This window comes from Charadrius vociferus, unplaced genomic scaffold, assembly GCF_000708025.1.
Source record: "Charadrius vociferus isolate BGI_N301 unplaced genomic scaffold, ASM70802v2 scaffold142, whole genome shotgun sequence".
Classification (NCBI taxonomy): domain Eukaryota; kingdom Metazoa; phylum Chordata; class Aves; order Charadriiformes; family Charadriidae; genus Charadrius; species Charadrius vociferus.
Window position 1 is genome coordinate 277,820 of NW_009647025.1, and position 141,852 is coordinate 419,671.

At 42.9% G+C, this 141,852-nt stretch overlaps 3 protein-coding genes across 3 annotated transcripts; 2 read left to right on the forward strand and 1 right to left on the reverse strand.

Annotated features, from left to right (window-relative positions):
• Positions 1 to 20,118: 20,118 nt before the first annotated feature.
• Positions 20,119 to 49,455, forward strand: LOC104295733 (plasminogen-like). Its single transcript, XM_009895512.1, has 19 exons — positions 20,119 to 20,167; positions 23,020 to 23,155; positions 23,803 to 23,909; positions 29,244 to 29,358; positions 30,422 to 30,585; positions 31,112 to 31,241; positions 31,365 to 31,483; positions 33,098 to 33,260; positions 34,156 to 34,286; positions 35,137 to 35,296; positions 36,791 to 36,981; positions 37,971 to 38,119; positions 38,844 to 38,937; positions 40,867 to 40,984; positions 42,031 to 42,105; positions 42,667 to 42,807; positions 46,210 to 46,316; positions 48,103 to 48,248; positions 49,297 to 49,455. Exons 1-19 carry the CDS (start codon positions 20,119 to 20,121, stop codon positions 49,453 to 49,455), a joined length of 2,454 nt encoding a protein of 817 aa, XP_009893814.1.
• Positions 49,456 to 57,862: 8,407 nt separating this feature from the next.
• Positions 57,863 to 86,029, forward strand: LOC104295734 (plasminogen-like). The gene is made up of 19 exons (XM_009895513.1): positions 57,863 to 57,961; positions 61,253 to 61,388; positions 63,612 to 63,718; positions 68,129 to 68,243; positions 70,477 to 70,616; positions 71,212 to 71,332; positions 71,455 to 71,573; positions 72,472 to 72,634; positions 73,236 to 73,366; positions 74,115 to 74,280; positions 75,031 to 75,197; positions 76,100 to 76,248; positions 77,688 to 77,781; positions 79,298 to 79,418; positions 80,140 to 80,214; positions 80,583 to 80,723; positions 82,435 to 82,541; positions 83,420 to 83,565; positions 85,450 to 86,029. The coding sequence occupies exons 1-19, from the start codon at positions 57,913 to 57,915 to the stop codon at positions 85,609 to 85,611; spliced, it is 2,409 nt and encodes an 802-aa protein (XP_009893815.1). The 5' UTR covers positions 57,863 to 57,912; the 3' UTR covers positions 85,612 to 86,029.
• A 4,534-nt stretch (positions 86,030 to 90,563) lies between these two features.
• On the reverse strand, positions 90,564 to 121,542 carry SLC22A3 (solute carrier family 22 (organic cation transporter), member 3). The gene is made up of 11 exons (XM_009895514.1): positions 121,129 to 121,542; positions 107,281 to 107,384; positions 106,103 to 106,257; positions 103,332 to 103,497; positions 102,224 to 102,341; positions 96,764 to 96,861; positions 96,411 to 96,625; positions 93,231 to 93,339; positions 92,875 to 92,987; positions 91,394 to 91,493; positions 90,564 to 90,621 (listed from the first exon to the last, which is right to left on the reverse strand). The coding sequence occupies exons 1-11, from the start codon at positions 121,540 to 121,542 to the stop codon at positions 90,564 to 90,566; spliced, it is 1,650 nt and encodes a 549-aa protein (XP_009893816.1).
• Between the last annotated feature and the right edge of the window lie 20,310 nt (positions 121,543 to 141,852).

Consider the following 141,852-nt stretch of genomic DNA (forward strand, 5'->3'; position numbering starts at 1 on the left):
CTTTCCAAAACTGCCTCCTTATAAATATTTGAGAGAGCTGCAATAGCCTTTAAAGTGCTTTGGAGAATAATAGATGGAAGAACTGAACAGCTTGACATTTATCTGTGGCCTGGACTGTGTTTTATGTGGCAAAGCAATCACAATGGCCAGCAAGCCTACCTATAGTTGTAAACTGGAATGGAAACGATAAGACTGATATAATTAATTTAACTGACTCCTGTCCTTTTCAGCTTTCTCATCTGTCATTTTCCCCCAAATCCTTCCAGTGCATCATTACTTCTTCCCACATAAATCTCTGTTCAAACCTGCTAACAGCTCATCTCTTGTTTTCTGTTACATCCCAAATCACACTTTTTTCATCAACAATTTTTTTTTCTGTGTGAAAGGTTCCTGTTTGTGAAACCATTGGAGATTTTGTCACTGTTCTGATTCAAGATGGAGAAATTAATTGAGCTCTTTAAAATTCTTGGGGAGAAGACAACCGTTCCCCTCACTGTCCCATCCAGCCTTCACTGTGCCAACAATTATGTGGGGAATTGCTCACTGAATTCAGCGGAACTATTACTAGATAGGAATCCCTACTCAAATTCAAATGCGTATGTGTTCATGGGTTCTTGGATCTAAAAATTATCAGGGACTCATCTGTTGTTTTCTCAGTTTCTGACAATGAAAAAGAGAATATTTTTAATTTTATGGTAAGCCCCTACTTATGAAAGATATGGTTCAGTTCAAATTTGAATTAAAAAAAAAAAAAAGAAGATATTTTCTGCAGTTGCATATATGTTATAATGAATGTCAGTAAAGAGGAATGCTACGTCACCAGGCATTACTCAGCCAGTCAGAACATTTGTACAGTCTGTGGTTAAGACTCTACAAATATTGTTAGGTTTTATCAAGAGTGAAATGGACAGTTACAGTCCTTGCTGGGAAAGTCCCTAGACTCTGTCGGCCACCAAACTATGTCTTGGCACTATGTGAGCCCACGCTAGCCAGCATGGGCCAGAGCCATGCCAGGGAATGTGCTAACAACTGAGCAGCTTGTACCATCACGGGATAGTGTGCCAGCCCAGGTCCTGGCCATGTTTAGTTTACTAGTATAGACATAGTCTTCATTTTCTCTTCAACAGGCAAAGCACATCCTGATACTGAAATCATTACCAGTCAGGTTGGAAGGACTAGGATCACTGCAAGAACATTCCAGCATTGGGATGAGTGGGGGAAGAGGAAAAGACTATATGTATTTACCCAGGGAGTTACTAGGTGCATCCAGCTCTGGGCATGGACAGAGATCACCCACTGACATCGGTTGTAGATGTAGTTGCTGAGGTAAAGACAGCCTTTTGTGTGTAATTCCAAGGTAACAAGAGAAAGTATGATCCTGGCACTGTGGCAGGTCGCACTAAAGGTCTGACAAGAGTGGCAGATGGCTTAGGATTGGGGAGTGCACCAGGGCAAGGGAGATGTCAGAAGTCACAACCACAGCTTAATAAAATGAAAACAAATTCAGAGACAAACAGAAACCCTTGCCTTTCCTCAAGTTCACAGGAGCAAAACTCTCAATGAAGGGGAGAGGAAGGTAAAATTCTCTGAAAAGGGACAATGTGGCTAACAAAACATTCCCTTTGAGTACTGCAATAGAAAAAAGTTCTCAAACTTAGTCTTTGTTATTCACATGTATTTATGTGCATAATTATTTCTGATTGTCCACCTAGACAGTGCATTGCACTACTGAAATGTGGGAGACCTTGGCTGGTCCAAGGGATCAAAATACAAGTTTAACACTGACCCTGAACGTACCCTTGAAGAGACAGGAGAATCCTGAGAAGATCTGAGCAAACAAGATAAGGGGTGGCAAACATCCTGGCTTTTCCCAGAGCATGAACAGCACATGATCAACAATTGTATTGGCTGGATGGTGTGTGATGTGAGAGCGAATTGGGCAAAAGTAGAATGTTAGAATATATGCACAGATAAGCAACCAGGTAAAAGGATATAAAAGAGCACTGCTTGTAAAATAAAATATACGATTGCTGCAACTTGATATTCAATGTCATGTCTGTCTCTACAACGACACCGAAAAGAAGGAGGGAACACAGACTGTGCTATGGTCATTGCTGCCCTTTGGAGGATGCATCCCCCTCCCTATCAAATGCAGTTATCTTCAGCACTTGTCTCAGACTCTGAAGGAACTTGTAGAAAGTGGATTTGACTGTAACGCGGGTAGATGGGAAATAGCACTAAAAATAATTTAGGAAAGATCTGGGTCTAATTTCCAGTTAATATAGTGAACTGAGATTAAATTCAGTTTCATACATATTCCTAACCTAATACTATCTTCCTAATATAAACAGCCAGTATGCTTCCCTCCAATGAACTCCTCTGACCTTCAACTCTGTAGTATGAGGTTCTTCATCCTAACCCACTGACTATGCTTATCTTTTTCTATCCTTATTGCAATCCTGTAGAAAGTACATTGCTCTTAGCGGTTTATTTTTCTAGATCTTTGGTCCTGTCAATATATTCACTGATCTTCTGTGTTATTGTTTATGACTGTATTTCAAGTTTCTGCTTGATTCTCTAAGCAAATCAAATTCTCCGTTAGTCTTTGTAGTTCAGTTCTTAGATTATTACTCAGGTGATATATGCTTCATCTAAAATGTAAGAGCCGAAAGGCATGCACCATGCCTTGCCCTTCTTTTTCAAGTGCTTGAACTACATGACTGCACACCACAGTATGCCGTTCTTTTTTTCTAACTGATCAGAACTACAGGCCTGTCAGTCTGACGTTGGTACCAGCAAAGGCTACGGAGCAGATCATCCTGAGTGCCATTACGTGGCACATGCAGGACAACCAGGTGATCAGGCCCAGTCAGCATGGGTTCATGAAAGGCAAGTCCTGCTTGACAAACCTGATCTCCTTCTATGACAAGGTGACCCGCTTAGTGGATGAGGGAAAGGCTGTGGATGTCATTTACCAGGACTTTAGAAAAGCCTTTGACACCATTTCGTATAGCATTTTCCTGGAGAAACTGGCTTCTCATAGCTTGGATGGATGTACTCTTTGCTGGGTAAAAAACTGTCTGAAAGGCCAGACAAAGAGTGGTGGTGAATGGATTTAAAGCGGGTTGGTGGCTGGTCACAAGTAGTGTTCCCCAGGGCTTGGTACTGGGGCTGGCTCTCTTTAATATCTTTACAAATGATCTGGATGAGGGGATTGAGTGCACCCTCGGTAAGTTTTCAGATGAGACCAAGTTGGGTGGGAGTGTCGACCTGCTTGAAGGGTCTACAGGGGGATTTGGACAGGCTGGATCAATGGGCCAAAGCCAACGGTATGAGGTTCAACAAGGCCAAGTGCCAGGTCCTGCACTTGTGTCACAGCAACCCCATGCAGCGCTACAGGCTTGGGGAAGAATTTCTGGAAAGCTGCCTGGCAGAAAAGGACCTGGGGGTGCTGGTCAACAGCCGGCTGAATATGAGCCAGCAGTGTGCCCAGGTGGCCAAGAAGGCCAATGGCATCTGGCTTGTATCAGGAATAGTGTGGCCATCAGGACTAGCAAAGTGATTGTCCCCCTGTACTCAGCACTGGTGAGGCCCCACCTCGAGTACTGTGTTCAGCTTTGGGCCCCTCACTGCAAGAAAGACATGGAGGTGCTGGAGCGTGTCCAGAGAAGGACAACAAAGCTGGTGAGGGGTCTAGAGAACAGGTCTTACTAGGAGAGGCTGAGGGAACTGGGGTTGTTTAGTCTGGACATAAAGGAGGAGGCTGAGGGGAGATCTTAACGCTTTCTACAACTACCTGAAAGAAGGCTGTAGAGACGTAAGGGTGGATCTCCAAAGTAACAAGTGAAAGGACAAGAGGAAATGGCCTCAGGTTATGCCAAGGGAGTTTTATATTGGATATTAGGAAAAAGTTCTTCACAGAAAGGGTTGTCAAGCATTGGAACAGGCTGCCCAGGGAAGAGGTGGTATCGCCATCCCTGGAGGTATTTAAAAGTTGGGTAGGTTGCTTAGGGACAAAGTTGCTTAGGGACATGGTTTAGTGGTGGTTTTGGCAGTGTTAGGTTGATGGTTGGACTCGATGATCTTCAAGGTCCCTTCCAACCTAGACAATTCTATGATTCTATGATTCTTTCAGGAAGACAGGCTGTAGAAAAGGACCACCTCATTACAGCTCTTGACTCCTAAATGATGTAAAAGACCTGTCCAAAAACTGATTAGCCATTGCTAATCAAAAATATCCCCCGAGACATGATGAAGACTCAGGAGCCAGCATCCCTTGTGCCTCACCGATGATCCTGGGCAGATAGCTTGGACGCGTAGAGGTCCAGTGCCAAGAGGTGCTTGAGTGCCTGTGGGTGTAGAAGTGTGAGCAAATAACATTTATGACAGAATGAGTTTGAATGAGTAAAATCAACTCCTTTCGACATTTTGTAAAGGAAATCACCTTCTCCTTCCATGACTTTTGTTACACTGATCTCCTGCAGTGCAGATTACAATGCAGTGCAACAATAGCTGCAGATAAGCTCATGTCAGTACCTGAGCTGCTGCAGAGGACTCACTAAGTCCTGTTGAGCACCGCAGTAGTGCTGCTACACCATGTCAGGAGAGGAGCCAGTGTCTTCCTTGGATTTCAGTAACCATAAAATATAATACATGAACATACTATCTTAGACAAGCTTGGGAGCATCTGTGCCAGATGCTGTTAAGGCTAATTACTTTAGCTGCTGTATCTTGTTGGTGTGGCTACTCTGCTTTTTACTCTGGAGCATAGTTCAAAGCTCTCTGGGGTGAATCACATACTTGGCAGAGACAGGTAGAGGGAGGACAGGGACGATTGTAAGCAAAGAAAAGTAGTCTGACTCATTACATGAAGTTTGCAGAAATAACCCCTCACATTGTTCAATAAAAATATGAAATAAAAATATGAAAAGTAATGAAATTAAATGAAATGAAGAATGAAGAGACATGAAATAAAAGGTCAGTCTTAGTTTCTGGATGCCTCTAGAGCTTTTATGCCTTTATAGCATACAGATTTATGATAATTGTGTAATAGATAGGGAGAAGTCTTCCCTAGCCAAAGTTCAGGTTATGCTATTTATTTGCCCGTGTACAGCTGTAGTGATATATTCACTCCACTTCTGTGCCGCCTTTTTGCACATTATTGATTAGTGATGTACAATCACTAGCATATTTACATTCTTTCTTCTTCAGGGAGACAGTGGAGAACACTTAGTTTGTCTTGTCCAAGTTTTGTCTAATATGAACTTGCCTCTTGGGGTGTTGGTAGTGCCCTGCCAAAGAAACTTCCTGCTTTGTCAGAGTTTCTGGTTACACTTCTTGGATTAAGAACGCCATGGGAGACGACTGATCCTGGGACTGTACTGCCCTCTCCTGGAAAGCAGTATGCATATTCGAAATATGAGATTCCAGGTGCTACATTGAAGTTGTATTAAATTTTAAGAATAAAAAAGAAATATCATCCATTATAAACTACTGTAAACGAACACTCTGAGAAGTAGCCAAACTGATGGCTTGTTCCCCTCTTTCAGTATGCTCTGTATTTCAATGCATTCTACAATAAAAACAGATGACGCACCCATTCAAAACATTCTGTTCTCTGTGTAGCTGAATCTTACACCTATTTCTAGCTCTCATAGAGGTTTTATTGTTCTAGGTCTTTTGTGCTCTCAACATTTGCACCGACCTCCTGCATTACTAATGGCCATACTTCCATTTTTCTCTCAGGGCCTCTCATAGGTCAGGAAGACATAAAGCTGAATTGTGGGAGAGAGAGATTCTCAATAGGCGGGCTTTGGACTGTGAATGCCTTTCAGACAGCAGTATGTGGCTCTGGTAGTGTCCATGCTTTGGAACTTACCTAACAACCATCATAGCGATTGCCAAGCATGAGGATTATTTTCTCCTCCAGATGCTATGCAGGCAGAAGAAAAGAGTCAGCAAAGAACCCTTCTGTTTTAAAGGTTTCTTATACTTGACAATCGGCCTTTGGCAGGATTATCAGAGTCTGGTTTGGTGGAAATGGAAGAGATTTTTCTTCATTTTTGTGTATGGCAAATTCAGAACAGTTACTGAGTCTCAGCACTGGAATACACACGGTACAGTAACATATCAAACAGCCAGCTCAAAAACTTCTCAGTTGGACAGGTTGACACAAGTCTTCAGAGCTCTTCAGCCCTGCTCTTGACAACCATACAGAGTACATTTTTACAAAGTAAAAATGACATCAGATCCTCAGTACCCACCTTGCCTCAGCGTGTAAACATCAGAGGTAGGATTTCACTGCCCCAAACCAGATGGCTAGAGTCATTTAGAAATCTTCAGGTTCTTGAGACATGTGGATGGGGCTGGCAGAAATGTTACAGGATATGAAGGACATCCAGTCCTTTCTGAAGTGGCAGCTGTAGTCCCCACAGGATTCCCTAGGGAGTCTAGGATGGTATTAGATGCTTTGCTTAAACAAGTCTCAGCCTATCTGTAATTCTTCTGCCCTATTTGGAAAGAATTTATATCACAGTGAGGCTACTGAAGGGTTTTCCCATTAGCTATTAAGATACATAAATAAGTTTTACTGCTCCCCAATAATTTAAGGAATGCAATGGAGGAAAAGAAAACAAAGAAGCTATAATACATTTCAGTCCTTGTCATGCCTTATAATACTAAACTAAAGAACCATCAGATCTCAGTATAGCTATTTTAATATTTCATTTTGCACTGGCACATTCATTCTTCAGTAGCCCATTCCATCAAGATCATTCCTGCATCCAAACAATACCATTTCTCCCAGAATGTGTCATAAATAGCATTGCTTTTCCTTCTGACAATATAATGAAGTGCCATCTTAAAAAAAAAAGACTGACAAAGTATCTAAAAATGTCATTACACCCCAAAAATCATCTGCATCCATATCCCCAGGAATAATTTTCACCCTTTGTTTAAATAACAAGCACCCTGGACTAGATTCAAATATTCATTGCACAAGACTTTCATCATCCTGCTTTTCTCCTTGGAGAGCAGAGAATAGATAGAAATAATTTTTAAGGACTTCAAACTATTTGAACTGTGAATTTTGCTGCCTGTGGTTAGGTCACATTAATTTACTTTTTTAAAAAATGCATGTTTTGTTCATTTCCCTGCAGAGTCAACACACGTATCAAAGGGCAGCCTGACTCTTATTTTTCCTCTTCAGCATCTGTTTTGTAAATTCCAATGGCAAAATCTTTATTGCTTACAATAACCTGTGTGGCAGGAAGAGCACTGGTTCATCCCAATCCTAAAGCCAGTTTGGTGGTATAATGTTATCAGTTAAAATGTTGCTGTCTTTTATCTCATGTCCTCACTTGCTACTTTTACTAGTTCAGTAGAGCTGAGAAAGCTTTTGAGCAATACGCCAGTTATTTCCCAGATTGAATATTCTGTAGAGACAAAAAAGAGCAATTCAATAGCTATTTCCTAAAAATATGTGTAGAAGTTATTAGATTTATTATAATAAATGCAGACTTGTACAGTTGAAAGAGAATAATGGCATAGAACAAGTATTGAAATCGAGTAAGTTTTCTAACAGAATAAAACCCTAACAGTTTTTACCATGCCTGTTATCTTGGCAAGAGCTAAGCGGATGATCTACATCAGAGAGAACCTTATTGCAACAGTTCATTTTCTAACTGAACAACCAAACTTGAAGTTTTTATCGTTAAGGTATCCACTTTATACATATATTTATATGCAATATGCAATAGTAGATATACCCAGTAGACTCTGGTTATCTTACTTAATTGGATAATACTGTACTTTCATCACTCATATTATTAGAAGAGTAACGGTAGTCCAACATGAATTTTGTAAATGTCTTGACTTCCTTGTCTCATAAAGACACAAGGCTAAAGCATCTCTCTTATTTGACTTACAAAGCTTTCAAACCCAATGCATTAAGACATTACAAAATTGATTGTCCATACTGCTCCCCTAAAAAAACTCCTCTTTCATCTTAATCACTATGCGCTTATTGTCTATGTCTTCACTTGTGCTGTGCTTAATAATCTTACATGTATGTAATAGAAACTTACAAAATTTTTATCTAGGTCTTTCAAAAACCTGATTTGTTTCTGTGTTGATTCTGTCTGCCATTTTTGCCAGAAGACTTAATCTAAATAACAAAGACTAGTGTGTAGATATTGTTGCTTTTTTCTTGTCATATGAAAGTCCTATAAAATAGAGAGAGACAGAGTTAGAGAAAGGGGGAAAAAGCCCAACTCAAATGAACAGAAATTACTTTGAAAAACAGAATAATTTGACAAAGGATGATTTACTCACCCAGGCAGTTTTTAGCATCATCTTATACAATTCAGTAGAGAACTAGACTGATTTAAGACTACTAATCTAATTGGAGTTTATGTAAATTTTTTCATTCTATTTTGCCTTTAGGGACAGTGCACTACATTCTAATAGCCTACATATTTCTCTGTTATCATAGAATGGTTTAGGTTGGAATGGACCTTAAAGATCCCCTAGTTCCAACCACCCTGCCATGGGCAGGGACACCTCCCACTAGACCTGGTTGCTCAAAGGTCCACTCAGCCTGGCCTTGAACACTTCCAGGGATGGGGCCTCCACAACTGCCCTGGGCAATTTGTTCCAGTGTCTCACCACCCTCAGAGTGAATTTTTTTTTCCTGATATCTATTCTAAATCTATCCTCTTCCTCTTAAAGTTATTACCCCTCCTCCTATCCCTACATGCCCTTGTAAAAAGTCCCTCTCCAGCCTTCTTGTAGGCACCCTTCAGATACTGAAAGGCTGCTATAAGACCTTGCTGGAGCCTTCTCTTCTCCAGGCTGAACAACCCCAACTCTCTCATCCTGTCTTCAGAGGAGAGGTGCTCCAGCCCTCTGATCATCTTTGTGGCCCTCCTCTGGACCCGCTCCAATAGGTCCATGTCCTTTTTATGTTGAGGGCTCCAGAGCTGGATGCCATATTCCAGGTGTGGTCTCACAAGAGCAGAGTGGAGGGGCAGAATCACCTCCCTCAACCTGCTGGCCATGCTTCTTTTGATGCAGCCCAGGATACGGTTGGCCTTCTGGGCTGGTTTAGAAGGCATACGCTGCCTAGCATAACTACAGTTTTTCTTTTCCTGTAGGAGGCAGAAGTATTTGACACATGAGGTGTTATATTAACACTTTTATACCTGCCTCATAACCCCTTTCTCCATGGTAGAGGTAAGGATACTATAGCATCAGTAACTAGTTTTACTAATTATTCCATTGAGTTGCTGTATTGTCAATCTCAGCCTTGCCTCTGAACTAAGTTTTCTGTTTTATCATGATTCTAAATGTGAAATATGCAAATATTTTGATAAAGATTTTTAAAAACCCATTACTGTACTGATTCTTTATAGCAGCTATTGTACATAAGTCAAAAAATTGTTCAAAATACTGTTGCTCTTAAACAGAAATTTTCTAGCATTAGCCTCTTTCAACCAGATGTTCCTATTTATAAAAGTTTGGATTAAATCCAGTCAGTAGTTTGGTGTTCTGTGTGTGAGATCACTTCCATTAGGGAGAAAGTAATAATCTGTTTCAAATTCTGTTTTTTAGAAAATAAATGAAAAAAAAAAAATTCAAACCAACACTGAAATGCTTCTAGATGATGTGTAATTCCAGGATCATATCAACAGTGTTGGTCTCTCTATATTACTTAGAAAATGTAATTGGTTAGCTAGATCAAATTTTAGTATTCTGAGTAAGCCTAAACAAAAAGACATGCTTCAAAGCAAATAATATACTTTTACAGTGTGTGAACTGACCTGCTCTACCTCATGCCTGTGTATCTCTTGATTCTCCTGCTATCACCTTTATTGGCCCAGCCTACCACTTTTATCACCCCAGCTGTCATGGCTGGAAAAATTAGGGGAGCTTTTAGGCACAAAGAAGCGCTTGTGTGCACGGAAACTTGTCTAATTTTTCCAACTATATTAGTTGATCTAACAGAAAATATTATCTCCACCTATAAATCTTGTCTTGCCCATGTCTTTAGACCACCATCACAGCAAGAACAAGCAAACAAAAAGCCTTTTCCACCTTTATTTGCATGGAGTAGAACTCTGTTCTGAAGGATTTGCAGTCCACAAAATTATTTCCACCTCTTTAGAAGATAACTGAACTGATAGACTTTTCCATCGTGATTTTTCCAATGTAGTTAAATACTCCAACGTAGATGTAGTTATGGAAGAGTTCATACTAACACAGATTATGGCTGTGCCCTGCCCAGCATAAGCTTCACTTCTATGTACATATTTTACTTCTATATCCATACCTTTATGAGGGTTTTTACTGGTGTGGCTTTGCTAGCTAAGCTTTCTAAAGAAGATGTAGCAATAGCTTACCTGTGACTTTTTGCTTAAGACATACATAGAAAAATCACTATTCTGACCACTAAAAGTGTGTTCCCTAAAAGAGAATGAAAAAGCCCAGTCTTTGCTTAGTGGGAGGAACAATTTGTTGAACAAGCCACACGGCTGAGTTGTTGAACTTTAAATAGTTATCCAATCCAGCTGCATGCTCTATTTGCCAAGCACATTACCATAGCAGCACCAAATATCCTTGACTATGAACAAAAGCCTGGATGCTGCTTTAGTAGTAACGCTCTTTCCTCCCTTCTTTTTAGCAGAAGGTAAGGTTGTTGAAAGAAAAGACATTTTTCTAATAGAAACAATAGTTTATCTCCCTGTGTGAAGGGTGATTAAAGCTAATATGCTTTCTGGAAGGATTTTCAAGATGGACAGCTAAATCTAGTTCTAGCTCACTATATCAAGTGCTCTTGTTTTTGCTTTGTTAATGTGAAGTTCAGGTGCAGAATAGGAATTGCATTTGAAAAATGTCTCTGAACATCAAGATCTCTTTCCCAGGTTACCTAAGTATGCATTTAGTTTGCAAATGTAGGGGTAAACCTCAAAAAGGCATTTGCAAGCCCTCAAATCTGCAAGTTTTGCAGATGATTAAGGGGCCGCACTGTAGAGCTCCTGCTTTCTTCCTTGTTGCCCGAGTGCTTTGTCCCTTGCTTCGTTCCCATACATGGAGGCATGATTTTGGTGGAAGAGGGACATTTTCTGTAACTATCCAAAGGGTCATTTTCTGCAACTGTCCTACCTTTAGGTGGACAGGTCTCTCCTCCCTCTCACCCCAGGCAGCCAATGTGGATCCTTTTTTATACAAATACCTCCTCCTAGTGTCTCTAGCCAAGAAGCAGCAGAGCTGAAGATCATATTGTTTCAGTCTCCTCCAGGAAAAAAGCATAATATCTCAAGAAGGAAATCTGCAAAACCTGACAATCTGAAATTCCAGAAGCAGGGGAGAGACCAGAGGAGAACCTGGACGACAGCTACGCAGGGGACAGAGGATCATGGTGCTGAGAAGCTGTTTGCTAACTCATCAGGGAAGAACGTGGCATGACCTCACATCAGAAAAGGGAGGAGAATAAAAATAGTTCATTACAGCATGGGTTGGCCAGCATGTCCTAATGGCCAGTAGCTTCTGCCCGTAGGAATTTAATGTCAAGTTGTTTCCAAGGAAAATAAAAGTTATTAAAAGGGACTTTATCCAAAGACACGTATTCTAAAGTAGTTTTAGAGGTGGAACAGATTCAGCTTGTGTAATTTCCTAAAAACGTGTCCTTTATAGGAAAGAAAAGTAAAGAAAAGTAATAGGTGCTTTTTTTTTTTTCTAAAAAGTTCAGTTGCCAACAACATGAGCTAAGTTTCAGATTTGCTGCGGAGCAGGAGCTGAGGATGAGATCATTTTATGCTTAATGATGTAAGTAGACAAATGATACATTGTCTTCATTTTACTGGACAAAGTTAGCTCCTACCTATGTTCAGAGCTGACTGCTGACAGTTCATTTAAATTAAATGTATGCAGTCATCACAATTGTTTGGCATTTATTTTATGCTAGTGAATTACAATCACTGAAAAGTGACCTGTGACAGGACATGCAGCTGATCACTGTCATATCCATCAGGGGAAAGGAGAGGTTTGGGTGGGAAATACTCCCCTCAGATGAGAAGGAACAAGATTGCTTCCTTAAAGGGAGGCCCAGCTTAGGACAGAAAAATAAATTTCAACATAATACAGGCAGGAAGTTATGGGGGAAACAAAGCAAATGTGGGCTAAATAGTTTGTAAATTGTACATGGAAGATACTGTCTAGCATTGTAGCTTGCTGTGTTCCTGTGTACAGTATTGACATGTACTTTAAACCAAATAAAACATGTACTAATAGATGTCATAGCAGATTATTATCTCTTTCTCAGTGAAATATCTCCATGAAATGAGTAAGTTCTTCCCCAGGGCTGTAAGAAGCAATTGCGCCAGTGGTCCCTGTGCCACTCCAGCTGCCAGCTGGGTACCATGCAGGAAAAGTCATGGTGGATGGAACCATGGAAAAAAAATCAGAAAAAAAGGTCCTTATTGGTGCTACAGTTATGCATCTGTGCATGCGAAGATAACAGGCGGTCAAGCATCCTGAATTTTCAGTTTCTGCACTGATAGAAACTGCTTTTGCAGAGTTTTCACTACAGAAATGCCTCTGACCGTGGATTCTTCCCTGCGAGGCTGGATGCCAGCTTGGTCTGGGGACAGCAGGAAGGGATTTCAAAGACATGAAATTAAATGGACTTCTTCAGTCTGCCCTGGGGCTCAGCGGCTGCCTGCTCCTGGCTGGGTGTGGGACAGGGGTAGTGATTCCCCCAGTGGGGAGAGTGGCAAGTCAGAGCCCATACAGGAGCTGATGCTCAAGAAGTGCCTGTCTCGTTCAGGTGGGGCAGGCGGGGTGACCGGCTCAGCTCTCCAGCACAGCATCCTACCAGCTGGCTGAGCAAAGCTACTCGGCAGGCTTCAGGAGCCGTCACATCCACATTCAACCCAGTGGTATTTATGCTGTCTCCAGACCTGTCTGAGCATTTCTCACAGCAGGGGTAGCTTAGACCCTCTCACGTGAAGTAGTCCTGAGACAGGCTTTTTCCCAAGCTAAAGAGAAGCCCTTAGCCCCAGGTTTACCATCTGCCAAGAGGGTATTTATCACCTGAGATGTCAGAATATCAGCAGGTCTAGCTTTGTCTGCAGCTGCAACAAAGGTGATGTAGGACCACTTGTAGGAGAAGGATAAACATGAACAACATGGGAAACAGCAGGGATGTAGCTCTTCTTGCGTTGCCTGTGTGCAAGCTTTGCCAGGATAAGGAGCAGCCTGGCTGGTGCAACTGGAGGAAAACCAGAGGTGTAGACTTTGGGGCCACATGGCACAGGGGTGGCCATAAGACTGTGGTTCAGTAGAGGGCTATGAGACATAACAGTCATCTCAGTAATGTCAGTTCAGATATTTGTTCTCAAACAGCTTTTTGAGCCACTACTGTCATACACCTACTTGCTTTAGCAATGCTGAAATTTATCGTTAATATATAATGAATATGGTTTAGTTATATGAATATGGATCAGTATGTATTACTTATATGTGCTTTACTTGAGGTGTTCTGCATGCAGTTCAAACTTAATATTGCATCCAGTTGTATCAGTGCATTTCAAAAAAGCCTCCCATTATATTTGTTATGTAAATGTAATCCATCCACACAGAGGAACTACTAGGTACTATTAGGCTTGTACTATCCTGGGTTTTTTTTTACAACGCTGCTGTTCTATTTGATGCCTTGCTAATTTCTCACATACTGTAAGATGTGAAAGAACTGTACCACAGGAAAAAGCTTTAAGTTAGACATCAGCCTTAACTAAGGATAATTGTTGGCTGCTTTCCTGACAAAGGTGTGTAGTTGCCATCCTGGAAAGTTTTTAATCTGTGGTTGTTCAAGCAGCAGTCAGGAGCAACGTGGTAGAGTTAATTCTGTTTGAGGGAAGGAATATGGACTAGGTGGCTTTTGGAGACCCATTTCGAGCCCTTCAGTTGCTACAGTAAAGGGCACAAATTCACTCTTTGGGTGTATTCAGTACATTTCAAATTAAAGATTCAGGTTTTTTTATCCACATGCAGGAGAAGAAAATACGGCACCAAACAATTGCAGGAGGAAATGAGCTCTAGGCCTGTGCCTCAAACCTTCCTCAAAGGCAGCAAGCTATAGACACCTTCAATTTTGGAAGCAGGTAGGCCTAGACAACCAGCTGTTTATGACTACTAACAAGGACATCATTCCTCTGAGTGCAGTCCATCAGAGTGCTCTGTCTGTTAGGTGGGTCTCAATCCTATACCAATATGTGTGGGTCATACAGACTAAAATGAGCAACAGTCTCTTATTTCGCAAGGTCATTTAGGTCAGAGAAGTTTTTCTGGAACATTTTATTATCTGATAATTCATTATCTGGCTATTCCAAGTAAAAAGCTTTCGGCAGGGCTGGGATTGTACTGGTAACACTGGTGCTGACACTGAGAGGCTGGGTGGACAAGAGCCTGAGGCAGGAGAGCACTGCTGGGTGGGAGCCAGAGCCCCAGTTTGGTGGGTGCCAGGAGGACACAAACTCTCCCTCACCAGCTGCGGGAGACCTGGCAGAGGCCAGGAGATCAGGCCTAAACAAGTCTGACTTGCATGTATTTCTCGTCATAGCTGGGGGGCACTCCAGCTAAAAACAAGTGAACTGTCAAGGTGAGGCAACTCCAGAAGTTGCAATTACGTTTTGAAACGCAGGGGCAAATGAACGGGGCTCAGTGTGCCGCTGGGCAGGGGGAGCTGTCACTTGAATGAAATGATGTTGCTTGTAGGCTCATACTGGAGATGTTTTGAGAAAGGAAATTTCTGAGCGTTCCCAGAGTGGTTTGGAAAAGAAAAGATTTTTCTTCTTTCTCTGAAGAAAGTTATTCTGCTCAGTCAGTCTTCCTGGGGCAAGGATTCAGTGTGCTGTACTCTTCCCAAAGGAAACCAAAGTGCTCTAAGAGATGATCTACAGCACTGAACTGCAGCCTACCAACTGAGCAGGGCATGTAGATATAACCAAGGTGGTTAATGAGGACAGTGGCTGCGGGAACTTGAGTGTGTAAAGCTGTGGAGTCCTGGAAATGTAACATTTCCTCTTCTCATGTTTACGAGATGTGAGAGGAAATCAGTGGAGAAGGAAGGCAGAATGTGCAAAAGCCATCCTGCAGAGAAAAGAGGAGGATTACTGCCAGTGGTTTGTGCAGAGTTGCAGTACGGCTGTTTTGAGTTATTGTTTAGGTGTCACAAATCTAATTCACAGAATTAAAAGAAAAAGACTACAAAAAGGAATATCTAGTTCAACCATCATGGCATAGGAACACATATAGACCCCAAATGTCTGACAGATATTTATCAAACCTGTTCCTGAAACTTCCAATCATGAAGATCCCACAACCTCCCCAGGCAAAATTCCAGTGTTTCACTGTCCTTCGTGTGAAAGAGATTTTTTTTTTCTAATCTTGGTTTTAAATCTCTTTTGTATATTTAAATCTATACTGATTGCCTTATCCTCCACATTTATAGTGAATGGACTATCTACTCCTCTTTGCAGTAATCGTTATATATATGCACACACATACATACATGTGTTATAATTGACATATATTTTTATGTCTGTATTTTAAGGTTTTTCTTGTGTGTTCCTCTAGTCATGTAATCTCTAGCCAAAACAACCCACTCTTTTTTATTTTGTCTTCTTTCCTCTTACCTACCCCACACAGCTTCCCAGGAAAGTCTGTCTGATTTGCAGTTCTTTAACTTGGGAGTAAATGTTGCTCTGTCAATCAGCCTCATTTGATTTTTCAGGTGTACAGATAAGGCCTCAAGTCAGTATTATTTATAAGATTCCAATACTTACCTATAGATTTTGAACCATACCTGCCTCACAGTCTGGTGAAAGTATTATGCTTAGCACTTATGCCATCTTTTGCTTTTGATTCCAAAATAAGCCTGAATTTAGTAACCTCAGCAGACCGGCCGTGAAGTATTTTCCGCCCCCGTTTTATAAATAGGAAACCGCTGCAGTGTTTTGTCCAGGCGATGCTGTCAATGGAACAGGCGTTAACATGCACGTGCCTCAGAAACAGTCCTGAGATCCGGGAGCATGTTAAGCAGACCCATTGCACCAGGTGGGGAAGTGGGAGCATGTCTGGGAGCAGACCCATTGCACCAGGTGGGGAAGGCACTAGCTTCTTGCCTTCTTCTCATTGTCTTTCTCACAGATGCTCCCTCTGCTAGTTAGAAACTCAAGCAATAGGCTGTTGCATGGAAAGCCAAGAGCTCACATCCAGAAATATCTGGAGCGGGCAGGGGCAATGTGGGTTTCTGACCATGCCATTGCCATGGCCATGCCATTTCATCACCTCTTGCCTGACTGCAGAGTAAACTCTTCAGAGTTGAAAAAGTCTCATATCTATCTCGAGCACCTGGTCCTTGGGCTCTGATTTCAGGTGAAGGCTCTGATATTAATACTAGCCATCATCATTAGTGACATCCTCTGGAAAAAATGTAAGTATTCATGAGAACAAACAAATGATCAGTAATGGACACCCCTGAAAAAGAAGTACCTAAATTTATAAAAATGGCTTTCATATGTTGCTGATGAATGGAGCTAGGTCCTGCTCTGTGCCTAGTGTATCTCAACAGTGCCCTAATAGTCTAACTGATTCAGGGTTTTGCCAATGGACAAAATCTACCATGAAGCAGGAAACCATTAGAGAGTTGGAGGACATTGCGGTCATTCTCCTTGAAAACCACCACGCAGTATCCACTCTATTACTTCTGGTGGCTGATCTCTCACTTGCTACTCCTATCAATCTGTCTTTACCAGGAAAGGAAAATTAGGAATTAGAGAAAGTACAAAGTACTTTAGAAACTGGTTCTTCAGAACATATCTGCATCTGATGAGGAAATAATAACTATCAGTGGAGAAGAAGCTTTTTCCATATTTCATGGAGCTTAATGTGGACTCACATTATTTGGTTCAGGTAAGTATAGAGAGATGAGTTCCAGAGGAATTTTTCTGTTATTATGTACTCGCAGAAGGAACTGTCCTTGGTGAGGGATATTTGATTTCTCACTCCCTTGATTGGAGATGCATTAGTTTTCTTTTCTATTCCTAGATTTGTTTTCATCCTGAGAGTCTTTAACTTGATTTTAAGAATTAAAAATTATACAAGGTGTGTCTAAAAGCCCTCTGAAGTCAGCAGAAATATTTATATTCTCCTGACAGAATTTACTGAATCTGTGGCTGGAAATATCTCCTTGATTAACTGACAAGTCTCCTGCTCATCACTTAAAGAAAGTACACACTCCAAGCCAGTGCAGCAGAACTGCATGATGTTCCCCAGTGAAGGTCTAGAATAAGCATGTACGAATCTCTCTCTTTCTCCAGGCTGGAAGCCTAATGAAAGTATTTTATAATTTGACACTTGACATTCAAATTCTTTTTTGTTTTCATTACTGTGCAGCTCTATAGTTATATTTTTCCAAATTATTTTCTGAACATTAGTTTGAGCTCACAACTAACCTATTTATTTTATCTATATTTATTTTCCTTTTCAAGGGAGTTGTTTCTTCTCATTGTTCTAATTTAGATGAAATCTGCGCTATGCTCTCACAAAATTTGTTTTTTTTTTTTTCTGTTCCAGATGGGTGCCTCTATTTTTCACTATGTCATAACCTTTATTTTTTTTTTTCAGTGTCTTACAGTGATAATGTTATATTTGGCTTTTTTTCCCCTTGCTCTTTCTCATTCTATTTTTTCTCTGTATTTCATGCTTGCATGCTGTCTTTCCTACATGGACTATCACTTTGAGAAAATAAAGCTTTTGAACCTATTAATGTTACATATGTTCAAACCAACCAACTTTAAGCCTCTGGTATTGCAGTGGGAAAGAAAAGAGGTAACTGAGAAAGAAAAGAAAAGTATATTTGCATAAGACAAATTTCCTTATAAGGTAGTGCTGTGATATGAGCAGTGAAATAATAAATCCCTCAGGATTTTTTCAAGCTTATAGCCAAATATCGCCTGCCAATGTACCATGAGTCCTTACTGACACCTTTGCTTATGCTGGGGATTTAATGTCATCCACTTTGTCAAAAAAGTATCATCTGCTGCACCCTTCTGGACATTACCAGGACAGCACGTTCTCCAGAAAATCCCAAACAAAATCGGGTAGGATTACAGCATAGTTTTCATGAGCAAAGATGTGGCTTCCATTGTTTCTAATAGAAAAAGGGCATAATTTCTCTCTGCCTTTGATTGGTTAAACATTTAAATTAGATCCAAGTGAAGAGACTTTTCCATGTTATTTACTAGCAGATCTAAAGTGGCTTCAGACTTTTGCATCTATAGTCTATGGCATTTGCTGTCTGAGAGCAGAGCAAATGATGCTGTCAGTGGCAGAAGCAGCAAGGCTTGGGTCCACATGGTTTGTGTCCCTGCTTGTCATGCTCCCCCCTGGCCCACATCTCTTGTTGACCCCACCTCTCTCCTAAATCAAAATGGTAACTCTTCAGGCTCTCCATGCCCTCCTCACTCCCAAATGGTCCTCTAATGCTGCTTCTTCCCATTCATGTCTCCATCATTTCTCTGGGAGGTAGTCCTGGCTTCCATTAGGACAGACTGCCTCCTTCCATGTCCATATATATGAGGTGGATGTTCCTGGGATTCATCTATGTATGTGCTGACATGCTGGTTGGAAGGTACAGACCTGCTGACTGACCAAGCAGAAATGAATGGTGTTTGCTTTCACCATGAGTGTCCTTACAGAAAACAAATTTTGGTTTCTCTTCTTTATCCAAGCACTGATTTTCTGAAGCCTTATAGGAACATTGGAGTTCCATCCCTCTGCCAGCTGTGGTGGAGGTTGAATGATATGCTCAAAAAGTGACTGTGGAGGTAGGGATGTGGATGAGCTGTGGATGTGATGGTACATGGATACAACTGACCACAAAACACTTACCAAGACCAACCAACTGTTTTCCTACTGGTGTCAATTCTGCCTGTCCTGATTACAGGCTACACACTGGCTCCCTACTGAGAACTCTCTGCAGAGCTGAGGCAGAAAGGCCACTTCCCCACTGCCTCCCCACCAGCCCAGGGTGCATTTCCCACCTGTGCCCTGGAAGTATGTAACTTCTGACCACAGCTTTTACCCCAGGTGACTCATCTGGTCATCAGTGCTCACAGGTATGTGGCTGCTGCACGTGGCCCTTCCAGAACCATCATCCTCCCAGCACAGAAGGGAATATGTGGGATTCCTAGCTTGCTCCTAACTGTCATTCTCCTCTGGCCCACCAACACCAGCTGAAGGCTATACCCACTTGCCAGGGAAACCTGTTGAAGCTGCGGAGGGCACTCTGGCTGGGAATACGTGGCTTGCCTCAGCTGAGCCCCATGGGGGTGATGGAGGTGGTGTTGCTGAAATGCGTGGGGCACACTGTGTGCATCCTGAGGTCTGGGCAGACCTGAGATATCAGGAGCTTTGCCTGGAGGGCAAAGACACATTATACACTGAACTAAAATGAACACTGCCTCCCAAGTCATGAACTACAAAAAACAACCCAGAAATGGGAAACAGCTGAGGGGGGGAAATTTCTTTCCCCCAGGAAGGACACTGGTGATTGTTTAAAGCAATTCTGATACAGAGTTAACATTATCAGGGTCCGGTTTTGGGGACTGGCTTACACAAAAGCATAAATCAAAAGCAGTTCCAACCTAAGCAGTGCAAGTCTGTGACTGAAAATACTGTTGGGACCTAAAGCTGAATACACAGGATGGTGTAGAATTAGATTGTGCCTGGGTTCCCATATTTTCCACCACCATGATCCCTATCTTTATCTTAGCAAAGTGAGGCCAAGAAATCTGAGAACAAAAACATGCCCCACAAAACAAGAGAGTGCCTTCACATTTCCCAGCATCCAGAACAAATGGTTGAGTCTGATTTGGTAATCCATCCAATTCAAGGTTGTTTGAATGGCCACACCACGGCAAAGGGGGTCACAGCATGGGGGAATGATTAACTTAACCCACCTGCCTTGTTTGTTTGATGCCGCCTCATTCCGGTGCGAGTCAATAAAACTTTGTGCACTGACACACACAACTTCCAGAACCTGCCAGCTGGGCCAAAATGAGGATTAGCAAAGCTGCCTTTCTCTTTCTTTTCTTGCTCAGCTCAGGTAAGAGTCCTTTGCCTTCTGCTTGTTTAGGTGAGACGGGGGCCAAATGCCTGCAAGCTCCATTTGGTGAAGGTAGGTCCCCAAATCTCTGTCACCCCTTAACCTGGACGATGATGGATTTGGGGCTTGCTGGCCAGTGAGAGTTGCTGTCCGTCAAAGCGAGAGCTGTGGTTGCTCCAGTGTTGTGTTTGTTAGAGACACTGGAAGAGCAACAGCCTTGCTGTCTGCATGGGGAACAAATGTCTCCCTGCAAACATGCCCCATGGCCAGAAATGGGGGGACCCTTGGAAAGCAGCCTCAAAGCCGCCTACAAAACCTGTAGCAATCAGTGAGATGGCTATCTCTGGCTTCAGCAGGCTTTGGATCAAAGCTGTTTTTACTGCCAAGCATTGCTAAGCAGAGTGATCCTGATTTTCATCCTTTATGACAGGAGTTTTAAAGTTTTTAAATGAAATATTTAAAACAAAACAAAAAAAAATAAAGAGCTTCTTTATATTCCAGCAATTTCACATTTTCTGTTGTCAAACAAAAGAAAATGTTCTCTCTTGTTTTTTCTGGGGGCAGTAGGTAGAAATTTAATCTTTAGTAACCTAGATCAACTTTTCAAGGAATATATCTGGAATTCTTTTTTACAACTCTAAAAGGAGATACGTGTTCCCATGAAGGTATTATATGAATTTCAATCTTATCTACAAATTCTGTAGATAAATAGTCCAAATGTAGTATATATTTCAATCAGATTTTAATCAGATACCATATTCTCTAGTACTTTAACATTGCATATCATTTTATGTCCCTTAAATGACTTTTTAAAAGTGCTGTTAAAAACATATCAGTACAGCTTGTATGATTTTGTAATAGCTCAGACATTTAATATGACAGAATAAGAGGGACCTATCGTTGTATGATTGTGCTGCGTTATAAAAGACAGATGATAAAATTGTTTCTATTTGCTTATTGTTATCAGCTCTAACTCACTTTCTTCAAAGTGATGGTCCACAAAGCTGCCTTAAAACTATTTTTTATGTCTTCTGGATTAGTACTGGTGAAGTCTGGAAAGATACATATGTAAAAGAAGAAATTGGTTTGCTCACATTTATTTGAATATTCTGTTCAATTATCATGTGTCATGTCTGGGTTTATAAAGACTTGGACTTTAGCCAAAGTAATACATTCCCTGCTGCATTTTAAAATTTATTGTATTCCTTTCTAAGTTTACACTTTGCAGTGTTTTTCAGGCAACTAACATTTTCTTTTCTGTTAACTAAGCTTCTGCCAATCCAGGCTGCCCTATAGCTTCTGCATGTCATCCAAAATCTTGTGTGTTCATTCTTAAACCAGCTGAAATAAGTCTCTTTTTATGGTGACTGAAAAGGAATAGTATCCAAAGTAGAGCTCTTTGGACAAAGATACAGTTTTAAGGTGAGCCAATAAAGTTTGGAAAGTAATATTTTCCTATTCTGGTCCCCTGCAATTCTGGAACAGTGGCTTCAGTTAGCTTGGGAAAAAGGTAAGGAGAGGAAACACTTATTTGCTGAGTCCATCAGGAGGAATTGGTAGGTTGTTGGTGCTCCACATAGTCCTACTATGTGGAGTCCTGCTATGTGGAGTCCTACAGTAGGATTAGATAGGGGAGGCCTCCGTGTCAGGGATATCTTAAGACAGTTTGATTTTATAGCATTAGGCCATTTCTGCAGTCACAGAAGATTGCCCTCAGGCAATTAATCATCTTACTTTCATCAGTGGCCCACATACCTATTATTTTATATGAATATGTGTCATGTGGAGGTAGATGATGGATGACATGTATGTCAGGGGAACTAATTACACTGGAGTGATGTTGCAGTGAATTGAGCCTAAATATCGGTGTTTGCATAAAAGAAAGATTCACAGCATTACCTGTGAGAATGTTGTACAAGATTATGAATTCCCTGTGTCTGTCAATAATAATCTAGCTTGAAAAGTGAAATAATTCAACCATATCACTTCTGTAACATTGCAACCTGATGCTGGATACAGAAATAAACTTTTGTAGAAATTAGGAACAGAAACATAGATTCTTTATAGACATAAAAGGAAAAAATCAGTTAGATTGCAAACTCCATTGTGAGCAACAACATTGTGGAGCTAAGCTTTAAATGCATTAGCAGGTACATCGTATATATCTTATGCACATGTAGACATCACATATAATCATACTAATTGATTTACTAATAGTTTTACTAATATAATTGGGTTAATTTGTTGCAGCAGAGATGCAGCTCGACAGATTCATTAGTAAGTCTGTTTAACCCATTAGAACAAAAATAATTGTGGCCATTGTAAAAGACATCTTATGTAAAAGTCGTTTATGATTGAGGTTTCTTGCTCCAGGGCATGATATCTTAGGACAAAAAACTATTCAGTGACCAGTAAAACTGTAGTGACTACACCATCCACATGGGAGGTCATAATCTCACATCCTCCCAATTCATGCTTCTCCAAAACTTTAATATTGGTATCACTTTGCTTTATCTTTCTCTGACTGATGGGTTTTTTTGACATCATTTGGTCTGTCTCTCGGGTCCCTCTCACTCTGGTTTCACAGCTTCAAACCCATACATAAATCTGTTCAGAGCTGCTTCGCTACATCTCTCTTCTGTTTTTTCCTATGATGTGTTCCAGTCATACAGCTGTGATTATGTCAGGAGACAGACATTTCCTCAGAGTTTATCATGTTTTACCCAGAATTACTCAAAACAAATGGTGCCTTCACCTGTCAATGCTACAAGAAAAATGGGACTGAAAGTTACAGATTTTCTTAACTGCAGCATCCTCATTTTTAATGTCCGATTCCTTTCCTTCCCTTGCAGTGAAAGGAGATATACTGGACGACTATTTAAGAACAGATGGTGTTTGGATACTTACTCGAAATAAACAGTTTTACACAACAAATAATGAAAAAGAATGTGCAGAGAAATGTGAAGCAGAAAGAAATTTTAATTGCAGGTAATTTCTGTTGACTCTTAAAACTACGTCATTGTGGGTGTCTGCATATCAATGATATTTTCCTACTGTTGCTCAGAACCAACACCCTCATGCTGCTGCAGCTCTGCCTACAGCAGCGTTGCCCATGCCTGTGCTTTTAGCTTGTGGCTTATCTCCACCCTAAATTACCACAAGGTCAAGTAAAAGGTGGATTTACAATGTATTACTCACTCTATAGTAAATGCTCAAGTTCCTGCTCTTACCCCAAAATTACGTGGAGAGCTGCTTACACCCCTTTAGCTGGATGCTGCCTCGTTTCACAAAAGAAGGATGAGATGTTTGTAATTCATTTTAGGGAAAGGTACTAACCTGAGCAGCTAGGATGCTGTTGATAACGTTTTGCCAATGCAGTAACTAGCTTCCCGCACAGTAACTTATTCACTTAGTCATATGTCCTGACAAAGTCAGCCACTTCAGAGCAGTAGAAAACATCAGTTTCTTACTCAGCGTCTCAAATACTGACTGTAGTATCTGAAAGATATAAACAGATATAAGACAGTGCTAGTAACTTAATAGCTTATAGAAAAATAATGATGATGTGAATAATTTGAATTGAATTAAAAATATTGCTTTCTGTGTCAATATTACTTCCTTCTCAATTTCAACAGGGCCTTCTTATTCACCAGGAAAAAGCTACAGTGTTTAACATTGGCTGAAAATGCCCAAATGACAGTGACATTCAATGGCACGGATGCAGTTCTTTATGAGAAGAAAAGTATGTATGTAGTAAGACGGTACACTTTTACATGTTAAGCCTGTTTTAACTGTATCCTTGCATTCTCTGCCACAGTGCTGGAGCAAACCATTGCAGGTGGTGACAGTCTCAGTGAGGTGGGCCGGCACCCATTATGAACTAGGCTGAAACTGCCAGAGAATTTCACATATAGCATCAAGGCTCCTTATTTTTGAACTTATACTTCACTGCTTTACTCACGTATTATTGGGACCAGGCAGAATAAACATACTCCAAAGCAAAAGTCATGCATTTCTCTGCCCTTTAAGTATTTGCAGTCCTCTGCTTCATGGAGATAATGGAGTACTTCAACATATAAATATTCAAGACTACAGGATTACCTACTTCTGTGCACACACTTATCTAATTTTCTGTGTAATAATTCAGTCAAGAATTATTTGACTGAAATACTGTATTGACTTATAGTTGTGTTGTGTGGGTTTTTTTAATATAATCAAATGTTCACATTTTGTAAACTGTCTTGTTTATGCTTAATTCTTGTTGTATGCCAGGCTCAGATAAATGGTTTGGATTTAAGATTATTCTTGGAATTAATTAATCAATGCTTTTCTAAGTTTTGAATAGATACTATATAGCTGGAAAAATAAATATTTATTTAACTATACTATCTTTCTAACTTTTATGGGAACCTAGATAAAGGAGTCACAAACACTAACTTCAATGAGTCTTCTGGGAAAAAGAAAGCTCTTATTACTAACTTATATATAAGATGAATAGTGAACATTTCTTGTAAGAACACTTTGGTCTGTTTGAAAAGATAATTATTTTCAGTGTCTATAAAATTCTGAAACATTTGAAAGGTATACAGAAAATTGAAACTGCATGAATAATCATGGTGCAGGTCCCCTTTGCCTTATCAAGTTTTTAAGAGAAAGCAGTTATGTCCAAATTCCCAGCGAGTACAAACTGATACAATTCTGATGAATTCATTAACATCTGCTGGAGATATGGCCAAAACATAACAAAAAGCTGGAACGTTAATGTTTAAACAACGGCATCTTAATTCTTCTGTTATTAGACTGGATAATGGGTTGCCAGGTTCATGGCAGTGGGTGCAACTCGGTTTGTAACAGCTATCTTCAGTAAGTACTAGTTTAACCTCTAGCTGATTATCAGCCAGTAACATTTTGTTCTTGTGGTGCAATATGTGTTCCTTGGTGTCTTCTTTCTATGCTAATGATGAGTGGATTTTCTCACCAGTTTTCCTGAACTTTCCAACTCTAACCATTCTATGATTCCATAACTTGCAGTTTATGTTTAGCTCAGATGGATTACTAAAGCTTTAGAAGCTAGAATTTGAAGTGTACTGCTTGATTCTTGAGTGTTATTATGGTCAGATTCCTTCCTGTTTGAAAAGGCAAAACCGCTGTTATAGCTGTTTTGTTCAAAAGACTTCAGCTCTACTTCAGTCATGTTGTCCCCCCCCGCCAGAGCCTTGACGTCTCAGGAAAAGGAGGGAGCCCTGCTTGGCTTCTCTTTCTTGTCCGCCTCCTTCAAAGCTATTTCCTGGAAGAGAGATCTGGTGCCTCCAGCCTCAATGTTCATCCCAGTGGCCTTCCTGAACACATGTAATCTAGAAATTTAGTCAGAGCCTTCGGCTCTGCTGCTCCCCACTGGAGCCACCGGTTCCTGCAGAAAAAAGGCCTAGCTTGGCACCCCTTCATGCGTCAGGATGTATTTGTCTTGTTTACTGTGTAGACTTAACTGAAACTGTAGGGTGAGATATGGGTCTGCTCCCCTCTCTCCTCATCCTTTTGGATTCAGAGCTTTTCTTTCCTAGTCATGACTAGGACTGAAGGAAATGTCACCGCATGAGTCTACTGCAGGAGGAAACACTCTGCCTGATTCCTCACACTGAGGAACCAGCCCATCAACCTGTAGATGCCTGTCATGGCAGGGGGTGGGGTCCCCCCAAAATGGAGGCCCTTGCCCGGGTGTCAAGCGCAGGATAGAGACATGGTTACCTGCTGTCCTTCTACAGGGTCAAACCATGTGTCCCACCTAGGCACAGCAGGCAGCCACGTCTCTTGCCTTTCCTGCCATCACTGTGTGGGCTGTCAGAGCAGATGCATTCATCTGCAGCCCTTGTGCAGTTACCAGTCCTTTGATGTGACTGGGAGACACCTTTTCTGACCATTTTAAAGTAGAGGTTGGCTTTTTTCGGCTCCCACTGCAGACTGAGCAGAAATCAAGTCTCGTTCGTATTTAGCATCTACCAATGTCACTGAAAGCTGCAGTCAGACACTGCCACAGCTTGGAAAGTAGGTCACAGATACCAAATCTCTTCATCTGTTTTCTCTTTCACTATTTGATCCTTGCGCTGGTGGTGGTGGTTCTTTGAAACAACCCAACCCATATACCCGAGCCTTAAGGCAGCTAGATACTAGCAGGGGAAAAAACATCTGCCTCACAGACACTTCATTTTCATCCACTGAGTTGTCAGGCATCATTTGTTCATCATCCAGCATTCTTATGATCTGCAGCAATTTGGGGACTGCCTGCATCATTTTTGTCTCCTGCTGTGTTCTGCACTCTAGGACACCCACCATTGACACCTGGGGGACAGGCTGCCTCCCTTGGCTATAGCATTCATCTCCTATCCTGGTGCCATGCAACATACTACCTGTGCCTTCTTAGGGATATGTCTTCATGAGGGTCTGCTTCAGCAACAGGTGCTTTTAGCTCCAGCAGCCGTGGCAGGGGGTCCCCCCAAAATGGAGGCCTTCCATAGCATTCAGCTCCTATCCTGGTGCCATGCAACGTACTACCTCTGCCTTCTTAGGGACATGTCTTCATGAGGGTCTGCTTCAGCAACAGATGCTTTTAGCTCCAGCAGCCAGAGAACTAGTTCCTTTGTTTTTTTCAGGGGACAGTTTTACAGTGCCTTTTTTTCCAAACAGAGGATGTAGAGTCATCTTCCTTCTATTTTTCACTAGCAGGAATACAAGACTGCCTAAAAAAATGCTGAAACTCACAGCTACCACTGCCAACATCTTTGTGAAGTCTCCAGATTATCCTAATGGCAGCATTTTGTACCTGTAATGGCCCCAATTCACCTCAAACCAGAGATATTTCTCAAAAGGCTTTTAAAGTGCATTGTAAAAGTGAGACTCATCTTCCTAGAAGCAACCTAATTACCACAGCCAGCATAACCCAGCCTGAACTTGAACTTGCAAATAAAGACATTTAGTTTCCTTAAGCCTCAGAAAAGTTCTCTGTCCCCACCGTGACTCCTCAGCGCCAGGAAACAACTGCTGTCAATCTCCTTTCTGCTGAGATATGATGGAATATGTTCTGCTTGGAGAAAGCAATCTCCAGAACATTTTGTGACACTGCCACTCCCTTGGGTTTGTGTTCACCTATGCCTGACTCAGACCTTGGAGTTCACAACAGCTACTCTGGCATCAGTCTTTGACAGAGCTTATTTTCCTTGGGACTGGATTCAAAATATCTGTATAAAACATCCACTTTAAAACAAAAAGGTTCATCCCGCTGTGACTACAGGAGTTTGTCCGACTGTGCTGTGCCATCCAATGTTATGCACTCACATTCTACCCCACCACAGACACTTTGGGATCTGTATGCAGATCATACTCTGGATTGTCCATAGCTACAAAGGCAACTCCATGAACATATGTCTGGCAGTTACAGTTTTACTTTCCTTATATTAATGGCAAAATCCTGTATGAGGAATCTTCTTTTGATTACAACCTCCTTGTCAATAGTAAGAATAATCCACAAGGCCCAGATACATAGCTTTTGTGGGCTATGCTCACTACATTAGGTTGAGTGAGATTTCTTCTCACCCACACCTCCGAAAGTACCTTTTCCTTTGGTTCTAATTGGCCTCTCAGCAGCATGGCTCCGTGGCCATCTGGGATTCTTATCCTCTTGTAGGGGAAATAATCAAAGTTTTGGCACTTAGTCACTGAAACATTTCTTAAGAACTTGATTAGGGATGTGTCCTTTACAAAGCAGTTTCCCCAGTCAAATCTTAGTTTTGTCTTGACATAGTTTGGCTTCTGATCCCATCCCTCTTTTGATGAACACAGACTACCAGGGGTTAGAGGCCAGCACAGCAAACTCCTGTACAGATCAGAAAAGTAAAAGACACTTTGGGGGTCAAACACAAAGAAACCGTGTTACTAAAAGTGCTGCTTAAGAGGGATCAAATACCTAGGCCTAAATCCATGGTGCTCTTCATGTGCCATTGGAACTGGGAAGTTACTTCTTGTCTTCATTCCTGACCCAGCTGTACAGAGCCTCCCAACCCCTCACCCCAGGTGTCAGATGTGTCCAGCTTTTTTATTTAGGCAGAGTAAAATAATTTATGAGGAACCTGGCAACATCAGAAAGTCCACTGGCAAGGTTATTGACCAGAGATGGTCATGTTGGGACCTGCTACTGAAGTATCAATGTTGAAGCGGCAGCAACAAGATTTTGGGCACTCCAGTAGTAGTACCCTGACAACCAGGAGGCAGCTTTTGGTAAGACATGCAGCACACACATTTGTAGTTCAGGCCACACACTGTGACAGCAGTAACTATTGCAAGGTGTCCAAACAAGGCTCAGTTTTTCCTATCAAATTGGTCTCCTGTTCTTGCTCTAACATTTCCATTTTTTATTTTGGTGTTTAAGGGGATCCTTCTTGTGCAAGCAAATTGCTGGAAGGGGAAATCAAGGTCAATTGCCCCAATAACTGGGGATTTTTCAATGCCTGTTGCCAAAAAATCACCATCAATAGGCTTTGCATTCTCACTGCCGTGGAATCCCCGTAGAAAGTGCCTGGGAGTCTGAGGGCAAGAGGAATCAAAGTTTTGGGGGCCCCTTTTGTGGCAAACATATTTTGATAACTAAAAAATTTTCTGGCTTGAAGGCATAGTTGCATGACACCCACAGTGCGGATGTAATTATGAACAATGCATTTCAAAGAATCTCCAGCTGCTGGTGAAGGATCTTTCTTTTTATCCCAGTAGTATGATAGTATGAGCACGCATTTTATACATGCCAAAAACAATTGTAACTTGTTATACCTGTTTTCTTAACTAGATTTTATTAGCTTTATAAAAATGCTTCAGGGATATTCCTCTGCAGTATTCTTGTATTTGGTAACTAATTTGTTTTAAAATACCTTGTGAAATCACATCTGTGTTTGCATGCACAAGAGGTTCAAAACATGGGCAAAATGTGGTTCATCATGAACTAATGAACTTCAGAGTTATATCTGCAGATTCTCAGTTTCAAGAAATGCAATGTTGTAACACCATTGAATTAACAAAGCCATTTCCATTTCAGTTTACCTTCTACAATGTAAAAGAGGGATTGGGAAGGACTACAGAGGAACGGAAGCCAAGACTCAGAGGGGTATTCCATGCCAGAAGTGGGCAGACAAAACACCTCACAACCCAAAGTACGGCCTTTTTTATATTTATCTTCATGTTGTTCTGAATCTATTCCAAGCTTCCCCAACTTCATGTGTATAAACAACTTTATAGTGCATGTTATCAAAGCCAGGTGATTTTTAAAGACAATTTTATCTTCATCTGTCTTGTTACTTTTGACTCTACTGGCAGAGAACTGCAATGGTCAGGGTAAGGAAAGGGTGCATTGTCAGCTAGAGAAGTTGTGTCTAAATGCTGGGCCTCTTAAGAAGACGAAATGCTCTTTCTATCAACACATGGTGAAAATTCTGCTATTGGTGATAGTGGGACCATAATTTCTCTCTTCTGAATGAGGTGTGAAAAAAACCAACAATGATATCTGTCCAGCTCTATGACCCCCTGCCTGCCATCCAGAGAGTCAAGAAGAAACATCTGGCAGAGTATCTGTTGCCCAAGGAACCTGCCCAGGCAGACGTTTCTCAGGGCTGCCGCTGGGCTCACTGAAGCAAGCGTGGAAGCAGAGGGCCTATTTTCTCTCTGATCTATGTTGGAGATTGTTTTAAAAATTATCTTTTGTTGTTATTCTAAGGAAACTTGGATGTGCTTGTTTAGATTTTGTTTAAAAGCTATTTAGTCTTCTCTGGGAGGATTGCTACAGGAAGAAGCCTATGGTCACTTGCTTCAAAATCTCTGCAAATTAAGATCCAGTTGTGTTTGGTGAATAATCTGTAGAAATACTCCAGTTTTAAAGTAGCTGCATTAAGAAAAACACGACAGACCTACAGGTCATACTGAGTTGACTAGATCATCTGGATGCAAGTATTAAAAACAATAATTGTACTTTGAGACTGTCCTAGTCCTTACAGGTTGTAAGCTCACTCACCGTTGGCAACTGGGATCTAGGGAGAAAGCTACTAGTAATGGTAGTTACGGAATGATTTTCAGATTTCAGTTACAAATTACCATGAGGAATCTGTTTCTCTCATTTTTACTGTGAATGAATAGAGCCCACAGATAGCTGAGCAAGTTGGACATTTCCCTTCTGGTCCATTAAATTACCAGAATTAAAATAGAATTTTAATACTATTACAGTTATACACCTGAAAGACACCCCAATGCTGGGTTGGATGAAAACTACTGCAGAAATCCTGATGAGGATGAAAGTGGACCCTGGTGTTACACAACAGATCCTGCTACCAGATTTGATTATTGTAACATCCCAGAGTGTGAGGTCCAGGTCACGCACACTGGAGAAGGTACATTTATTTTTCAGAGAAGTAGTGTTCGAGTAGGTAATATTGTTCCTGCTATTTGTTCTTGCTTTGTTTTTGCAGATTGGTTTCAAATGTGAATTTAGATCGAGCTGAAACTTAAGAAGTTCTCAACACAAAGGTTGTTTTCCTAGTTGGCACCAGTTGTCAAAGTAATTTTGTAAATGTGGAGGAACTGACATTTTTTAATCATTTGCCTATATTGTCTAGCTCCTACCCCTAGCAATTTATTTAATTTTAACAAGAGTAAAGATTTACCCAAATGCTGTGTTGCATACAGAACTCCCATTACTATCAGTACATACAGATAAGTGACAAAGTCCTCCTTCCAAATGACAGGTATCCCTAAAGCTGTATTCATTTGGCTAGGCCGTAATGCATGGTCTTCTGGATCCTTTCATCATTAGCTGGAGCGAAACCCTCTTTTCCTTTCTGTGTAGTCTTCCATGAATAGATCATGATCAGAATTCGCAGGCTGGTGCGAACCTTGCTTTGTTTTCATTCTGCCTAGGCCCTACAGCGGAGTGCATGCGGTGTAATGGCGAAGACTACCATGGAGAAGTTTCCAGAACAGAGTCTGGGCTTGAGTGCCAGCACTGGGATGCCCAAGAGCCTCATATGCATGGATTTACCCTGAAACAGTGAGTCACACTCAGCACTGAATTCATTCCTGCAGTGTCTGGGAGACCCTGCCTGCAGACAGGCTGGTTGCTACAGCCCGCCATAGCTGACTCACAAGCTTCTCTTTCATTTTCAACGTGCAGCTTTCCAGAGAAGGATCTGAAGATGAATTATTGCCGTAACCCTGACGGTGAACTTCGGCCCTGGTGTTTCACTACCAGCCCTACTAAACGCTGGGAATATTGCAACATTCCTCGTTGCAGTGAGTCTGATTTCCTGAGATCACTCCATAGAGTAGTTCTTCTCATTAAAATGATGCAGGGAGGGGAAAGACAAGAAATCATGGTTCTGAGTATCCTGAGGCAATCCTTGTGAACCAGGGAAAGTGCAGATTAACGAGAAGAATCACTCACGAAATTTCTGTTGCATAAAATTATGTAAGGTCACTGAGGATGCAGGTGTCACAAAATGCAATAATGCCAGAGATGTTACGGAAACCCTAATTTGTCTCAGGGTATTCATCAGGTGGCAATTTTCAGCTGACCTGCTAACTCAGGGAAAACACCTAAAGCACCTGTGTCCATACTGTGATATTTTACCTGGGTCTGCCCAGCACAGCCAGCACTGCCTTTTTCTTAGCAAGGCATGAATCCTGACAAACAAGTTCAGGTCTCAGGAGAAAAACCTGACTTATCAGTGAGCGAGCTTAACCCATGAAGCTGAGAGCACTAAATCTGGACATTTCCGAAGCACTGAATAACAAGGTTAGCATTGCTGCTTGTAGAACTGGACTGCACTTTGAGAAAAAAAAAAAAATGTGTTGTTATCTCTAGAGCTTGCTTTCTTATGCGTCTGCACTTGTCAGTGCTCTAAGCAGCAGCATGTGTTTGCTAGACCGTAGTTCACCTCAACATGCTCAATTAGAGATGGAAGAATGACTATTTATAGACTTTTGTATGATAAAGCAAATTGTGAAAGTTACATTAGTATCTCCATTTTGTGCTTAAAACTTAAAGGAAGTTTAAGGAACAGACCAACCTCTTAGAGTTATACTTGTCTCCTCAGGAAACTCCATATACAAAGTATCTATAATAAGTATGCACTGTAGATTCGGATTTTCTCTCTGCCCTCTGCAGTTTCTGTGCCGCTGATCATTACTCACGTTCTTTGCTGTTCCCCACATGCCAGACCAATTCACTTTCTTTCACTTCTCCTTCTGCCCCACTTTCCCAATTCTCTGACCCCAGAGGCTCAGCTCTGAAGGCTGTTTTGCTTTCTCTCAGTTTCTTCTTAGCCCTCATCCTTATCTTTTCTGCCCTCCCACCCTACCCATGTGTATTCTGTTAATGTGCTCCCTTTGTCCCACTTGTTTTTACAAGACTGTACGGGACTACTTACTGCCTTTCCAGCTCTGCTCTCAGGGGACAGCAGGCACAAAGTCTGGCTCGACCCAGCAAAGTTATTTACTGACTGCTGTAAAGGGGCAGATGCAGGACATCTGTCCGGCAGCCCCACTGCTTGTGAAAATGCACACTTTGGTTTTGCTGTGGCTTTCAACCAATGTCACCTCTGCTGAAACAAAAAAAATGTATGTTTGACATTACAGAAAACAGAGGGGGGTTTAATATATTTGAAAGCACTGTCTAGCTGTGTTGTTGGTTTTTTTTATTTTATTTTCCTTTTTTTTTTTTTTTTTTTAACTGCAAAGAAAGAATGCAGCATAAACAGAAAAAATAGCATGATGGGCCTGTTCATTGAAACTGAGCAACTCTTTGGTGTTTAGACTGATACTCTGAAGAAGAATATTAAAAAGTAGCCTTTAATTGAGTTGTTTCAAGTGTTGTTTATTATTTCCTTAGTGCAAACTGCCTGTCAGCTACACACCCGCCAGTCTCTGGCCTGGGCTCCCAGTGTCTTTCAGGGAAAGGAGAAGACTATCGAGGCAGGATAGCCATCACCGAGTCAGGAAATGCCTGCCAACACTGGAGCACACAGTTTCCTCACAGACATGGCTGGATTCCTGACAGATACCCCTGCAAGTATGCTGAGTCTCATCACTGTAACAAAAGCCAAACATGGTTATTCCTTATACATCCAGATGCAGAGGCAAGAATAGCACAGGTTTTCTGCAGCGATGTTGATCAGCTGTTTTTTTGCCTTTTGTCAACTCTTATTACTTCTCTTCAGATCTTGCTCTTCATTTTTTTCAGCATTGCATATTTTCCCAGCTACTTCATTCTCAGGTACTTGTTGCATCTGTCTCCTCCACATCCCACTGCAGAGTTATAATTATTTACTACTTTTTTGTTAAAAATCCCCTGGGTGTGTCTTGGCACACTTTCAATGCGTTACTTTTCCGAAGAGCAATGCTCCAAGGTCCAAGTGCTCCAATACATCCTCATGCTCCAAGGTGGGAGGAGCTGGGCTTGAGGAGCGTTGTCGATGGGCAAGGGTAGCTGGGACTGCCCAGGCATTTAGCTCTGGTATTTTGATCTTCTGGGTTGTGAAATGGATCCTGCAAGTTTTCCTGGGTGTCTGAAACCCTGTGCATCATCACAGGGCAGAGAGCAGCGTGCACTGGTGCTCATGTGCACACGCTTCCAGGATCAGTCTGTGACGCTCAGCCTTGCCTGGTTCTTACCCCAATGGTCAGGTACGCCAACGGCTTGTGTTTTGAAGTCAGCTTTTACTGGCATCAAAAACAAGAGCAGAAAGTGTAAGCACTGGAAAAGTTCTTCATATATCATCAGCATTTAGACTGTAAATTCGAAGGCTGTTGATTAGTCCCAAAATAGCAGTGCCTGAGGTAATTTGCCTCCAAGAAGAATAAATGTAACCACTGAATTGAGTTCTTCATGCAGTAGTTGCAAATAGTCTCGCACACAACTCTTCTTGATTTCTGTGAGTAGTTTAAAGCCAGTGTTTCTGTTTCAGGGGCTTAGAGGAAAACTATTGCAGAAACCCTGATGGAGAGAAGAGGCCTTGGTGCTACACCACCAACAGCAGCGTTCGGTGGGAATATTGTACAATTCCCCGCTGTGATGGGACAGAACAAGAGATTGCTGGTAAGAGTAGTGGAGAGTACTTGAAATAAGGACTTTAAAACAGTGAGAGACCTATTGTTTCTCATTGTAAATGTGTTAAATCTTTTTTCAATCACTTTGTCACTGTTATTAATGCAGTTTTTCTGCTTGGCGTGTTACAAAACCTGGCAAATATTGGACTTTCAATGGTTAAGGCAGAGCAGTGATGAATGTACATCATCAGCTGACCCAACAGAAGAATCACAGGGTGAAAAAGGCTTATTTTTTTATATTCCTTTTTTTTCCCCCGAAGGTGGGAAAGGTCATTTTTAGCAACTTAACTGAAAAATGAAAAACAGGTTTAAAGAGATGAAAAAGTGCTTATAAACGGAAGTCCCATTTTTGGAAAGTAGCCACAAAAGAGAGGACAGGATCTTCCAAAGTAATAAAAATCTCACCTGAAACATCCATTCATTTAAGTACAAAAATTAACAAGAAAGTCTTAGTGCAATCAAAAGGATAATAGAGAGATTAAAGTTTAACATAATGTCCATTTTAGAAATATATCAGGGGCAAAATCACTATCATCTAATCTTTGGGAATTTCTCATGTGAACTTTCTGATCTTTATTTCACACATGTTCACATATACCAAAACAAAACAGGGGTGAACCTTCCACTAAACTGCATCTGATATGCGAGGGTAATCTGTGAAAGTTTTCTAAATATCTTTGCAAATGCCCTTTCCGCTGGCTGTGATGCTCTCACTGGACACTCTCTGCGTAAATGAGTCATTAATTTTTGTAATCCTGTGTGTTTAACGCTTTTTTGTGCCTACTCAGTAAGAACATAAAATTGTGATGCAAAAGACTGGTTTCTGTTGTTTGCTGCAGATGTGCCTGTGCAGGTTCCCCCATTAGAGGAGTGCTATCGAGGCAAAGGCGAGAGTTATCGTGGCACAACTTCCATCACTGCATCAGGAAAGAAATGCCAGGCCTGGAACTCCATGTTCCCACACAGGCATGAAAAAACCCCGGACAGGTTCCCAAACGCGTATGTTTATCTCACCTTTTCTTGCTTTATCTGACATTGACCATTATTGATTGTATTATCTTTGCATATCTTTTTGTATTATGCTTTAAAACACTGGCAGGGAATGTATCTATCAAAGAGAATTTTTCCAAGACGTGGAAACATTTTCTGTTAGTCTCATTTTTAAAAACTGTGTTTTCTTATTATTTAAATTCTGAGTAAAATACAGCTGTGTCCCTTTACTCTTAAATCTGAGCTTCTGTAACCAACACTGGGTGACTTGTATCCAGAGTCTGGGCATTTGCTGAAATATGCATTTTGTTTATAAATGTACAACTTTTGTGGTGCTGTTTCTGCTTATTTCATCTGGGGACAACACAGCATTTATGCTGCGAAACACACAAACATATATATTATGATTACAACTACCATTTACGTGTTCTTTGTAGCTGGAATTGAACACCCAGAATTGCATATGCTGAATTTTCCCCCTTGATTTGTCTTCTTCACACTAACAAAACTGGACAAGTGATGACTTAGAGAGCTAATCATAATTACTAATGTGCCAGTTCTTAATAAGCGTAGGAAAGTAACAAGATAACAATTGCTAGGAAATCCATCATTGCTTAGTGGATGACAAGTGTAAGCAGGAAGGTTGATACTATTCTATTTTTTTGCCTTTTTTATCATGTCACCCTAAGTATTTTTTTTTTAATTTTCAGTCATATTTTGGCATCAAAAATACCGATGTGTTGAATTGGAACATCCTCAGAGGGTAGGGTGTTTTTCACAAACATTTAAAAAAATTGAAATCAAGCTATGAAAATATGGAATTAATGTGTTCTGGCATCTTTATAAAAAAGCGTTTCAGTTTGTTTTTTTTTATTCTGTGACTGTACTGTGATTCAGGATGGGGAAATATTACAACTCTGCAAATTATTGAAGAGAAAAGTTCTACTTCCCCCTGCTCCAGCAAGCATAGGCATAGGAATGCTCCCACTGAATTCAGTGGAAATGGGGTTTTATTTTTTTTTGGGGGGGAAGGGGATCATTTGCTTGAGTATTTATTTGCCATTCTTCTGAATATTAGGAAGAACTGTTTGACATTTAAAAATAAGAATTTTGGTAAGGCATAATTTGCCCGCCTGCATGTTTATTACCAATTCACACGTTCACACAGTTGTGTATGCTTATACATATGTATTTAGAAATTAAATTATTGGTATATCAGGCATTTATTTAGCTACTCGGCACATTGACAGAATTTAAGCCAGTGGTTGAATTACATTTCCTTATGCATAAATATATTTATGACTCTGATGTACACATGAAATATAACTCTCCATTCATATCACAGCCATAAATGTGTTCCCTGGTGATAGGATATCTGGCAATAAGTAAGAAATTAATAAATGTATTTATCTCTACATAGTACACATCCACATCTTTTTGGCAAGATATTCCTATGATTACTTTCAGTCTTATGCAGTGTGACTATTGTACTTATTTTTGCAGGGATTTGAGGGACAACTATTGCAGAAACCCAGATGGTGATAACAGCCCGTGGTGTTTCACCACTGACCCCAGCATGACATGGGAGTACTGCAGTCTCAAGAGGTGTGATGATCATACACAAGAGACCGTACCAAATGACCCCCCTGCAACAACGGCACAAAACGTTGGTCTTACTACACCCACCACATCTGGTAACAGCTGACTCTAAGTGTCACCTCCTGTAGATTCTGTGGGTAAAGTAATCTATCAAAATTGTTCTTGAGTTGGGCTGCAACATAACGGTCACATCGCTCCTCCACCTATCAGATCGGTACTGTTGAATTTTGCAGCAGGTACTCTTCAGTCAGTGCATATGCTGTAGCCTATATCATTTTACTGTACATTCTGTAGGATATCTTTTTCAATTAGAGGAAGAAGAGGAAAATAGACAAAATTCCTAGTGTTTGTGGAGCTGTGTGCTATTGAACTGTCATCCCAGTGAATGTCGTTGTTATGGGAATTTTGCTTGTGCTGTGCTTCATGTCTTCAGGAGGTTGACCTTAGCTGCTTGTATTGTTCATAGGCAACCAAGTTTGGCAAAATGTATGCTCCAAGAGAAACAAGTTTTTGCTCTATCCTGCTTTGTCTCTTCCTTAATTAGTATTCCAAGTTGGTCAAAATGGTATGACTTTTCTGAATGTATAGTAGAGCTTTCCACAGATTATGTACTTTGCAAAGGAAGGTGGCAGGGTTGGATAAAAGATAGGTTCCTAAATGGAGCTCTATACTCTTATGTGCAGCAGAAGAAAGTACCTGAAGCAATGTCCTTGGAAGCAAAAATTCTCTTTCAGTCTAATGGACTGCTAACTCTGAAATATGCTTCTCATGGAAGGTGCTTACTGATAGCAACTTAGCAAGAACCTTGGAATCTTTTCAGATATTTGCAATATGTTGCAGAAAATGTTCAGCCTCAAGTTCCTTGAATTTTTTTTCCTATTCAGTTACTCTGTACATCCAGGAAGACATCCTTCTTGACAAACTAAGAGACCACATCACAGGGTACACTTTTGTCTTTCTTTCTGCTGCAGACACTAGTTAGTGTGCAAGTCCTAAAGGTATTTAATCTGCCTGGTTTCTGCTTACCACCACCACATAAAGATTCAGCAGCTAACAATAATTTCCTTTTTCTCTTTTTTCACAGACTGCATTAATGGTAATGGTAAAGACTATCGTGGCACAGTAGCAAAAACTGCAAGGGGCAGGACTTGTCAAGAGTGGAGTTCTCAGAAACCTCATAGCCACAAATATTTCACTCCTGTGACTCATCCAAGAGCAGGCCTGGATAAAAATGTAAATAGCTGCTAATGCCATTGGTGTCATTGAACATTGCCTCCATTCTCCACAACCCCTCAGTAAACACTTCATGTTCAGTCTTTATAGACCAGGTTAAGTGTATCTGGAAGTGGTCACGTTGATAGCCCAGCCCTATAAAAGTGTTAAAGAGGGAAGGATGCATTTTACATTACCTGGGCTGTTGGCACTTCAAGTGAAGACATACACCATGGGGTTGATGCTGACAGGCAAGCAGCACAAAAGAAATCATACAGGGCTTCCCTGGTTTATGCAACCCCCAAAGTGATGCCCTTTGCTGTTTGTCGTAGACTAAGCATGGTTCTGGCAAGTTCTTGGAGCTGACTTAACTTGCTCTCCCTGACTTTAGGGGAAGAAGGATTAGGCCAACAATAAATGTTTTAGTGCAAAGCACTTAGTCATCCTATGCCAAACTTTACATCTCATGAGGCCTTAGAAAGCACTAGATCTAGGGTGACTCTTGGTGGATGAAGAAAATAATAACAATTTTGTCATATTTTTCTAATTTCACCTAATGTTTTTGAGATACAGGAAAGAAAGAATTTTGTGATCAGAGGAAATGGAAAGCATTTAACATCCAGTGGAAAAGTACTTGGGGGAAATAATTCAAAGTTTTAGTTTAGAACTTTTAAAAAAACATGCACTTCTTCATTCTGTGGCTAACATTTGGACTCTTCATTCTCTGTTTTTGTAATTATTACAGTATTGCAGGAATCCTGATGGAGATGTAAATGGTGTTTGGTGCTTCACAACAGACCCAGAAAAAAAATGGGAGTACTGTGAAATCCCACGCTGCTGTAATTACCCTTAAAGACTTTTCTGTCCTCCCTTTCTACAACTTGTTATGATAGCTACAAAATGTTTTCAATCCAACCATAAAAAACTTCACTAGGCAATAGCTTTAGAGCTGAATTTAGGTCTGTGTGGAAGTTCACACAATCGGGCACCTGTAACAGTCAGCCAAAGTTTAGATAACCTGGTGCTAAGAGTCATCAGTAAGATTTCATAGATAACAATCTGTGTGCTCTTTACCTCGGCAGTGAAGCTAAGCACTCAGTTGCTAGGTGAGTTTGAAATATCCAGTGAAACCATGAAGAGGGGTATTCCTTCCCTGGGCTCCTCAAAACAGGAGAGGATTTCCTTGATGTACATGCTACTCTTTCCATGTGCTCTGTGGCAGAACTAATGCCTTGAACCTGCTCGTACAGTTTTCCTGTTAGTTGGCAGCACCAGAAATGACATCCTTTGAAACCTTTTTTATCCTCTGCTGACTTAATTTTTATTCTGATCTGGATGCTGAAATAATCCATCTCTAGATATTTTGCCTTTCTTTTAGGGCAGGAAGTGAATTTGGTCCTGGATATTTTATGCAGATTTCCTTGATTCTTTTTGTCAGTTTTGTGATAGTAATCAGTACACTGAGCAGGTGTAGTGTTTGCTGAAAAATTCAGCAGTGAAAGAGATTTTCTGTTCTGTGGTGCCCTGGCAGTGGGTGTCAATAACAGCTGTAATGTACTGGGAGTGCTGCTTGGCATACCTGCCAGTCATCTCATTTGCTTTGCTCTACCCCTCCTTGCTTTTGACAGATTTTTTTTTTTTTTAAATATATCTGACAGGGATATGGAAAGTCTATTTCTTCTTCATCTCATGTATTATTTTTACTACAGTAGCATCTAGAGGCCAGGTCCCTGCTCTGTTGGACAATGTAGCAATACAAAACAGTGAAATGTGGTCACTCCCTCAGTGGTATGTGATATTCTTCATGCTGGCCATCTAATCTGTTCCTCTGTGCAGCAATGCATTATGATTTTACACACTAATTTTGCCAACCAGACCTAAGAGCTTCACAGGCAAAAAGAATAAGGAATGGTATACAAACAACACATATCACAGCTGTAAAAACATGCTCCCTGGAATTGATGTGGTGGAGCTTCACTTTGAGATTTGATCTCTTTTCAAAACAGCCTTTGAATACTAGATTTTTAAATTCAAGTATAAGGGAATCTTACAGTCTTGCCTTTGATTTCTTTATCACTTGTCTCATACTGGAACGAATAAATTTAGCATCCATAGTACCATACGCAGCTCTGGAAAGGGTTACTTGGGTCCTTACACAAAAATCAATCCATTTAAAAAAGTTAAAAAAGAGAGATTTGGATTAACAAGAAAGTAGAGTGAGCAGTGTGAGGACAAAATTGAAATATTTTATTACAAGGAGATGGTGACTCAGTTTTATTTATAATCTAGGAATTGGTTTGAACTCAACCAAGGTGTAAACTGTAATGTTTTGAAGAATTTAGAAATTGTTATTATTTTGAATTGGTCTGGGCAATAAACTTTTCTGCTCTCTTTAGCTCTCTTTTCCCTTCAACTTCCCTAGAGATTTTCTTTGGGGGAGGGAGTTGTTCATTGTAGTTTTACTTATGTTATCTGACCACATCCAAATACGTGACAAGGCTGACAATTTTTTTCCAGGTAAATTAATATTTTGCTATGTCAAATATGATATATTAGCCCCAGGTTTAAATGCTCAAGGTCATGTAATGGAGTCTAAAGGTTCTGATTGTTTCTTTCCCTTTAGTTTCTACTAACCAATATAAAGAGTGAAAACCTAAGGAAGATAAAAAAAAAAAGTCTTATTCCTTTCTCTTTTCATCCGATTCCACTGTGGATGGCATTACAGAACTGCTTTAAAATTCTTCATTGTAGCTTTTTTTATTCTGTAGCTTCTTCTGAGCACGACTGTGGAAAAGTCCCAATGAGGAGTGAGAGAGCCTGTGAACAATATAGCATGTGTGACGCATCTCCAGGGTCTTGGCCTTGGCACGTCAGTCTCAGGAGGAGGTACTGGTATTCCAGACTGTATCACCATCTGTGAGCACCAATGCTTCACAGGGAATAGGCATTAGAAAGAGACTGACAGGAAAGAATGCATATGCTTCTGGAGACTGGTCTTGGCTTCTATATAAAATGCCTTAGCATGTAAAAGAAACTTTTTTTTTTTTTTTTCAGTCTTAAAGTCCACAGATGGCTACTTATTGCATCATTAACCCCAAACTCCCCACTTTCTCCTGAATCTCTAGAGGGCAAACTTGAACTGCAGACATTAAGTACACCTTTATTTACTGAAATGAGGAAGAAAGCATTCCCACTGAGGATATTGACAGTTAATTGCATTCTACAGTGAGGGATTTAAGCCCAGGAATACAGACACCAACCTGCAATGTGTATGAATGGATATTGATCATCCCTTCTCACCCAGTATCCAATCTAGTTCAAATGTAAATTGATGCTGTGATCAGTCCAGTTGTGTTAGAAGCCACAGGAAGCCCATCATATTTCAGTATAAAAAACCAATTATGAATAGCATTTTCACAGTCACAGTGAGAGTAGCTGAGCAGGAGATGAAGAAGTGCTTACAAAAAGGCTAACAAAAATTTCTACAGCGTTGTTGACAATCACCATAATAAATATTATCCCAAGAAAAGTTAAAAGTTCATAGTAAGGTTTATTTAAAGAACTCATCCAAAGCAACCCCACAAATCAGAAGGATCTATCCTTTTATTAGTTGCTGATCAGTACAAACCCATTACATCACAAGTGAAATTGTTAGGAAATATAATTATTTTTACTAAATTCCTGAAAGCAAGAGTGGCCTTTTGCAAAATTTTTGCCTGTGTGTCAAATTTCTTTTCATGTCTCTCATGTTCTGGGGCAAATAAAGCTTCTCCTTTGAAAATCTGCATTTGATTTCTCTTGCCGCTGACAAACCGTGACTGGTAAAAGGTTTGAATAGAGAGCATATTGCTAGTTTGCTGATATGCACAGCATAGATGGTGGAGAATTGACCATGCAGTCTTAAATTAATGTGATTGTCTTCTCTGTTCTAGTACCAATGTGCACCATTGCGCTGGCACTCTGATACATCCACAGTGGGTCCTTACCGCAGCTCAGTGCTTGCAAGAGTGAGTGTCTGCTGGAATGCGTGACAGGCATTTCCTAAAGTTGTATGAGAAAATCAACAGAGGAGCAAGATGTACCCCACAAGGCCCTTTTGTTACTCCTTGTTTTCTGTCTGTCTTGCCAGCAAGCTGATTTGTATCTTCTGCTCCTGTTTCAGTCAAACAGCAGCAAAGCACAACAGAGGTTACTCCTGTCTTCTGCCCTCTCCCCAACCCCAAAGCATGCCAAAAAGAGTGCTAATGATGTGCTAGTGATAATTGCACTTGGAAAAAAACTGTGGCTAGCAGCTGATGCTTAGGGTTTTAGGAGTTGTGAATACTGCAAGAAGGTGCCACATTATTTACAGCCCATGGGATTTTTCACCATCACAAAAAAACCCAAACCCTGTTAAAAAAGCCACACTTCCTTTATCCTTAAGAATAAATGCAGGCATCTGTGGTCAGAAGCAGCAGCCTGACCATCTTGTTAATTGCAGTTCTCCAAGGAAATCACTGAATTTTGTAAGAGTGACGTTCCTGATTACAAATGTGGATGTATAACCTTGCTGCTGTCATTTCTTCCAGGTCAACAGAGCCTTCTTCCTACAGGGTGTTTCTTGGGATACAGAATCTCAATGCAGCAGAGCCAACCCTGCAAATCCAAAGTGTTCAGAAAGTATTAAAGGAACCCAGTGGAGCAGACATTGCTTTGCTGAAGTTGAACAGGTACCATTTGAGTCCAAGCTTTCCACCCCTACCACCTTTACCCTGAAGTTACTGCGAGTTAGCTTAGCCTGGAGTTAGCTTTCAGGGGTGGTTGTGGGATGGTATGAGAGAGTGTGAGAGCCCCTTTGAGTGTTAGAATAGGCATCTGTTGAAGGGTAAACACTGAGCATCTCTCCTGCTCAATGTCCCCACTGGCAGAAGCCATGTGAGCTTCTTACACAGTTTAGGAAGGGCAAGGACCTGTTAGGATGGGAGGGATTGCCACCCACTAAGTGGCAGCTCCCCTGAAGCAGGGAGGATGGAGGCAAACCAGAGCAGAGTTGTGGCAGGAGGATCTGCTTGGAGGTTTTTCCTGCTCAGCCCTGGGGGTTGTGAGCTCCGACTGCAGTTTTGGCCAGAAGGCACCACAGCTTCTGCATGGAGCAAGTAGAGGGTTCCAGTTTCCCTCGCAGTGCTCCGGGCCAGGCCACATCCATGTTTCATAAGCTGCAGACTTGGCCAACAACTCATTAAAACCAGATTCTGCTTGTGATATAGTGAAAAATCCTGTGCATAACTGTAATTGCCTGAAGTCCTCTTTTGTGTCTTGCTTAGATGTCTGAGCAGTCTGCTCTGAAACGTGTGCAGTTATTTCAGTGTTATTTGTTCCCTTTTGGAATGCTCCCAAAACTTTTCTACTTATTGGATTCCCTCTTGTTCTTACACTCACCACACAGGAATTAAAGATCATGAAAAGCTCACGTTTGACCTGAGAGGACATTTATTTTTAAAAATTCACCATACAGCTTTAATGAACTTCGAACAACTTCACTTAAATTTCAGCTCTGGCGCTCTGGTGCTTGATTAATCAAAATTCCACTGACTTCATGAGTAGAAGGAACTCATGCTCCACCAGTTTTACTCTTGCTAGTGCTTGCAACTATGTCGTTCAATTCCTCTTTCATTGAGTGCTCTACTCACATTGGCACTGTAGACACATGCATGCTATAGCACTGTAGTCAGTTTTGCATCAGTAGCACTCACCATTTGAACACATTCTGCGCATGAGGTGCCATAAATAGCAGATATGAACATCATATCCCTCAGTTTCTGGCTTAGATCAACTTTGCTTATTTTCAACTTCATAAAGTTCCTTCTTTACATTTGTCTTCAGTTTTCTTAGTGGTCCTTATTATTTCCAAATCTTCAGTCTCTGTTCATAAAACAGATGACCCAAGAAAATTTGATGCGAGAAGATTGGTTGCTACTCCCATACCTGCATTTTGTGGTAATAGACAAGACTTGTCAGAGAACTGATGCAGGTGAAGATCTTGGCCAAAATCATCCCAAAGCAGGGCTGATCTATTGAGGACAACCACTGGTTTCAGTAGAAATCTAGTCCCAGGTGAATTATGTGCCATGCTCCTGAGCAGATGTGTGCTGTCTGGGACTTTATACTTCCATTTCAATGTCATGTCATCCATATTCTGGTATATCTTGTGAGGTCTTGTTCCCTGCTCTCCTGTTCATTGACCTACCCAGACATCAGAGGCCTCTGAGAAGATGCCAGTGTCAACCCAGTATTCGTTGTGATCCCGTTTGAAGGCCAGTTCCTTGTGGGCCAACAGGTTTTTTAGGTGCTGTCTCATCTCAAGATAGATGTAGAATTTCCTTGATGTACAATAGGAACATAGGCAGAAAAAAAGTTAACTTCTTGTTGGGGAAGCAGAAGCTGCAATGCTCTGTTGCTGTAGTTCAAAAATGTTTGCCTGGCTACTGTCACACCAGCAGGCCGGAGTTGCTGTGAGGGCCATACTACCAGTGAAACTAGACCTGAGGTGCTACATAAAACCTTGAAGACAAAGGTCCTAGAAGAACAGCACTAGAAACCTAGAGAAACTTGGAAACCAAGAAACCTCCCCACCAATCTGAGGTGTCTCACTTTAATCTCCTCTTTTCCATCAGTTTTCAGGAATTCTTTCAATAAAAATGGACTTTATTGAGAAGTGAATGAACTAGTTTTGGAAGCTGCAGAACTGATTTCCATTCTTATAGGGAAAAGAACTCATGCAGGGTTAATTTCATGGAACCGTGTGAGAGTGGAGGTTTGAGATCACCATCTTGGACTTCAGAGGGCTGGACGATAGAGTTCGAAATGATGGTGATGGCATTAGTACAACTGTAGTTTCAGCACAGGAAATGGTTAGCATCTCCTACTCTCCTGGACTGCTGTGTTCATGTTTTATTTAGATTTTTGTGTTGGAGAGGTCTTTATTTTAACATGAGTCAGAGTCGGTTCCCTTTGGTCTCTCATTCTCTTAACTTTTATTGGGGCTCATGGCCCTTCTGTGGCCTGATTAGGAACAAGGGCATTTGTTAGTTCCCTTTAATTGGCCATTGAAGATCTCACTAGCGATCACATCACATACTTTGAAAATCATTCTGGGCTTGAAAAGACATTATAAGGTTCATTTTACCCTGATGGAACATCTGGAGTTCATTTAGGTCCTTTTACTTTCTTTCATAATCAGAACTGACCTTCACAGGTTAGATTCCTGACAGTGGTAGATCTCATTTAACAGCTTGTTCAGACATACTTTCACCGTACCAAAACTGTTTGTGCTTGTCTGACTGCTAGGGTGATATACCTACCAGAAGCCAACTCATCTTTTCACACCTACATCTGAAAGTCAATGAGGCATCAAACAGTCCAAAGCCAAGACCTCCCTATGCCACATTTTCATCTTCTGCAGAACTGCTTCCCAGGGCCCTGTCCACTCCATATCAAACTTCATTCCAGTGCTGAATCCTCCAGGCACAATGTTGTGATGAGGACGAATTTTATTTTGGTATTTACTTTACTGAGGTGCTAGACTTAGTGATGTGTGAGATACTGCATGATGTCACCCACAGTTACATCACCCATGTAACCAGAGGAGAAAAGAATTTTCTGCAACTTCAGCTATGTCTTGTTATTTACTAGTTCATCCATCCTTCCCTCCTCCTGTGAAGTCCCTGAAAATGTCCACAACCTCTAAGGCAGGAAGGACCTGAGAGAAACCAAGCTCACACCACCTGCAAGGGTTGCTAGGGGCTGGCCTTCAGCTTGCGCATGTTCCTATACACACCGCAGGGGTAATCAGAGATCAGTTCTCTAGCACTATGCTGCAAACACACCCACACTGTGACTGCGCCCACAATCACATCCCAGAGACTTTCAGTTGTGGTGAGTAACCTCTTTTTTCACTAAGTGATTAGGCACCATCTCACAACCAGCTATACAGTTTTAAGGCACCATCAGCTTCTCCACCCTTCCCCACGCTGTTTCCATGCAGAGCCTTCTGAGTATGAAGACTGAACAAGCTGATGGTAATTTTTCTAAAGATCTTTTAATTATTCTTTGTTTTCCTGTTTGTTTTCCAGTCCTGTAACAATTACTGACCGTGTAAAACCAGTTTGTTTGCCTGAAACCAGTCTGATGGTAGCAAGAAAAGCAGCATGTTTTCTAACTGCCTGGGGAAAAACAAGAGGTAATGCATATTTGTTGAGGCTGAAAGCTTAGGCAGGTTTTCAAATCCTTTCTCAAGATATGGGCACTCATGGGACCTGAAAAACACATTTTACTTAAGATTTACCTAACTCAGAGGTCACCAGGCGACATTATTCTTTTTATTTCTTTCTCTCAGAGCTTGACTTTTCCCCTCGCTGATCGCATAAATTCGTTGAACAAGAGAGAGAGAGAGGAGAGTTAGACTTAAGCCTTTACCACCTTTTATCTCTGTGTATTTTGGTCTTTCTTCAGCTTAGGTATACACTGTATTGGCACAAATAAGGACAATACTCAAACAATGCCCTTGCCTTTAATTTTGATCTTCAGATATATTTTTTTTAACGTCTAAATGAAGCTTGCACTTGCCTCCCTGTAGTCTAAACATTACTGTCTGCATAGACTTCTGCAGGGACCTACATTCACTCCAGACCAACAGGATGTATAGGCAAGACCTATATATATAAGGTCCTATATATATAAGACCTTGTATCTGAGATAAGACAGCATCCCAGGAACCATGAAGCCTTTGAGTCAGAGATTGTACAGATCCAGCCACCTTTGGGGCATGGGCAAAATGAGTTCAAGCTGAAGGTTTTTAATGTCAGTAAAACCCTTACCTGAATTTTGTTGGGTCTAGCATTAAAAAACCGACCTATATGGTCTCCTGCTGCCAAACTCTCATTCTACCTATGCTGAGGGTTGAGAATACCCACCCCTCTTTGACCCGCTTTTGCTGCTGCAGGAGGCAATTCCTCATCCCCACGGCTTCCAGCAGGGATGATGGCATCTGCCCTCATTCAGTCCTGGCTCCCACGTACACACTTTTGGCCTTGCTGACCTACATGCGAGGGATGCCCTTCCCACACCATTTGCCAGACAGCACCTTATTAATACTCCACCAGTAAAATGAAGCCAATGGATTTTAATTTGTGTGCACATTCACAGATTTTAAAAAAACAGTTCTTAAGCATTATTTTCACAGCATCGATTTTGAAGCTAATTGACACAAGAAGGGGAAATTCAGCATTATCAAGAAACACTTTTCTCCAGCATAGACAGTATTTACTGGCTTTCCTCTCACCTCTTTTCCCTTTCTTACCTTGCCTTTTTTCTTTGTTGTTCAGCTTGCCACACGGTGGCAGCTGCTTCCTGTGTTCTGGTGATCACAGCCACAAAACATTGGTACAGGTGAGATTCTGCCAGAAGTGCATTAGGATGGAAAAAACAACAGACTGTAGCTGCATTTAGGCAGTGGGAAAGAGGGTCCTGCCATGTCATGCAACTCGTTCACGAAATCTGCAGGAGAGGGGGAGCAGAGCCAGAGCCTTACGTCTGAATAAACTGTGTTTTGGGGAAATTCAACATTGGCTTCAGGAAAATTCTCCTTATCTAGAAAATGCTATCTTTAGGCTCGGAAGAGTTCAAATAATGTAAAGTAATTCTAGGCTGACATTTTTCTCCCCTAAACAAGCCATTGCTACTGCACCATAATGAAAGCCTATAAACTGACACAATGGCTCGAAATACGAAGCATATGGTTTTATTTGTTTTGTAATACTTTGCAAAGAAGAATAACCTCTACTTGTTGAGGGTAGGTATGATCCAAGTACAAAAAAGCTGAAAGATTTAATAAGGTCCTTCAAGGACCTCAGAGACTGTAGTAGAGCTGGGGATGGATCCCAGACCTTTAATTACTGAGGCTTCACTGGAGCACAATGGCCAGGCTACCATTTATAATTGTTATATTTTCTTGGTTGTTCATAAAGGTACCAACAGAGACAACAACTTAAAAGACGTTGAATTCCCCGTGCTTGAAAATAGAATATGTAATCGCCCTGAATTTCTGAATGGAAGAGTCAAAAATCATGAATTTTGTGGTGGATTTACTTTTGGAAGCATAGGTAACTGCGAGGTAAGAATAATCTAGCTTTGAGTGTAAGCAGGTCAAATGACAATTTGTACTTTCAAGGCTCAGAAATAGCTTCAGCAATTCAAAGCTTCTGCAGGAAGCAGAAGAACTGAATTACACACAGCATTTTTTCTTCACTCACCGTCAACCAGAATAGCAGGGAAATTGCATAGGGTAATTTCACCTTCCTTTCAGACCTGAATGCTGACATATCCTACTCACAGTAGCCCAGTGTTGTGAATACCCCACCCCACCTGAAACAAAGCCTGTGATATACTGCCTGGACTTTCCTTTGCTCCTAGAGACAGAGGGGAAACCAGTGACTGTTTCTGATGCAGCCTGGAATCATACCACATCTTTATTTAAGCCCTTGATTAAATAAACCTTGAAGTGCTTCCAGTTTTCTAATTTTCACAAGTGTATGAAAAGACTTTTAAAATGTGGTTTTCTTAATGGGGGGTGTCATGTTTGGAGCTTTTCAGTAAAAAGCTGGTAGCAATTTGGTGACAGAGTCAGAAAGTAAACGCTGGTCTGTCTGAGCAGGTGTTCAAGACTGCCAGTGAAAATGATGTCTTTGAGAGCATGGACAGTGCATTCATTGATAGGCACACAGATCACTGGACATAGGTATTCATCTCCTGCCATACCTGGATTTCAAGAAACAGAATTATAACAATTATACTAATTTTGTCCAAGATCAAGTAGGTCAGAAGATGTGGAAAACTGAGAAACTTCTTTTTTTGTGTGTAACTGGATTCACAGTAATCTGTGGATGTTCACACATCCATGTTTGGTGGCTGGGTCTCTCTTCTTCAGACCAGAGGAATGGCCTGGATGCTTGGAAACAGCTTGCACCCCCCACTCCTCGCCTTATTTTTTTTACTACAGCAGGTCTAATAAAATACTCTGCCTCTCTCTACAGCCCTTGCCTCAGTCATATTTTGAGGCCTTCAGAGTTACCACAATATTATTCCTGCCAGTATTTTTCTATTTGCATGTCTAGTGTCTCCATCACTAAAGGAGTCACCTTATTCTCTCTTTTCCTCCCTAGGCTGAAGTTGGAGGACCTCTGGTCTGCGAAGATGAGGACAGATTTGTCCAATATGGAGTCACCTCTTGGGGACTGGACTGTACCCAGCCATCAAAGCCTGTTTTTGTCCGAATTCCTACTTTTGTTTCTTGGATCAAGAATGCAATGGTTGCCCACTGAATCTGGATGCAGGCTAGCTTTTCTGGAAAGCAGTCCCTTGTGTCAGAAACAGCATTCCGCATACAGGTTTAAAATTGTAGTAATTCATAAGAATCTTGAATAAATATCATTACTGGCTGAGCATAAGTAGTTATTGCAAAGCAATAGCCAAGTTGACTGATTATGACTGTCTGTCAGTGTGTCTGTGCCATGCCTGGGTAACCAGTCAACCATGTTGCGTGTGGCAGCAGCTGTAAGGTTCCTACTTCACCCATCTCTTTTGAGACGTGCTCCAACTCATGGAATTGGCTTCCTCTTTGTTTAAACACCTGTTTTTCTCCTCTGTACGTGTAAGCAGCTGGCCTGTCTCTGCGTACAAGTTCTTGCCTGTGCAAGAAACTTAATCCTAAATCAGGCCTGTCTCTGTCACTGTCACTGTCATCTGCTCTTCTTTCTGTGCTGCTCCAGGTATAAGAAAGTATCAGCCAAATCCAACCTCTGCCTTGGGTAAGAAAAGGCCAAGCTGGACTGTGCCTGTGCTACCAGGAACTGGATGAAGGGCTAGTGGGGTTGCTTCTTCTTGGGCATAATTCCCCCCACTCTCACCACCCAAGCAGGCCTTTGTGCTGTGCTGTGCAATCATCTCGCCTTCCTAGATTAGATGTTTGCATGGAAAAAACAACTGTCCACCCCGGCAGGCAAAGCAGTGAGTTGCTTGGCATATCATGTGGTTAACATGTTTGTGATGGTCTTGCAAAGAAACTGCTCTCATTTGTGACACCAGCAGTACAGCTCAGACATAGAGTTCAGGAACTAAAATAAACTGTTCTTTCAGCTTATTTCTGGAAGAGGCAAGGATGTCTCAGAGGGCTGGACAAGTGAAGCTGGGCGCCAGGGTGCCAGTGCTTGCCTTACCAGGCTTGGCAGCTCATGCTCCTGTGTACTCTGCAGCAGGGAGCTGGAGAATGAAAGGGCACCCCAGGTTAGTCAAACCTCCGAGAGCCACGGAACCTGGCCTGGTTGCCACCCAGAGCAATGGAAAAGGACTGCTATTGAAGCTGTCAGGAAAGGCTGGGTTAGAGAACAGCTCTTCAAGCAGTGACCAAAGGGAATTGCTGTGTGGGACGTGTTCCAGCAGCATCAGAAATCAATGGAAACCCACCTGTCCCACTGAGTCCAAGTCAGTTACCAAAGCTACTTCCAGCTTTTTCAGGTGTTGTTTCAATAGAAAATTGAAAGTGTATCACTTAAAAATATGCCACTTCCAAACTATACATTTTGACTTAACAGCAAAAGAAATGTATAAATTCTATGGACCTGTAATTTGAACAGGGATTTATGTATTTTTTAGTCTTCCAGTTGTATGCTAGATTTAAAATACATTGTAAACCTATATCTACTATTTAGGTACTTCATTATTGCTACAAAGAACTCTACAGAGATCAGGCTCTATAAACTCATGTTGGGATTTTTAAAAAAGCTAGAGTTAAAAAAAATAAAATATATGAAGACTCTCTACTCAATCCTTGATCTTCTCTATCAATCCTTTATAATTTTCATTATGACCTACTCATCAATTTCCTTTAGTCATCATGATACTCTTTGAACCGCTGTTCTTTAACCCAGTCTTTCTTGACAACATCTTTTTCTTGTATTCCTTCTAGATCCTGAATATTGTCCCCCTCTCCAAGCTCCTGCCACCTTTTTAAAGGATGTCGCCCTTTGTGTGAGGTTTCTCACACTATCACAGACCTCTGTGCTCTGACTGGAGCTGGAGATGGTGGTGAGTCTTTTCCACTTTTTCCTGTGTGATCAGCTGAACATGTAACAGGCTGTTACAGGGGATCACGTTTCAGGCTACAACCAGTTCTGCAGCCTGTTGTTACCATTCACCTCACTTAATCAACTTGTGAGACAGGCTTGGAGAAAAACCTGAAGTGTGAAACCAGAAACAGCTCCTTTTGCTCTGTCACCAATATAATGCACTCTCTAGTTGCATAAGTTTTCTGGTCAAGTGTGGTACTCCATGCGTCTCTCTGTAGTTCTCCAATGGTAATACAGCCCCAAAGGCTTTTCTTGAGTTGTACACTCAGTAAACTTGAATACTTTCAGAACCTGTTGAGCGCAATATTTCCTGGAGCACGTGAAAGGCTTGCTGCCATCTGGCACTTGCTTTCTATTCCCCATGTACTGTTGTTTTTGTAAGTTCTGCCAGTAGTGCTGTTCCTTCAAAAAACATTGGCACAAATTCTCTGTAATAACTTGGCCAGACCCAGAAACGATTCCTGTTTCTCTTGGTGCCTGTAAGCCATTCCTCAGTGCCTGTAGGCATTGCCTAATGGAAATTTCAGGTATTTGATATTGTCTTTTGCTAGTAGATGCTGAACTGTGCCTGCTGGGGGTCTGCCTACCTAGGCAATACCATTGCCTGCAGAGGTTTTGTACAGCCTGCCTGTAATTCACAGATTGCAGTAGCACAGATGTGTGCAGCTGCATACCCCTCATGGAACCAAACAGCCCTACACATCTGTCACTGAAAGGCTGCTGCTGTTTCATGTAAACCAAAAGCTATTGTTCTTGATTTCAAGCTTTATTTTAAAGGCCATTCTCCCCGGATGCTCTTGTCAGAGTACCTCTCAATACTATTTGGTTAGATTTGGGGTGACTGTCAGTGTGGCTCTCCCTGGACACTCTAATAAATATAACGATTTTCATGTCACTATGCATCATACTTGGAAATCGTGTTTCTTTCCCAGAAATCCATGTGATTCATTACCAGTCCATCCTCTTGCTACGGGATGTTTTCAGGAGTGAGGACTCTCTTTGGCCTTCACTGTACAATATTCTCTGAATCTTCTTTGACTTGGTTCCGACAGTTATTTGAGTCTTTTCTGGGTGTCATTTTGTAACCTGGGTTTTGTTTGGTTTTGGTTTTTTTTTAGCTTTTATGAGAATACAGTCTGGAAATTCTGCATTATTTTCTCCAGGTGAGAAAATGACTGTGGGTTTAGCGGTTCTCTTGCAGCATGGGAATTCTTGATTTACTATCAGTCATCTCTCCTGGTTTTGTCACATAGTGATACACTACTTCTGGCAAAGCTTCTTGCGTTTTCCAGTCTTTTGGGGTGTCTAAATAATAAATCTATTTTTGTATTTACAGTGCAGCTCATTACTACTAGGACTGTGTCAATACATTGTCACAGAAGTTAGGAACTTGGACCCTGATTCTGATAATAACACCAGCACTTTGCCATCGGATGGTACCCTGCATCCTTGGCACACAAGTACCATCCTCTGATTCACCAGTGCTTCTCGGGTCTACTTTGGTGTGCTGTATGTTCTTACTGTCGCACTTGTAACTGTGCCACTGGATTCTTTTGTTGTCCTGTACCCTAAGCTTGTAGACAACTGCAGCACCTCCAACCTTTCTGAGTGCTAGAAGTGCATTTTCTTCAAGAAGCTATCTTATACAAGATTTTATAAGACTAATGGGCAGTTTGTAACTGGGGAAGGTATTGCAGACTTTGAAAACAAGTTTGGAAAAAAAGTTATGAAGATAACTCCAGTTGCTCACAGCATCATCCGTTTAAGTTTTCACTCCACTTTCATACACCTTCCATCTCGTTTTCTGTGATGAATCGTATTTCTGTGCTTTCTTTGGCAAAAATAGAACATGATATGCTACAGACTTTTGGACACATGGCATATGTAAATGACATATTTTTCAGAAATTTACTTTGAGTTAAAATATAATAGGAGCAAGTGATAAAGATGATCTGCAAATTTTCTATGATTTCTAACACAAATTTTCCCGATCTTAGCTCAGGTATTTACATTAGAGTCAGGGCAAAAAAAAAAGAAACAAACAACATTTCCAGTGCTGCCTCCAGCAAATGCAAGCTGTGGAATCTAATGGCAAGGTCTTTTTACATAGGGACCTAAAAATGATTAAAGAATAAAGGATTTTTATACAGCATCTATTGAACTGGAACCATCATAATCACATTTATAAACTGCCCGTAAACAAAAAAGATGCTATTGTACGTTATACTCACACACATGCAAACACACACACACAGTCAGCCAAAATATTAAACTAAATCCGAAGGTGATATTCTCACCTTGCTGACATATCGTTGAACAAATTGCCCAGGCAAGTTGTGGAGGCCCCATTCCTGGAAGTGTTCAAGGCCAGGTTGGATGGGGCTTTGAGCAACCAGGTCTAGTGGGAGGTGTCCCTGCCCATGGCAGGGGGGTTGGAACTAGGTGATCTTTAAGGTCCCGTCCTACCCAAACCATTCTATGATTTTATTCTGGGACACTTGAGCAGGACTCAAAGCTACTCACCAGACCGCTCTGCTGTATACCATCCTTTAGCTTAGCTATGGTGTCTCCAAAGCTCTTTGTCTGGGAAATGGAGAATGCTTTTACCCTCCTACCTAGCAGTGACATGATGAAGTTGTCCCTCAGGTACAGAGTTGTAGAACACCACATGCTAAATGCCACAGCGGCTGAATTGGGCACTATTTCTAAGTATTTACAGCTGAGTTCACTCTTCAGCTGCTTACTTTTAAAGTGGGGAAAGGACTGCATTTTCTATTAATTGTCTCCAGTAAAGGCTGCTGTCAGATTCTCTATAGCACTGGTGTTCTTCACAGCTCTGGTAAAGGTAGTTGCAGGGTCCCTGTTTTTCCAGATATTTTTTCAGCAACACAGAAACCCCAGTAGTTAATTTTTTAGATCTTTCTACTATAAAGATGATGCTCAGTTTGCACACTTCCTAACTTCTCTGCTTCTCATATGTCTGTCTAACTTCATTCTGCTGTTTTTTCATATTTGGTGGCAGCCAGAACAAATGAACATCTCAAAGACTAAAATTTTCACAACTAGAAAAACATCCTCTCTGTGTCTCTTTACTGTCACTTTCCTTTCCTTGGATACATTAGCATCTATAACCAGAAATTGCAGAGATAGACTTATCTACCAGGTCCTCTGCCCTCTGTATTCCTCCATGTGTAGAGCAAGGACAGAATTTATTTTTAACTTGCCTACCTTTTTCCTTCCTGAACCCCTTCCCAACTTACCTGCAGCAGTTCCTGCCATTAGAAGCGGTTCACATTATCCCTCTGGGGTTGCTGCCCAAAGTTCCATCTGGCTCTGTGAATCTAGGCTACGTAAGCCTCACTTTTGTCACTTGTTCTGGTTGTCTTTGAAAAGAAAGTAAAAATACCTTCCTTATTTCCCATCTACCTGTGGATCTATACCATAGCATTACCCTCTGGAGCTCTTACATGAGCTCCTTTAGTTCACGCTCACCCAAGTCTTGCAGCTGTGCTCTTCCTTAGGTCTGCCTTTTGAGATTCTCCCCTCTGAGCAACTGAATCTTGCCTTGGTCCTTTCTCCTCTTAGCAAATAACTGATATCTAAGTGGCTGTTTTCTGTCTTTTTCTGATTCTGAAATTTAGAGAAATTATGTTTATGTGATTTTTTTCAATAAGGTGTGACCTGTGTTCTGACATTGTTTGCAATTTCTTTTGCAGGGGATTTTTCTGAGTTTACAGTAAACCCAATTTCAAGGGTCAACTTCTATTTAAAAAGCCTCCTACTGTTGTTTATATTTTAACCACTGTGCTAACTAATGTAACCTGACTCTGAAATAAGATCTGATGAACTTCCACCCATGGTAGGCCTCACAGTGGTCAAATAAATGAGAACAAACACCACAAGACCAGAACTGGAGGAAGATTTAGACACTGGGTGGATCTACGAGGGAAAAGAGGAAAGGTACAAGAGGAGACAGATAAACAGTTTACAAGAGATCCTTTCAAACATGATGCCTTGAGAGGTCGCATCCTTGTCACAAGACAGCAGTGAGGAGTACCAGTCTGGCAGATGAAAGACACTTCTGTTTTGATGTTTTCTTGTGGAAAACTTACAGGATGAGTATTTTTGTATCAGGATCAATTGATGACAATATCCCCAAGTCCAGTTTTCCAGGATTAGCTCTATTAGACAGACATGAATAATATTTCTCTAAATCTGCATTGTAATCTTTGAAAGAAAAGACAATACAAGTTTTTCCTTTCCTCAGAAATAAATGAGGAGCATCTGCACTGGAGTAGGCGCATTTTAACCAGGTTCAGGGCAGTGAGATTGAGAGAAGAACAAGACCCAGGCCAAAAAGTGGCAACTGCTATAGACCTAAAGGAGTATATGTGGACCTTTAAGATGAAGAAAGCTTGCAAAAGAGTGCATGCTTACATGATGGATGCAGATGTTCCCAAACTATCCCTGGACACGTGTTAGCACACCTTTGGCTACCACAAGTGGTTCCTTTGGTTTTGAAAACCTGTAGGAAAAGCTAACCTTATTAAAATCTCTAAAATATAGTGTTTATTAAAGAGTTTTACAAACTCAATTAAAATTCAAGGTTTTTCAAATCTCTCCCATGCAGGAGAAACAGCTGCATGTAACCCACATATGCAGCTTTTTTCTTACACTTTAACCACCATGTGTACGATAACGCAGTAACCCAGCAAATATCTTAGTAGAAACAGGGAGGAAATGGGGGATACAGAAGGATGAGGAAGGTGCCAGAGGTGCTGGGGAGGATAGGGCTGTGCAGAAAAAAATTTTGCATTGGAGTAAGGAAAAAACCACTATCCAATAATATCTGATGGGAAGGAGGCACAGGGATTGGTGAGCAAATGCTGGCTGCGGCTGGGGACAGACAATGTCCAGGGAGTCAGGGGGTGTGGAGCAGGAGAGAGGGAACCCAGGATCTGTAGTGAGAATTGAAAATGGGGTTAAGATTGTTAAAACCATGTGGGGTTAAACCAGACTTGAGGAGTTCTCAAAAGCCTGGTTGCTAGTGAAGCCTACTGTGTATTCTGCTTCTTCATTTTATCCTTCTTTCCCAATGAGTTCCTAAAACCCAATAAACCCAATCTCACATATAATTGCACAATATCCAATCCCTTCTCTCTGTCACCCTTTAAGTGTTTCCCTGAGCTGAGTTTCAGCTCCTCTCTTGGGCCCATCTGCTGTCTTTCACAGAATCATTTAGGTTGGAAAAGACCTTAAAGATCACTGAGTCCAACCATAAACCTGACACTTCCGAGTCCACCACTAAACTATGTCTCTAAGTGCCACATCTACACATCCCTCTGGCCCTGCATTAGTGGTCTCTCCACAGATATCCCACACTTTGCTGTTGTTCACAAGTCGCATTAAAACAGCTTTAAGACAATGAGATAGCATGGTATTACAGCACCCTACAGGAGAAAAATAGCACAGGACTACAAGCAGGATCAGCTCTAGATTTTTCACATGATCTGTAAAATAGCAGCTAACCTGCTTTTCATACAAGAATGCCTCTCTTATGTGTTTACTCCTGCACCCCAGGCTTTATCCCAAGCCCTCAGTACAATGCAATTTCTTTTTAAAGTAAACAGAACAACAAGGAGGTGGATAGCCTCAATAGTTTTTAGAAGGAACCCGCGATTCTATGAACTTTTTGCCTTCAATTGCAGAAAACTGAACTGCATGACCCAGCAGTGCCCATTCAAGCCTGTTTTCCCCATCCAATATTCAGGCCCCTCCGGCCTCTGGTGAGTCACTAGCACGTTTGATTCCACAAGTTGTTTTGAAGCGACACCAGTGAGCTAACATGCAAGAGAAGCCATGAAATGGTGCTGCAGGGCAACTTTTCCAAGGCAAAGGCCACTTGGGAAATGCAGAGTGAGCTGATGTTGAAATCAGGATAACACATGGATGAGCAAAGTCTGACACCCTCACTGGATGAGTTTATGCATGCAGTGTGCGGTTAAATGTCTGGTAAGAAAGAACACTAAATAGCTATCCATGGGGCTTAAACCTAATGATATGTTATTGTATTAAAATGAACTTTAAATCTTACTCCCAAATAGGAGAAAAAAAGAAAAGTCTAGGTCAAGGAAACATAGCAGAGAAGGAATTCTTTAATAAAAAAAGTAAAATTAACTAATTAAAAAAGTTAGTACTATCTGGATCTGCTAATTTTTCTTACCCTAAGATTAAATAGTCCTTATGCATCAGTACGGATATGCGTGGCTGAAATTGCCATTGGGGTTCCAGTGTCAGGACAAATTCAAATTCTGCCTGTTCACATGATTTCCCATGCTTTCCAGCACCATTATTCCTGTCTACTTTCTAGCAAAGAAAGACCTAACAATTTGAGAACAAAAACATGCCCCACGAAACAAGAGAGTGCCTTCACATTTCCCAGCATCCAGAACAAATGGTTGAGTCTGATTTGGTAATCCATCCAATTCAAGGTTGTTTGAATGGCCACACCACGGCAAAGGGGGTCACAGCATGGGGGAATGATTAACTTAACCCACCTGCCTTGTTTGTTTGATGCCGCCTCATTCCGGTGCGAGTCAATAAAACTTTGTGCACTGACACACACAACTTCCAGAACCTGCCAGCTGGGCCAAAATGAGGATTAGCAAAGCTGCCTTTCTCTTTCTTTTCTTGCTCAGCTCAGGTAAGAGTCCTTTGCCTTCTGCTTGTTTAGGTGAGACGGGGGCCAAATGCCTGCAAGCTCCATTTGGTGAAGGTAGGTCCCCAAATCTCTGTCACCCCTTAACCTGGACGATGATGGATTTGGGGCTTGCTGGCCAGTGAGAGTTGCTGTCCGTCAAAGCGAGAGCTGTGGTTGCTCCAGTGTTGTGTTTGTTAGAGACACCAGAAAAGCAACAGCCTTGGTGTCTGTGTGGGGAACGAATATCTCCCTGCAAACATGCCCCATGGCCAGAAATGGGGGGACCCTTGGAAAGCAGCCTATCAGAGGCTTCCTACAAAGACATGGCTATCTCTGATTTCAGCAGGCTTTTATCCTAGGGTTGATTCTTTTCTCTGTTATTGCCAAGTACTGTGATCCTCATTTTGATTGTTTTAAAACTTGGAAATGCATTGTGAAAAATAAAATCACAAAGAACAGGAAAAATTGTTCTGGACACTAGAGTTTGAGTCTTTTTCATAGCCACAATCTTAACAGGAAATTTTTCATTCCATGTGATCGGGAGGCCAAAATCTGGCCAGCATTAGCTTCTGCAGTATTTTTGGTGCTGTAAGACTATTTTTGTGGAAGGTAGTACAAAATAATTTGTAACAAGCAAGAACTGAGTAAGGGTCTTTAAATATATCTTTTTGCATTTAGTAGATTGCAAGTCTTTCAGAAATTTTGAATAAATATTCTCTATCCTGAAAACTTTAAACTTCAGTGAACTACAGGATTCAGATGGCACATCTTCTTTCAGACCTTCTGTATAGCTGCACAGTCGGTTGTGATTGCAGTTAAAAATATAGTTATGAGTGTACCAACAGATATAAAAAATCCCAATAAAATACACAAGCAATTTACACATGTAGTTTTAAAATATAAAAAAGGTAACAGATAGAAAAATATATTGGTAGATTTTAGCTAGAAATATTAGAGACTTGCCCCAGCATAAAAATTTCTAGATATTATTTAATGTTCAGTATGATCTTCTTAATTTAAATTCTAGTTTCTAAGCTTTGTTTTTGCAGAAGAACAGCCTCATTCAAATCAAATACACTTCTCAAATAAGTAAGAATTTCATATGGGGGAGGAAAATATAGAATTTGAGCTTTTGTCTGCAACACTGCTTTTGTTTGCAAATCCTTTATAAAATGTCATAAATATTTGCATTTGTGGACAAGGCAGTAATGCATCTTTCTAACACTGAAAAATTCCACAGACATAGGGAAAATGGTAGCAAGAGAAATTACTACATTGTTATTCAGCTTGCATATATTTTCTTTTTCTTTTCTTAAGTTATTATTCCCTGCTATGTAATTATAACAGAAAAGGGGAAAAAATATATTTATCACCCAAATTAATTATGACCCTGTCAATATTTTAAAAATCACATGCTGTAATTATAATGACAATATTATTACAAAATGTCAAAACAGAACAGAATTAAGGTTGCATGGAAGCTGTACCATAATAGGAATTTGTTATTTGTATTTCTTGTCCTTGTGGAGAGCATTGCAGCATCCCTATGATATTGTTTTAACCTCATTTAATGTTTTCTCTCAAAGCTCGTTTCTTCTTAGTGTCACTTTTGTTTGAAATAACTAGTGGAATCAGTGATTCCTGTGCCTGTCACATGAAATTTTATTGTATCCTTTTTTACTTTACCTTTTTTTGTTTTCAGCAGCTATCCTTTTCTTTCATGCATACTATGAAACTGCAAACCTTAGGGCCAAACTCTTCCCTAGTATGCACGCAGAAAAAGGCCTCCAGTAACTTCTGTGTGTCTGCAATGGTATGAGAGGAAGCATAATTCGGCTTTTGTGACTATTTTATCAGTTCCATCTTGTAGGTACAAAATGATCTTAAAGATAATACTCCACTGCAGGCTGAGCTATCGCTCAGGTGAAGGAATTTAGCTGTACCAGGAGGCTTATGAGCCTGCTTCACACCACAAAAGAGTGTTACTTAGGAAAGAGAGGAGTAGTTGCCTTCCTCGGCCTGAAGGGCATTTCACTGAACATCCCCGTGGAGCCCCCAGTCACGGGCTGTGGGTCTGAGTGGGACGAGGCCACTTTCTGTCCCTCCTGCTGGCATTGGGCTAAGGCCGAGAAAGAGAAAGGTCAGAAAAAGGTGAAGAAAGAAGAAGTCCCGCACTTCAGCATGGCTGTCACACATCAGGGGGAAGCCAGGGTCTGGCTCATACCCTGTATGCCTTTTATTCAGCAATTGTGTAAAGCAAGACCCAAAACCAGGGCACAGAGCAGGACTGAGCTGTGTTGCGAAGACCACGGGCCAGCTGTCTGTTTGGGGCTGAAACCACGCAGAACGGGTAACTTCCAGAGCCAAATATTTGTCAGTAGAGTCATATGCTCATCTGATAAAGAAACTGTAAAAATCACAGGACTTATTGAACTCTGTGATCCTGCAGCTGGAAGTCATGAAATCACAGTTTTGTGAGCCATAGCTAAGCATTCAGAGATTGCATAGCGGTAACAGAAAAAGAAAATACTAAATGGCAAAGTCCTTTGCAAGAAGGATTGTACTTGAACATTTTTGGAGTTTACCACTAAACATAGCTTCCCTTTTAGCATCCTATATATTTCACATGCAGTTTTAGCTCTGAGGTTGTTAGGTGAATTTATTTACCATCTTAATGTCTTGTGTTAATTCACTTCAATGGAGGGCAACATCTGCTACCCTGATTATTAAGTAAGTTCAATCCAGAGTTATTACAAAAATGAGAAACTGAACATGAGCACAGTGACAACCCTGGTGACTGAGGATAGCTTGTTTCTTGCAAGAGCAAGAGCATTTGCAAAGAGGCAGCTATGGGGTGGCTGATAAAACTGAAGTCATTCCGTGTGGGTAGGTATCAGCCGTAATTGTTTCGCAGCCTTCAAGTCCCATTTCTCCACTTTCTCCAAAGTATGGGCAACCAATATTTTCTCTCTGAAACACCTCACTTTTTTCCGCTCCTTGGGTCATCTTCTCTGTTCCCATCACTTTGTACTCTACGTTTGTGTTACTTGTTATGACTTTCAGAATGATACAAAGCACTGTTCAAGCCACTTCTCTGTCCTACCTTATGTGAGATTTTCAGTGATGCTACCCTTTACCGTACTAGGAAGGCAAGACTTACCTGTATTTTTTCATCATTAACCTAATTATTCTAGCAATTAAACAATGATACTCAACTATGTGACAAAGAATATAACATGAGATTTTTAAATAAATTGTATCAGCATTCACATTTTTACCTCTTTCTCCTTTTAGTACAAGGAAGCATACTAGACGGCTATGTGAGAACAGAGGGAGCTTGGCTGCTCAACCCAGTGAAGCAAACATACAGGACAAATAGTAAAGAAGAATGTGCAGAGCGATGTGAAACTGAAAATAAATTTACTTGCAGGTAATTTCCACCAGTTCCTATATATATATCTTTCATTGCAGATGATGGAGCAGTCTGCCTTATTTATCAGCAGTCTGAACTTCTGAGACACTTCTTAGGAGTATATGTGTCTGAGGTTTGCTGGAAAAACAAAAGCTGTATAGAAACAGAATGCCTGGAACACATGGATGAAGACAGCAGAAATAGAGAAATTAAAAGCGTTATATTGAATTTTTATTGGAAAACATTACGATATCTTGATGCACAGCTCGGAACACTGAAAACCAACTTGACTGGTTTTATCAAGACTCTTGCACTCCTTCTGCAATAAAAAGTCATAATTAATTGCTTGAAAATTTAGAACAGCAATAACAGCATTGCTCATGTTCATTGCATTACCTATTATCTTGCAGATACATCCATTATTCTGAATTTTACTAGAATTCGGACTTGTGTAACTTCTGTTTACTTTCTGAAAGAGATGACCATCTAAACCTTAACAATCCTAAACCCTACGTCCAGCCAAGCCCTCTCTCTCCACTTGCATTTAACCAGGCCCAAGGGGCTAGAAAGCGTGAAAGATGTTGACCAGTCTGTACCACTGGCTTTTGCTCAGGCTCCTGCTGCGGAGGAGCCTATTGCTTCGAGCCTAAGGCTTCTGAGCCTCCCGTGCCAAAGCCTGTGAGCCCACTGAGCTTCATCAGCACAGAAGGCACCTGGAGCAACGAGGACAGGTATCAGTTACTGCAGTGGGAGGCTGTCCTCACATATGAGTCAGGGAGGTTTTCTCTTCTAATCTTCATGAAATCTACCACTTCTGCAGCATACCTTTTTTGAACCCAGCAGACCTAGTGACTGCAGGGCTGTTTCCAGCACTTGGTTCTCCATCAGGTTTTTATTCAAGGCAGGGATAGCCTGGTGCTGACTTTTAAAATGTTTTTTGTAACTTTGTATTTTAAATCAAAAGGGAAATTGAGACTTATTTTAAAGAGCTGTAACCCTGAAGGATGACAGGGGTTTGCTGACTGAGTGGGTTGATCCTACTCCCCTCTCTGGAAACCACACAGAGAGGGCAGAGTCTCAGGAGGGTAGGGAGGAAGGCAGAGGGGGCAGGTCTGTATATTCAGATTATATATTCACAGTCTGCTGGGGATTATTGTTCTCTTTTGAGGCATATTCAGGTACGGTATCACTCCTTAGCCTCTGTCCCAGGTCTGAGCCTACCATCATCTGATGCTAGAATAACATCAGGGTTGTTTTATTCTTGCCTCCCTTATCGATTCTGTGAGGTCTATTACAAGGGGTAAAGAACAGATGCTATCTGGCAGGGAAGGACCTGGGGGAAGAAAGGTAGTGGTGAGGCAGGGCTTTAAGACCAAGCCAGCTCTAAAGCACCATCAGTGCTTCAGACCAACGTGTTCGGATCAGTACTTGAGACTTGTTATCCTGCTTCAGCAGTGTGGTGGACAACGTTCGTTTGCTACGTTCCTACTTGTAAGTTTAACATTACTGAGAGCTGGGCTTGGATCTGAGGGAGCAGTCCCCAGTGTAGGTCTGAACCAGGGCAACCAGTACTCCCCAGGCACTGCACAGGCACCATTCCCAGACACCCAGTGGGTCCAGATGTGATCCCTCTCCTTCGGGGAGAGGCTGTGCGAATTTACAAGTACAGGCACACGGGGTTTATGCCAGTTACTATTAGGGCTACAGAATGGGCTTTGTCAGTATTTACATTCCCAATCTAGACCTACCCACTGAATGCCATGTTGCTATTGCTCTTTTTTTTTAGTTCAGAAATGCTAGCCATACAAATTACTGAGCCTCTCAGGAGCTTTCCCTGGATGTTATTGTAAAGGTTACACCATCCACTCCATTACACTCCAGTTTTGCAGACTTACAGACTAGGTATTTGCTGAAAAGACAAATGGCTGTGTTTTACAAAGTGGTTACATTGCTTCACATGTGATGACTCAGAACAGTTATCACAAGGTAATTTAAGGTCCTGGCTTGTTGTGCTTTACCTGTTCTTGGTAACTGCTGAATACTGTAGAATGTCTTACTTCTTGACTGACCACTAACTTTTTTGAAAGAAGGTCAAGGTCACTTGTGCATATATCCTCTTCAGCATGTTGTCTGGAGTCTCTGGCACATTATATTTTCTAATACTAGAAAAGATGTTTAGGAAAATAATGCACACATTTGGCTATTGTTTCTTACATTGCTCTCTCCTCTTAATTTCAACAGGGCCTTCTTATTCAGCAGTAAAGACCAAGAGTGTTTAACATTGGCTGAGAACACCAAAACATCAGTGATCTTCAGAAAAACAAATGCAGTTCTTTACGAAAAAAGAAGTATGTCTATGTCTATGTCCTTTTTATATTATTTCACTGAGATATGCTTTCCAGTGGGACTCACACAACCCTATTGTAAAAGGGGCTTAAGCCTTCACTGGGTTAGACAAAGTGGGTAGATCAGCCCTTACCTAACACCTGGGGTTTGCCACATTGCTTGTATAGCAGTGGTAACTTTTTTTTTTCCCCCCAAGACTAGTGCTCCAGCATCTTTCTGGCTCCCTAAATCCTAGGGTCCACAAGGCAGAAAAGAGCACTGCTGCTCAGGGAACGCAGAAGGTGCTGGGAGTAATGGAGGTTCTGAAGGGTCCCTTCTCTCCTCTCCTTTTAAACCAGCCAATAACTTAGGGCTGCATCTTCTCTGTCTCTGTGGAGGGTACTAGGAAGAGCTACTTGTGCTGGCAATAGTTTCTGAGACAGACCTTTGCCCACTGGAAAACTACTGTAAGCTACCAAATAATTTCATTTGTATCACCAAAGAAAATTCACGGTTTACCTGGGTGGGACTCAAATCAACTTTCTTTTAGTTGCACACATTGTCAGGAGTATTAGAGTGCTAACTATGCTTTAGATAAAAATGATCTATTTCTATAGTATTTGTATATATGTGATGTTTGTACTCTTCAGTTAATGAATTTGATGAAACTTTTATCCTAATCTATGTATTTATTACATAAGTAATTGACATGGTGAATTTTTGTATTCTCCTTTTGTAGATGTATTATTTCTGATCAGTTTTGTCATAGATGAGGATTAGGTGTCTCAAGTGTATTTGATCCCATATTCTTTCTGAAAATAGGAAGGCTGTCTTTAAGAAATGGCAACTCTCCATTTTTTTATCTTCACTTTTAAAAATCTATCACTTGATGCCAGATGCAGGCAAATTTTTGGGTTTTAAGACTATTTTTTAATTATATAATCAGGCACTGAGGTCCTGCTATATACAGGGAAAAAGGAATATGTTTTATTTTTAGTGTAACATAAGTTTCATTGTTTTGTTCTCTGACTTAAGTAATACACAAGGGAGAAAAGATCTCCTTTCTGATCATTCAGACATGTAAGATAATGCGGTAGAATTTGAGCAGAATTACTACTCTTCTGTGTTAAATGACTTCCTGAACATTGCCTTTCACCATTTGCTGATTTGTAACTTTTTTAAAGAATTATTGCTTTTGAGAATATTCTGAAATTGGCAACTATAGTACCTGGTGTCTTCAACAAAGAACAGTGCATGAAAAGGAAAAATGAACCGGGTTCTCAGCTGCTGCAAATCATGCAGTGGTTTCAATAGGCCAGTTTCTAACCAAAAGTCAAGAATCACAATAACTAGACTGTAAATACCAATGACCTCCAGCAAACTGCAACCTTACTCCTCTGTTGACCTGCAGCATAAGATGATGCCATATGTGTAGCACCTGCAAGAGGATTTTATGTAGTAGTTCAATAGCTTTAGCTAGATTGCAGCTGAGCAGCCAAATGAGATTTTGTTCAGATACTGTGGATATAAAGAAAATAATTTTTCACAGAGAGGGTGGGTAAGCGCTGCACCACATTGCCCAAAGAGGCTGCAGAGCCTTCAGCCTTGCCTATATTGACTGGACAAAGCTCCAAGCAGCCTCATCCAGCTCAGAATCTGGCCGTGCTTTTTATGAGGATTTGGACCAAAGACCACCCCAAGTGCTTTTCAGACTGATATTTCCTGAAGCCTCCAGCCAGCTGCCTTTTCTATATATATAACTGATAGGTAATTTAATGTTTTGAACATAAGATATTTTTATTATATCCAGAAACTGGTGGGAATTTCCTTGAATCATGATTAAGTAATGCTGAAAAATCTTCTGCAGTTCCTTTTGTAGAAGGAAAACTGAATGGATCGATTGTCAAGTAACAAATTTTAAAGACTGAACAAATAACTTACATGTAATTAATCGGTAATGATTTTGCTTCACTACTGTGATCAGGAGCTAGACTGTGATTCCAGTTTATTTTTGAGACATCCCTTGGGTTCTCTGAGGCTAGAACCTGTATGAGTCCTGCAATATTCCATGAGTATTTGTTATGGGATCCTTTTAAGCCTTTTGAGGTCATAGGCATGGATTTTAGTTTCTTGAAAAACAGAACCCCATCAGTAAAAGTGAGAAAAACTGTAGTTTTACATAAGCAAAATGTCCAAAAACTCCACATCTACCTGCAGAAAACAAAAGATGGACCTACGTATCGTGAACATGAAAAATGCAGACTATTGTGTATGTCTCAGATGGCTTCTCTGTTGCTCATCTCTCCATTTGCAAAGGGTCTCAAATAATTATGTGTCCATTCTAATGATAGCATCAGTTTAATCTATTGTTACAGAACAGAAGGGAAAATGTAGCTTTTACCTAGGCATATCACATCACTGCCTCCAGCAGCTGCTGCTGTCCTGATACCTCAAGGAAATTCCTTTCACGTGCCCAGATGCCCTTTTGCAATACTATTGCTGAAAACCAACACTATTTTTTTCAGTTGAAGCAATTACTTGATGAGATCTAATTGCTCTTTATCATTGCATTCAAAGAAAAGGGAGACAATTGGTATAAAACCCACAGTTTTTAAAATTATTTTTTCTATAGTGTGTGCTATAAAAGAGAAAGTTAACCTTCTCTGGCTTGTAGAAAAAGTAATAAGAATTAAAGCTAACATTTGGGAATTGCTATCCACATATCTGTTTGTAAATAGTTAACCCAAGGGACCTGGGTTGAGTTTGGGGATCAAAGTTAGTTATTTGTCATCAGACAGAAAAAAACCTAAAGGTTATATAAACAGTCAAAAGTTTATGCAAACAGAAAGAGTCAGCACTTGACTGATTCAATGTTCAGTTATTGAGGTTTTTAATGTTAATTTATTGCAAAATTATTTGAGGGATCCAAATGGCTTCCAGCTAAAGTTTCTAGAGTAAACTTTCCCATATATATACATTGAAATAAAGAAATGCTTAAAGGTACATCTATAAATCCAGATCTAAACTACCTATTGGCCCACAGAAGAGCTGGACCTTATTTCAGATTGAAATATTAGTTTTTTCACTTTTGACAAGACAGATCTGCGTAAAATGGCATTATTTGCCCAGATTTATGGTAATCTTCTGCTTGTATGTCAGCTTTGGTATAACTTTGGCACTTAGAAAAGCTGATGCAAAACTGGGTCTCCGCAAATATCAAATTTGGACACTACTTAAAAAACACTGAGACAATCCAGGTCACAATCTAAAAGAGAGATTGCCTCACTGCAGCTAGAAAGGAGGAACTGGCTGATGAAATATGCCCTGTGTGTAGAGAAATGTTAAATGAGTTTCCTGCTTAGTTTTCCAAGCCAGAGGACATGCTGCCTGACAGTGACTGTCCCTAAAAGGCAGATATAGAAGCTCTGAGGGAATGTGCCAAGATCTGAGTTCCTTCAGCAGTGCCTTGGCAGAGCCGCCCCTTGCAGGCCTGCTCTCCCCTTGCAGTCACCAGCTCTTCGCTGGGAAAGGTGATTCTTCAGTCCTCACAGGAAAATCTTAAAGGCTGCAAGGGGGTTATAGTTGCTTCCTACTCCTGAGAAAAGAATGACAACATTGAGCTTTCAGTTCTCATTTAATCTAATGATTAATAATTTAAAACAATTTAATGTTTTTAAGGTTACTGATACAAATCCCGGGCTTACTCAGCATTAAAATTCCCCTTGACTTGTATAAAGACAGGATTTCATTACTAATTCTTTCACTCTTTCTTTCTCTTTTTTTCATGAAGGTACTATTAAGTTCCAAATTCTAAAAGTACAGAAGCATATATATTAGGCACCTTCAAACAACTATCCATTTTATCTTGTACAGCAGAGAGTCATTGTTTTAACATATCATAAATTAAGTCTCATTTATGACATGGTGAACTTTAATGAAACAATGTCATCCACATTTATATGAACTTAAAAAAAAATTACTTACTATGTGTATGCATCTGTGATTCTGTCCCATTATCTTCTTCAGCCGAATTCAGGTGACCCTCTTTTAAGGTTTGATTTTAGTGCATAACTATAACAACATTGTAGGAGGCAAAGAAAAGAGAATGTGTTTCTATTTTGTTATAGTGCATATTTAAATGTTAAAAGCATATTTTATTATTTAAAGCTACTATAGCATGTTCGCAAAAGAGCAGGGTTGTGTTACAATTATTTCTCTGGAATTCTGGTTTGGTTTTCACATACATTTTTCAGTGCTAGTTAACTGAACTTACACATCAGATAACTAGTAAATTTTTACAACATGAGCTATTTTTGGCAGCATAATAAAGTTAAAATATGACCAAATGTATTTAAATGTATTAGCATGAAAACATACGCTAAAATCTAATGGATATTTCGTGATACTGATTAATTAAGCACATATCATTTCAGTTTATCTTCTAGAATGCAAGGAGGGAAAAGGGGTGGATTACAGAGGAACAGAAGCCAAAACTCAGAAAGGTGTGCCATGCCAGAAGTGGGTCGATAATGCCCCCCATAAACCAAAGTAAGGCCTTTTTGTATATGTTTATATGTTTTTCCGAAATTTTGCTAAGCCATTTCTTTGTGCTAAGTAGTCTTATAAGCAATTCGTTTGGTGTTCAAAGTCTTCCTATAAAATAATTTTCTACACTTATCTACAGTAAGATAATTCTCTAATCTGAGTTGTAACTCGGAGACCTGCAATTGGGGTTACATGATCTAAAGGGACATTGTCGGTCTTGGCAGTTGCATGTAAATTTTGTCATCCTTACATGAGCAAAACCCTAAACAGGGAAGCACCTGGTTCTGCTGCAATAAGAGTTTTCCATTAATTTGACCTGGACAAGAACTTATTTTCTTGGCTAAAGGTATATAACATGTGGCTGGTGAGATAAAGGTACATCATTTTATCAGTAAATCCACAGACAATTAACAGGTCAGTATTTCTTGTATTTAATGAAAAACAACCAACTGGCTTTATTTAGTAACCTCCTGTTGAGAAGGGATAGCATTCTATGACCCAGGAAACTACAGGCCAGTCAGCCTCACCTCCATTCCTGGAAAGATGATGGAATAGCTCGTTCTGGACGTCATTTCCAAGCATCGGGAGGAGAAGAACATTATCAGAAGTAGTCAACACGGATTCACCAAGGGGAAGTCATGTCTGACTAATCTGATAGCCACCTACGATGGCGTGACTGGATGAGTGGATGAGGGGAGGGCAGTGGATGTTGTCTACTTTGACTTCAGCAAGGCTTTCGACACCGTCTCCCACATCATCCTCACAGGCAACCTTAGGAAGTGTGGTTTAGATGAATGGACAGTGGGCTGGATTGAAAACTGGCTGACAGATAGAGCTCAGAGGGTTGTGGTTAGTGGTGCAGAGTCTAGTTGGAGGTCAGCAACAAGTGGTGTTCCTCAGGAGGCAGTACTGGGTCTGGTCCTGTTCAATATATTCATCAATGACCTGGATGAATGGATAGAGTGTAACATCAGCAAGTTTGCTGATGACACAAAACTTGGAGGAGTGGCTGACATGCTGGAAGGCTGTTCTGGCATTCAGTGTGACCTGGACAGGCTTGAGAGTTGGGCAGAGAGGAACCTAACGAAATTCAACAAGGGCAAGTGTAGGGTACTGCACCTGGGGAGGAATAACCCCATGCATCAGTACAGGTTGGGGGCTGACCTCCTGGAGAGCAGCTGTGTGGAAAGGCATCTGGGAATCCTGGTGGACAACGGGACGACCACGAGCCAGAAATGTGCCCTTGTGGCCAAGAAGGCCAATGGCATCCTGGGGTGCATCAAGAAGAGTGTGGCCAGCAAGTCGAGGGAGACCATCCTCCCCCTCTACTCTGCCCTGGTGAGGCTGCAGCTGGAGTACTGCGTCCAGTTCTGGGCTCCTCGGTTCAAGAAGGACAGGGAACTGCTGGAGAGGGTCCAGCAAAGGGCTACAAAGATGATTAGGAGATTGGAGCATCTTTCTTATGAGGAAAGGCTGAGGGACATGGGTCTTTTCAGTCTAGAAAAAAGAAGACTGAGGGGGGATCTTATTAATGCTTATAAATACTTAAAGGGAAGGTGCCAGGGGGATGGGAACAGTCTTTTTTCAGTGGTGCCCAGTGATAGGACAAGAGGTAACAGGCACAAACTTGAACACAGAAAGTTCCATCTAAATATGAGGAGGAACTTCTTTCCTTTGCGGGTGGCAGAGCACTGGAACAGGCTGCCTGGAGAGGTGGTGGAGTCTCCAACACTAGAGACACTCAAAACCTACCTGGATGCCGTGCTGTGCAACCTGCTGTAGGTAACCCTGCTCTGGCAGGGGGGGGTTGGATTAGATGATCTCCAGAGGTCCCTTCCAACCCTAACCATTCTGTGATTCTGTGATTCAGGTTACAGAGAAATCTTACATTTCAGCAAATGTCTTCTCATTGCATCTCCCAAGGAACATGTCCCAGAGAATACTTTTCTCTACATGCTACATGGTACCTCACCTGAGCAAAAATTACTGGAAACTGAATAGCTGGAGTAAATGCAAATATTAAAGACATGACTGGCCTTAGAGGCATCATATTTCCTGAAGTCTATAGATACAGCACTTCTAATTCTTCAGCAATGACACACAGTAGCAATTAGGAGACGTACAATGAACAACATCTACAGAATGGTCCTCAGATAAAGATTTCATTTTTAGAGTCCTCAGCTGAACAATTGGGACACTTTCCTTATTCTCTAATCCCATTTAAATTCTGTTTCAGTTACACACCTGAAAAATATCCTGATGCGGGACTGGAGGAAAACTACTGCAGAAATCCCGATAATGATGAAAAGGGACCCTGGTGTTACACAACAGATCCTGCTACCAGATTCGATTACTGTAACATCCCAGAGTGTGAAGGTCAGGATACATATACCCATTTCTTTCCCTTTTCAGATGTGTCCAAGAACGTGAAGTTATTCAGATACTTTTAATTTTAATTGAGTCTTTGTTCCAAACCTGAGTTTCATTCAACCTGAAACTTTCCGAAGACATTTTCAACACCAACAAGGAAGATATCAAAAGACCCCCAAACCATCTATACAAAGTCTTTTTTTTTCCCTAGATAAAAAGATGGTATGTGAGTGTATTCACATATCGTAATTCTAGAATTGAACCAAATGACAGTTGCTAGTGCCAAAGTCAATAAAATGTGACAGCAGCAAGGCAAAGGTTTTCAATTATAGCTTAGTAGTTTTAATGTAGCTCTTTTAAAAACTGTAGTCTATAATGCTGGGGTTTTTTATATTGGAATACTATAAATGTAATAAACTAGTTGAAGTTATCTTACCAAGAAAAATAAGCTTTACTTTGCCAAAAAAAAAAAAAGACTGTCCTTCAGCCTTGTTCTCCAATAAGGCTCTTGAGCTTCATGTGAGATGAGTATGAGTGCTTATGGACCAGTTCCTCAAGGACTTTCTGTCTCTTTTGTCCTCACTCTCCCTTGTTCCTACAGTGGAGTGCATGCACTGCAGTGGAGAAAACTACCACGGAGTAGTTGCAACAACAGTGTCTGGGCTTGAGTGCCAGCGCTGGGACTCCCAGCAACCTCACTCTCATGGATACCTCCCGGAAAAGTGAGTCGGACTCTGTGATGGGTTTTTTATTGTTAATGGTGGCCTGAAGACCACCCTGTCCCAGGCAGGATAATTGTTACAGTGATTAGTGACTTTTTTAAAAAATTGTTTTTCCTGTTCAGTTTTCCAGAGAAGGACTTGAAGATGAATTATTGCCGTAATCCTGATGGTGAACCTCGGCCCTGGTGTTTCACTACCAGCCTGACTAAACGCTGGGAGTATTGCGACATTCCTCGTTGCAGTGAGTCTGACCTCTAGACTTCTGGACACAAAGACATCTAGACACAAATACAGCTAGACAGCTTCCATTCAGGGTGGAGCTAGAACAAATAGCAGATGCCCCAAAATAAAAGAAAGAATAAAAGATTGCTGACTTTTGTCTCTAAGAAATAAATAAATAACCTTGAAATGAGCCTCTGATAGCTCTTTTGAGGCTAGACATTTCTGTCAGGCATTTCTTATGGTTTTGCCTGGAGCACATCTCTTCTCCTTGACGTGTTTTTCCACAACCAGGCATTCAGTGGTTCTGATGTTTCTTCTGATGTTTGTCTTTTGACACCAAACAGTTTCACTCTTCATGAAAATCTTTTGGCTTTTGTTTTGCTCTTCCAATTCAGTTCTCACCTTTTCAATTTCCTTTTCCCCTAAAGTCCTGTCCTTGCCATGATACTTTTCCTTGGGGCTTCTCACCAGACCTCATCCTTGCTGTCTCTAAATCTCACCAGTTACAGTACATCTCTTTTATATCTGTACCTATACCTGTACCTGTCATTGATGGGCCTGCCCCTTTCACCCCAGTTTTCTTCACAGTATTACCACTTGCTCACTTTCCAGCTTTGTTCTGATGGGGCTGCTAGCACTTGGTTATGTTGTATCCTGGCTGCTGTAAAGGGACAGGTGCAAATGTCCTTCTGGCAGTCTGACTGCTTGTGAAGATGTTAAAATGGAGGAAAGAAAACTTAAGATATTTTTAGATCTTTTCTGTACCTTTTTGACTTTTCAAACATTTTGGTCTTTAAACCTTACCTGCTAAGAAAGCTGAAAAGCCCACTTAGTCACAAAACTCAAAGTGGCTTTGGTTTTGTTTTTTAGTATGTCTAGAAGGCACTGATAATTTCCAGTTTCTTTTTCTGCAATAGCAACACCCCCACCAGTTCCTGCACCAGGGCGCCAGTGTCTATCAGGAAGAGGAGATGACTACAGAGGCACAATATCTGTTACTGAATCAGGAAATACCTGTCAGCACTGGAGTTCTCAATCTCCTCACAGACACGCTCGCACTCCCGAAAACTATCCCTGCAAGTAAGTGAAACATCTTCATTATTTACTGTCCACGAGAAGTATCAAGGCACAGAATTATTTCATTTTTCTTCAACTATCTTGCAAAGTTCTTCGGTTACACCAGTATTCATCACCTGTTGGATTCCGTCTTTTCAATTTTTTTGCACATTTCTTTTTATTCACTTCTTTGTTCTTGGATACCAGTGTGTCCTCTTCTGACTTTCAAGCTCTGCTTGATTGTCTTTTTCCCTCTTCAGTTCATCCTTTTACTGTATTGTTGTCCAGGTGAAGCAACATGCAGTAAGGAAGTTACAATTATGATATTTGTTTGGGGCTAAATTCTTTCACCGTATGTTTCTGCTGTGCTTCTTTTGGCCTCAAAGTATATAATGAAATACAATCTCTTAGTTCATCCACCAATCCAGCAGGTGTCTGGTTTAACACATCCAAAACACCAGTGCATTGCAATTATTCATCTAGTAAATGGCATCAGTAAATGACAGCAGACTTACCCACCAGTAAATACCACAGTAAACTAGGCAGCAAGGTACATTCTCCTGATGTTCATAACTTTTACTAGGTTTCCATGAGAGGTTTTTCTTAGCCAAGTTGTATGTTTCAGGAACCTAGAGGAAAACTACTGTAGAAATCCTGATGGTGAGAAGATGCCATGGTGTTACACCACCAACAGAACCGCCCGGTGGGAATATTGCACTATCCCCTCCTGTGATGGGACAGAGCCAGAGGCCCCGGGTAAGGACAACAGGAGAAATCTGGAAGTGAAGAGTCATCATGGTTTATTATGAAAAATCTTGGCTGACTCTGCTCAGTTGGATTATTGCTGTCACTTTCAGTATTGCTATGTATCAGTTGAACTCCTGAGCCTCGTGTGGAGCCCATGCTGGTATGTTCAGTCTGGTGGATAAGGGCAGAATGTTTTAAGTCAGCTCAGGAAAAATTGTAGTAACAGAGGTGTTTTCCTTTTGCTAAGTGGTGGTTCCCTCCACCTCTACATTTTTTAATGCTCCATGGAAAAGTTAATTAGCTTTATATGCCAGCTCCTGAAAAACTGAAGCCAAAGCAAAACCTGGGACAACTTAAGAGCACTGAACCAAGACTCCATAAAAAGCAATCGAAAGAAATTTCTCATTACACAGGCAGGCTTGTTCCACACACATCTGTGGCAAAGCCACAGACATTCCCCTACCCTGGAGAAATTTTGATCCATATGTAAACTATTTGGATCGTTAGCTGAAATAAATCCCCATGCATGACAGTAAAATTGATGTACAAGTGCTTTTAATCTAATGTATCATTAAATTTTTACAAACATTTTTGGAAATCTTCCTTTTGATCTACAGTCTGAGAAGGATTCTTCTACAGAGAGAGTGCTGTGGCAGTCAGTGAAATACTCTGGCTTGTTTTCTGTTGGCTTTCTATGCTCTTGTATAAATATCAAAGTATTAAGATGCAAGGGACTGGTTTCTGTTATTCACTACAGCTGTTGATGTGCCTGAGCAGGCTCAAATTACTGAGGAGTGCTACCAAGACAATGGTGTGACTTACCGTGGCACAGCTTCTTTCACTCTCACGGGAAAGAAATGTCAAGCCTGGAACTCAATGTCACCACACCGACACAATAAAACGGCAGACCGGTTCCCAAATGCGTATGTGTATTCCCCATTTCCATGTTTCATTGGACAATGACCATTCATGAATTCATTTTGATTTGCATCATCTTTATACAACAATGATTTTAAAGTTAGGAAGGGAGTGTACTTGATAAAAATAATCCCTTTCATTTCTTCTATTTTTTAATGCAGAAATGTTTTCTATTAACCTCATTTTGAAACAAACCACAATTGTCACTCTTATGCTTTAGACTAACTAATTGCGTGTTTCTACATTGCTTCTTAAGGAATTAAGAGTTATTATAAATTTTCCCTTGTACTGAAATGAACTGTTTCTAAACATGAACTTATTCATGAGTTTAAGTCTTTGCTTCCTAGTCTGCAGTTCATTAGAGCTTTGAGTAAGGGATGGGTTATTTTCTTATTCCTAATATTTACTATTTATTTATTTATTCTATTGTAAAAAACTATTTCTTCTTAAAAGCTATTAATGTATGTGAAAAAGTAAAAATAATTATACCTTTAATATACATATGTGCATTTAGTCATTTAGATTTGTAAACAGTATTCTACTATAAGTGTTAATCAGTGAATAAGTATTCAGCACATTTAAATATTCTGTATATGTTTCTTGATTTCTTTGTGCTGGAAAAGGATTTCTGTCACACACTCTACATGATAAATGATATAGGCTAACTCTGTCACAGACCTGCTTTCTAAGATGTTCTTTCAAGTTCTCCTCAGAGCAGTGGCATGGATGGGAATATAATGTGCTTACATTTGTAGGGACCTGAAGCAGAATTATTGCAGAAACCCAGATGCCGATAGCCGCCCATGGTGCTACACCACTGATCCCAGTGTGAGATGGGAGTATTGTAACCTGAAGAGGTGTGATGACCATGCACCAGTGACTTTACCAAAACCTCCTCAGACAACACAGGAACCAAATCCTGGTAAGAATACTGTCCGCTTTCCCAGAAATGCTCATAACCAGCAAGCTGTTTTTAATGGAAACGTCATCAAGAATTTAATGAGGATGAAATACAGAAAACCCTAGATAATTACAAAATTTAATATAATACTGTATCGACCTCTTCATTTTCTGAACTGCCTTGTAGAATTTTATAGCAGGGTTTCTGTATTTGATTTTCGATTAATATTGCATCTTTTATCTACTACATCTGGCAATATTGGAAACACAAGGAAACAGATGGCTAGTAGCCTCCGCACTGCTGTGGAAGGGCTACTAGCAATGACAGCAAATATAGAGGTGATGGCATTTTGCTGGCAACTGTTCCAAAAAAGTCTTTTCCTGTGCTGTGCACTCACATTTCCAGGGCACTGTTTCCCACCAGAGGACAGCTGACTTTTTTATTCAGTTCAGATGCCATTTTGTTACGCAGTAGATGGTTAGAGTGCTGCAGCTTTCATTTTTTTGCCATGACATATTTTTCTGGTTAGAAGGCTAATAATTTTGGCTGAACATGTATTACTGCTTTTTACCTACTGTAAAATGTGGCATTGGACAGACAGCCATGTCTGTAAGGAAGAGACTTCATGAGTGCATTGTCATTGTGGTCCAGGCTTCTGGACTCATGAGGGATCAACTGAATCTAAGCTTATTTGATTTATGACTTTCATGATCACGAAGAAAAGAAAATACTAGGAAATTAAAATGTGATTGTTAGCCATAACTGATGCTATGTTTTCCTTCTTCCCTTGTATACATATTATGTAGGACATGTGAGTCCTAGTAGTATTTCCTCAAATTTATTTCTGCTTCACCACCATCAAGTATGGATGTGGCCCAATAGTTCATAGCTAACAATCATTTCCTTTTCCTCTTTCTTAACAGATTGCATTAACGGTAACGGTAAAGATTATCGTGGCACAGTAGCAAAAACTGCAAGGGGCAGGACTTGTCAAGAGTGGAGTTCTCAGAAGCCTCATAGCCACGACTATTTCACTCCCTTGACTCATCCAGGAGCAGGCCTGGACAAAAATGTAAGCAGCTGTTCATTTAATACTTGCTATCCTTGAGCTTTGTCTGTCTTCTTCACGGTCCCTCAGCAAGCATTTCGTGCCAGGTCTTTGTAAATTAATTTATTTTCCTCAGTTCAATTCAAGAACCTGATCATGCTAATTCTTGACATGAGTAGTCTGTACTTCTGTGGGACACACAGATGCCCGGAAGCTCTGTTGAATGCTTCCGCAGCACAGCCAAGGGTCTTCAGATGGGAATTTGCTTCTCCTGACTGCTGAGGACTAACTGGAGTTGCTCTGTGGGCATCATCTCTGCCAGAAAGATCAGCTGGGGTCATAGGTTTCAGTAGTAACAGTAATGGCTGAGATGGTGAGGGATCCAATGTTCAGTGCAAGGTCTTTGAGACATATAGCTGATGGATTGCCATCCTCTACTAATTCCCCCTCCGGCCGCAGCCCGTCGTACAAGGATATACATGCATCTGACCCATCCTCTAAGTCATTCTCCATCTCTGACCTTCATCTCCCTAGTCCTAACACATGTACTTATTACTAGTTCTCTAGACTTGCAGTATCCCATATACAATACTTGCCTGGTTTGTGACCAGTATAAAGAGGTTGTTTGATGTTGCCAGCTTGAACTATTTTTTTTTCTCCAGGTACATGATTTTAGAGTTTGCTTTAGCCAATCCTCTGATGGCATCACATACCCTGTATTGAATTCCAGCTCAGATTTGGGAAACTCCCTCCGAAAAGCTACCTGCCGTAACCTTCTTGCATTTGGCAGGGACTCCTGAGGAACAGAAGCAAATATTTTCTCCTCTTTCCTAAGACATGAGATGTATTTCAGAGTAACGAAGGGAACTAGAAAAATATATCTAGTAGTGTGCAGCTGTGTAGAGGTGTCTGTTCTGAGCAGAGATCAGTCAGCATTGCCAGTAAGACCTAGAGACTGATGCAGCTAACCAGGCTCCCTATGTCAAGGTGGACACTGAACCACTGCCTGTGGGACTCATAGGCATCACCAAGTTGTGCAAGAGCAGCTTACAGAATACCCACTCGCCCTGGAGTCATGCAACTAGAGTGGGTGTGAAAAGACCTCAGGGATGACCCTAATGCTCCTACTAACTGCAGTAGAAGCAGGAGTAGACAGTTTAGTGCTTTATAAAATCCCATCCTAGGTCAAGATCTACTTTTTGAGAGCTCAGAGGTCCAAGCTTCCACTAGAGAAGCTTACTGGCTGAAGACAGTTGAAGAGGTTTCATTTTTATTATCTTTTTCTAAACTCACAGAGCAAATAGAAGAGTGAAACAAGTTTTGACAAAAGGAACTGGAAATCACTTACCAGTAAGGAAGTAAAAAAATACTTCCCAAATTTAATTTGATCTGATTTTGAAACATGCATTGGTAGTTTTTTTTGTCCCCTGGTTAATAGCTGGTGTCTTTATTGTTTGTTACAGTATTGCAGGAATCCTGATGGAGATGTGAATGGACCCTGGTGCTATACAACAGACCCAAGAAAAGCATGGGAGTACTGTGACATTCCCAAGTGCCGTAATTATTCCTTTAAAGACTAGTGTCTCCCTTTCCTGTAACCTTTTATGACAACTGGAGGACATTCAGTGATTAATTGGAAAGACTGATCTAAGACAGTGCAATAGTTTTAGATTGGAAATCAAGTCTGTGGGGAAGTGATACTCAAAAGCTGTGTCTGAAGTCTTAAGAACGGTGCTTATTCATTGGAAGCCCCAAACCCAGCACAGGATGTACCTGGAGCCTACTGAAGCTCACGGGGTTTTTGCCATGGATTTCAAAATAAGGCTATTCCTGCAGAAATTTCCCCAGCTCCTGCCTGGTCACCTGGCATAACTGTGTGTGTGCTCAGGCTGAAGAGGGGATGGTCTTACCCCAGCAAAATTTTTGCGCTCCCTGCTCATGTGGCTCTGGTTCTGTCCTGGATGTAAAACAGATTTTCCCTTATCTGATATTGTACCATATCAGACATCTGGAAAGTGAATCTGGCCCTAAACGTTTAACCAAACTCCCTTGTCTTTGTTACCAGTAATCAAGCCATTCAGTACTCTGAATGAGGTGGTGCAACAGAGTGTACAATGATAAAGTTTTAAAACGTTTTGGTTTCAAGTCCTTTCATGTCCATCAACAACAAAAGCTACTCCGGGAAGAGAGGTAGTTCCCATTCAAAAGAAGGGTGACCTTCTTGCTTCTCTATCCTCTCAGCTGTGAGCAGCAGAAAAACGTGCTCTGATCAAAATCCTAAAAAGTAACAAGAAAGATGTTTTATAACATGCACATACTGTAACTGTAAAAATACTACTACATTGAAAGTGTTGGGCTGGAGATCTTAGAAGGAAAAATGGCATATTCACATGGTCATTGCATTCATTTTGAAGATCCAATTTATTTTTAAATCTGTTTGTTTCAGTTGTTCAGCTAAAGAACAGAGAAGACGTGGCTTTTGCCTTTAATGTTATTAATTAGTTCTTTTTGTTAACAACAAATTCTAAATTCTGTGTTGATAAGAGTCAGTTTCCCATGCGTAAATAAGAGCTACACTCTTTTAATAACTTAGAGACGTCTGAAGTGCCACAAGATCCTGAGACGAGTGGACAAAATTTTGTTCCACAGAGACAGTGATTGAATTTCATGTGCTGTACCACCAAGATTAGTTTGAAAACAGCTGCCAGTGCAGCTTTTGCATTGCTGGCATCTGTAAGTGTACTTTTAAAGATGTTGTGACAATTTATTTCTCCTTTCTCTCTCTTTCCTTCTCCTTCCCCTTCTGCTTTTTCCTATCTGACTGTAGATCTATTTATATGTAATTTGCTGACCACTGAGAAGTGTATGTGAAAAAAATGTGCCAGCCATTTTTAATTGTTCCAGATGAAGGTAACCTAACAAAATATAGGTGGTGCATGTATACCATAATTTCTTGCAGAAAATCAAAAGCTGAAGTGATAAATGAAACCTTCTAGTTTTATGAGTGCAGAGTGGATGTATAGCAAATATGCTAAAGTTCCTTATAGTGATTTTTTTTTTTCTTATTTTGTAGCTCCTGCTCAGTATGAGTGTGGAAAATCCAAGTTCAGACCAAAGTTGTGTGCTCAAAGGATTGTTGCTGGGTGTATTTCACATCCACACTCCTGGCCCTGGCAAATCAGTCTCCGGACAAGGTATGACCATTCCCCTTTACATTAGACTTTACATTCAAGAAACCTTTGCCTCTCACAGGATGTTACAATATGTGATTGCAGCATTCTAAACTTAATTTTAATTTAAAAATGGCTCAAGGCTATACATTATGTGTGCTAGTCTTAAAGAAGGTCATTTAGACAACCAAGAATGCTCTGTTTTGTGATAAATACCTATACCAATACAACCACTAATTTCAAAAACACTTTCACTAAACGGCAGAATGACTTTAAATCCATCAGTATGTCCTAGGTAGAATCAGTATCCTATGAGTAGAAGCAACAGTTTGAAGTATGGCTAGCACAGATCTTGATCAGTCCTTCCATATAAGCATTTGATCCTAGTGGCAAAGTTATTAGCAAAAAAGGCCAGTTGCAGAGCTTTCTGACTGTGATCGGAGCTAGATAAAAGCCAGAATCTCTAAAACCGCACATATGGTTTTCCAGTAATAGAAATACTGGTTAAGAACAAAGATCTCAGTGCTTTCATACAAGGCCTTATAAAAACGTCCATATAACACTACCATCATTGTAAGAACTACTTTTCAAGGAAAGTAAAATATTGGTTCTTCATTAAAATGTGGAGTAATGTTTTTAGTTTGTAAAGGCGTACATGTTAGAAAGATTACCTGATGAACTGCTGTAGAATTGACTGCCCCACCTTAAACCAATGCCCTTTTCAAGCCTTTCTGCTCTATTACAGTTTTGGCCTGCATTTCTGTGGGGGAACTCTGATAGACCCCCAGTGGGTTCTTACTGCCGCTCACTGCTTAGAAAAGTAAGTATCTGTTATATCCTGCACCAGCATTTTCTTACACTAGATAGATAGAAAATCAGAGAAGAAACGAAATGGACCCAATAACCAACCTGAGCTGTTTCTCAACTCAGCTTGCAAACAGTTGAGAATCGAGTCAAGTCTATTCATCATTCATTAAAGAAGAGATTTGACTGAAGAAACAGAGTGACGGTGATGTTTTCTGCCAAATTGATTTCATGTGCCATAATAAAGGATTAAGAAATTAACTTTACATCAAAGCTGGCCTTATTTTGCTGGCTTTGACAGAACAAGGTGCCCAATAAAATCATAAGTGGTCTAGGTCCTGGGTGTGTGTTCGTCAGCTCACCATGTGCAATCATTTCCAACAGGTTCTCACGGCCATCTGCATATAAAGTGTACCTTGGATTACACAGAGAAAGAGCATTAGAGGCATCAGTGCAAAAACGAGATGTTGAGAAATTGTTCAGGGAGCCACACAGGGTGGACATCGCTCTGTTAAAACTGAGCAGGTACCCTTTCATCTGAAGCATTCCTTCAGTCTTATGGGACAAGTTTGTTTCATCTGTATTTTAACTAAATAGTGGTTGACAGTGTTATAGAAATGTGGGTTTCTATACACACGCTGTTCAATCAACAATTTAAGACCCTCTCTTTCTTCCCTTTCTGCAGAAGCTCCAGTGGAAACCAAGGTGATTCAGCTGCAGGGCTTCAGAAAGGGAAAGGGCTGTCTTGGGAGGGGAGAAGGGCTAGGGACAGTGACCCAGGCTGGCAATGCACTGGGTGACAGCTGCTAGCAGGTGAGGCAGTGGCAGCAGAATAGGAGGAGGTAATGACAAGAGGAGTTTTCACTCTGTCTTTTCCTATCCCCTTCTACCTTGATAAGGTAATGAGGATTGAAAGCTGCAATATAAGCATGATGTCACCCCATACCATTTCCGTTCTGTGTTGGGGAGATTTCTTCTCCCAGCAGGTCTGTCCAGTGTGCAGGCAAACAGTATGCATGTTTGATGCAATACCCAGTATGGCCCTTCTTGCATCTGTTTCCATTCATCCGAAACGCTCAGCGAGGCACTGTGCAATCAAAAGGAATACATCCATACAGCTGTAAGCAGATGTGAACAAATGGTGCTTGTGCTTTCATTTCTGTGGCCGCAATGCTGGTCCAAAACAGACACAGGATGTCCCGGTTTCAGATGGGATTGTGTTATTTTTCTTCCTAGTAGCTGCTGTGTTTTGGATTTAGTATGAGAATGATGTTGATAACACACAGTGGTTTAGTTGTTGCTAAGTAATGTTTCTAGTAAGTCAAGGACTTTTTCAGCTTCTCATAGAAGCTGAGAGGGAGCACAGACAGGACAAGCTGGCCAAAGGAATATTCCATACCATAGATGCTCAGTATATACGCGGGGGTTGGCCAGGGGGCAGGGATCCATGATCCCTGCTCAGGACAGGCTGGGCAACTGGTCATCAGGTGATGAGAGCAACTTGTGTTGTATCACTTTATTTTGTACATTCTTTTACCATTATTATTATTAGTAGTAGTAGTATTTTCTTATTATCTTCCATTACTGTTCTACTAACTTGTCTTTATCTCAACCCACAAGGGTGGTTTTTTTCCCTCTTTTTTCTCCCTCTTCTCCCTACCCTACTGGGGTGGGGGTGGGAGGAGTGAGCAAATGGCTGCATGGTCATAGTTGCCGGCTGGGGTCAAACCACGACACAGGGTCAGCACAATTAATGTGGCTTCTTAGTTGAGCCTAGTCTTAGCTGCACCCAAAGGCAAGTCAGACTGACTGTGGTTCTGCTATGTGCTAAGAGTCCAGTTTGAAAGTGATTTATAAATAGTCATACTGGATGCAGAGCGAGCTAACACCTATGTGTTAAATGCCGCTGATTCATACCCCTATGTAGCTTTGTAAATAGGTCTTGTTGGCTATGCATTAGCCTAAGTCAAAATATTATCCTGGATTTACGTTAGTAATTCTAGAATCAAAGGCCTCTAACTATTCTCCATTTCAGATCTTTCCTTTTGTGTATCACATTCTGAGGATTAGAGCCTAAAACAAAGCAGTTTTGCACATCAGAAAAACTCCTTACCTGAAGCTCAGGATTTCAAAGACAAAAGACTGACTAGATATAAAATCTTTTTAGAAACCTGAAGGTGGTATCAGGGATAAATGTGCTAATAATTGTTCCTGAACTCTTGTTTGTTTCTTTCAGCCCAGCAATCATCAATAATCATGTGATCCCGGTTTGTTTGCCAAAAGAAAATGCTGTGTTAGGAGGAAGAGAGGAGTGCTATGTGACAGGCTGGGGAGATACAAAAGGTGAGACAGTGTTAACACATATGAAAGCTCTGTGTTTGGAGACTGGTATATACTTGTATCCATAGTGTATCCTCTTTGTGCCAAAAACACCCCACACAAGCTTGTGTGCATACCGATTTCATCCAAATTCATCAGGTACTGCCATTCTTTCCCCTGTCTCCCTCTGATTTAGATTCTCCTAAATCACCCAGAGCCATGTATACTGACCCCCCCAAACCAGTACCAAAAGAGGAGAATCAGACCAAAAGAGCTCCTAAGTCTTATCTCTCAGTCCACTCTGTTTTTCCTCAAAGTGGGCTTTTACATAGTCAGAAGGAAAATTTTTTATAGATTTAGGTTATTTCTTAACAACATGAAGGTGAGTTTGCCCATTCTGTTGAATGATTTTTTTCTCCCAACCAGCCTGGTTCAGTCTCACACAAATAAAAAAGTAACTGTCATTTTCGAAAGCTCCCACTCTGTCCTGGTTGAGAAGGGCAGCAGTACCTTCTCTGCCTCCTTGCTTCTGCCTGTCCTGCCATTTTCAACTGTTTGTTTCCTACTTCCTTTCTTCCACAGAGAAGAAAACTCAGATACAGAGAAATAAAATGGCTTGGGAATGACTCCCACAAATATCAGTGGGTACTGGGTCCCTATGGATATACTGTGGGAGCAGGAAGGTCAATCAGTGCAGCATGGACTTTGATGGGTGGTAGAGTGTGATAAGTGCCATGATAACACTTACTGGGTTTGGTATCACTTCGTATTATGCATGGAAAGTATATGCATAGCACATAAACACTATGCTTATTTTACTGCTTATCCATATCTCCATGTTTGTTTTGTGAAGATGTTCATTTAACTTTGTCATTTATTGTGTTTTGGTTTTATTTGCAAAGGAACTGGTGGTGATGGCTACTTAAAGGAAACTGGTTTCCCTGTAATCGAGAATAAAATATGCAACCGCCCTGAATTTTTGAATGGTAGAGTCAAAAAACACGAGCTCTGTGCTGGGAATATTCATGGTGGCACAGATAGCTGCCAGGTAAGAAATTCTGAGCATCTGAGTTGGTTGTAAGCCCATTCAAATGGAATAGTGCTTTGCTTTCTGGGTTTTAGAGGCTCAGAATTAGCCTTGGGATGTTGCCACACCATGAGGCATACAAGCTGAAAAAATGCACATGGATTCTGCTCTTCCCTTGCTCCTTGTCTGCTGCTAGGAAGTGGGGCAGGTAATTTTTCGGGTAAGGTTGAACTACCGAGCACACGGTAACACCCGGCTGCCCAAGCCAGATGTATGGAAGACAACTTAGAATGACTAACGGTCTGATTTTTATTCCCAGACCACTTTGCTTGCCTTGGCCAGACTAGCTCCAATGCCAAGCTAGCTTAGTTAACAACTTGAGACATCTCAGTTAGCAGTTGAGGAACAATGCAATGGAGCGTGCCGTGCAGGCATACCAAGGGCCAAAGGAACTACTAATTTCCAAGTTTTGGTGCCAGTGCCTGCGAAAATCACACAGAGTGAGGCAAAACGCAGGCTGGACTTCCCATTTGCTGAAAAGGAAGAATGTGGTTGGCAACAGCTCATCTCACAAGTGTGGTATGAAGGTGTTCTCCAGAAGTCTAGATTTTGAAATTGAGTTCTTCAGTTTCTTTAAATAGATGATAGGGCTTAGAAAAGCTTAATGTGGAAGCTCTGTGGAAGGGGACCTGGTGGACAACGGGATGACCACGAGCCAGAAATGTGCCCTTGTGGCCAAGAAGGCCAATGGCATCCTGGGGTGCATCAAGAAGAGTGTGGCCAGCAAGTCGAGGGAGACCATCCTCCCCCTCTACTCTGCCCTGGTGAGGCTGCAGCTGGAGTACTGCGTCCAGTTCTGGGCTCCTCGGTTCAAGAAGGACAGGGAACTGCTGGAGAGGGTCCAGCAAAGGGCTACAAAGATGATTAGGAGATTGGAGCATCTTTCTTATGAGGAAAGGCTGAGGGACATGGGTCTTTTCAGTCTAGACAAAAGAAGACTGAGGGGGGATCTTATTAATGCTTATAAATACTTAAAGGGAAGGTGCCAGGGGGATGGGAACAGTCTTTTTTCAGTGGTGCCCAGTGATAGGACAAGAGGTAACAGGCACAAACTTGAACATAGAAAGTTCCATCTAAACATGAGGAGGAACTTCTTTCCTTTGCGGGTGGCAGAGCACTGGAACAGGCTGCCTGGAGAGGTGGTGGAGTCTCCAACACTGGAGACACTCAAAACCTACCTGGATGCCGTCCTGTGCAACCTGCTGTAGGTAACCCTGCTCTGGCAGGGGGGGGTTGGACTAGATGATCTCCAGAGGTCCCTTCCAACCCTGATGATTCTGTGATTCTGTGATACTGAATCAAGATGAAAACTTTCCTCCTTGAAAAGCTAGAGATGAGTCTGTAAAGAAGTGTGAAAACAACAGGGTGCTTGCTGCAGCCGGCAGGTCAAGGTCAATACCAACACCGGGCAGCTGCCCTGTGCACAATCACTGTGAATGGCAAGCAGGCCATTGAGGGGGGTGCACTCATATTTTAAGACACATGGCTTGAATGCATGCATTCACTTGGTTTTGGATCATCAAGTAACAACAGGAAGGCATGAAGACCTCAGAAAAGAGACTGAGGGAGGAAGCGCATTTTAAGTTACTAAGGGCAGTCAGATTCCTCCTCACCAAATTCCCTTACTTCAAAAATAAATGTAATACCTGGGTGATGGGAACAGATGACTTTACAAAAGTGTTCAACAACATGCATAGAGAACTCTTCTCTGGCTAGAGCTCCAGATATATCTTTGCGCGGCCCTCACAAATGAGAGGTACTTCTGTTTCTGTGCCTCCTATGAGAAGGCCACTCTTGCACGTGGGTTTGTCTGTGAAGGAATCATCCTGTTCTTTCTCTGTTTAGGGGGACAGTGGAGGACCTCTAGTCTGTCTGGACCAAGATAAATTTGTCCAACATGGAGTGACCTCTTGGGGCCTTGGCTGTGCCCAACCCATGAAACCTGGTGTTTACGTTCGAGTTTCCAATTACATTCCTTGGATTAGGAGTATAATGGAAAACAACTGAACCTCAGTATGGACTGTCCTCTCCTGGAAAGCAGTATGCACGTTAGAAACACAAGATTCCAAGTGCAATATTAAAGCTACGATCATTCATAAGAAAGTAAAATAAATATGATCATCCATTTTAAATTGCTATAAATTAACAGTTATTGCCAAGAAACCCAACTGACGATGTGTTACCCTCTGTCTATATGTTCTATGGCTTGCTATGTTTGACAATAGACTTACCCACTTCTGAAATACGTGTCAAAAATCCCAACCTCAACTGTAACTGGACATCTGCATTTCAATCTTATATTAGATTCTACAGTGACTTTTTCTTCAAAGGTTGACTTTCCCAAGATGTTGTGCTTCCAAAAAATGAAGAGAGGCGAATACTTGTCATTTTCTATTAGTTGTCTAAGCCTCTTACCAATTTAATGACACAAACTGAAGAAGTTGTTCCCTGTATATGTCTCATAGGCTGTGAAGTTTTATTAGATATATCCAATAGCATTAAATACACAGGATGGGGGAAAAAAAAAAAGCAAAGACATTTAGTTTGTATTTTCATATTTTTAATTGACATGGAAATCTGTGTGTCAGCAAAAGTACAAATGTTGCATCAAAGATATAAAACAGTGAATAAAAAATAGCCTCACCCTAAAGTTAGTCCATAGTGAAGACAGAAAAATAACTGTCAATCATTATAGCAAGTAATGACAATGCATTTAATGTATTATAAAATTTTCCTGGCCATAGTACCCACCTGTTTCACTGTATAACTTTCATTATGTAACTGTTACACATACATTTTTCGTCTCCAGAAGAAAATGATGTACACAAGCCTGCGGTTATAGGAAGTGAAAGCTTAGACCTTTAGAAATGCTTTCCAGGGAAAGCTTAGCTCACGCTTGCCAAAGTTAAGCACTTGCTAACTCTGAGCACCTGCGTCCACACTGAACCCCTTGCATATCGGCCCAGGAGCAGCCCAGAGGCGCCTGGGGACCCCCGGCTCTGCACAGCGTCCTCTCTGCCTCCCCAGTGTGTGCCGAGTCTACTCCAGGTAACACAGCTGCTTACTGGGCTGAGATTTGTCTAGCCCACTTTCTGCAGTGCAGAGGTCCACTCCCAAGCATGCCAAGCTGCGTGTCATTTAGTTTAGACTGTCTTTTTAATTTTTGTACGCATGTACATACAAAAGGGATGAGATGCATCGAGGAGTTCTTTTTTTTTCTCCCATAGACTTAGAGGGAGATGGAACTATAAAACAAAGTTAGGTTGCAGGGTGATTTTTAAGGCTTCTACACCTGGAGCCTGACTCTGGGAGAAGCAATGATCTCAGGGCATTGCCTTCCTGAGCAGGAGCAGCTCTTATAAAGCATTCCCCACCCACCTCTCTGGTTGGAGGGATTCACTGGGCACAAATACCCTTCTGCATATTTTCTGTATCTGTTAATTTGGATCATTAAGTCAGCCAAGAAATCTGCATATTACTTCCCTAACAACAGATATTCTGTGTTGCAGCTTGGTTTTTGATTTGTGAAGCTCTTCAAATGTGAACTTTTGCAGGCATGGTTAATACCTGGCTTGTAGGCAGACAAACCCACCTCTGTTGTCCTTTGCAAAGCCACCAGGAATGTCTAGATGTAAAACCTGAGCAGCTACAGAAGTCCCACCTCACAACCTCTTAAAGCATGTAAATTGTGATCTTTTCCTTCTGCAAGAGTGTCAATGGCATTAAAAATTGCCACTTACCACTATCCACTCACACAGACTATATGAAATAACAAGGCAAATTTGGTGGCAGCGGCACATTTGGAGAAAATAGCACATTCACTTGTTTGTTGGTCTGGGGAATGTCTTTGCAGGCAGGCAGAACGCAGCTCCTGGGTCACTGTGGTCATGATGAACATGCCTCTTTGGCAGCAGTGAGGTGATCCTTTGTCTGCTATGCACATCACATCTTTCACTGAGCCTCTGAAGTATAACACATGTGGGACAACTAAAGCTGGCGGTGTTTGGTCCCTCCTGAAGAGGTGCCTCTCACTGAGGTGGGTCACAACAGCCCTTTTAGTGACAACCCATGTAGTTTAAGAGAACTCTGCTCTGCTGCCTGAGAAGTTTGTAGGACTTTCCCATAAGGCTCAATGTATTAAGCAGTTCAAGGCACATAACAATTTATAATAACTCTTTTTAAACAAGCCACCTGTCCAATGGTCTGCATGACCCCGGCTGGTTTCCCCCAGGGTCCTCGCTCGCTGAAGCTCTCCCTCTGTTTCCACCACCTCATCTGTCCTCTCTCACCCACAACAGTGCAACCCCACAGTCATCAAACCGCTGGTCGTACAACAGGTTACTGCCCACTTCAGAACCTTCATGAAGCAACCCAAACTCTCCCAGAGACAGGAGGATTTCCTGCCTTACAAAATCCCTGTGTTAGGGGTAAGAGTTAGCACAGGAGCCATCATCAAATACAAACTCTACCTGAAGTTGTTAAGTACTGCTATATTAGAAGTCAGAAAATATACACAGGCTTTTTCCTGCTGTCCTTTACATAATGAATTTTTAGAAAATAAATACATCCAAACTTCTGACACTGCTCCTAGCCATTTTACATGCTGAAATATTTCACTTATATTCTCTTCTGAGCAACATACGATGTTATGCAAAACAAAGAATAGTCTGAAAGGCCAGAAACAAGCCGTCATGTCTCTCACTTCTCAGCACCTTTTAGTTGTCCACAAACAGCAGCAGCTGGCAAATAATATTGACATTTCTTTGCCAAGCCATAGCTTAGACAAAATCCACAGTCCTCAGACTGCTGTGGTGTTTAAGAAACCGATTTAAAAGCTTAAAATTCACAAAGAAGAAACATTAGAAGGAAGCGGGAGGCTCAGTTCATAGAGCATCGCACCTGATTGCCTCACCCTGGCTCTCGGAGGGCCGTGCCAGCAGTGCAGGCTGAGCGGGTGCGAGGAAGGCAGGGCTGAGCTCTGCAGCCAGGCACTCGTGCTCCCACTCTGCGCTGAGACACGGCACCCAGCCAGTGCAAGCCCACAGCTTCCAGTTCAGGGCTGGTCCCTGCCAGCCAGCCCCAGGGAGTTTATAGCTATCTGCAGAAGACTGAGTTGGTATAGGAGGAGTTTTCTCCCTGCAGCAGTAGCTCCAGTTTTGGGTTGTCTTCTAGATATGACCAATTAGGTGGATATATTATGAGAAGCTCATTTAGCTTCATATCTTTCAATCATTACTAACTTTTGCTACACATCCCATTGACCTTTAACTATTCCTCAGAGGAAGTTAGAAACAGCCTTGAAAGACAGCCCTTTATCTCTAACTGCTCAAAGTATGCAAACATTACACTGAGATTACTAGTAAAGGTCCTGCTTTCCTCTGGCAGTGTTGGTGGCATGGGCAATTGCCAGGAAAAGGCAGGGAGAGTCGGGAACTATTGAAATGTACAGTATACTCCTCACTAGGAAATCCCCCTGTGCGGGCACCTGCCTATACATGCTTTAAAGATGGCAAAACTGGAGCAGTAGTCATTTGGCTGCACCAACTGTAATGTTAGCACTACTCATGAAAGTATGAACCTTCAAAACTCAGTCCTATATTTGCTTTTGCCAAATATGTTATTTTCTGAGCTAATAAGACCATTACAAGAGCTCATTGGCTTTCTTTTGTTTATTTAATTCTCTTTTGGTAACGGGATACCTTTTGAATACCACCTCTTCGGAAGTCCTTCACTGTAAGGAGTGTATCGTTTACCTGTCAGTGGCCAGGACCCAATGCTTGATGAAGGTCATAGAGCTGAAAGGGAAGCCAGGCTGTCCCTGCTACCTGCCTGCAGAGCCACAGGTTCAATCTCTTCTGCTACATGTCAGCTTGAAACAACCAGGATCAGTTAAGACTCCCCTCCATAAGCAAAGCTCTTGTCTCATCCCTGCACGTCTTCCCAAGACAGCTTAACATTCCTGTCAACAGCCCAAAAAATTTATGCCCAAGAAAGAAAGATGACAAATAATAATAATGGATAGAAGACAGAAATTGGGGGTCATCTTGGCAGTGGTCAGGGGAAGAGAATTTTGTTTGTAGCCATGGAGAGAGCACGTTTTAGAAGATCAGCTCTTGAAAGAGAGGGTTTGAAAAGCACCCGATAGGGGAGAGCAGATAGAAGCTCTTCCCTCAGGAGACATGGGGGGGGGGAGGTCCCTGGCCAGGGGACAGGACAATGGGGTGGCACATGAACCCCAGCTGGGTCTGGGGGGAGATGCTGATGGGCAGCAGAATGATCTGACCTACAGAGCTAATGCTGTGTAGGATGTGACACCTACATAAAGCCCTGGGAAGCAGAGAAGGAGGACTGCTGACACATTTCAGAAAGCCCTCAAACAAGGAGGGAAGCAGGGCTTTTGTGGCAGAGCCTCCCTGGGGGAGAGGAGCAGACCAGGGAGAGGGTCTCCTGAAGCATGCCTCTCTGACCAGAGAAAGGATTGCCCTGATCAGCATCCTCATTCCCAACTCATCAGATGTTCTGTTTGTCCAGATTCTCCAGGGACAAAGGAGAACTCGTTGAAACACTCGTCCTCTCTTCCCCAAAGTCATCCAAATCTTAAACAAGCAGCACCGTTTTCAACCCTCCACACCCAAATGTGTATGCTAACAATAGAAATAAAGAGATATATAAAGAAATAAATAAGAGCTCACTGAGCTGGATAATGCATCTTTTTTAAGCTGTTCTGTTCTCTACCAAGAACCACAGAGTGCTCCCTTCCTGCAAACAACATACTCAGAAAAAATGAATTTATTCCATATTTATAGAAGAATACACCGCTTGTTTTAAATGTCCTTATGCCTAGAAAAGGAACACGGAGTTTAATCCATACTCTGCAGCAAATTTTGAAGCAGTGGCAGGTGGAGAACAAATTCCCAGTATGGGAACACGATTCTTTGCTCAGTGCTGTCCTTTGAAGGTCAAATATAAGAGTTGGTGTCCCGGTGTTTCCATTTCTTGACACATTTACCAAAATGACTGAAGAAACAAATGAGGAGAGGGGTATAAGGGTGAAAGAAATAGGAAAAGATCTACTCCAAGTTGTAGTCCAAGCTGCAATACTGAAACATTTACTTTCTGCATAGAAAAATCTCCTCTTTCTTTAGTTTGAGCATTGAAGTGGACAAAAGTTGTTGATGTAATATCCAAAGCCACTGTTTGAAACATTCATGTATAGCACTAACTCCTCAAGAAAGTTACTGCCAAGCAAGCCAAGGTGTAAATGCTTCCTGGAGGTCTGCAGTGCAGTGAAGAGTCTGGCTTGTCCTGTGCCAGGAGTGGGAAAGCTGTGCCTGTAACTCTTCAGCTGTAAACTCATCCTGTACGTGACTTTTCAATGACTTCACAAATTGTGGAAACGCTCCCATGATCAAGGGCCCTTCCTCACCACATGCTTTGATTGAGGTAATGGCTGATTTTCTTGAGCAGAGAGTTGCAGGTTATACCTTGCAGCATCTCTCTTGCACACCACTACTTTCTGCTTCTAGAGGTCCACAAAACAACTTTGTGTCTCTATGAAAAAAATACAGATTCTATCCCCATGCTTTTTTTTTTAACAACCTGCCTTAGTGCTATTGAAAAGTTCACATTCCTATTGAGGAAAATACCACCTGCTCATAACATCAACCTGACTGGGAAATTTACTTTGACACTTGAAAGAAAATCAATAATTTATGACAGCTGACAAGGTTGGAGGAGAACACCCTCAGGAAACCTCATCCAAGTAAACCTAAGAAAATGCATATCATACCTTGAAAGCTGCTCCACGTCCTCCACTGTCTCTGGTAAGGAGATCCCCTTTGTCTCTGGTAAAAGCAATACTAGGACCCCGCAGACAACTGCGAGAATACCTACAATGGACATTGAAAAAGCAATAAGAAAACTGTTACTTTTTGTATTTGGGGGGTTTATCCACTGAGGAAACTTTATTCGGATTAAGATTAAAGTGAGATTTTTAAAGTGCAACAGCTATTTCTGATTACTTACTCTTATCAAACACCTTTATGCTACATTAATTTAACTTATTACAAAAAAAACCTTGAGGGCTAGGGGTTGATTTGCAGGCCGAATTGCCCCAAAACGGAGCTCTTGGAGGTCAAAAACCTGAGATAAGTGCACATGGGCAAGTGCATACAAACTGCACTTGAACGAGGATGGTATATCTCACATAAGACAAATCTGCCTTTGTTCAGGGGACTCTATCACATAGATGCATCTGTGTTTCTTGAGACCACTGAGATTTTCCTGAAATACTCTCTTTGTTTATCCATGGCCAAAGTAGATCATGTGTTTCTGAATGAAAATTCATCCTTGGGAAAGAGCATTCAGACAGAAAGCCAATCTGAAATAGTTCATCAAGAATGGTTATTTTGGAATAATTTCCTGCACAGATATAATTCAAATAATGTCATAAGTCAAAAATAGAAAGGCTGAAGCAAAAAGTAAAATCCCTGACTGTTGCACAGTCCTCTCTGTTCCTCTCTGATTCTGTAGCTGTTTACTGAATTCTGCAGCAGCAGAATTTCAGAATTAGATGATGTGAACAGTAACACTATATACACCTATTCTTGGAATAATGGTAATTTTTTTAAAATATCTCTTGTCTTTCCATTTTTGTTTTCAAGCTAAAATTTTAATTAGCATCCATTTCCCTTCTTATTCTATCCTATCCCTTTTGCTTTTTTCCCAGTTACATGTACCTCCTGGAAGTCTGGTTTAGCCAGACTCCCGCTTTCTTGTTAGAAATAACTAATTATTTTTTTTTCCACAGAGTTAATACACAGGGCTCATTTTTTTCCAAAATGCAACTGCAGAAAAGAGTTTGACAGGAATAAGTTGTTATGGTTAATACAACATCCATAGACATTACTGTTTATACCAAAAAAACCAAAATTTTTTAAAGGCTATTACCCTCAGCTGTTGGGAGATTAACCTTATTTCTTTGTAATTGCAGAACTTAGATGCAAGGTTTCTCAGTCTTAAAGCACCTCACATAGTTTCTTTCATGTTCCTTCAGCCAAGTCACCCAAACAGACCTGAGCTTTTCCATCATGTCGTGAAATCATTCACATTTCACCCGTTTGCCATCCAGCTTCTTGCTCTAGGCATGAAGATTGAGAGGGGCTGGTTTAAGGGGGAGATGAGGCCACACACTACACTTTTGCTCCAAAAGAAAAGTTCTGTTAGAAGGAGGATGTTTAAACTGAAAGTACATTTTAAATCAAATCTTACTGAAAATAATTAGAGGTAGCTCCAACCAAATGGATGCTAATCGGTAAAGAAGGAATGGGGCTATGATCCCACCGAAGTCACACAAACTCGAGCACAGGGAAACACCAAAGTTTCTGCAAAAGAAAAATAGTGCCAGATATTTGAGAGGTGCTACCAAACAGATGAATCAGCAGTGTAAGGAGCAGAATGTAGACTCAGCTCCAAAATTATCTCGTCAGAATATACCATCCACGTTGAGCAGTGGCTATTCAGTTAGAAAACTCTGGAGAAAACCAAGTTTACTAAAAAGTGGTGAAACGGGGAATAAGGAAAAGCAGAGGGAAAGGTTGAAAGATTCCTGGGAGCTTTTGACGTACCTCAACGTCGTAGGGTACAGTTCAGTGTTCACAAGATAGACGATTTCAAAAGCCATCGTGATGGCCAGTCTTCCCAGTGTGGCAACTGTAGTTTTGAGCCATGGGATATCTGTTCATTCAAGAAGAAACCCAGGTGAAGCGTGCTTTGCTGTGCCAGCAGAGCATTTCTGAGAGCCCCAGGCGCTGTCAGCAGAAGCTACGTCACAGAAACACTGGATCAGTACAAATCAGACTGAAAAGCCACTGCTGTAGATATCAATCTATACAGGCATTTATTGCTTTCCAGCGTCGTGGGAGGCTGCTTTCAAGAATCAGAAATCCCTTCCAATCAATTGATTCAGGATTCTGATGGGGCATTACAGCACGGGTGGGGGAATGAATGTTACAACTTCCAGGACCACGTCCAAATTGTGCTCTCGAAAGGAGCATTTATTTATATAGGGATGTTTTGCTGTAAGGAACACCATTGAGTCACCTCCCAAAGCCTTCTGACCACAAAGAAGCTGCCTTTAAAGATGCATCTGCAGCAACAGTAAAATAATTCTCCCTAGAATAGGCCAACTACACTTCATAATTTGTCTAGCCATTGCACATTGGACATGCTCCTAATAATGCTACTCCTGGCCATCCTTGGTGCTTGTCTTTCTACCTGGCCCAAATGACCCAGGGGCTTTAGGCTGCCCCGGTGGCTCTGCCCAGCTCTCCCAGCTCTGCTCAAGCCCTGCTGCCCAGCCACTGCCCTGTACACATCAGCGAGGAGCCCTTATACATTGGCAGGGGGTGTGATGGTCACATCTGCACCGCAGAGCAGAGCCATCCTGTCTCGCAGTGCGCAACCCCTCAGCACTCCGACTGCCCTCTCTGGAGGGCCAGTGGCCTCTGGAGGAGCATCACAAGGAATGCAATAAACACTTCTGCAATGCTCTTGGGAGAGGACAGTCGCCTGTATGGTCTAACTGTGACCATGCAGACGGGGAAGTGAGTGAAACAACAAGCCTGAACCTGGCACAAAGGGGGCCTCTGCCACTGGAGACAGCTCTGGCATTGATTGTGTTTTCTCAAAACTTCAATAAGAAGAACAAGAAAACATTTCAGCTTGCTCTGAACCAAAAAATGAGATGCTTGGGTTTATATCCCTTCCAAAACAACCAAACAAACTGCCATCAAATTTCAGCTCATGTTGCGAGACTCTGCCTTTGCCCTGAAAAGTTCTGTTTTCAAGCATTTGTAAGAAAAGCAAAGGCTGGAAAGAACAAAACAAATCCACATTGCCTCCCTGGCACCCCTTCAGTCCATCAGACCCCTGAGGTGAAGGTGACGTCTGTACACCTCCTCCCTCTGCCAGGGGACTTGAACTGTGTGAGTACCTCAGTGTTAATGAGTGCTCACAAGCTGCTGCTGCAGCTATTCCCATCTGTATAAACAAAAATTGAGTCATTCTTGAAAGCAGGAATCGCACCTCAGGTGTCCCATCTGTGAGTATATAATCTCTATGCTGTCCTCTCCTCGCCCAGGCAATGCCCCCTCAGCACTTCACCACTACTGAGAGCAGGCCGGTGACAGCACCCTGGTGGCCCCAGGCCACCGCTTTCTCCCTTTGCTCAAGTCATACCAGCCCTACATTATGCTCCTGCTCTTACCCCAGACCTGCTATATTGTGCTCAGCATATGGCGTGTCCCAAAATACATGAAGGTGCTAAAGGCAGGTGTCCTGCAGGAGTAATTGCCCAGTGCTGCTCTTTGTTTCCTCATCCTGCAACAGCCCTAGCTCCAGGCCATCAACAGTCCCCAGTCCCTGCTCTCCCAGTAGGTCCCTTGTACTTTTTTAACAGATGGAGAAAGATGCCAGGAAAGTCAGCAGGCAACATGGTGACTGGGCCCTCTGCCTGAATTGCCATGCCCTGTATTGGGGTAGCTGCCACAGGAGCACAGGGCAGCTGGCATCTGCTAAACACGTGGTGGCTCTTCTGAGAGGCACACAGCAGTGGGGACCCAGGGAAAATCTGCTGGGACAGCAGAGTTAGTCTTCATGGGCTTCTGTGGTCAAACTGATGAATACAAACAAGTCACACAGCCACCAGTGCATGCACCCGGAACAGGCTGTTGATCTTCCCTCTCCATTTCTCTCTCCTATTGTTTCTGCTTCTATTAAAGCAGTGAAGCTCCTCAAGCATACAGTATTAATTTTAGGTACTTTTGGAGGAATCCCATTAAAGGGAGCTTAACTGAGATAGAGGTGAACTAACACACCTCTTTGAAGGATTTCATTTTGCACTCACCACAAACCTGCCTGTTTTCATGGGCACATCATACTCTTTAAGTCCCTTCTCATGGCTTTTCTCTAGGAAAACGGTTGGCCCATGATATAACTTAGGGAACTAGAACCTCTAAGGCTGGCCAGGACTGTGCCTTAGTTTGACAGGAACAACCCTGGGGAGGAATAAGCTTCTCTAATGCCTGTTCAGCTGCTGGTCCTCAGCTATGCTAAGGCAAAGCATGCTGATGTGGTAACATTCACTTCAGAGCACCTCCAAATGCTTTCCTGGGGATAAAAAAAAAAAAATACACGGAAGGGAAAACAATTTAAAGAAAAGATAGGAGTGCTGGGAAGCCTATGTGCAATACCAGACCTTTTAATCGTCCTTGAAACCAGATAAGAATGACTTAATCAAAAGCCATACCTTTCGTCCAACCCCTTAACATTGTCCAAACCCCTGGGAGGGTGAGGGCAGGGCAACACTGTCCAGCTTGTCTGCCACAGCCCCTACATCGTGTCATGGTTTTCAACCTTTTATTTGTAAATGAGAAGCTACCCCAACTAAATCACTATTCCTTATATCATTGAATGTCTTCCAAGTCAGGGAATGTATTTTCCCTTTATGTTTGTATACTCTTCCCTTGCATTTGCCTTCAAAAAAAGTACCAGGCCTTTATACACATTTTTTCTAAGACTGTGCCCATCTGTTGTTCACCCCCCATCAAAGACACGACCATTAGATGTCCCAGGGCAATCTATAAGCAAATAAGGTATGTTGTTCCATGGCTGTGGTGCTGCTTGCATCACCAGACACTTTTTATTTTTATCTACAGTTTTGTGTGGTCTGCTGTCCTTGCTTAAGCAGTGTCAGAGAGAGTCGTCCTTGACCTAAAGAGCCTGGCATTGGGAAGACAATTAATTACCTTCCGGCAAGAAGGCAGTAATGAGGCATGCAATTCCTGCCACAATGTTGCTTATTCCAAAGGGAAGGCGCCGGCCAATGCGATCAATTGTCACTAAAATTAGGAGAGCAGCAGGCAGCTCCACAGCTCCTGAGATGAAGAATTCTAGGTAGAGGTTTCCTGCAACAATTCCGAGGCGCATGATAAGCCCTTGGTAGACCAGGGCACTTGTGAACCTAAAAAGGAAAGGGAAAAAAAAGGCTGAGAGGCAAACAGATGACTACAAGCAGGTGGAAAGACCTTAAAAGTCACAAGGGATTTTTTCTTCAAAATCCCCCACGCTGGTAACAAGCTGGACTGACATGGGCACTCACCAGGCATACATCAGGATGAGCGTGTTCCTCCTCATCTGGGGAGTCCTCACCAGGTCGAGAAAGGAGGGGTTGCTGACCTCCTCATTGCTAATAGTGATCTGAGGAAAAAAGTAAGCAGTAGAGTCAGCTGTTTCTGTGTAAACATGGTGCTCAGCAATATTCCCGTGAGCAAAGGCGCTGATGAGCCAGCTTGCTGCTTTTAGCACCCCAGAGCAGCGCACAGATATGGGAAATAACTTCTAGCCGTTATCCCACAGCTGTGGGATTTCTTTTGTGATGATTGTGCAAAAATCAGGAAAAAAATCCCCAGTCTTGACTTGAGAGTGGAAAAATTATTTCCTCACTGTTAAATGAGAGAGGTTGACCTGGAATTTCTTGGAATGCAGTAAGCAGTTGTTGTCATGTCAGGGTCACTGGGAGCAGAGTTGCCTTCTGCCAGAGATGACAGAGAGAAGGAGACTGAGGCAAGAAGGGCAAAGTGATGGGCTGTGGGAAGCAGGGAGAGAGGAGGTGAGCAGCAAGCAATGGACTAGGGAATACAGCAGGTGGCACAGCTGGGCAGCAGGAAGAAAAGAGGAGATCTGTGAAGGTGTTTGGGTGCTACAAAACATTCAACAGGTGAAATTCAGAGGGTCTTAAAATACACAAGCACTGTGCTGAACATTGCTTTTAACCTGGAAGAAAAAAATCCTGCAAAGTATGAGTTAATGGTCCTCACACTGCTTACAAAATATAGAAATTCTGTTCACAGCTTCCTCCAATACAGTCACAATAACGCACTCAATTAAATTGTTAGTTAGAAGGTTCACCAATAACAGAAAAGGGCAGGATTTCACACAGCCTGTGTTTACACATTGCCATAGGATATTGTGGAGCCAGCATATTATCAGGGCCAAAAAAGAAGATTAGGCACATTGATGGAAGCTGTTTTTAAATGCAGCCAGCAGTTTTTAATGGTGATGCCCAAGCCAGGTGTCAGTCCTTTTGTTCATATGTTCATTTAGCTGGTGAGGAAGATGACGAAGAGAAGGCAGAGGTGGTTTTAGGCAGCGACAACCCATGAGACTGCCCAAGAACTGGCAGCAGCAGCGGCTGGGATTGCCATCAGCTCTCAAAGCAGCTCTGGGAAACATGAGGTTAAACCTGCTGCACACTTTTTACGAGGATTTCAGTCAGTCTGGCTGCTTTGATTCTCAGTTATTGACCCCCTTCTGAGAGCAGGCCTAAGAGAGCAAAGAGAGGAGTAAATCCCTCTCTCGACTACAGCACCGCTGCCCACGTGAGTGCAGTAACCCAAGGAACTGATCCCAGCTGGCAGGGAGACAAAGGTGGGAGGATGGAGAAGCAGGTAGGAACATTCAGATCCTTGATGGGTAAAGTCAAAGGCATTGCCAGAGGGTACTGTCTGCCCAGCCAGGGCTATGCCCAAAGCTTTTGCCCTGTATTTTGTTTTTCATAGCATAAGGTAGCACAGATGTTTTTCAGTGAGATTTGGCTGGATGCATTTACTCATGACTTCTTCATAAGTGAGTGACACAAAACTTTGTAAGTGAACAGAGAAACCCCATGTTTGTTTGAACTTCCTTTCTACTCCCTCTTGCTTTTCTTCTGTAACTAGAGCCAGAAATTTTCTTCGAAACGCTGCCACTTCTGCTGCGTGCCAGAGCCCTTTGTGGGGCAGGCGGAGGTTGCTGGGTTTCTGCCCTGCTCTTAGACTCTCTCATATTATGGTTATAAAGCTGCCATGACTGTGTTTATAAGAGCAGGCTGCCAGCCATCAGTTGTGACTTTGTGCAAATAAGGTTTTCGTTTTCCAAAGGACTAAAGATAAATTCAGCATGGCTGCTACCATATATTTTTATGTCTTAATAAAGTCATAATAACCTCAAGCATGACTTAGCGTTTTTTTATGGATGAAAAAAACATCACTGTGGAAAGTCACCTCTTTGTAAGGAAAAAAGCCCTCTTTTTGTTCTTTGAAGTCAAGGAGAGCTTTGCTATTCACATCAGTACAGTCAGGAATTCAATGACAAAGCCCATGTTTCCAAAGATACACTATATGAAAACTCTGGAGGAAGTTTTGTAACAAACTTCCCTGGCATTTTTATGTCCCAGCAAATCACATACCAGTTCCTGTGCAATAATTTTCAAAGATTTCTCATAACATAGGCATATAATTCTGCACTTGCTTAATTCTGCACATAGTACATTCATGCATGTCTATAATACTTATGTATGTAAGTTCATATATAACAGAAATATATATGTTCATATATGTCTGTATAGTAGAAATATATATAAAGAGAGAAGGGGTTTTGGTCCACAGCACTCTCAAGAAGTAGCTCTTAACTCAGCTGAGTTAAGATGCAGTCCATTCTGCTTTTGGACAGAGACCAAGAATGAATAAATTAGCTTGGAAAAAAAAAAAAAAGCATGCTAGGATAATTACAAGCAACTGGAAAAAAAAAAAACAAACAGTTTATAATTTACAATTAATTTAATGAGGTCTGGACAGAGCTGAACTGTACCAGTGTTGTAACTAACAGAGCAAAAGCAGCAAATGTTTATCTGTTTTCATAAAAAGGTCATCTGTGGTTTCTGCATGCCAATAAAAATGCAAGGCTGCTACATCCAGAACCATGTAAGGGACTTGGCCAATGAAATTGTTACAGACATATTGGAAAAAATCTTAGCCAAAATGCATTGATGAATAATGCCTCTCTCTTCTCCCTGTCCCTCCACACCTGATGTACTTTGCAGGAGTCGCTTTGTGAAAGAGAATTCTGACATGAGTTAATGTGAGAAATACACTTGATCCACAACTAATGCGTTTCCTGGAGATGCTCTCTCTCTTCTGGGCACAGCACCAAGGATGACAGACATTGTGTATTAAAAAGGTCCCAGGAACAGATCCAGCACAAATCTGTATGTGTAGAGGTTAATCTGCTGCAGCTGTGGGTGGCTTAGGGTTACGAGCAGGGACACTTCTGAAAAAAATTAAATATAACTTAAAACAAAAAGAAGGGAAAGGCACACATCTCCATTCTGTTGTGACACTTTGAAGATGCTGAGGTTTAGAGAGGAGAGGTGGATGTAGGAATGCAGGGCTGAATGTGGAGGGGGAGCTGCAGCAGCACAACCTTCCCACTATGTGCCTTGGGCCACACTAGGCACTGGGTAATGCTGACCAAGATGGGGGAATCTCACTGGTGTATATGTCCCAGCCAAGGACAATAAATGTATTTGCCCTTTTCTCTCACCTTAGTCACTCTTTTCAGTTTGTTTCTCTCCCACCAGTTTCAGTCTGCAGTCCTCCAGTTGCACAAGACTCCAGTTGCTACTCCAACGTGACTAGAGAAGTTCATTCTGCATTGTGGGACAGCGGAGGGTGATTTCCTAACCTTGGCTGGTATTACAGAGATGCCTTGGCTTCCATCAGAAAAATGGTTCACTAATTGCTGGCCTAGCTCATTACTGCTCATCAAAACTCCTTCTGTCATGTTGCTTCACTAATGTACAACAGTCTCATCTGGTATATCCCATTTCTTGGCCAAGGAAGTTAAATATAACTTTTTCCCCTGAGAAACCCCTCTCCCCATCATTGACCTTTGTGTGCTCCCCTGGGCAACATAATATTCATAGAAACGCCATTATAGCAACGTTATGGCACTTGAACAAGTTGCTTATGAATAAAGCAGCTGGCTGTGGAAACATGTATTTCAGCATAGTCACCTCTGCTGATAGGTCTAGTTTTGACTTTACAAAATCGTTAGTCCCAAGTCATATATATATATATATCCTCAGAGGCATAGTATAGGTTAGGGGCCACTTCTCTGTGGAACCTGTTGTGTGAACTTTAACTTGTCACGACTGTCATTAGTTGTCATTAGCATACACTAAATGAAGTGGAAAGATAATGGTATATTGGTATATATCAAGTATATAAATATATCAAATATCGGTATAAATCAAATGGCCATTTCTATACTTCTTCTGTTGCCGCATACCTCTTTCTGTGTGCACTTACTGCAAGGTCTGTATCTATGACAGGAATGGTCCTGAGTAAGCAGAGCTGCTTAGGCTGCGTGGATGATTTATGGAGCCTGTTTCTCACCAGGTAAATAAAATCCTAGGCATTTGGGAACATCTATTGGGTGTTTCAGAAGAGTGCCAATAATTACTGCTTGGGTTTCATCCAGAACTATACTCTAGGATTTCGGTGAAGCAACCCCACTTTTTTGGATAAGGTGGGCTAAATTCTCAGGTCTCTGTTGCTTAAGAAGAGCAATGAGAAAGACCTAGGTAAGATACTAAGCTGTGGGAACCCAGGTTGCCAACTACCTGTTACAAAGCACACACATCCCTTCCTGACAGGATGGAACACGTCAGTCTTCTCCAAATACTGCCATCCCAAAGCCTTTGCCTTTAAGCCGCAGTGAAAATTTAATTAAAGGTCCCACATGATAATTTTGTATACGTATAAAAATGAATGTATACGCATATGCATGTATGTAAGGCATAAAGGATACCACTGTGTACTGACAGATGGACATTTTGTGTAGGTTATTTCTTTTCAATAAGAAAATCACTATTTCTTTATGAAATACTCATAGTGTGTTCAGTATGCCACCTCTGAGCTGCTGTGTGCTAACAATTTGCAGGTGTTTTCCTTAGTTCAAATAATGATTTCTAACATTACTATAGCTAGCATTTAGGCTCCAGACCTGGTTTGTTACAGAACAGGAACCTTGTCCACGTCTATTGTCGTCACTGAACCATAAGGCCAATGCCACAGTAAACATGGTCTGAGAGACAGGCAGTGCTACGCAGCACAGAACAAGGCAAACGCTGCAGTGACACGACAGTGTCATTTGAAATGCGTCAGTCCTTTCAGTTCCATCAAGACCACTTGTCAAAGGACGGTAATTCTAACAAATATTGTCCTATTTGTAAATAGTTATCTCAGACCGTGCTTCCCCTATGTTGAATTTTGGGGCATATTTTCCCCCTATTGGGTTGGAAGCAAATTTATACTTACATTTCAATTTTCTACATAATCTGCTCTTTGAGTAGTAAAAGGAAGTTCTAACAAAGGAGCCAGGGAAGTGGATCCTGCTCTCCCCACTCACTCTGTCAGCTCAAACGGCAGCTACTCTGAAGTACCATTGGCCCTCAGGCTAGTTTCTGATATTTCCCACAAGTTTTTAAAGTAGGAGTGTGGCAAATTAAAGACCTGATTCATTGTTTTGCAAACTTCTTTTTTCAGCCCATGTCTTTCCAGCCAGTTCACTTTTACCCTCTTGCAATTAACAAAGTAGGTATGGGACTGAGAATCTTGCTCTGGTGTGACACTTCAAGGCTGTTGCCCATCACATAAAGAGAATGCATTTTAACACAATTGAACCTTCAAAAGATTAAGAAAGTTTAGAAAAAAACACTAGCTCAAGCAGATGACAGTACCTCTGAGTAATGTGGTGAGAGGTATTTCCCATTGTGTTTTGCAATGTTGTGCATGATTTTTAATGCCTTCTCTCCCTTTTTGCGTGTCAGGAGCCAACGTGGAGATTCAGGAACCACCCTGTAAGAATACAGAAGTCATAAATAGGGGGGGTTGCCCTTTAACGTCATAAGCAAACTAAAGTGCTTTGCCTTTTGCCTGTGTTCATACACAACACACTGTTTTTTCAGTCTTTGGGATACAGGAACTCTTTTGTGGGCTGCTTTTCCAGTCAGTCTCCTGTAAAATATCTGACCCTTGTGGGCAAGAAAGAAGGAAATACACTATATCAATACTCTGCAAAGCTGAAAAATGGGAAAACTGACTATTGTATTTGCACAATGGATGTCAAATATATGATAACCAACAAGCAAACAAGGGAACTCTAGAACAGCAAGGAACAACGGAAGTTGACATTAAACACATGTAGTACCAAGTACAGACAGATCAGGAAACTTCTAACTGTGTCATTATAAGATAGACACACACACACACTCAGATGTATATGTATTTTATAAACTGAAAACAAAGAAGAACTGACTGCTGTTTCAGTTTCTGCTAGCCTAGGGTTAAGATGATTCACAATTTAGAAGTTCACAACAGGCAATGTTTAAGGAAACAATGTGCAAGAAGAGGGTATGTGGATTAGTTTCTTCGGATCCAGCCCACAGGATGGCTGCACTCCACTGGGACAGATGTTCACCACAGTATAGTGCTCTGCTTTCTCATTAGCTGTACTGCCCAACTTATAGGACTTGTAGAGCAAATTCAGGCTTGAACTGAGTACGTAATTAGAGGACCCCACCTTTACCTCTAATTACGCAGTCAGTAAGCAGAGCAGGGTTCTGTGAAGGGCCAGCTGTGGCTGATGAGAGAGGCAAACCCTGGGCAGAAAAAGGAAAGTAACATAGCCTGTGATCCACTAAAAAGAATTGATAAAGTCAAAATCAACAATATGCAAATATCTTCTTCCTAACATCTTGCACATTGGAGACTTCTGTCCACAGCAGGAGTCTCAAGGTGCTTGAATAGCAATAGCAATAATGACAAGAGCAATGACTGCAACGTTACCAGTAGTACAGCAGGAAGAGGAAGTTGGGCAGTGAAATGGCCAGCTGGATCCCCTGCCAGGTGGGAACCAAGTACGCAATTCCAGGGAGGATCATAATTCCCAGGGTGAAGAATATCTGAATCACGATCCCAACGATCCGCTGGTCAGAACCAACAATCTCCGTCACTGAGCAAAGAGAAAGCCAAAATAAACAATACAGAAACATCTCTAACTAAAAAGAAAAATATTAGTGGTGGAACATAAGGAAGGATAGTACTGTATCAGGTCACAAGTCTGCCTAGCCCAACATCTTGCCTTCAGCAGTGTAAGCATGTCACCGAGGCTGTCCAGGGGAAGCACGGGTGATGCTGCCTCATTAATTCACCCCCTGTTCTTCATCGAGAAGTTTCTAACTGCATGTTTACTAATGAATAAATAAGGCCAGAACAGGGTTTTGAGACTGCATCATGATCATGCTTAGTGGTAAATTGTTAGCACTCTCCCTGGCAGAGTTTTGGCCTGTGCCCCAGACTAGAGAATCCTCCAGGCAGGGGCTGCTCTCAGCTGGTAATATGGACAAGGAGTCTATGGGGAAGAGGGTTTAGCCATACTGTGCTGGTTGCTCTGAAGCCTAAGGTATGGTCCACAGGTTTTTTTATTTACTAGAACAAACGTAGCCTTTTGTTTTGGGTTTTTTTTTAATCCTTTGGTGTTTTTTTTTTTACTTTGTGAATGTGTCTAATCACTTCTGAAACCCATGAAAACCCATATTTCAGGCAATATCCCATGGCCATGAGATCCATAGTTGACATAAGCAATGCATGAAGAAATGTCTCTTGTTTCTTTCAAAACTGTCACCACTACTTAGCCTTCAGAGTAAAAGCAGAGGGTTTTACCCTGGTTTATAATACACAGAAAACACTTTCTTTTTATTATTTTACTAAAAGAGACACAATTTTACAAGTAACAGTAATTGTTTTCAGCTGGCAATGCAGAGGGATATGATACCATTACTATTTTTATTGACTATTTGTCACGTCTGCGTGGCTCAGGGGCCTAAAGTCAGGCAGTCTGATCTGAGCATTGCAAAACATTCCTTTCTGTTAAAACTTGACCATTTTAAGGAAGCCATGGGTCTGTCACAAAACACTTTGTTGGTGTTACAGCACTTGCCAAAGTTTTAGGATAAGATCTCGGTTTAAAATTAGGCCGTGTGCTTGGAAGTGAGGGGAAAAGCAGCTTCTGGCCCTTTCACTGGATCTTGGACCTGAGCTGCTCAGCAGTGTAACTTTGTCCAGACAACTGAGGTGCTTCTGGGTTTTAGATGCTGAGAGGGCTCGATAGGTATGTTTGCACATATGTCACCACAGTGTTCCCAGGTCTCACTGTAACTGTTTACATCTGGTTCAAATTCTGCTCTCACTCATCTAAATTCCACTGGGAATTTAAAAAAAACTGTCACAGGCCTCACAGACTACAGTGATGGTACAAACTTTTTGCACTATATAATGATGTTATCACTGTATTTTGGATTATCACAATAGATTAGAGAATGGTTGATTTTCTTTTTGATTAAATCTGACATCTCATCTCTAGTAGGATGTTTCCTCAATGTCGTGCTATTTCATGCTGTAGAGAGGAATTTCCCTTTCTGAACCTGGCAGTCATTCAAGATGCCACAACAATACCATTTTCTCATGAAAAGTAAGCTGGCTACGCGAAGACCTTCATCGCTGGGCCATGACTACAACCTATCAAAGAGTCTGAATCCCTGTTCTTTTGATGCTATTTATAAAAAAGCTTCCCTTCCTTTTCCCTTTTCAGGAAATAATAATCCTAATATTGACCCTGGTGTCCAGCCTGCCACTAAGCAAAGCCTCCCAGCTAAAGAACGAAGAGCAGCCATCCAAGTGTCTGTCCTCCCAGTGAGGAAAAGCAATTACCTCCTCTGAGCATCTGCAAAAGACATTCAGACTCCACCAAAATTAACTGTGTCCCTCTTTGTGTTTATCTGGGGCTTGCTGTGTATATTTTGATCATCTTGGTGATCTTCTATGTAATAAGAAAACTTTTATATACACATTCCACTCCTCCACCTCTTAATTATTTATGTTAATCCTTCCCCATTGGAGTCCATAAATTAGACAGCCATAAAAGGCCTCGGATAACATCAACAGAAAGTGTTGCACTGCTACTGAATTGCCTATGGCCAGCTGCTCTCAGGCATATTTGAGTAGCGCAGTGAAGGGTACAAAAGGAGAGCCTGGACAGTCCTGAAAGACACGTCACTCTTGTTAGTCTTCCCTCATGCATTACTTCTTCCTCTCTCTTCTCTGTGGGATCCTAGGAGGTCAGGTAGGCATGTACACAGATGCTCATTTCCATCCTCTATCAGTACTGAATATCAGAAAGAGTTTGCACTTGCTGCCATTCTTAGAGGCTACCACTGTACCAGTAAATTAGCAGACATTGCCAGGTAAGGAAAGCTGTTAGAAAGGTCCCTAGCAGGTTCTGGACAAAGGCCAGTGCCTGCTTCCCTAAACATTCAGTTCAGGCATGCGCCTAGACCATGGATGATGCCAAGTTACAATTTGCATGTAGGCATCTTGTCTCAGAGGACAAATACATTAACTAGGATGGACTTGGGTTATTCATTCTCTGCTGACCCCAGGGCCAGTGCTTTTTTCCCCAGAAAAAAAATATTATCAAGAGGAGATGTAGCCAGACTCCTCATCCTCCAAAAATCCCTCGCTTTTCCTAATCAGAAAAGAAAGAAGATCACAGCTCTCACCAATCACGTAGCATGTCATCCAGGTTCCCTTGCCAAATACGCCTTGGAGAAAACGGAAGATCAAAAATACAGTAAAGTTTGGTGCGAATGCCACTATGATACCACATATCCCAACCCCGAGACAGGAGAGCAGGTAGATGAGGATTCTGCCATATCTGTTGAAAAAGAAAAAGAAAGTGAAAATCATTAAAATCCACAACTGCCCAGCCAGACACTGAGCAGAGATATCCCAAGTTAGCTAGTGCCACGGCATCTTTCTGCCTTACTTTTTCCCTTATTACTATATCCCTTGGAAAGATGAGGTTTTCCTTGAAAGTAGTTTTGTTTGCTAGTTCAAAATTTGTTGTCTGAGAAGACATTCCAGATAATTCTGTAAGTATTCCTGCCAACAAAGAAATCGTACTTTAAATTATTATTACAATTATTACAGATACCAAAGAAAAATAAAGCAGGCGGGCAGAAAGAATTTTATGAACTGAAGAATTATGCTCTGCCATTGAAATCATCAGTGGTGCTGTCAGCCAACGCACAGGTTGACTACTATTAATTATCAGCACAAAGCACAAACCAGGTTCCCTCCTGTACTCTAAGAGCAAGGCAGAGCTTACGGGAGCTTGCCGCTCTGGGGCAGGTCAGCTGCTCAAGCCTGAATATCACCCACATCTTTTCCTTGGTATTCATCCAGCTCTAACACAGTTGAGGACTGGCTGGAGAGAGCTGTGACCTTGGTTGTAAGTGCATGAGTTCAGCCTGTGACTGGAGAGAGCTGACATACTGACTCCCTTCCTTCTTTCCTGGAGTAGCTGCTTTCTTCATCAATGACGCCTATTAAACATCCTCCAGTAAACATCAGTCCGTAAAACTCCTCTGAATGCTTCCTTTTTATTTCTGTGTCCTTCTGCCCTTCCTGGGTCCAGATGTGCACAGAAAACATCGGAAACCGCAAGAAAAGCTCTTTTCATGACATTTTAACATCTGAACAGGATCAGTAAGTATTATTGCGTGAAGTTTCCAGCCCAAAAGGAAGCGAAGATTACCGTGGGTTTTTAGCCCAGGCTGGGGATGTTTATCCAAAGTGAATTAAACCTTCAAATTGTTGACGCATTCTTCTTGCAGTTGACACTACAAGTGATTTCACTTCCAAAAAAAATCAAAGGACAGCAGCGCTTATACAGTACCTGTCTGCAGCGTAGCCCAGGGTGAACGCACCGGTCAGAAACCCCAGGTTGAGGATAGCCTGTGAGAGATCCAACATCCAGACACTGCCGCACACAAGGTTATACTGCGGGAACAAGGGAGAGGCATAAACACCCCAGGTGGGTCATTCATCATCTTCAGGGCAAAACGTCATAGAAACTGCATAGGGCCAGGCAGGAAGGGGAAGGGGAAGGGAAGCAGGAAGGGCAATGGGAAGTTCACATGTGTTTGTTCAACAACAAGCGCCGCTGGGCCAAGGAAGCGCAGCCATAGCAAGCACTCTTCAAGCTATCGTGAAGACAGAGGGAGAGCTCCTCCTTGCCAAAAGGATGCTGTGTTTCATACATCAGTTGTCCAGATATGGAAAGCAAATTGCTCTTTGCGAACCAAACACAACGCCGTTAAATATGTTGCCAAGGCAAAGCCATGACTTTGTTTAGTGCAGAATAAGGGTGTGCAGCTATCGCCAATGAAAACACCAGTTTATGGAAATGGTTTAATTCTTTTTCTAAGTGCCTTCTAGAGAAAAGCAAAACCATGTGGTCTCTGAGAAACTGAAAACAGATAAACGGATCTCAGATCAATTTCAGACACAGTGAATATGTATTTTCTTGGTGTAGCTTTCCCAGACTTTTCTATTCCTTATATTGCAGTAGCTACTGCAGTAGCTATAACTATAACATTGGTGCATATCTGAAGAATTCATTAACAGGGTTGGGGATGGGGCTAGGGACAGGCAGGGGTGAAGGGAAGAGGGAAGTGGGTGAGAATAAGAAAGACAAAGAGACTAGGAATTAAAACTAAAATGAAACTAAAAATTAAGTAGTTATCCAGACAGCATGTCATTGGAAATTACTTCAGAGTTTCTTTGAGAATAACGAAAAAACAACTGCTGCCTGCCAAGTTCTGCAGACCTTATGGGAGCCAGGACTTTTCAGTCTATACCTGGGGCAACCTTAGGAACAACACAGCTTCAGGACCAAGGGAAGCCACAGACAATAGCAGCTGCCACCATTTACCCTAGCGAGGCCCTTTTGCTTTCAAGCATGAGCTATCAGAAATCTTTTTATTGCCAACATGGTGCTGGTTGCTGAACCACACACAACGTGTCACGTTTGTGCTCACCAGCACACGTACCACAATACCAGTGCTCAAACACTGTACTTGGACAGGGTGGCCACAGGGTGGGTTAGAGGGAAGATTAACAGCCTCTTCTGCTGCTCACAATTCTCCAGACTCTGAAATTTCATGCCATGAGCCTGAGCTCCATCTTAGCCCATTTGCCTGCTGTAACGTCCAGCAAGCATTGCCTGGGCCTGGGGTTTCAGAGGTGTGACGCAGGAGATACAGAGGGCACCCAGACTTGGATTTCACTGAGCCCAAATCTGGACCCAAAGATCTAAAGTAAACTCTTACATGTTTATTTATGTACCTAAATAAGAAACATTTTCTTTTGATATTCTGAACTCCACACAGGTGCCGGTCACATTCATTTCTATGGGCTGTTCTTCAATTTTTAAAATTAAACTCCTCAGTTTGGATTCCAGATGCGCTATTAGCACTGTCACTGACAGTAACTACAGCAATATCATTGTTGTTAGTCATGATGATTTTACTGGAAGACCAGGATTTGGGGGGGGGGTTGTGGCTTTTTGTTTCTCTTGAAGCCATAGGTCTGGGAGATTTGTGACTGAGAACTGCAGTTTCCAGCTCTCACAAGTGCAAAGAAAAACTTGGCTAGTAACTTCATAGGTCCCCAGCCTGACACATATCCCACCCCCACTGACTTTAAACAAAGCCATGGTTTTGATGTCAACCCCATTACTCCAGGGAGCCTGACTGGCCACCTTTCAGCCAAGCCAGGCAGCCAACATCTGGCTTCCACTTCTGTAAATCTTGAGCAGGAGCTACAGAAACCTCAGCTTCCTCTGAGAGAAACAAAACTTGGTCTCAGCTGTCATACTCAAAGGCTATAGCAATGCTTTCCTAAAATAGCCTGAACAAGAAGCAGCACTTTCAGATTTTAAACACTGCTTAACCTCTTGTTTCTTAAAACTATGACAACCCCGGCAAATAGCATCAAAAGATGCAGCTGTGGAAAGCAGAGTTTTTCATGAGAATGAGCATTAAAAGATTTTAGAAGGCAATACAATTGACTGTGCTGATGGCAGAGGTTGGGGCTCTCAGAGGAACATCTGAAGCCACAGGACAATACAGCTTACCAGAGGACTAAATAACAGCGACAAGAAAATATCGGCTTCAAAATTGCGCTGCTGTAGTCTAACAGAAAAGGAAATAATCACATGAAGAGGTAGACAGAGAGGGCAAGCAGGAAGAGTGGCTTCACATGAGCTCAAGGAAATTTCTCTGACTTAGCCAGAGCTGTACTGAGCTAGACACTTCACAGGACACATGTCTGGTGCAGGTTCCCCAGTCAGGGCCCACGCTGGACATGCTGGCACTGCCATGTATGCAGCAAGGGGATCATCTGGACAGCTGCTGGACTTGTATGTGCATGGACAGGTATACACATTGCCTGGTCGGTGGGTCACTGGCATGGTTCCTCTGGCCAGCTTGGCCTGCGCTTCAGGTGCAGGTGGTACATTCAGGTACTGAATGTTGCTGCTCAGCTGAACTTTTGCACCATCCAACAACAGCTCTCCTGGGACATCAAAGCACAGGTCTTTCACTCTTCTTGCCTGTCTCACCACATAACTGCACTCTCCCCTGTGGGTTTTTGGTCAGACCAGTACCAGCAGGAGAGACCTTGTGCTCTGCCATGCAGGTGACAGCTCTAGTGAGACCTCAGCACCCAACACCATGGACTATTTTACAAAATGCTGTCATTTCATGCCCTTTCCTATTGGTGGCTTCAGAGCTGGCTGTGGTGCGTTGGCTTTCCCCAGCCACCTTTCCGGGCTCTCCGAGGGGGCTGTGCTGACTACAGGCTGTTCTGGGCCATGAAAACTCTCTTGTCTTTTCCTGTGGGAGACTCTGGGGGCTGAGCACAGCCTGGGTGGAAAGTCAGCATTTGGGAGCTGCTCCAGTGACTTTGCTCAATGCTTGCAAATGGAGAGTGAACTGCTGCCTAGGGTTACTCCTGCTGTTGCCCACACCTCCTAGAATAATGAAATACTTTAGGTAGGAAGGGACCTCTGGATCCCTCTGATCCAAACACCCACTCACAGCTGGACCTGCTTTGAGCTTACATCCAAATTCACATCAAAGCTCATTGTTCCAGGCCTTGTCCAGTCAGGCTGTCAACATCTCACAGGGTGGAGGCTTCACAGCATCCCTGGGCATCATTGACCTTCCAGAGTCTCATCTCTGGTGGGGTTTTTAACTACCCTCTGCTCTTACCAGGCTGGGGGCATTTCCCCGCTCATATTATTCCTGGTGTCATGTCCTTTTCAAAAATTGTTTACAGCGATGGAACGTAGCAGAGGCCAGCTTCAACCTGCATCTGTGCTCCAGCTCTGAACACTGTTTAACATGAGCCTTTGCACAATTATATTCTGCTTCCAGCAGATGCTTGTGGAGTCACCCTGGGAGCACCATTCCCCAGAGGCACAGAAAGAAGCCCTCACACCTCTCTGCTAGCAGTCCCCAGGAATAACAGAGAGACCTGAACCATGCTCTGCAGAGTGAGTTGTCTCCCAGGGAAGATTAAGATGGCTCAGCACCTCATGAGCTCCTTGAAAGATCAAAAACTTGGAGAGAAATACCAGGCAGGGAGGGCTTCATAAGGGACCAGGTTTTAGAGCCCTTCACTGAATTTCCCAAGTCAGAGAGCAAAACATCCTCCAACACTTGCAATTGCTCCTGACAGAGATGGCCATGAGAGAGGACTCCCCCTCATAAACCAAAACAGCTGAGGAGAGAACAGGGAAGGGAGTGAGAGTGCTATTGCCTGTCCAGAAACAGAAATAAATTAGCATGAGAACAAAATTAAAAGGTGCATGTAATAACAAAACCGTTAAAGCAATGTCAGAATGAGATGATGCTTACATAGACATAAAATGCATAAATAAAAACATTGCAGGTCCCTTAAAATCCACTCACCCCTAATTTCAGTTGTTGATTTCAGAGACCAAGCCCCAGATTTCTAACACCTCTAAACTGCATTGGGATTACAGCTCTCCCCAAGCGGACACACCAAGTTTCCCAAGACCCAGGGAACTATCCCGGCAGGTCAAGTGACAGCAAAGGGAGCACCATCGTCAGCAGTGCCAGGTGGGCGGCTGCCCCCCGGGAGAAGCAGCATGCTTCCCACCCTGCTGTGGGATGGTGTCAGCCCAGCACCCTCAGCACATGACAGAGCTGTTCTCCCGGGAAAGGCATCTGCCCTTCGAGGAGCAAAGGAAAGCTACAAAGGTAGCTGAGGAGCTCAGCTCCCGGGGTAGTGGTGGGTGGCTGTGCCGGGCAGCGCTGGAGCCATGCCCGGGCAAGCAGCCAGAGCCGCCAGGAGGGATCAGCCCCAGCACCCACTGCAGCCACTGGCCCTCAAGGTTTAGACTTTTTGATCCTTTTTTTCAAAGGCTATATTTATTTTTTGAATAATTTGATCCCTCTTTATTGTAAACAGGTAATGAATAAGCTGTGATGAAAGAGGGCAGGAGAATGAATATGTGCCAGAAAGAGAGAAAGAAAACTATCTTTACAGGAGAAAATTCTTTTATCTGAACAGCAATTTCAGATGATTTAGGCAGCAGCTGAAGCTAGCTCTTGTCTAACAATATAGTAAAATATTTTAAATATTCTGGGAAATAGGAAAATACAGAAAACTTCTGAGAAACTGTGACCTCTTTCTGAAGAGATTAGTAACAATAGCTAACTGTACCCTCCTAAATTAGTCCTGCGCTTTGTTATTTTCTAAGTATTTAAATAACTTCTGGTACAGATAAGCATTCTCAGACCTTTTCTGTTTGATTGACATAGAACCTAGCATTTAAGTCATCACCCTGCTAATGTCTTGCTTTTCGTTTGCAAACATAACCTTTAGAGGGGAATGTAACCTTTAAAAGAGAATTGCACGCCCTGGAGAGATCTTTTTTTGATCCAAGCCTCCTGTCAGACCCATATCACCACTTCAGCTGTGACCTGGTTTGGTTGTGCCTGGTAGTTATCCCCATCTGCATCACTTGGAGAAAAAGCATCTGCATCTGTTAACCCAGGATTTCAGCCTGTCTCCAGTTAGCCCATAGTCTTCCTATATAACACTCCCCCAAAATATCTTCCATGTTCCTTGCTAGCAGACTCCACAAAAGGGAGCGGAGTGGTGCCTCCTCTCAGTTTCTGAATGGTCATATGCCTGTCCATGCATGGACTGATGTTTACACTCCTACCACACGGGCTGCTCCTATGTCCAGGCAGATGCAGTCCACGTTGTGAGAAGCTCCCCGACTAGGAGCACTTCCATGCAAATATTTGGTGGTATCAAGGAGCAGAAGAGCTATCCCTGTCAGTAACCATCTCCTACTGTGAGTAATAGGAGATCCCATTCCCTGGAAGTACATGTTCTTCTCATAACACCAAAAAAATCCCTGCATATGGTCTTTAAATGTCACAGACTACCCTCCCGCTATCCTACTTGGTTTCCAAAATTGGCACTCTAGGGCTCTCTCTCTGTCTAGACCACAGCTGTCTGACTTCGGGTTTTTTTGTTTTCTTTCTGAACGTTCCAGTTTGGGAACCCCAGGGAAGAAGAGCTATAGCTCACACCAACTGAAAATAAGCTGCATAAGAGATGTGAGACCAGAGGCTCATTGCTGAGCATCACACAGCCCTTGGCAAGCTGGGACCCAGCTGAGGTTTCCCTTCAGAAGCACCGCCTCTACGGCTGCAAAAGCATACCCCTGCTGCTGCAGAATTTGGGACACATTACGGAGAAACATTTGGTAGATGTTGGAGTAAGGAGAGCTTACCATCCTGTCCTCCTTACACATTTGTAGGTGTGTTTGTTCACAGTGTCCTCGCAGTGCATGTCTATGTTGTGAGGTAAACATTTCTGCTTTCACTTGAATAAGCTCACCCAGGACAACACAGCAGAAAGGCAATGTCACTGTGTTCAGTCCCCTTTCCTCCATAGCCTTGAAATTTAGTTGCTAAAACATTTACTGCAGTGTGGGGCGAAGGATATGTAAAAGGTAAGGAAAGCCTTAGGGGTTCTCGCCTCTGATCTTAAGCCTGTTTGTTGATCTGTATAGCATTGGCTACACCTAGACCCTGTTAAAACCTGGCTAGCTGGCTTCCCATTGCAATCATCGAGTGGGTGAGCTAGCTCAGCTGGCCAGTTGCAGATAAGGATACGTGTCCTCTTCCTCAGCATTGCCATGCTCCCTGCTAAGTCCCTCACTGCACAAATGCACACACCCAGCACGACCCTGCAATTCATCTCTGCGTTCAGTCCTGCGCTCGCCTGCACGATTTCTGTCCACTGTTGGACAAAAAGCATTGTGTGCCTCAGCTTGGCCTCTCTCCGTCTAGGGAGTTGGCTAAAAAAGGTTGCACTGCCCAAATTGATAAACAATCCACATTTGCACTCCTTTCCTCCTAGCCTTGGCAATGAGGTGACATCCTAAGCAGAAGTAAGGTGCTGCCAACAGAGACAGGTAGCAGGAACCATCTCCTTCAGGACATCCCCTCTATAGAGTCCTTTACAGACTGGGGAAAATCAGTCCCACCCTGACAGCCCTGCAGCACGGGCAGCGATACACTCCTGCTTGGAAATACATTCCTGAGATGAGTGTTTTCCCACCGGCTAGAGGCTGGAACATCAACACAAAATCCCAGTGCAGATTTACAGTAGTAGTGGTGCGGCTGGAAGGAACTGCGCTGGTGCACTTTGCTGATCTCTAAAACAGCAGCAAACCACCTGAGCGAGACCTCCCTGGGAGAACGAAGAGGTTTTGCACTGGGCCTCTGTAGTTCCATTACTGGAGTAATCTCTATGGAAAGAAGTGGGAACTGGCTGAGATGGGGCCAGAAGAAATGCTTGTACATGACTAATGAGTGGGAAACATGGGGGCTGTGGCAACTTCTCATTGCTTCATAGCTTTGGCAGACGGCAGACATTTTCCGTTGTAGTTTGACATGCAGACTAACCTCAGACTTGTAATTCTTGGTACTTGAGAGGCCTTTATGCAGTGAGCAAGTCCCAGAACACTTCAGCACACCTTATCCCTGTAGTAATGCATTGCTTTAAACGACAACATGTCATTAAAAGCTCCTCAAAATGTAGCAACTTTGAGTAGGAGTTTGGAAGCACTTTACTGCCTGTTACAATGATATTTCAAAGTGATGGATGAAACTCTTTGGTCAATAAAGAGATTCCTCAGCCCAATTACAACAGCATAAACGAGCCCCCCCAACGTTTTAAATGACATTCATACAAATGGCCAAACAGAGGCTGGTTTACCCTTCCACTCCCAGTGACAAATGGTTTAGGACAATATTCATCATTTAAGGAAACCTGGGGAGATGAAGACTGTCGCTGCATATTCCTTATTTGTTGCTGGGCAGCTCTTCTCCATCTTTCTTGACCTCCAGCCTGTCAAACTGCTGTCTGTCACACATCCTTCCTGCAACAAAACACCCTGCAAGCGCATGCAGTGGAAAGAGAGAAATTACCTTTTTTTTTCCCTTTCTGTGAAAACTTCTGTCAGAGTGCTAAGGGACTAAGCCAGGACACTGTCCTTCTCCACCTCTTGTTTCAAGATAAGCACTTAACAGCACAAATGCCCTGCTCCTGGGGCACTGTGGTTCAAGGCCTGAGGAACAGCTTAGCATTGAAAGCTTTGGAGGTTTCTCTCCCGAGTATGGCCCAAGGCCCAGCAGGTACCTTTCCGTCCCTGCCACTCACATCACCTGGACTCATTGAGCCTTCTAGGACAGAAGACCTGCTCTGTCCTTCTTTTTTCTTATGTCTATCCGTGACCAAAGCAAGAGGGAGGTGGAGAAACTTACCATCTCCCAAAGAGGGGAAAACAGCAGCTGTCCTAAAAACAGTAAGAAAAAACGAGGCCCAAACTCTCAGCCCGTAGCATCTGGTTCAATGGCAGTGGCAGAAATGTAGCCCCACTGGCGTAACCCATGCGAGGAACTGCTCCAGCCCCTCTCATATGGGGAAGGTTTAATTTGAGCTTCATAAGACATTCAGCAATTGCTGCTCCCTCTGCTCTTCTGTCTGTCCTTTTCCCCCGTTCCCTCCACTGCTTAATATTAATCCACCATGACAGTGGAAATAAGACAGGGTACTGCCATGCCAATGACAATAATCACACTGGGTCAACACTTTGAGGGTGAATTGCATTGTTTAATGCCTTGGAGGAGGACATCAAAAAGACCAGCTGTGCTTGACTGCTATGTTGGCTCCTGCTCCGAGGGACTGTAAAAACTATGAGACAAACGTTATTGCTTTGCTTACAGGTTTCTCTGCAAATGCTGGCTGACTGTTATTTTCTAAGACAGCTGGCAAGCAGAGGAGTAAGATTTATTCCCAGCAGGTGCAATAGGGTATGTTCAGATGATCATTTGTCCACCTCAGACCTCACACTTTGGCAATGAATTGTTGCCAGGTCTCGAAATGACATCATTTACGGTGTGAAGACTTGCTGCAGACAGGGCATACTGGAATCTGTCCCTTCTGCTGAACTCCTGCCAACAGAGGCTGCCAATAAGCCTAAAATATGCCAGCTGTGCTGTAGCTGCTGATGACCACATTGACCATCCTGCTCTCTTCCCCCTGTAAGAGGTGCTGCTGTCACCAGCCTTGCCCCCCAAGCAGTGCCAGCCACCTGCTACGACCAGCATCATTTCATCAGCATCAGCTGGCACAAGCCAGGAATGGATTTAGCTCAATAATTACCCACTCAGCCTCCTTCTCCAAGAAAAATCTGAGAAGCCACTGGGTTCCCGTCCCACCGCTGACGCATGCAGCCGCTTATTCCAGTTTCACAGGGTGCTGTGCAAGACCCGCTCAATTAAACGGGAGAAGATTGCACCGGGCCAAGGTCCGCTGTGCAGATCGACCACCTGCGACAGCATTGCGTTGGAGGGGTTGCTGCCAAGTTTTACACATAGCGAGGGACTTTGCTGATATCTCAAAACCTTTACATCATCCCAGATCAGGTTTGCTTGGCTCTAATTCAGACACCACTGTGCTGGGTTGTGTGCGCGGTGCCAGTGGACAACTCCTCCTGTGATCTGGATTGCCCTCACGGAAAAGCCTGACCTAAAACAATGGAGCATAGAGATCCTTAGGCGTGTCCCTGCAGAAGTAGGGACCTCCTCTCAGAGCCTGTTATTCATCAAAAGAAGATTTTAAAAAGGAACCTTTAGCAGTGCTCTGTCACCTATCACTAGACCAAGCTAATTGGCTTTGCCATGTTTTTCGCCTTCCAGTACCTAAAGGGGCCTACAGGAGAGCTGGTGAAGGACTTTTTACTAGGGCATGTAGAGATAAGACAAGGGGGAATGGATATAAACTGGAAAAGGGCAGGTTTAAATTAAACATTCGGAAGAAATTTTTCACTTTGAGGGTGGTAAGGCACTGGAACAGGTTACCCAGAGAGGTTGTTGAGGCCCCATCCCTGGAGGTGTTCATGGCCAGGCTGTACATGGCCTTGGGCAACCTGGTCTAGTGGTATGTGTCCCTGCCCATGGCAGGGAGGTTGGAACTCGATGATCTTCAAGGTCCCTTCCAACCTAAACCGTTCTATGATTCTATGATTCTCCTGTGATGATTTCTTAACAGACTTTGCTCTTCTCAAATCCTGAAGGAAGAATACCCTGGTATATTCTCCCAGCACCCCACTGTAGCCCTAGCACTGAGACTCAGGAGTCCTGCAGCAGTAGATGATGCAGCAGGCACCTCGGATGCTGCTAACAAAGCAGTAAGTGTTTTTTATCAGTCCACATTACCCTTTTTTCCTCTGCTTCCTTCTGCTGATGCTACTGTGAACGCCTTTGCAGAAGACTGCTGTCTAAGATGACAAAGCGGCCAGCAAGCAGCACGCTCCTGTCATGCACAAATCAGCAATGTAGTCAGGTACTGCAATACCATTCATTTCACAACTCCTCACCAATCATTCCCTCCAGCTATATGATTTATCTTCTCCGGGGTGCTCAGAACTGATTGCAATAGCCTGTGGTTTGCCTGCCAGACCTGCTCTATCATATGACATCTTTTCCCAGCAGAGGCTTTACACAGCTGCATTTGCCCTCTGCCTCCGCTGTCACACTACAAATCTGCACCAGATCTGCGCTTGCCATAGGCCTGGAAGAACTCCTTCAGTATCCTGACTTTTCCTTACCCCCCCCATTTTTTTTTCTCCCTGAACATATAGAATCATAGAATGGTTTGGGTTGGAAGGGACCTTGAAGATCATCGAGTTCCAACCTCCCTGCCATGGGCAGGGACACATACCACTAGACCAGGTTGCCCAAGGCCATGTACAGCCTGGCCATGAACATCTCCAGGGATGGGGCCTCAACAACCTCTCTGGGTAACCTGTTCCAGTGCCTTACCACCCTCAAAGTGAAAAATTTCTTCCGAATGTTTAATTTAAACCTGCCCTTTTCCAGTTTATATCCATTCCCCCTTGTCTTATCACTACATGCCCTAGTAAAAAGTCCTTCTCCAGCTCTCCTGTAGGCCCCCTTTAGGTACTGGAAGGCCACAATAAGATCTCCCCGGAGCTTCCTCTTCTCCAGGCTGAACAGCCCCAACGCTTTCAGCCTTTCCTCATAGGAGAGGTGCTCCAGCCCTCGGATCATCCTCGTGGCTCTCCTCTGGACATGCTCCAGCAGATCCATGACCTTCTTAGGTTGGGGACTCCAGAGCTGGATGCAGTACTCCAGGTGGGGTCTCACCAGAGTGGAGTAGAGGGGCAAAATCATCTCCCTTGACCTGCTGGCCATGCTTCTTTTGATGCAGCCCAGGATATGGCTGGCCTTCTGGGCTGCGATCGCACATTGCTGGCTCATGCTGAGCTTCTCGTCCATCAGCACACCCAGGTCCTTCTCCTTAGGGCTCCTCTCCAGCCATTCCCTGCTGAGCCTGTATTTGTGCTTGGGATTGCCCTGACCCAGATGTAGGACCTCGCACTTGGCCTTGTTGAACTTCATGAGGTTGGGTTGGGCCCACCTCTCCAGCCTGTCCAGGTCCCTCTGGATGGCATCCCTCCCCTCTAGAGCGTTTACCTAACCAAACAGCTTGGTATCATCGGCAAACTTGCTGAGGGTGCACTCAACCCCACTGTCCCTGTCGCTGACAAAGATGTTGAACAGTACAGGTCACAGTACCAACCCCTGAGGAACGCCACTCCTTCAGGTTGTCATGTAACTCATTCTTATAACTTTATCTCCCTGGTCACTTCCACTGTTGATTCACCCAGACATACAGTGCCAGAAATCTTAAGATAGTTGAAAGAAACAGAAACATTTCTGCACACATGGACAAAATGAAGCATTTACAAGTAGATACATGAGAAAAGACGTTTGGTGACCTGATGAAACAGAGCAAGCGCCTGCTTAAATTGAGTCATGATTTGTTAGAGCCTCAGATGAGCAAAAGGAGGCTAAATTAAGTCTGGGACTTAAATTGTCTTTGCTGGATATGTAACACATTAATAGATATCAAGCTCCTCTTAATAGCTGATCTCAAAGCAACTGAGCCAGGATGGGCGTGCCACAATCTTCCTTTTGAGATGAAGAAACTGAGCCTCGTGTGATGTGATTTATCCAGCAAATGTTGCAAAACTGGGAGCAGCATACAAGTGCCACAGGTCACAGTCAAGTACGCTCCGGCTGAGGTGCCCCTGGCAAGCAAGAGTCCCTCTAGGAGCAGCAGTGACACTGATGACGGGAGCTGCTGCCCTGGCACAGGGAACAGATGGTTCCAGCCTGTTGCTACTGACAGGCTGTTATTCCCTGGCTTTCCCAGTGTGTTCCTTTGGGACCACGGGTGGAGGGTGTTTCCACAAGTATCCCATTATCCCTCCTCCCTCCCCTGACCCTGGAGGGTGTCCCCAGGAGAAGCAGGGAAGAAGGCGTGGATGGAAAGGTGTTCACCAGAGAACATTGAACCTTTCACTCCCATTTATTGCTACAACACAAACACTGATTTCATTTTCTCTTTGCTGTACCCAGTGGATCAGCACTGCTGGAAAATCACAGTGGCTTTGCTAGATACACAAACTGCTATCATAAACGGACTCTGAGCACAATCTTATGGACACAACTTACAGGCTTTCACCTATAGCAAGGCTGAAGGGGCGGGGGGGGAGCAACAACAAAAGAAAAGGAATCTCTGTATTTTTATTTTTAAGCTCTGAGGAGAATGGCTAGCACAGATTGCCGAGGTAAAAGATACTAGGACCTAACCCCTCAGCAGTCCCCCAGCAGAGATACCTTGGAGGCAGCAGCATAACCTTCCCACCGCAGCTGCCTCCCACCATTTGCTGTGGAGCCAGGTTGTGGCTCCTGAGCAGCATTCGTCCTCCTGACACCCAGCCCTGGCTGCCACTCTCAGCATGGGCAGACATAGGTCATTCCCAGGGACCAAATTTTGACACCAGCTCCTTGTGTGTGACTTGCGGCCCTCCAAGCACCCTTGATTTTGGCAATTGCACACAAAAGTCAGTTCTGAAGCTTTGCTCTAGGGCCAGCCAGATGCTCTGATTTATGTTCTTCTGAGCATAGATCCTGCCTAAAGCTGCTCAGGTTGGACGTGGTGCTCAGGGCACAAAGCTGCTGCTCTGAAGAGCCTGAAGCCTATGAGCAGATACAGGGGTCCCAGCTGGATGGGGGAAGGATGGTGAATGGAAAGGTCAGGATAGGCACTGCTTTCCAGTTCAGTGTTTGCTCAGAGCTTCTCCTGCTGTGCCCTGCTCCATGTTTCAGAGGGCACAGCTCCAGTGCAAGCACCTAGTTAAAAACCACAGTGGGAGGCTCATGAGACAGGAAGGAGCCAGAGCCCACAGCTGTGCCGACACGTTTTGTGGTGCACCTTGATGATTTCCTTGCCAACCCCTCTAAGCACACTTCATATTTTTCACCACTGCATTGGTGAACATTACTTTCAGGATGACCTTAAAATACACACTTCTAGTGCGTAGCCTGTGTGCTGGAGGCAGACCATGGCACGACTGCAGATTACACAGAGGATCTCCTAGCAAAGCATTGTAAATGGTTTTTCGCAGCCTCATTAAAAAGCCACTACATTTGCCAGCCCTTACCACTAGTAGTAACAGCCTGCAGTTCTCTCACTCTGACATTTCAGGACAAGCTGAATGATAGCTTTGAGTGAAAATGTGTGTTTGTTTTTTATCCTTTGGTAAGCACAATCATTTCTGCTGACTCCTGTCAGACCGCAAAAGGGCAGTCTGCCACCACTCTTTCTAATTACCTCCAGACTTAAATGTTCGGTACTGGAAATACAGAGAATGGATAATATACAGTGATCCAGATCGTCAAGTGGTATCGGCTGCACCTGGGATTTACACCACCAAAGTTGCTGGCCCAAAATTGAACACCAGAAGCCTCAGCTGCAAGGACTTAACTCTTCTTTTTAATTCCCTCTACAACAGAGCAATCTCTGTGTGGGGTGTTTGGCTTTGATTGGCTTTGGAGAGCCACTCTTCAGAGCAGCTCATCTTTCCCTGGAAGTTTGATGCTGACACTTGATCATACTCATTGTCCCAATTTGCTTGTGACTCAGAACAGAACAAATCCGGGAAGGAAAACCAGCCACCTAAGCAACGACCCTTGTGGCAGTAATCCCATACCAGCACAGAAACCGCTGACTAGAGGATGGGGATTTTCCTTACCTCGCTGACGATGGATGAGTGGGGCTGTTCATACACCCAGTTATCGTGGCATGTGGTGAGCGGCAGGTTGCCCACGCTGTGATTGCCGTAGTGGGCGAGTGGGCTGGCGCAGCTGACAGAGGCATCCCACACGACGTCCAGCCTCTCGCACTCTCCTTTGGAGGACCCGTTCCCCAGGCGCAGGGGCAGTATTGTGAAGTTTCGTTCCTCTTCCAGCGTCCAGCCACATCGTTCGCTTAATTCGGCTGCCCCAGGGATCCTGCACCAGTAATCGCCCGGTGCCTGCCCAAGGAAAACCACACTAGCAAACAGGAAAGAAAATGTTATGCCTGTCTGGCAAAGGAGGAAAAAGACCCTCTTTTGAAATCTTCCAAATTCCCCAGCTTCCTTCAAAACCTCATCGAAAGATGGCATTATGTGAGGGCGGTCTGTCCTGTCGGAGCAGTCCAAGAGATGGCAGAGTTTGCTTTCGCACTTCACAACGACTGCTGCCACCTCCTATAAATGTGACCGTCTCGCCTCCCCTAGCTCCCCTCCTCTCATGTGCGCACACACGCGTGCACACACACGCACCGGCACATGTGGGTGTGCAACGCCGCTGGCATGAGCGGAGCTGGGGACGGAGGCAAAGCCGCAGGCAAGCGTGCAAGTGCGTGCCCAGGCACACACACGCGGAGGGAGGCTCAGGGCATGTCAAGTGGCGTGGGGCTTACACACAGCCCGGGAGGAGCGCGGTTTAAAGCGCACAAATATATTGTAGGAGAGGAGGGGCGTGCGTTTCCTATTCATCCCGAATGTTAAACAGATTATGTAATAAACCCAGTTAACCCCTTCGGGGCAGGCGAGCTGCAGATGCCAGCTCCCAGCGCTGCTGCTACACATCGATAGGTGCAAGGACAAAGCAGAGAGTTAAATAGGAAAGAGAGCAGAAGCTGCTGTGAAAAAAAGCAGCAGTGAGTGATGCAGCCTCTCTGTGGGATGGCAGCAGCAGAAAGTAAGTTGTTTCAGAGAGAGCTATAAAGTTTTTCCTTGATCAAATAGAAATGAATACTGTCACAAACTTTAATTACTTCTCAAAGCACTGCTTCGCCATCTGTACATATTTAATTTACAAGAGTCTTTCCTTTCCATGGTGTAAACAAAGTGAGGCTCACAAACTGCACCAGTCCGAAATCCAGGAATTTTTTTAAGTTGGATCTACCTGTTCAAGAAGGCTTTTATATGACCTTGTTAATTTTAATTTCACCAAGTCTTCCAAATATTTAGACGATAAATGACCCGTTTTTCTTCCTCAAAAATGAATGGAAAACAAGTTATTTCACTTTTCTGTTCAGCTGCTTGTTTGAATGGGGGGAGGAGGGAAGGGGGAGCCAGAACTGGGGTGCATTTTGTGTGCACATGGGCATATCTTGTGCAGAACTCCCTGGATCAAATCAGACATGTGACGACAGGTGTTTCGTACTTTCTTCAGGATCACACGGTCCACAGCCACTCTCTTCTCTTGTGAAAAGGAGCACAGAGACAGCACCTATCAAAGATGTCTCCTGAAATCCCTTGTCTCTGGTTACCTACAGCTTTGATCATGGTTGTCTATGGTTTTGAAGTGAAGTACAATCTCTAAAACAGTTAGATCCAGACCGAGGAAGGCTTTGATTACTATACAGACTATCTGACATAGACTTTGTAACAGACATGAAGACTGCTGTTGTGATGTGAGCTCGGCAAAGAAGTGTGTTGCTATGTGGATGCACTGCTGTGCTTACATCAGAAGATGCTTTTGAGGGAATTTTATTTGACTCCTGGTTATGCTGTTTTGCAGAAATCAAGGTTAGAGGCCATGAACACATCACCTTTGGGTCCAGGTCTGTGTCTGAGGAGATGGGGCACTGTCTGATGTCTGGTTTCAAACAAGAAAAGCTCTATTATCCCAACAGGGCTAACTGGGGGGTCAATCATGCTGAGATGTCAAAGGTGAGATGGATTATCATGGCAGCTTCCAGTGACCAGGGAGGACATTGTCTCTGTAGGGACCACCACAAAGACAAATAAATGGGGACAGAGCCTGATACTCAGCCTGTGCCCTGCTCTTGCAGTTCGGCTTGAGGACATATTAAACCTCCACAGATCCTCAAGCCTTACCCCAATAAAAACTGTTGCTTTTATCCCTGTTGGGTATAAGCTCAATTAGCTAAGGTTTAGTCCCCTGTAAGCCATGTGCCCATGTAACTATGGTCAGCATGCTACCTGTTTCAGAAACCCATTGGTGCAATTACCATGGCCATCTCTTAGCTAATTAGTGGCACTAGACCAGATTCAGTTGCGTGAGAATTCAGTCCGCTATTGCAACATTGCTTCTGGAGCTACTTTCTTTCCCAAAAGAAAGCATGGTCTAGTAGCTGGTTGTCAAAATTTCACACATCTCATCCATTGTGCTCTTGTCATGCACAGCATGTGCAACTCAGTCTGCCAGACCTGAAGCTAGAAAACCCAGCAGCTGAGAGACAGCAGCGCAAATGTCTGGGAGTCTTCCTAACATTCCTCACAGTTACACTGCTGGTCATACAGGCAAAGATTCATTCAGTAAAATCAGTTCAACTGCCTGGTATAGATGATGTCAAAGTGACCTTGATTCCTCAGTGTTCACCCGTGTTTTCATTTCTGTGTCCAAAAATGGCTTATCAATATTTGCCACCCTATCACTGTGCTGCAAGACTACAGTTCATCAAAGAAATCTAAAATATCCCAGACACAGATGCATGAGAGTGTGCGTTAGTGCATTTATTCTACAGCAAGTAATTCCCAGCTTCCCTTAGTTTTTCCTGGAACTTCAGCTCCACATGCTGTGAGAGCTGAACACATCTAAAGACAGGAAGATGATGGGTTTGTATACAAAGCCTGCAACTGTAACCTCTTGAAAGAATGCCTTTAAATCTTTGAGGACAGAGCTCAGGGTCAAACCAACATTTTAAACATTTTATCCTATACATACAGTAAAAAATGATGCTCTTTGATACTGGGAAAGAAGCAAGGGAAGAAAGAGCCAGGGAAGATGTTGACTGACAAAGAAGACAGAAGCAGTAAAAATAGATGCAGAGAAGAGAACAGAAAGGGAGGGGGGGAGAGTGGGAAGGCAGCAAGCCGGGGAAAGAGCAGAGGCAGACGTGGTGATGAAAGGGGTGCAGAGAGAATGAGATAGAAGTACAACTAAATTACAATCATGAGCATCTTCAGTTGGAGCTCTGTTTAGAAGCCCAAATGTCACAGCTATTTCAGAAACAGAATGAAAACTATGTAGTCTAGAGGGGAAGACACATGCACTCTCTGTACACTCATGGCACTAGACTACCATTTTATACTTGTCTGGGTGACAGTGTGAGACATTTGGATCAATAGCTACTCTGGCTGAATCCTGCAAAGTTACAATTTTACTGTAACAGCCTGGATAACCTTTGCCAGTGCTTCAGACAAACACTTAAAAACCTCGAAGTCCTTCTTTGGGACACTATAAACAGTTGGCCAGTGACATCAGCCAGTTTGCAGACACCTGAGGGCACCGTCCTACACAACAGCACTGTTTCTGTGATAAAGTTATGCAGAAAAACATGACCTAGGTTTTGGTCTCCTATGGACACATGCCTCTTGTTAAATAAAAGAGGGCCTGGGAACATGCTTGAGCAGCAATCATCCACCCTACCTGTTATCTCGCTCTGTGATGCAGCTTCATATTGCACCAAATATTTGTCCCCCAGACAAATCTGCTATAGATTAGACAGCCCTAAGCAGAAGGGGTGCTGACCAGCCAGTATCAGCAATAATGGCTAATCTCATGTGTGTAAGGATGAAGCCCTACTGTAGGTAATAGTGCAATAACCAGCCCCCTGGATACATTCCTTACTGGTCTTTGATGTTGATTTAATCTCTACAGGGTAAGAAAGTTATCACTGTAGCTCTTTCCAAACAGTTTTTGATTTGAGGTTATGGGGTTTGGGTTGGTTTGTTTGGGTTTGGTTGTGGTGGTATTGGTGTGGGGTTTTTTTTATATATATATTTACTGTTACAGCTCTTAATACTAAGTTTATAGACAACCTTCAGGTTGGGGTTTTGAAGAAGGTTGAGAGATTTAGATGCACAAACCTCACTGGGAGGTATCACTGAAAATCCCAGCACTAACAGATAAGCAATAGTAGGGTCAGGATTGCACCAGGACAGACAGGAGACTGCCTACAACAGTCTTTTCTCCAGCTCTCTGTGCCAGGAGAAGGGGTGGGGATGTCCACAGCCCCACATTTGGGAATTATCTGTACCTCCCCTAACCAGTGACCCCGCAGCAGAGACTGCCAGAGACCCAGGCAGTAGTAGCTCAAAGTGCGTTGTGCAGATCTTAATGGCAAAGCTCGGTTCCCAGCAGAAGATGGCAGGGCCCTTCGTCATTCTTCACCACTCACTTCACCTTACGCTCACCCCCAGCTGTATCCTGCGGGTTTGGCTCTCCCGTGCAAAAATCATTGCTCTTCCATGCTGGAGTGCAGAAGCCTGACACCAGCCCCAGAAGTACCACATGTTCATAGGGCTCACAGTGTTACAACATATCTAGTTAAGAAACCAGGCTGGAAAGGATATACAGAAAGCTCAGTTTTGGACATTAAGTCGTGGATTTTTTGAGATCAGAGCGAGACCTCTTTGTGGGGCAATTGGAGATGTTTACACTCCCCTCTCCCACACATGGTACAATCACATTCCAAGTCAGGACACTAAATTACATGCAGCCTTTTCTCTGACAGTTCTTGTATTTTGGTTGTTGTTCCTGTTGTTTTTTTCCCTTCACTTTATTAATCTTTCTTCTTCCTCCCACCGCCCACTTTCATCTTTTTTTTATCTCCCCATTCTTTTCTTCCAGATTTCCCTTTTTTCTTTCCAAAAGGTGGCAACTCTACTCAATGGAGTATGTCCTTTCCCAGGCCTCCAGATCAACTTAGGGAGCTGTCGGCTAACTTTGAGACATGGGAAAAGTCAATTCCAATCAACAGGGTTTCCACCTTTTGGCAATCCATGAAAGCAGTGCAAAATGCATTATACTCCCCTCCCTCACTATTTCCATGGCCTTTAGGCTATTTTTACCATCTTGGTTCCAAGAACAAATATAAATAAATGTAGTTCTAGGAACTGTAGAGTACAACAACCAGGGGGATCTGTACTCATCGCTGGGACAGCAGCTGAAACAGCAGGGGAAAATGGGGACACGGGGAAAGAAGGGAAAATCCAAACGAGGGGAAAAAAAAAAAAGTCAAGAGTGAAGGGAAAGTTCCTGTTTCTCTTCTCACAGGAGAGGAAAAAAAAAAAACCCAAACCAGACCAGTAGTGACCACACTGGAGACAGCCCATCTCTTTGTCATTTTGAGTACATGTAGATGAAAAACTGAGAGCAGGGGAGGATGCCATCCTCCACCCGCAGCCTGTGCTAATTCTCACACCCTCAGCTTTTCCTCCAGCTGCGCCAGTGCAGAGACTGGGAGGCACACAGGGTTTAGGTGCTGACAGCCCCTGGGGTTCCCACAGGCTCATCCCCACCACGGCCATCAGCAAGGGATCCCTCCCCGCTGTCCCACACCTCTCCTTGCACAGGCTCTTTCTGGGGTCAAAGCATCCTCTGCCGCAAGACAAATGGGATACTGGTGAGTCTGTGTTTTCTTACCCAAACCCAGTGCTGTTTCACCACCATGGCGCTTGCACACTGTTCCTCTTTGCCTGTCAGAGATGATCAGGTGCCACACATTTGGGTGCCCACAGATAGCCTGTGTCTGTTCCCCACTGACTTTAATCCTACTCATCGAAAGCAGCAGAAGCCTGTGGCTCTCCAAGCACATGTGGGAACACCTGCTCATCAGGATTTCAGCTCAGTATCTGAGACAGGTGGAGGAACTAAAAGGGCTCATCAGGTGAAGCCTTCTCCAAGGCCAGCTGAAGGAAGGGCAGCCGGAGAAAAAGGGGTTCCTACACATACATATTTATAGTCCGTATGTGGCTTCCCTCATCCTTTTTCTCTTCATCCAGTCACTTTGGCAGAATCAGAGAGTCACCACTGGGCTCTGCCTTCCTGTTCAGATAAATATGCCATCATCCCACTGCAAGTTTGTCAGGACACTTGCTAATGACTTTGAATAACTGAGCATTTCAGCCATGAGATAAGACAAGCCGAGTTCACCAAAGGCTATTTTACACAATGCAAAGAACAGGAATATTTCCAGAGATGGGTATAAAAGCCTGATAAAACACAAACATCCTCCCATGTTATCAGACAGCTGCGAATTGCAAGTTTGCTTTCTCTCTCAGCCTCACCTGCCTCAAGTCCAGCCTGGAAAGATGAGGGAAATCACATCAGGATTGTTCATGATTTTTCATGGTTGCACATCCCTCCCCAGTGACTCAGTTTCCACCAATTTTGGAAGCAAACATTTCTAAATACTAAGAAAAAGACTTTTCATGAAAGTTTCCAGCCCAGTTGTGTGAGCATAAGTGTGAAACTTTTAAACCATATCGAGGAGGGTATAAGCGCAATGAAGATCTGTGGAAGTGCCACTCACTAGCTGCCTGCTTCCCTCACTGTTTCTGAAGAGGGACTTTCATTAAAAATAAATAAATAAATAAATAAATAACCCAAACCTGCAAAAACCCTTGCAGAGTTTCTAACATTAGTCTTTTTTATATACTTTCATACCATTTCTCAGTTTGCTGTTATATCAAATATTCCCAACAAGGTTTTTTTGTGGCCTTTCTATTGCATTATTTCTATTGCTGAGAACTCTCGGGATCTTTGAAAACCACTAAGCTCGTCAGTGTAACAAAAATGCTGGCATTCATACATGTGAGAAGAAGGTAATAGAGCAATTCTCCCAGATCACCACTGTCCATCTTATGGACAGCTTTGGGTAGAAGCTGCATGACTCAACATAGAAGACAATTCAGGTTCAAACTACCCCATGAGCCTAAACATGTAGCTGATCGCATTCCACATGGGAGAATTAATATACACCTCATATTTATGTGAAAAATTATTTAGTCTCAGCAAATCCCTGTTTCTGGATTTCCAAGATAATAACAATTTATTATTTTTTTTTTTACTACCACTAAAAAAGAACTAAGATACAGCTCTGCAGAAAATAAAAAAGGTTGCAGGAGCAGGGTAAATTCAGAGCCACAGCAGAGACCCAGCACACTTCAAATGCACCAGCAAAAGCTCGAGTCATCCTGGAAGGATGGATGGGAACTAGTAATTCCTCAGTGCCTTTCTGTAATCTCTCTGTAGTTGTTTTTGGAAGCCCTTAGTGGTAACAATCTATTTATAGTTGACTCTGGTTTTGTAGTTTATCTATCTCTGCTATAACATTGTGTCCTTTGTCCTAACTGCACAATACCAACCCAAAGGAATTCTTTACAGCTGCGTTCTCACCTCTTGCTTGATTAGCATGCTTTATTAATAGGAAGAGGGACCAGGCTTCTTTCATCAGGCCGCTATGCTGGGCCTTGCTGCTTATGATCCAGCACCTAGCACACTACTTTACTTTAAAAAGGCATTTTTGGATATGTGGACCTAACACAGGGTACTTCAATTGCTCAGTACTTTCAGTTGTTTGAATGTTTATTTACTTCTAAATGTCAGTATACTTATTAAACAGGATTTGTTATATTTTGCCTTCCCTGGTAAATGTTTCTAAGTGTATTTAAGGAAAAAATACAAAGATGTAAATATCTGTTGCAGAGACGTAAAGCAAGAATAATTCGACTAACATCTGAAAATCAAGGAATTGTTTAGATTAGTCTGACATCACAAAATCCTGAGCAACCAGATGAGCTGAAGAAAAGGCCTGTTCAAGCTGAGTGTGTCTGAAAAGGTTGCATCATTCGTATCCATTTTCCCCTAAAACAATCCAAACTGGATGGAAAGACTAACACCTGCCTCTTGGGAAGCTGGACCAGGCAAAATAACGCAGGTGCCAGAAGGAATCCCTGAGACAGTCACTGTAGTTCCAGGCTGAGCTTTAAGTCATCAGGGTCTGCAGACCAAGCCCATACCTTAACAGAGGACCCTGTGTAAAGGGAGAGCAGTGATCAGGAAACTCAGACCATTGGACCCTGACAGTGTCACCACGATGCAAGGTATGGCAGCATGTGAAAACCCCTGGGCACCAGGAACTGAAAGGCATCGTCTGCAAAAGCCTGTTCTTCCTGCTGTGAAGTTACTTCCCTTGGCAGCAGAAAGTGTGCAACCCTTGACTAAACCCTTGTAGCCATGCAGCAGCCAAAGCACTGGGGCTTCATCAGCCACAGACAAGGCATGGGATCACAGGGCCATCCCCATGCCAGATCTACACTGGCCAACTGCACTGGAATAGGGAATTGGGGAGGTCTTGGAAAGTCTGGGGCAGTGCCATACACTGCCATGGTTGGTAGCCTTCCCACAGGGTAGGCCCACCATCACTCCTCCAGGGCAGCTAGTATTTGCAGTCCCACCTATCTGCTCCTCCGCGCTGAGATGAGACAGGGAATGGACCAGTTTCAGTGAACAAGCAGTTACTGGACTAACTGCCAGCTCCTTGAAACTTAGATTTAGGAGACTAATCCAAAGATGAGCTTTATGAAAAGGTTATTTAGAGGATTAGTTCATATGGTATTTTTAGCAAAAGGATAGCTGAAGAAAAGCAAAAGGGATTTACTTTGGGTTTGTTTAATAAACGGAAACAGCAATGTTACCATATCATTTCCATATATGCATCAGCACAGCTGCTGGCACTGTCCCGGCCCATCAAATAACTACCCCTTTCCAGCACTGTGTATGGCAGCAAACCACGCTTGGGCCAGCGGAGCCAAGGAGACGTTTACGTTCCTGCACAGCAAGCAGGCACAAGCATGGACCTCATCCTCTCCTCGTCTTCAGCAGAGCTGAGGGCCTCACCACCTTCCCACAGGGGTGAGGGGGAGCGAAGCCCGTCCCAGCCCCACTGCCCATCCTGCACAGGCTGGTGGAGCAGGGGTGCAAGGTGATGCACACGTCAGAGAGGTTTGTGCACCCAAGGAAGGCTGCCTCGTGCTTTGCAGGTCCTGGCTGCCACTCTTCCAGCCCTCATCCCAACTTGGTGGGATCTTAAAGGCACCTTCACTGACCTCCATCTTCTTCATAATTGTTTTCCAAACGATTGGCTGACAATTTTGTACCAGACAGAGTAGCCTTGGCACAACTAACATGGGAAAAACTCTCTCTCTCTCTGCCTTTCTTTCAGCAATATAATTAAAATGGCAATTTATTCCAAACCACCTGGAATGCCTCTGTCACTTTTTTCCTGGTAACAGCTTTTGCTTGGAAGGGTGGCACTAGCTAAGCAATATGTCAGCTTTCAGCAAGGAAGTTGTTTGTTTATCTTCTGGAAGTCCATGGTCTTCCCAGCTAATCCTTTGCCTTTTTTTCTATATTCAGGGAAGTTTCTTCCTTGCTTGTCCCATCACATCATGCTTTATTCTCATTTTATTCTGTTCTGCCTCAATTTTCCCTCCTCTGGGGATTAAACTTTCAGGCAATTCCAGTCTTCTCCTCGACAAATCAATAAACTTGAAAAACACTGTGTACAATATGACAAATCCCTTTTCCTGTTACTCCCCTGTTCCATAAAGCCATCAGTCCAGGGGGAAACACTGGCCTTGCGACCTACATAAGGAGGCCTAGGACCTTTTCACAGTCCCAGCTGTGATCCCTGTTAGTTTATACTGTGCCAAGATTTTCCAGAGATTTATTGACTCAGGCTGTGTCTACCCTTCTGTGTACAGAGGCTGCAGAATTTTTGCCAGGAGGGGATTAAAGCATGTTCTTAAGAAGGATGTTTTAAGAGGCAATGGGCACAAACTGAAATACAGGAAGTTCCCTCTGAATATCAGGATTTTACTGTGAGGGTGACCAAGCACTGGCATAGGCTGACCAGAGAGGTTGTGGAGCCTCCGTCCTTGGAGGTATTCAAAAGCCATGGTCCTGGGCAACCTGTTGTAGGTGGCCCTGCCTGAGCAGATGGGGTTGGACTAGATGACCTTCAGAGGTGCCTTCCAACCTCAACCAGTTTGTGAGGATTCTGTGTTTCCTTTTCCCTGCAAAGCTCCAAGCAACTGCAGCCTACCTTAGCAATGCAAAGCCATTCCCCTCACTGCTGCTGGGAAACAAAGTCAAGCTGAATTTGCTTAACTTCAGCTCTGCTTTCTTATGCTTTTGTCAGAAAAATGCCGTGTGTGTTTGCAAAACACTGCAGTAGTGCCAAATAACAAAATTATTCCTGTCATTTGCATGCTGTGGTGGTACCAAGCCAGTTTTGTTCACCAGGCATTGGGTCTAACCCCCATGCTGCCCATAGAGATGGTCACACGAACAAAACCTGAGCTAGACTAAGCCACGTTCACCTCCAGGCTGCCATGGTTAGCTTGCTCTGTTGAGGCGTCCAGGCAAAAGGCCAACCCGACCTGTACCTACACAAACAAGATAACTGCATGAGAAATTATAAGGTAGCAACATGAGAAATGACAGAAAGCAGAAACATTAAGTATATGATGAAAGGGAAGCAGTAGCTTAAAGGAACTGCTGACCCGGGTAGAAAATACAGAGGCTATACTGTATGCTATCATACTACAGATACCAGATACCACTGTAAAACCAGCAAAACTGGGGGCAGGGGGTTAAGGGCGAATGGGACAGTCTGTTTGGGAGGCGATGAAGATGGCAACGGGAAAGAGCTTGGGAGCAGAACAGCATTGTCTGCTGCTGGTTTGCTGTGGTGCAGGGTGACTGGCTGGCTCTGCTCACTCTCACCAGACTTCCTCGGTGTCTTCTTGTCCCAGACTGGTATTTGTTGCTGCCTCTGACTGTTTCCCTGCCTGCAGGAGTGTTTGACTGTCGGATGCCTTGCGAGAGCAAAGAGCAGCTTGTGGAGCAGAGATCTATTTAAAACACTGTGAAGCTATGTGAGCTAGGCAAACGGAAAGGTGCGCAAAGCAAGCACAGCGGGAAAGGAGAGGGAACAGGTTAGCTGGTGCAATCACTGTGCAGGGCCAGGTCCCTGTGGGAGAGCTGCTGAGCTCCTCTAGTGGCCCCACAGCTCTGCTGGCCCCAAGGAGACTTGGAAGAGCTGGGACCAGTCAGGGGGAAGGGGCAGTGAAGAAAGTGGTGGCCACTCTGGACACCTGGCTGTGCATTTGACATTGCTTCCACCTCCTGCTGTAAGCCCACGCAAGTGAGTGAGGCCAGAGGCATCACTGTACCACCAAGCCCAGAGACACGGCAGCCACATCACAAATACCTCACCAACACAGCTCATGCTTGTGTCCAGGGGTCCTTTTCCCTGCTGCTGCAGCCTTGAACTCCTCCCGTGCTTTGTAGCCGTAGAGTAACTATAGAGAAGCTGAGTGAGCTTTGAAACCACCTCTGAAGACTCCCAGCAGGAACAGGGCCTGTGTTAGACCCTCACCAAAGGGCTGGAGATGAGAAGGGTTTCCTGGTGGGCTAAGGAGGCAGGACACATCCTTGTCCCTCAGTCCTCTCTGGGAATAGCTCAGTAGGCAGCTTTGTCAGCATTATGGTGCCAAGCCATGACCTCAGGGTTGAAAAAGTCTGTCTTCACCAAAGCTATGAGTGTCCACAGTATCTTTCCCGCACTGTCACTGCATGCAGTTTTTCAGTAGAAATTGGCCTCCCAGGCAGGAAAAAAATGACAGCAGAGGTGCTGCAGGGAAGCTGCAGCATCTTACTGTCTGCTGCTGTGGTGTCTGTGTCATGGTGGCTGAGGTCAGGCATGCAGCTGATGCTTTCCTGGTGGAAGTGGGCTCCCCCTTACCACTCATTTTTCTCAGAGGAATAAACTAACACTCTGTGAGTATGTCTATACATGTGTGTAGGGGTGTGTGAGAGACTTTTGCTGAGGCTGGGTGAAGTTCAATGGTGCTGCACCAGCCCAGGTGACAGTTTGTGTGCAGAGGCCTGATGCAAGACGAGGCCTGAGGCAAAGGTCTCTGGCCAGAAAAACCCCATCACGAGGAGCGACACAACACATGGGCAGTGTGACTCCAGGATCAAGGAGCAAAACGACGACATGCAGCGACATCCAGAAAGCCCTGCACAGGGTCCTGCACACACGGTCGCCAGCCCAGCTGGCACCAAGTTACGTCTTTCTAGCACCAAAACGTTCATCGCATCGCACTCTGAGCTCACAGGGAGCTGTGAGGGCAAGAGCACGGGTTTGCATCACCAGGTGTCACTGTGGTGCCGAGGGTACCACCTGGGTGTGGGATCCTGCCAGCTGCCATGTTGTGGGAGCAGGGAGTTCTCGTCCCCTGGAGGGGATCAAAAGTGGCTGCAGGAATGAGGGGAAGCACAACTGCTTGTCCAGTGGCTGTCACTCTCAGGTACAGATTAGCAACACTAAAAAACAGCATCGCTGACTGTTAATGCAGAACAGTCAGTTCTGACTGTTAATGCAGAACTCATACAGCCACCACCTGCATAGGGCATCCATGAGGACGTGGCGTTCCCACACACCTGCACTCAGTCTGCATCACCAGTCACTCCTGCCACCTGCTTAGAAAACCTCGGCTCATTTCTTTGGAGCTTCTGAAATTTTTCAGATGTTTTTCAGCTTCTCACTTGCTATGCGGGAGTTTTATTTAACAGATCGAGAGAGTATTTCTTTAAGACTATTTTTTCAAGATTATTTTTTCATAGAGTTCACTGTGCCTGGAAACCCCAAGGTAACCACAGCACAGACAGAAGTTCAAACAAAGTTGTTGCATGCTATCACCTGACTTACTTAAAAGCATTTCTCTTAACAGTTACCACCTGTAATTATCTAAGAGCACACACAAGTGTTACAGGATGTTCTTGATAAGATCAGAGTTTGGGATTCTGCAGTGTATTTTTTTCCTGCTTGGTAACTGTGAGACTTGTTTTGCATTGGGCACGGCCCTGCAGTCCGTTTGGAGCACGGATCAGCCCAGCAGGGCACCTCTTGTGTGAATCACTGCAGAGTACCTCTGCTCCGGGACCAGCTCAAAAAGGAGTCTCTGCTGGGAAGTGCATACCCAGTCAGACCTACCCTGCCCAAACTCATTGAAGGAAATGCTCCCTCTGGCTGGGTATGGTCCTCAATAGCTGTATTTCTATCTCTTGTTCCTCTTGTGCCTGTGGAGTTCAAGAAAACAGTGTTTCTCAAGATGTGAAGCTACACATATCCCAGACACCAGACGTGCCTGATGGACAGGAGTGTCCATGCACTACCAGGAGCAATGGCAGGCACGGAGGCTCTGGTCAGTGTGGCTGTAAGGCTCCTAGTGCTGGGTAAAAATGATGCAAAACACTGAACTGGCATAAACATGCTCAGCTGATTATGGTTTATCCAGAAAGTATTGAAGAGATCTCCTAGCAGTATCTGTGCTAGCAGAGGTCCTTCACTGTCTGCTAGTTTGGTATCACCTGTCATACTGGGGCTGGCCTTGAAACTGATATAAAAGCATAAAAATGGCATAGTCCCTATGTCATGTGCACTAATTCAACAGAAACATGTGTTTGCTTCCAGGCGATTCAGGTCAGCTTTGTGTGCTGTGTGACCTGGGAATCAGCACTGGTGTTACTGACGTGGGACAATTCTGCTGCAGGTCGCAGTGTAGACATACCCTGAAATCAGGTGAAAAAGCTGAGATCACCGCATCTTCTGCTGTAACTGAGGGGCAGATGCAGCTAAATATTAACATTGCTGTGATGCAGCTACAGCCTGGCCCAAAAATGTATGTAACAGCACATACTTTATTGTACATATGACTAAGAATAGTCACTCACCTGGATGCTCTGCACAGGTATGACTAACCACCCTACCCACCCACTTCCACTTTTAGGGACTCATGGAGATATATTTAATGATGATTTAGGCTCACAATTTCCTGGTACACCCATAGTCCACTTATTCTTGTATTTATGGGAGCAGCCCAGTAACTCAGAAGTTATTTGGAACCTCTTGTACTGAATGGACAGCTTGCTTCATAGGAGACTCAGGACATACATTTTACAAGGTCACTGAGTCCAAAATACCTCCCTGGAGAACAGCCTGTGCACTGTAAAACCGCCCATGCTGCCAGCTCTGCTGCCTCAGTCTCGGGAAATCTGAGTGGGACCAGCGCTGTTTGCACGGCTGGCCACGAAGCCTGTGAGGTGGCTGTTCATCCATCACCTGCTGAATAACACAAGACCCTCCCTGCACACAGACACACCCCCACGTACACACACACAGGGATATGCTGCTGTTCCCGTACTTGAATTTGTGGCTCCTTCTGTGAATGCTTCCTGCAATTTGTCCTTGGTTTTATCTTTATTTGACTTAAAGGCTGAGCTTCCGCAGTCACTTAATTAACATGCTTGACTCAGTGCCTTAATTTCAGTCCACCGAGAAGGGCTCTTCTGCAGGGACCTCCCCTGCCTTCACTTGTCCAGTTCCTCCCAACCCAAAAGCAGACCCACTCCAGCCTGACAGTGCCCCCGTGCTGCATTTATGGTTCATCTGTACAAAGTACCAAGTCCAACAATCTTGTTCCACCCACTCGCTTAGCTGTAAAGTGGCTAGGCTTTCCCATGGCTATTTCACTTCAAAAGCTGCTCATTGAAGAGGCAACCAACCCTGCAGATGGTCAAGGGTAACAGCATGATCTCACTGAAGCACGTGGGCAACTTCTTCTTACCTACCACTGCCCCAAACAGGATATCTGATGGTGACCATCAGTGTCTCATTGCTTCTTCCACCACCAGTATCCACCCTCTGCCTCATTTCTTACACTGGAGGCAGTTATTGAGGCTCCTACTGCAGCGGGGAGGGGAGCAGCGAAGCCTGCTGGGCAGCACAGCAGGACAATTAGTCACTGCGGGGGAAGACTCAACCAGAAAACATCCGTCTCTATTTCCTAAGTCCTATTCCACATGATACATGTTTGGCTTCAACCTTGCCTGCTAGCTAGTTTCCTTGCCCTTGAATGTGATTCCCCTTACTTCTCTGACCAGCCTCTCTTAGTCTAGTTAGTCCCACTGAAATTTCAGCAGTCCTGGGGCTAAAGCGAGGCAGGGCTGTCTGCATTCATCATGGGTCTGTAGCATTCAGCCCCAATTCTCTACCAAAGGCTATCTGCTTGCCCATGAATGTTGGATCTGTGTGTTCCCTTTGGATTTAAACTACTGATGCCTTATTGCCATTGCTCCTTGGCAGCTTTCTTTATCCTTGCAGACCCTGAGAGATTGTTTGCAGTATCTCATTTGCAGCTGCAACTGGATTTGCACTATCAGTATGTTTCGTTATCTCCCAGAAGCGTAGACAGAGGCCCAAATGTACATAAAACCAAATTACAAGATATTGAAACTCAGAAATTTACAACACAAACTAAGATATGGAAATAAAACTTAAGAGTGGGTGCTCTCAGCTTCTCCAGAAGGGAAGATTTAAGAGCACCTACCATGACAAGCAGTGTTGGATACCTCCTCCTTTACTGGGGCAGCACCTCACTTGCACCTGTACAGTGTCAGAGGCAACAGACCTGAACACAGAAGCGCACAGACAAATGTGCCGTTTCTCAGCTACAAAAGGGCTGGTTTTACAAGCAGTTTGAACAGAAGCAATAGTTTCATCCCCCGCTGAGCAGAAAGCCCTTTTAGAAGCATAAATATCAGGGCTAATAGCAATTTTGTAAACAAACACTGCCAAACTGCATCACAGCTGTGTGCATATGATACTTCACTCTCCAAAGATTTAAACTTGCAGAATATATTTGAACTCCTTTCGCATTTGGAAAAAATATACTCAAACTCAGAGGCAAAAAGTCTTTCACCAAATCTGTTGCACTGATTGATCCCCAATTACCATTTTTCTAGGTTGGTTTTAACTGCGTCACTGCTCTTTTTCGTAAGTGCTGTGTGCCTGATCCCAGGCCTTCTGTCATGTGAAAAGCACTTTATAACCACACCAGAAAAGATGGGTGTATTTACTTATTTAACAGAAGTGATAAAATGGTGCTTTAACTGAGGACCATACAGAAAATCCAAGAATAATCTGCATAATGACACTGAACCTGAAGTCTTCTGGCATGGTGTGGGTGGGGGATTCTGTAATTGCCTGTCTCTCGTTAGACTGCATTCACACCAGCGATCCTAACAGCTGCATCCTAACAGGTACACAAGGAGCAGGGCTGTCAGAAATTCAGAAAATCGGGTCTCATAATGTTATACTACTCTCTATTCTATCAGGGCTGGCTTCAGACAACCCGGAGTTCCAGGTAACAGTAATTTGCTGCCTCAAGGATCAAACGGGATTTCAGAAGGGGTCAGGCCAAGGACAGGGGCTGCAGGAGGAGTCAGGGGGGTCTGCTGCAGGTTGAGGCACAGCAGAGAGGTAAGTTTGGGGTCTTCGAAGAGGACCAATTGGTCTTGAAGGACAAGACCAGTCTCTCCCCATGCCCTGCTGGTCCTCTCCATCTTCCTGGGGTCAGGACACTTTGCCCCAGTGCAGTCTTGTCTGATGAGACAGAAGGTCACGCTGTCCTCCATGCAGCCACCCGTCCCACAGAGAAGCACTCCCTTCTCCCCCTCCCCATGGGACTCCATTGGGTAGGTGCTGTCCCCCCTGTGTAGAGGTGGAGAAAGGCACAGGCCAGGGCAGAGCTCCAGAAAGCAGGGATATAGGGCCCCATGACGCTGGAAATAGTGGTGGGATGGTGGGATTGTCACCTTGGCTCTCCTCCCCCAGGCTGCTCAGGGCAGCAGTGCTGGGAGCAGAGTCCTGCAGAGGTGGGAAGGGGGCATCCCCCGCTCGGATCCCTGCAGGTAGGGCAGCCTCACCTCCTGCCACCACTTTTGCCCCTGCTCTGAGCTGGGGTGAGGTGTCGTGGGTGGCTCCATGCCTCATATCATGCTGGGCAGCTGTGATACCCTGCCTCAGCACAGCAGTAAGTAAGTGACTAATATGTGCAATCTAGTAATCAATTAAGCAATCACACCACAAGACCTTACTGCAAAATTAAATGTTTACAATTAACTTAGTATTAAAGCCTTGATGAACAGGGCAAGTTCTCAGCCTTTGTAGAAACGTCAGTGTCTTTCAGCTGTCCTGACAGCAAACCTGGTTGCTACTTGCCAGTTTGCTTTTTCTTATGTTTTTTCTTCTTCCCTTTCAAAATCACAGGCTTCCTTTAAGCTGTGATTCACCTGCAGCCTACTTAACTCGCCTCTTCCCTCTTATTGAAGACACAGAGCAGCTCCTGTTCCTGTAGGGCTGCCAGTTCAAAACAAGCATCTATACTTGGGAGAGAAGGAGTCAATGTGTTTAAACCACCCCGGAAGTGACTATGCCCAGGCTGAGAATGGTGAAATAGATTCCTCCTCAGCCCTGGCCAGGTAACTAGGGGTGCAGTTACCCAATGTGTTGTCTCTGACAGCAAAACCTACTTTTGCCACCAGCAGAAACATATGTTATGCTGCAGCCTTGGTCCCCAGGTTCACTCCATCCTCACCTGTTTATCAAGTCCCTCATGTAGGATCTAGCTGTGTAATACCTGTACTGTTTGCATTGCTCATCTCATGTCAAGTCCTGCTATCCTTACAGCAGGTATCAGCATTTCACCTGCACAAAAGAAATGACAAACCTAGGACTTCAGCTGCAAGCCTTGAGGATGGGGCTTGTTCTTTCCAGCTGCACATGGCCTCTCACCAGGAAGCTGAAGCCCTGGGACCAGTGTGCTTCCCAGTCACATGGATGGCTGTGACAGCAGGCTGGGTTGAGACACAAGGATAACTGTGTACAGCCTATGCTGTACCACCCCAGAGCTGGGAAGGCTGGTCTGGCCAGGTCCAGTCTCAGCTCTGCTGCTGCTGGAGGTAGTAACCCCCTCCAGGCAGCTCTGGGAGGAGTTTCATGAACTGGATGGTTGAGCTGGCTTGGGGAAAAAGCTCTGACCAGCATTTAACAAAACCTGTGTGTTTTTCCTGAAGTGCCTAGCACACCCTCCAGGCTTTGTGCTGGTAGTTACAGGGCTGCCTGAACTGCCTTTGCTCCCCTTGGTAACCTGTTATCTCTGCCCTCTTTGATAAGAGCGGCTGTGCAAACCCTAGGCGCATTGTGGGGTGACTTTGTCGTCTCCTTGGGAAATCAGAGCAAAGCAGCAGGACCCTGGGGACCATGGCACAGGTTCACAACAAGCCAAGCTGCCCCAGGGCCAATTCCCTTTCCCCAGGCAACACAAGCATCCCTTGCCCCAGCCTAAGCAGCTCCTCACACAGCACTGAGGCAGCTCACGGACCCAAATACCAGTGGCACAGAGGCTTAACAGTGCTCCCACCCTTGGCAAAAGCCATGCCACCTCGCAACTGCAGAAGTGAAACGTTCAGAGAGCAAATTCCAAAAACATGTCATGCTCTATGCCACAGCAAAAGCTGAGGAGCAAGGGTTGTGCACTGAGCTGTTGTTGTCATCGAGGGAGATATTCCTGGGTTGCACAATACTAAGTGGTAATTAGTGTTCAATGAGGAAATGAGCTCAAGCTGTGACTTTTGGATCTAGACGCAAATAATCAAAAGCTAGTGGGTTTTTGCCAAACATAGTGTGATTACCATCTAAGAAAAATGTGTTAGTAGTATGTGAGCCAACCATAAAGTACACTTTGTTTCTTTCAGTTATAAAATACGTTCTCATGGTGCAAATAAATACCAAGTGCAAACACATGTTGTTTGAAATAACTTGAGCAGCCTAAAAACAAGGTGTGTAGGCTCCCTCTACAGTCAGCTCTTAGATATCTAGCTCTCAGAGCTGTCCCATGACAAAAAGCACTAGTGTATCACAGGCTCTTTGGCAGTCCAAATTTACTTTAACACTTTTTGATGGGCACCTTTTTCCCAGCAGGATTCACGTGAGGTCAGGTGTTGTCTGTTCACCCGCAGTCAACTCCATTGTGTGCTCAGCACTTTATGCCCTCTATGCCCTCGTTAATTTGTCAGAAATGTCTCCGTGTGTCAACACCTTTTCCAGATTAGCTGTGTGGTGCTCCAACTGCTATTAACAGCTCTGGGTGCACAGATCTGATATTAACCACCACTGTAGGCCCCTGCTATACATCTGGATATATATCTGGAGATACCTGTCCTTCTTTCTTGACTGGACAGGCCTGGACAACAGGCATAGACAACTAGCTCAGTCTAGATGCTCAGCTTTTACGTGGCTGACATTAGTTCACGTGAAGCCCTACCAAGAGTTACAAGACAACTGTTCTCCCTCTCACTACAAGAAGGACGTCCTGCTTCTTCCCTCTCCTTTCCAGCTTCCTTCTCCCAGTGGTTCCCAGACATGTGGTCCTCTCCCTTCCCTTGTGCTGGTTCGTCCTCATCCCTTCACTGAGCCCCTACGGCTGCAGGATAAATCTACCCAGATAATTGCAAGGATCAGCCTCTGCCTTATTAGCAAGTTGACTTAATTCATGGCGTATAGGACCAACAAGTGCTAGAATGGACCATAGGAAAGGGGATGGGGAGTGGGACCTTCGCACCAAGATAACAACTGGCTCATCCTGTCTTAAGTGCTTGCATCATAATGTACAGGCTGTGAACGCCAGTGCAAGCATAACTCACTGTTTGGATGTTTCCAGTGATTCTCCACCGCATTCCTCTGAACATAATATGTCCTGCTCAGGTCCATGGTAGCACATGGTTATGGCAGACAGCATCACACCCAAAGCTCCCTGTTAAACTTCTACGCCTTTGTTATACTCACAGGAAACAGAGGTGTGATAAGGTCTGTACACATAGGTAAGCACCTAACCAAAATCATTACTAAATGGTGTGGATGAAAGAATGACTCACTAGAAGGAATTCAATGCAGAAATTTTTGCTCATGCAGGAAGGCTTGTAGGAGACCACCTCAGGAAGCACCTGAATAGATACGTCTGTCTGAGGCACCTCTAGTAAATCATTTTAACCTGAACTCTCAAAGACCTGAAAACCAGTATCTCTGAAGAGCTAGCCTGTTAGGTCTATCATCTGCCTCAGTCTCTTGGTCTTCAGGAGCAATTTCATTAGAAGACACTTTCAGATCTTTGAATCAGGGCTATTGTTTGAGAGCAAAGAGTTATGTATACTATTATTATCAGCATGTATTGTTTTTATGGGTGGATTGTATCTGTAAATTTTTTTCAGCAGTGTTTTAGGCTTTGCTTTGTTCACATTTCACCCAACCTTGTGAGCATACATCTAAAGTTCAGGAAGGTCAGAGTACAGGAATGCTTACCCCAGCTTTTGGAAGGGTGACATGTTTTAAAGCAGGCATGGTAATGCTTCACTACTGTAAACTGAAGGGATTATTGATTATAAGCAGCAAACCTGTCACAGCTGAGAGTTTCATGAACTTGCCACTGCAGGGCAATATGGGTCTTCTCTCTGAGGCACCGATGCCCTCTGCTAACAGAGGCACTTTGGCTTTGTTTACATTGCCTCTCTGGCTGCCTTACATGTTATACATGTTTACATGCTGGTTGATGTGCTGCATCTGTGCTAATAAATAAAGTAGGTAGGCTCATTTTTTATTGCTGGAGGTATGGGGCATGATATGGCTCACATCTGTATACACCATCCACAGTCAGAGCCATCTTTTCCCTCATGCCTCCCAGAAACAGCCTGTCCGGCGTCACCAC

Coding starts and splice junctions, on each gene's coding strand:
- LOC104295733 (XM_009895512.1), top strand. CDS start 20,119: ATGAGGATTAGCAAAGCTGCCTTTCTCTTTCTTTTCTTGCTCAGCTCA. Junction 30,586..31,111: donor GGTCACGCACACTGGAGAAG/GTACATTTATTT, acceptor CATTCTGCCTAG/GCCCTACAGCGGAGTGCATG. Junction 42,808..46,209: donor GCTTTGCTGAAGTTGAACAG/GTACCATTTGAG, acceptor TTTGTTTTCCAG/TCCTGTAACAATTACTGACC.
- LOC104295734 (XM_009895513.1), top strand. CDS start 57,913: ATGAGGATTAGCAAAGCTGCCTTTCTCTTTCTTTTCTTGCTCAGCTCA. Junction 61,389..63,611: donor GAAAATAAATTTACTTGCAG/GTAATTTCCACC, acceptor TAATTTCAACAG/GGCCTTCTTATTCAGCAGTA. Junction 79,419..80,139: donor CAAATCAGTCTCCGGACAAG/GTATGACCATTC, acceptor GCTCTATTACAG/TTTTGGCCTGCATTTCTGTG.
- SLC22A3 (XM_009895514.1), bottom strand. CDS start 121,542: ATGCCATCTTTCGATGAGGTTTTGAAGGAAGCTGGGGAATTTGGAAGA. Junction 96,626..96,763: donor CTCATCCTGATGTATGCCTG/GTGAGTGCCCAT, acceptor TTTCCTTTTTAG/GTTCACAAGTGCCCTGGTCT. Junction 91,494..92,874: donor GCTACCTCTAATTATTTTCA/GTAAGATTTGAT, acceptor TGTCCATTGTAG/GTATTCTCGCAGTTGTCTGC.